This window comes from Marmota flaviventris, chromosome 1, assembly GCF_047511675.1.
Source record: "Marmota flaviventris isolate mMarFla1 chromosome 1, mMarFla1.hap1, whole genome shotgun sequence".
In the NCBI taxonomy this organism is placed as follows: domain Eukaryota; kingdom Metazoa; phylum Chordata; class Mammalia; order Rodentia; family Sciuridae; genus Marmota; species Marmota flaviventris.
Window position 1 is genome coordinate 117,145,810 of NC_092498.1, and position 144,179 is coordinate 117,289,988.

A 144,179-nucleotide genomic window follows, 5' to 3' on the forward strand; every position below is an offset into this window, starting at 1 on the left:
AGTAACTATGAGTCGTAAGTAATTATTGTTCTAAAGTTTTTATTATTGCAAATTTGATTTGTAACTTCACTTTCTTTGAAGATAAGACATAATTTAAAGGCAATGCATTTTAAAAATATTAGTTTGTGTTTTTGGAAACACAATGAATGAAGATGTAATTTTATGATATCAACATGAAAAGAGTTGCAACAGAGAAGTACAGGAGCAGTGTTTTTCGTATGTTATTGAAGTTGTTATAAATCCAAATTAGAGTGTATGACTTTAGGAAGTTTAAATGTAATCCCCATGGTAACTGAAAAGAAAATACAGAATATACATAAAAGAAAATGATACAAGAATTTAAATACTTCACTAAGGAAGAAAAAAGTCAACTAAATATAAAAGACTATAATGCAGGTAATTAGGGACAACAGTGCTGCAAGATATTCAGAAAAACCACAACAAATAGTATAGAATTAAATTCCTCCTTGTGAAATGTGATACCTCTCAGTTTTTGAGAGCTGATCCATTCCCTTAATGACTGGTTGCTTAAGTTGTTGGGGTTAGTATCAAGATTTCCTAGAAATCTTTATCATTTTCCCCATATTTTTACTGATGCAATATGGCTCAGATACGCTACCCCTACCGCTTGTTCCCTTTTCTCTACTCATCTTTCCCACATTTCTTTTCCTTTTTGTTCTTTATTTTTTGCATATCAGAGAAAACGTACATCCAATATTTGTGCATCTAAGTTCTTTGGGGATGTTGATGTGTAGGTTTGTTTTCCTTGATGTGTCCTTATCTGGTTTGGGTATGTGTGCGATGCTGGCTTTATAAATTTGGAATGTGTTCCATCCCTTTGTATTTCATGGGGTAATCTGAGGAGTTTTGGCATCACTTCTTCTTCAAAGATTTTTAGTAGACCTCAGCTGGGAGTCCATCCAGCCCTGAGCTTTTCTTTGTTAGAGACAGTAATGAAAAGCCTTCTATCTCATTAGAAGTCATTGGTATGTTTGGGTTTTCTTTTGCTCTGGATTCAGTTTTGGTAGATCCTATTTATCTAGAAATGTATTCATTTCTTCTAGGTTTTCCAATGTATTGGAGTACAAGTTTTCAAAATAGTCTCTAATGATCCACTGGATTTCTGTGATATCTATGGTGATTTCACCTTTTTGATCTCTAATTTTATAAACTTGGCTTTTCTCTTGGTTATTTTAGCATGGGGGCTTATCAATCTTGTTTACCTTTTTAAAGAAACCACTGTTTCATTGGTTCTTAGTGTTGTTATGTTTGTTGTCAAGTTCATTGATATTGGCTCCGATTTTATTTCCTTCCTTCCTTCAGTGTTTGCTCCTCCACCATAGCCTGGCTTTTACACCATTTCCCATTTACACAGTGCATGATGTCGGCTTCCTCAGTAGAGGGCGCTGAAGTGACACTGCAGGAAGCAGAGGCCTCTTGTGGTTAAGCTACTGCACCATTGCTCTGTGATGCTGGTATGAGTCCATGTGAGGGCAGCGTGGATCAGGTGAGGAGATCCTCAGATCCTGAGGAAGGCTTTTGTCTCCAGGAAAATTTTCCAACACTTTCCAAGCTGATCTTAGGTGATGGTGCCCTCCTAGTGAATGGTCCAACTGTAGTGGGAGGCACCTGGCTCTGAGTTCAGAACTTGGCAGTCCCTGGCTCTACCCATGCCCACCTGAGTTGTAGCACACCAAACACACTGCCCTTACCAGGCACATATTCCCAAGGGTCCCCCATCCCTTTCTGTTCAGAGGACGCTGTGAGAGCCATGGCTGCTGCTCCCTCAGGTAAGGAAGGTCCAGGTGGGCTGGGGAGTGGACAGCCCTGGATGCTCCTACCATGTGGTCACCCATGCCCACCGGCTTGTCCCCTAGAGATGAAGACCTGGCATAAGGCAGAAGCTGCTGCAGAGTATTGAAGCTGCTGCTGACCTTGAGGAAGAACGTAGGTGCAGGATGCACATCTGGGAAGGCACAGCCAACTTGGGTGGGGGGCAATGGTTCTTGGAGGGGTGCTCCCTGGTGACAGGAGCTGCCACATTGTAGGCAGGCTCGCCCAGGATGAGCATCTACCTCTGGAGGGCTGGAGGGGTGACCCATGAGTTTAGGGTTCTGGGGCTGGAGGTATGGGGTACCTGTGGTGTCTTTAAGCTGTGTGCAGGGGTGGATGCAGTGTGAAGATCCTCCAGGTTGGGGGCATACCTTGAGGTGTCTGGTTGGGACCCCCTGTTGTGCAGGAACAGTTGTGTGGGTCTCAGTGAGGGTGTCTTAAAGGAGAGACAATCTCCTGGGGACAGGTAGGCCTGTTTGGGGAGGTCCATGTTGAGTGGGCCTGCCAAAGAGGGCCTAGTGTTCAGCAAAGGAGAGGTTCAGTTTGGGGACAAAAAGACTCCCTCCTGCACTCACACATTCGCAGTACCCAGAGCCACCACCACCAGGAGACAGAGGCCACTTCTTGGGGGGTCTCAGGTATGTGGACTGCTCCTTTGGCAGGCAGGGTCCCATCATCTTAACCACCTTAAACAGGAGAATGACAAACAGACTTCTGCTGCCCTGCTGCCCATTTACTGTCCCTTGGGCCATGGTGGAGATTAGTCCAGCCTCTGGATTTATAGCTAGTCACCTCTGAGGTCCCTGTAGAGGTGCGGAACATTTATAGTGTCGGGGCTAAGGATGGCATCTGCAGGTCTGGACTGAGTGTGCATGGGTGCACACATGGCTGTGTGTGTGTGTGTGGTGTGCATATGTGTGGAGTTTGGGCTGCAGTGAGTATGAGAATGTATGTGCATCTGTCTGCAGACGTCCAAGTGCATTTCCAGACATTGCATGTGAATCGGTGTGAACTGTTTTTGTGAGTCTGTTTTGTGTAATGCATGAGTATATATGAATAAATAAGGCTATGATTTGTGTGTGTGTGTGTGTATGTGTGTGTGAGATTTGCCCTTGTCTTGTCACCCCCCACCATTGCTCAGCCTGGCACCCCTTTGCAGCCATGTTTGCATCTTGTGAGCTGTCAGCTAGAGATCTTGCATGGTGTAGACATTTTGGGTCAGCCTGGTCTGTGTGTGTGTGTGTTAGGGGTGGCATCATGTGGTGGATGAACTGAGCACCACTGAGGCTCCCCTCCCTTTGCAGATGCAAATTGAGCACTTACTCACATGGTTTCATTGAGAGTACAATCCAGTCTGAGGACAGGTAGATAAATAATAAGTTTAGAAATGTTTAGAAAACTGAGTAGGATGAGCCCAAAGAGTGTCTGCCTCAGGCCTGGTTCTGTGTAAGTATAGGCAGCCTATAGCTCTGGCCTTACCCTGTGGGCATGTCCCCTCCCTGTGAGAAAGTTCTCTGCCTCAGGCCTCACTACTCTGAGGCTTCAGGAAAAACAATTTCCACATTTAGGAAGGAGTCTGTGGATTGCATCTGGGAGCATTCCAACATGCATGTAGCCAGAATAGGGACACTTGGGGAGAAACGAATAGGGTCCTGGCCCTGAATAGCTAGGCAGTAGGTGGTTTGGCTCAGTCATCACTCAAATGTATGTGTAGCACCACCATGGGCCATCATTTGGCCTATTATTTAGGAATCAATGCAAACAAAACTTCTAGTCCTCCTGGAGTTCCAATATTGTCAAGCCCACCAGCCATCTTGGCAGATGAGGGGCACAGGATGTTAGAGGTGTCAGCCTCCTCACCATCTCTAGGTATAGATACCTGCAGCCAGATGTTTGTGAGGAGTAGCTTCAAGGAAAAAAGGGAGTGGTCTTTGGGCCAGTCAGGAGGGCTCCTGTTTTATGGAGAGCTGTTATAAATGATGGCTGGGAAAACCCCAATTTCTACCCTGTGTGATTTCCAGCAGAGGACTCAACTCTGGGGTTTACCCTGTAGAAAGAACATATTGTGGTGCATTTGATTCTGGGCACCAAAGGAACAGAGTAGTGGTTGGGGCCTCAGAGCCAAGCCCTGTGTGGATCCCTTTCCAACACAGCCAATGCAAACCCAGGTTGCCCATACTTTTCTGTACAGAGACCGGAGAGCAAGTGTGGGGAGCCCCTTACCCACACATGTACCTCAAAGGTTGCCCTTTTGATCTGGTGCATGGACTTGCCTGGCTACTCTTTGGGAACCCATGATGCAGGGACATTCATGTTATATAAATATGAAATTTAAAAATATGGAGTCACTATTTACTTATTTACCTTTTCAGATGCTTTTTGTTCCTTTGTGTAGATTCCAGTTTACATATAGTGTCCTTTTCTTCTGGCCAGAGGAATGAGCTTCTTATTATGCAAGTCTGCTGTTTTGTATGTCTGAAAGTATGTATGTATTTTGAAAGATGCTTTTGCTGGAAATGGAAACCTGAATCAACATTTTTTCCTTTCGCTACTTCAACTTGTTCAGTGTCTGGCTTTGCATAGTTTGATGAGAATTTCTAGTCTCGTTTTTGCTTCAGCAACTTGATTGTAAATACTATGAGCTTCTTTTGTAATCTTAATATCTCTTAAACACCTAGTATTGTAGGTTTCAGTAGGTACTCAGCAAGTGATGTTAACTTTATTAGGATAAGAAAATATCCAGTGCCAAAGGTTTTTTTAAGCCTGTTAATATTAAGGTTTAGTGCTAGACCATGAAAAAACTCTCAGTGACTAGAGAGGGACCAAGTATGTGACTTTGTACAAATCAAGTGTGGAATGTGGAGTCCTCCAAGTAGAGTCCCCTGCTACTACTACTATTTTTTTGGGGGGTACTGGGGATTGATTTCAGGGGTACTTAATCACTGAGCCACATACCCAGACCTTTTTTGTATTTTCATTAGAGATAGGTTCTCACTGAATCGCTTTGGCCCTCACTAAGTTGCTGGATTGGCTTTGAACTTGAGATCCTCCTGCCTCAGCCTGTGGAGCCACTGGGATTATAGGGTGTGCACCACTGTGCCCATCCCCTGTTATTCTTCTTACCAACTTTCCTTTTTCTCACTTTCAGAAATATATCTCAAGGCATGGTTCATTTAAACATGAAACAGTTTATGCTCAGTTGACCAGAACTTGTTTGTTTGAGCTAATCTGCAGAAAGTCAGCCAGTTGCTTTTAATGTGGCAGAAGGAAGTAAACTTTTAGAATCAACATGAAATATTTCTTTTTAAATTTTTTTTCTAGTTTTAAAAATAACATAGTATATGTGATTCATATACTATACAGTTTATTCTTATTAATTTAATTTTTATTATTATTAGTTTTGAGACTATTAATCTCTTACTGTCTTGCCTTGGCTAGTCATGAACTTCTAGTGAATCTCCCGTCAACCTCTCAAGTTCTTGGGACCATAGCTGTGCATCACTTACTTAGTTGCCAGTTGCTCTTATAAATTGTACAGTTCATTGGTTTTTAGTATATTCACAGTTTTGCATCCATCACCATTAATATTAGAGCATTTTAATTACCCCAAAAAGAAACTCCAGTTATAAACTCCCTATTCCCACCTCTTCTAACACCTGGCCACCGTCAATCTATTTTATGTCTTTATGGATTTTGGACATATCATTTAAATAGAATCATTCATTTCTTGGAAAGCTGGGAATGGAGCCACCATTTGACCCAGCTATTCCCCTTCTCGGTCTATTCCCTAAAGACCTAAAAAGAGCATGCTACAGGGACACTGCTACATCGATGTTCATAGCAGCACAATTCACAATAGCTAGACTGTGGAACCAACCTAGATGCCCTTCAATGGATGAATGGATAAAAAAAATGTGGCATTTATACACAATGGAGTATTACTCTGCATTAAAAAATGACAAAATCATAGAATTTACAGGGAAATGGATGGCATTAGAGCAGATTATGCTAAGTGAAGCTAGCCAATCCCTAAAAAACAAATGCCAAATGTCTTCTTTGATATAAGGAGAGTAACTAAGAACAGAGTAGGGTCGAAGAGCATGAGAAGAAGATTAACATTAAACAGGGATGAGAGGTGGGAGGGAAAGGGAGAGAGAAGGGAAAATGCATGGAAACGGAAGGAGACCCTCAGAGTTATACAAAAGTTCATACAAGAGGAAGTGAGGGGAAGGGGAAAAATAATACAAGGGGGACAAACGAATGTCAGTAGAGGGGGCAGAGAGAGAAGAGGGGAGGGGAGGGGAGGGGAGGGGTGATAGTAGAGGATAGGAAAGGCAGCAGAATACAACAGACACTAGTATGGCAATATGTAAATCAATGGATGTGTAACTGATGTGGTTCTGCAATCTGTATATGGGGTAAAAATGGGAGCTCATAACCCACTTGAATCAAATTGTGAAATATGATATATCAAGAACTATGTAATGTTTTGAACAGCCAACAATAAAAAATTAAAAAAAAAATAAATAAATAGAATCATTCAGTGCATGGTCTTCTGTGACTGGCTTCTTTAACTTAAACATGTTTTCAAGGCTCATCTGTGTTGAGCATGTATCAGTAAGCTATACCTTTTTATGGCTTAATAAGATTTTTCTGTATGGATAATAGCACATTTTTTTGTCAGTTGATAGACATTTGGGTTGTTAGCTTTTTGGATATAATGATTTATGCTCCTGTGAGTATTTGTGTATAATCTTCACATGAGTGTGTGCATGTTTTTATTTCTCTGAGAGATTTTCATAGGGTTGTTCTGTCATATGGTAATTTAACATTTTGAAGAACTGCCACACTGTTTTCCAAAGTGGCTGCATCATTTTTATATTCACATCAGCAATAAATAAGTATTCCCCTTTCTCTACATCTACCACAAAAGTGGTGTTGGAAATAGTATCTCATTTTGCAAAGCCCTGGGGTTCAACCCCCAGTTCAAAAAAAAAAAAGAACCCCATAAATAAATAAGATAAAAAAAAACCCTTTTCGAAATGGTATCTCATTATTATTATTTGATTTGCATTTGTTTAATGACTAGTGAAGTTGAGCATCCTCTCATGTGTTTTGGCCACTTGTTTTATCTTTTTTTTGAGAAATGTCTATTCAAATCCTTTTCCCATTTAAAAATTTGATTGTGTTCTTATTGCTGAGTCTTGGAGGTCTTTTTTTTTTTTTTTTTACATGTATTAGATATAAGTCCCTTACCAAATATATAGTTTGCCAATATTTTTTCATTCTATCACTGTTGATGTGTCCATTAAAGTTTTTTAACCTGATGAAGCCTAGTTTATTATTTCTTTTATTATTTTTTTGGTGTCATATCTAAGAAAGTTTTGTTGAATCCATGGTTACAAAGATTTATTTCTATATTTTTTTCTAAAAGTTTTAGCCCTTTAATTCATTTTGAGTTTTTAAAAAAATTTTTAATACTTTTTTTTTAGTTGTAGATAAATGCAATACCTTTATTTATTTTATGTGGTGCTGAGGATCGAACCCACCATTGAGCCGCAACCCTTACCACCCATTTTGAGTTTTTGTAGGAGAAAGAAATCTACTTTCATTCCTTTGCATGTGGACATTTAATTGTACCATTACCACTTGTTGAAAAGATTTTTTTCCCATTCAGCTGTTTTGGCATTCTTGTCAAAAATCAACTGACCAGGCTGGGGCTATAGCTTAGTGGTAGAGCGCTTGCCTAGCGTGTGTGAGGCACTGGGTTTGATCCTCAGCATCACATAAAAATAAATAAATGAAATAAAGGTATTGTGTCCATCTGCAACTAAAAAATAAATAAAGGAATATTGACACATTAAAAAAAATCGCCTGACCATAAACTGAGGGTTTATTTCTGGATTCTAAGTTCTAATCCATTGATTTATTATTTTAATCATTCTCATGCTAGTACCTCATAGTCTTATTTAACTTTGCATTAAGTTTTGAAATTAGGAAGTGAGTTTTCCGAAAAGATTATTTTGACTATTTGGGTTTTTTGGATTTCCACAGTTTTAGTATCAACTTGACAGTTGGTGCTAAAAAATTTTAAAAAAGCAGTTGGTTTATAGATACAAGAGTACTTTGAACGGGGAACAGTGTCACACGCCTGTAATCCCAATGGCTCAAGAGAGTGAGGCAGGAGGATCTCAAGTTCAAAGCCAACCTCAGCAAAGGCGAAACACTAAGCAACTCAGTGAGACCCTGTCTACAAAGAAAATACAGAATAGGACTGTGGATGTGACTCAGTGGTTGAGTGCCCCTGAGTTCAATCCCTGGTACCAAAAAAAAAAAAAAAAAAGAGAGAGAGTACATTGAATTTAAATCAATTTGAGGAGTATTGTCATTTTAACATTGTTATTTATTAACATCTAATATGTGAACATGGAATGTCTTTCCCTTAGACTTTTTTTTTTAATATTTTATTTACATTTTAGTTTTCGGCAGACACAACATCCTTGCTTGTATGTGGTGCTGAGGATCGAACCCGGGCCGCACCCATGCCAGGGGAGCGCACTGCCACTTGAGCCACATCCCCAGCCCCTCCCTTAGACTTTTTGTAATGTCTTTCAGTGTGTTTGTGGTTTTCAGGGTATAAGTTTTGCACTTCTTTTATTAAATCCTTAGGTATTTTTTTCTTTTTAAGGCTATTGTCTGTCAACCCCTACCCCATATTGGGGATTGAGCCTAGTGGCCCTTTACCACTGATTTATACCTCTAGTCCTTGTTTTTTTTTTTTTGAGAAAGGGTCTCACTAAGTTTCTGAGACTGGCCTCACACATGAAATCCTCTGCCTCAGCCTCCCTAGTAGTTAAGAGTACAGGCATTCACCACCACACTACTACTACTACTACTACTACTTCTTCTCCTTCTCCTTCTTATTCTTCTTCTTGTTGTTATTATTATTATTATTATTACCATTAGGTACCACAGATTGAACCCAGGGGAGCTTAATCACTGACACATCTCCAACCCCCCCCCCTTTTTTTTAATTTTGAGACAGGGTATTGCTAAATTGTTTAGGGCATTACTAAGTTGATGAGGCTGGTTTTGAACTTGTGATCTGATCTAGCCTCAGCCTCCTGAGCTGAAGGTATTATAGCAGTGAGTCACTATGCCTGACCATACCCAACTTTTTTTTTTTTTTGTAAATAAGGCTATGGTAATGGGGATTGTTTCATTTTGGTTGTCATTGTCAGCATGTAGACTTAAAATTGTGTACCCTCCTATATTGACTGTGTATTCTGATACTTTGCTGACTCATTTATTACTTCTTCTTCTTCTTCTTTTTTTAGTGGATTCCTTAGGATTTTTCTACATACAAAATTTATCATGTGAAAATACTTCTATTTTTCCCCCCCAATCTGGATTCCATTTATTTATTTTTCTTGCCTGTTGCAATGGTTAGAACCTCAAGTATGATGTAGAAGTGGCAGGAATGGACTTTGTTTTATTCCTGATTGTGGAGGGAAATTTAGACTTTCTACACAAAATACTTATCATTGGGTTTAAATTTTTTTTTTTTTTTTAATGAAGAATAATGGCCACGAGCCTGGTGCAACAGCATATGTTTATAATCCCAACTATTCAGGAGGCTGAGGCAGGAGGTTTGCCAGTTTGAAGCCAGCCTTAATAACTTAGTGAGACACTGTCTCAAAATAAAAAAATAAAAGGAGCTGAGTAAAACACTCCTAGGTTCAATCTCCAATGCTGGGGGTGCAGGGGGGGGGGGAATCTAGGTTTTTATGTCAGGAAAGATTTTTTTTTTTAAGTGCCTTTGTTGACCTCGTATTTAAGCATATAACTATCCACTATTATCCTAGGGGCTTGGAATAGAAGAAAGCTCCTATTTTCTAGTCAGTGTGTAATGATTTGCCATATTGGTGTCCTTATATTCTGTGCCCTGAAGAAACCTATGGACAATGTTTAGTAATGAATAATGTATGCATTAATGTTGGAATGATTAAAAAAGAGCCTGTCATGTGATGATTTAAACATTCCAATAGCCAGGAGTAGCAGCCCCTGCCTGTAATCCCAGTGATTTAGAAGGCTGATGCAGGAGGATCCAGTCTCAGCGACTTAGAGAGGCCCTAAGCAACTTAGTGCCTCAAAAAATAAAAAGGGCTGGAAATGTGGCTCAGTGGCTAAGTGTCCTTGGGTTCAATCTCTGGCACAAGGGGAAAAAAAATTCCAGGGAAAAAAAACAATTTGTTCTAAGGCACCAACTCAGAAAGAAGCTTGTTTTTTCAAAGAATCAAAAAGAGGGTCAGGGTGCCTGGAGACTAGTGAGTGAAAGAGGGTGTAATAAAGATGAGAGGCAATTTAAGTCTTGTGAGTCATAGTATACAGTTTGGTTTTTATTCTAGTTGCAGTAATAATGATTGGAGAATTTTTGGCAAAGGTGTGGCATAATCTAGTTTATGTTAAAAGATAAAGAGATGAAATAGAAGACAATCTGTGATAAATGCTAATATAATTTTAACAAATGTGGAGGTTATGGAGGAGGTCAGAATTTAACTTGAGCTGTAAAAGATATGTAAGAAATAAATGGAGGAGAAATAGGATGGTGTGATGGCAATAAATAGTTGCATCCTTTGAATTGGAAGACTTAGGCTCTTTCTGTTCATGGTTTGTAACCTCTAAAGAAATTTCTTAATCTCTTTATTTTAGTTCTGCCATCATCTTTCTCTGAAGTTTGGCTGCTGTGAAGAGTAAGGCAAATTAAATATTCTCATAAATGTGTTTCATAGACTGTCAGGTTCAGTGTGTATATTTGTTTATTAAAAAAAAAAAAAAAGCCGTCCGTTTGGCATTAAGCTATTGGCTGGTGGAGTGATATAAAAGTAAATGAGACAGATTCTGTTCCTCTAAGAATGTGAAAAATATCTAAAATACAAAGTTAGGAGTATACCTGGCCATAACAAAGAGTGCAGAAAAAGCCAGGTGCAGGGGTACATGCCTATAATCCCAGTTCCTCAGGGAGCTCAGAGTGCCGAACAGCAGGTTCAAGACCAGCCTGGGCAATTTAATGAGATCCTGTCTCAGAACAAAAAATAGAAAGTGCTGGGTATGTAGCTCAGAGTGCGCTTGGGTTCGATCTTCAGTACCACCTCCCATCCCCTCAAAAAAAAAGGTAAAGTGCTATGAGATTCAAAGAAAAGAGCGTGTGCTTCTTGCTTGGAGCTAGTGGTAAGGCTTTTTTTTGTTTGTTTTATATATATACATGTTTTTTTAGTTATTAATAGACCTTCATTTATATGTGGTCCTGAGAATCAAATGCGGTGTCTCACACTGCTTGGTAAGGCTTTTTGAAGAAGGAAGGACTGTTGCTCTAGTCATTAAAAGATGGGTAAGATTTCAGTAGAAGATAGAGGAAAAATGGTACAGTTGGGCAAATCTATGGAAGTAAAGACATGGAACTGTTGGGCAAATCTAGTACTTGATAGAGAAAGTGAGATTAGGACTAGATAGACCATGCAACACCTTGTTGGTAGGCTAAGGAGGTGAATTCCATTCAATAGGAATACCATTAACAGTGTATTTACTGGTGCAAATATTGAGCACCTGCAATTATGAAGTTTGTGCTAGGCCAAGTCTAGGAACATTAAAATTAATCTCGGTTATATTGGGGAAGATAGTTTATTTAATTATGTTTTTTCCAATGAGATTTGAGCCAAGTGTCATAGGTTCATGGAACAAGGAACATTTCTAGCTGCCTTACATTAAGGGAAGACTCATAGAGATGGTAGACACTATGTCAAGATTAAAAAAATTCCTTTATTTAGCAGATAAATGAGGTGGAGAGAGAAGTGTGAGATGTTATAAGCCTGGCATTTTATATGTTTTAGCTTGACTGGACAAGGACTTTTATGTGTATGCCTTGGCTAGAAAGAGATTTTGTAGGAAAAAAAATTTAAAGTTTTATTAGAGTGGTAATTAAAAGATTATTTAGGTGGCAGGATGGAGTCAATTAGAAAGGGTGTAGATTTGAGAAGGAAGATGGTAAAGAAACTATTGCACTGGACCAAGTGAATGTTGATGTAGAGCAGATGTGGAATAGTAGTTTTAGAATAAACTGTCTTGAAAATTGGAGAGATGTTTAAAATGTAGAGTTGGTAGGACTTGGAGACCAATTGGGTGTGGAAGAAGGGAAGAAAGGGGACCATGTGGAATATAGAATAACTTCCATGTTTCTGCTCCTTTGTTGTGTGCCATTGCGAAGAATAGAATATATTTAAGGAGAAAGAAGGTGGATTTGAAGAGGATATCTAATAGTTTTAGCTATATTATGCTGAAGGTACATGTGTGACAGTTGGGAGTGAGGAGGATGATAGGTTATTCAGCAATATTAAGGTGATCATTTAAGTTATAATATATAATTATAAAATAAATTGTTGTGAGAGAAAGAATATAGTAAGTAAGATTTCAGTGAGGATATAACCCAGATTGTATTTTTTTGAGAAGTTTATAGGAAATGAGAATTTTTCTGTAACTGGAAGGATTGAGAAAAATACAACAGCAAGTATCATCACTTACTCCCCCATCCCATGTCTGTTTTTAAAGATCTTAAAGACTTGGATTATTTATTTCTTGAGGGGAAAATAGAATTGAACGGCAAAGATTTAGAAGTGATCAAGTAAGTAAGCTAGTTACAGCCATAGTGGAGTCTAGCATACTGTCTTTCAAACTTTAATGGGGATATTGTTAAAATGATGGTTGTGATTTTAGTAGGTCTGAGCTGGGGTCTGAGGTACAGGATTTCTGGCAAGCTCTGCTACTGGTCTTTGGACAATACTATTCTACAGAATATGGGATCCATAGCAATACAGAGGAGTTAGTTTTAGGAGGTAGAGGAACACTTCTCTGAAATGAGGTGGATGGAAATATAAAATTTGCATGCAGGAGGTCATGCCTGATAGTTTTGGAAAGAGGTTGTGAGTTAGAAGAAAATTGTGAAAGTTTGGAATAGCTAGCGAGAGGAGGAAAGTGAGTGAATGTGGGACATGTAATAATCAATGAACAGTATGGATTAGTTTGGTTATGGTGTCTGTAAAAATACATGGAGCAGAGATATAATATGTAAAGAGTTTTGACTAAGAAGGTAGTGAAAGGGATGCTTGAAGGAGATGAATTTTTGAAAAAGTAATACCACTTTATATTTAGTGCAACAGTGCTTTTCAGTTCAGTAAGCATTTGCATCCCTATTTAGGAAGTTAACAGGGTTTTAAAATTTTAATTAATATTAATTTACTTTGGTACTGGGGATTGAACACAGGGGCTTTCTATCCCTGAACTACTTCCCCAGCCCTTGTTATTTTATTTTTTTGAGACAGGGTCTTGCTAAGTTGCTGAGGATCTTGCTAAGGCAATCTTTCTAATTTCCAATCCTCCTGCCTCAGCCTTCTGAGATGCTGGGATTATAGGCCTGTACCATCGTGTCTTGCCAATAACAGAATTTTTAGAATGTGAAAAAAGCAGATAGAAACGTTAGGTTCAAAAATAATATAGATACTGGCTACTGTATTGAACATCACACGTGTAGAACATGTCTATTATCCCATAAAGGTCTATTGGATGACTCTGTTCTCAAATATTTTAGATAATAAAGATTTGGACATTACTATAGTAAAACTCTTAGGAAGCTCAAAATTTGGATGTAGGCACTTAAAAATCTGGGTTTAAGTCCTGGTGTACAGCTAGATGAGTCAAGTTTGTAGAAAGAAATGAATCCAATTTACATTTCAAGAGACTTAATGAAGGAACCACAGAAGGGGGTAGATCAAAGGAACTCACTGGGGATTTTTTTTTTTTTTAAACTAGTAACAAGGAACTCCAAAGGGGTAAGAAAAATATAGTCCTTTTGGAGTCTGGTCATAGCTGTGGAGAAAAGTTTGCATGACAGGAGCTGTGATAGTGGTGGTGGTAGTGGTGGTGTGGGGGATAAAGCTGCCAGAATTTGTGTTTGCTAATTAGGCACAATTTTCAGAAGACCTGGATTTTTGGAGAGCCTAATATAATTGAGTGAGCAGTATACAATGTTCTCTTTCTAAGGAAGACTAATTAGCTTAATCCTGGTTCTATTTGAGTTGTGTGAATTTAGGAAAAACTCTTATAAAAATAGTGAAGTTTCTTAACTCTGTGTGTGTGTGTGTGTGTGTGTGTGTGTGTGTGTTACTGGAGATTGAGTCTCTGGCACTTTTATCACTGAACTACTTATTTTTTACTTTGAAACAGTCTCATTAAAGTGCTGAGGCTGGCCTTGAACTTGGAATCCTCTTGCTTGAGCCTTCAGAGTAGCTGAGGTGACAGGTGTATGCTGCCACACCTGACTAACTTTTTTAAAGAGGTCCTTTTAAAATCATTGAAAACAATCAAGAAACAACTAATGTGTTCATTGTGGATTCAAGAAAATAGAAATATTAGAATCACTTTTTAAAAATAATCTCTTATTTATAAAAGGTTAGACTTGATGTGTACTACTACCCTGTTCCAAGTCTTTTAGTAAGACATTATAATGGTATAATTTGTTAATAAAGTTTTAAAGAACACTTCTCTCTCACCTTCATAACTTTGTATGGCTTAAGTATTACATTAGATAATGACCTAAACTTGAGTTTTGTGTTTATACTTAATTTAATGTTCCCAGACCATGTTTGTTTTAAGCAGTAAATATATTATTAGAATTTATTAGCAAGTTTGCAATGTCTGAGAGAATGAAAGTTTTTAGGATATAAGATAAGGAAATTTTGTAAAGAAATAGAGGAGTTTGGGAGGAATGGAGGGTGAATCTAAAATCATTTGGTATAGCATTCAAGTACCATTAAAGATGTCATATTCAGAATACCCTTTTTTACAGAATAGAAAATTTCTAAGTTAACTGAGTTCTTTTATTCAGATCTTGTTTGTAAGAGAATACTTCAATAAACCAGAAGAATTAATTTGTTGGGATTTGACCTATTTTTGTATGTCTTTTCTTAGACAGGATTCATCCATAAATATCTCCATTAAATATAATTTGTTGTGTTTGTACGAAACTGATAGTTTTGCTAGTGTTGGAAAGTTCATTTTAGAAAAGTTGCTTTCTAAGCCTTTTGTTCTGTTACCTTTGATGAGATAGTGGTCTCTTTGCTTTCTCCTACTGCTCTCCAATATCTAATCAGGGGATAGAAATGTGACATACACCAGACTTGTTTTAAGATCAACAGAGTTTGAAGGGAGAGGAAATTAAAAATATGGCCAGATGTTTTATAACATTTGTTTCCATATAAAGATACCCAAGTTATTTTGCAACCAACTTAATGACTCCACATTTAACCAAGCATTTCTGCTCATTTGCATGAATAATTGTAAGTTTATTGGTAATTTTAAATTGGTGCTATAAGAATACTTAATAATAAGCAAGTGTTGGATTATTTTCTAAGATAGTGTTCCCATTAATCTGAAACAGTCTTAACATGAAGTTTTATGTAAAGTACCCGGTTTGTTTGAAGTGCTGTCTCAATGCTGAACACTAGTTGGCCCTTCACACATACTTATTTTTGAAAGGATGAGAGAGAAATTGAATTGCATTTGAGTTTATCCTAACCTTAATCATCATTTTGTTTTCATATTATAATGCAGAATGTTTTTTAACACCTCCTTCCACAATATTATTAGTGTCAGCTATACACAGAAATTTCCAATTACTTTGTCTGATTTTAATTATGGAGTCCTATAGTTTCTTTTTTTTAATATTTATTTTTTAGTTATAGTTGGACACAATACCTTTATTTTATTTATTTATTTTTATGTGGTGCTGAGGATCGAAGCCAGCACCTCGTACGTGCTAGGCAAGAGCTGTACTGCTGAGCCACAACCCCAGCCCCTATAGTTTCTTTTCTTCATTTACTTACCCTCTCCCCATAATTTCTACAAAATTTCAATTACCTTATTCCTATAATTTTTACAGAATTTCAGTAAGAGCTGTATTCATGGCAATATGTTCATTGGGTTGGCCTACCTAATTTTGTTTAAAAATCTGATTTTAAGACCTGATGTACAACAAGGTCAGTCAAGGTTCTAGAAGTAAATGGGATCCAATTTAGATGGTTCAAGAGGTTTTAATGAAGAAACTGCAGAGGTGGTGTGGATTAAGGGAATTTATAAGGTATGTTTTTGCTAGTAACAAGGAACCTTGAAGTGGCAAGAAAAATACTGTGCTGTTGGAGTCTGGTGAGGACTGTGGAGAAAAGAGAGGGAGCTGGGAAGAAATAATCTAGCCTTTCTTTGCCTTCTGGTCTTCTGCCAGTGTCAGACAGCCCTGGAACCCAAATGAATCTGTTGGAGTTAGTGTACTTGGGTACAGAATAAGGAAGAAGAGTATTTGCTAGATAAGATAGTAATAAAATAATAACCAACACAACTACTAAGGAATGTGACTCTGATTTCAGATAACAATATTACACTTAAGTTTCTCCTCTGTTAAATGTATGTACTTTATTAGGCTAATGTGGCCATTAACTAACATGCAGAAATAGTATCAAGAGTTTTTGTCTTGTGAGTATATTAAATTGTTTTATTTTCATAACGTGTGGCTTTGAAAAGCTTTGAAAACTCAGCTTCATTTCACTTGATGCTGTGCTAATTTGTTTTGGAATTGTGGTTTCCATCATATATATACATATAGGTATATTTTTTATGGTGCTGGAGATTGAACTCAGGGCCTTGCAGATGCTAAGACAAGTGGTCTCTTAGCTACATTTCCAGCCCTCATATTTTAAAATCTGTAGTAATTTTTGGATTTTCCAGTAATTTTTGATAGTGAATTATACCATTATTATTAAGTAGTTTCCAGAATTTAGTTTTTTATAATTTTATAGTCTGGAGCCTGATACCTAAATTTCTAGTTGAGACTATATTTTTATTTGTGGTATTGCTTTTTGTGAGAGTTATGCTTACTTTACCTGTCTGGGCTTTTCTCTTCTGAGAAATTGGAGTATAACACTTACCTAGTTCGTTTTTTTTTTTTTAATAATTTTATTTGTTTATTCTTTTTTTTTTAATGTGGTGCTGAGGATCAAACCCAGAGCCTCACATGTACTAGGCAAGTACTCTACCCCTGAGCCACAATCTCAGCCCCTGTTTTTTATTGTATTATGGTAAAATAAAGTAATAATTGTCAAACACTTTGAAGACTCCGTTTTATACATACATATAAGTTTTTTGCCATTTATTTATGAAAAGGTTATCAATAGCACTTCAGATTGAGAATGGTTGTACGGTTTTTTGTCATTGTATTTCCTGTATGAAGTCATGCATATAAGCCATTTTGTATAATTTTTGAATGTATACATTTTGTGCCATTTTGTGTTTATGTGGTTGAAGTGATAATGCATATGCGTATTTTAGTCAGTGTGTAACTATCTTTCTGAAATTAATCTTCAGAAACTATTTTATTTATTTATTTATTCCCTGATGGTTGCTTTTGTCTTTTTCGTTTTTGACATAGGCAGAATACTACTTACTTCTGAACTTAATGGGTATTTGGAAATGTAGAAACTGTTTTCCTGGTAAATTGATATATCCTCATTGCTTACTTCTGTTTTCTGAGATAACAGTGATGCTTTGTCATTTTTTTCCTCCTGATTTTTACAGTCTTTTCTTTTTCTTACTAAGGTATACTTTAATCCAGTTTTACCTTTGAGCATTTATAGGCCAGAGAAGGAACAATCTATTTTCAAGAAAATTATAGTTACTGGATCATTCATACATATGTATATATATATATATATATATATATATATACACACACACACACACACACACTCTTATTTATTTATTTTGGTGGTGCTGGAGATTGAACCTGGAACCTTGTACATGCTAGGCAAGTGCTCTACCGCTGAGCCACATCCCCAATGTCACTGGATCATATTTTAACTATAAACCACTTTTTGACTTTTAAAAGGTCTTCCAGGAAAGCTATATTATAATTTTGAAATTAAATAAGCTTCATTTCATTTCACAAACTTAAGTTAGCACTCTTTGTAAATTTTAGACTAACTTTTTCAGTTACTAACTAAATCTTCATTATTTTCCAAAAGACGATCTGCTAAATCCCGAAGCAGAAGTCCATATTCATCTAGGCATTCAAGATCTCGTAGCAGGCACAGATTGTCTAGATCCAGAAGTCGTCATTCTAGCATTTCTCCCAGCACACTAACTCTGAAGAGTAGCCTGGCAGCTGAATTGAACAAGAATAAAAAAGCACGAGCTGCAGAGGCAGCAAGAGCTGCAGAGGCAGCTAAGGCTGCTGAAGCAGCTGCCAAAGCTGCAAAAGCCTCAAACACTTCTACACCTACCAAGGGGAACACAGAAACTGGTGCCAGTGTATCACAGACAAACCATGTGAAGGATGTGAAGAAACTTAAAACTGAGCATGCACCTTCTCCCTTCAAGTGGTGGAACCTTAAAAAATGATAAGGCAAAAACAAAGCCACCTCTTCAGGTAACAAAGGTAGACAATAACTTGATTGTAGATAAAGCCACCAAGAAAACAGTTGTAGTTGGGAAGGAGAGTAAATCTGCTGCTACAAAGGAGGAACCAGTATCTCTTAAAGAGAAAACCAAACCACTTACGCCAAGCATAGGAGCTAAAGAGAAGGAGCAACATGTGTCTTTAGTGACTTCTACATTACCACCATTACCTTTGCCTCCTATGCTGCCTGAAGATAAAGATGCTGATAGGTAAGTGCAAACAAACTGACAGTAACTGTTAAAAGGAAAAATATCACTTTGGTAAGAAATGATTTAACTTCCCTTAATCCCTACCTCCAAAGTTAGTTTAAAAAGCCTTAAGTGAATGAATTTTCTTTATTATGTACATCTTTGCTTATAACATATCAGAATTATCGTTTATGCTGAGAAGTTTGGAAAAAATTGCCACTGTCTTGGGATATAATACAATATCTTAAGATGAGTATTAGAAATGCCAATATTCTCTTTGACTTAGTTATTCATTATGATAACTATCATAACTGGGTCATTTTGTGAGACACTTCCCTGTATGATATGAATCTCATAATTGTATTTTCATTTATTTGTTTCTGTTTTTTGTTGTTTGTTTTGTGGTGCTGGGAAATTGAACCCAGGGTCTGGTACATGTGAGGCAAGAACTCTCCCACAGAGCTTTACACCCTCAGCCTTATCTCAGTTATTTCTAATTTTCTTTGGTGGCCTTATTAATTTATCACATTCTTTATGGATTTATTACTTTTTAGTTTCGTCTTTTCCTAACTCAGATTATGTTAGATTATTTTACAACTAGGAAAGTGAAAATGAGCATATTGTCTAATACTGTAACAATGTTGTATTACAGACCTAGAGCTCTGTTTGTAAGAGAGAAACTATTGTTGGCTCCTGCCTGCTCTTCCTTCATCCTTTTATAATGCAGGAACCACTCACAGCCAGCCTCCCCATTTCTTCTCCCCCATGTACCTTAAAGTAACGGTCATTTCGTGTTTAAAAATTTTGTTTTAAAAATCTTTAAAGAAACCATCTTTTCTGTTAAAATGTGCTTTAGGAAACCTGAAGATAGAAGAAATCTTTATTTACTTACTCCATGTAAATTTTAAAAGAGAATGGTTTGTATAATCTTGTTAGGCATATCTTAGGGAAAGTATCTTATTTTTGCTTTCTTTAAATATGCCTCTCCTATTCCTGGTGAACCTGTTTTTGTTTATGTCTCACAAAAATTAGCAAAAGACTATGTGTTTTGTGTGACCTTTCGATTTTGCAAATCTGTACTCCTTTAGTACATTGTTACATTTCACTTTATTGGATGACCAAGTAAATTATCTCCTCCTCTCTTACATCTTTTTTTTTTATAAATATTCAGAAATTTTAAAAAGTTGAAATAATAATAAAACTAACATCTGTATAACCTCTAACTATAATCAGCAAGTGTTAGCATTTTCCTTTATATGCTCATGTTCTATCTCTAGTTAATTAAGAGAACTAATATAGGAGATGTATGTGTGTGTAGTACTTTTTGCTGTACCGTAGGAAGGTAAGTGGTAGCTGTCATGATACTTTACTCTTAAATACTTCATTTGTCTCTCAAGAATGATTCCAGTCTCCTTTTCAATCATATTACCATCAATTACTTAAGAAAATTAAGAGTGGCATAACAGCATTTACTACCTATTCATATGTAAATTTGTCTGGAACCCCCCCACCCAACCCCTCCACTTTTCAAAGAATCTTCTGGATTTGTCTTACTGTCTTTTAATTTGTTCCTCTGGAGCCCTTCTATTTCTTATAAATTGGAGATTAGGTAGGCCTTGATTGGATTAAGAATAAACGTTTTGTTATTGTTTTTGCCAGAATATTTAGGTGATTTTATGTACATAAAACTGTTACTACAGGAGGAACAAAATGTTGTATGTGAGGCTAGGTATATAGTTCAGTGGTAGAGTCCTTGCCTGACACTGACCAAGTCCTGGGTTCAATCCCCCCAGAATTTTGCCCCCATCCTCCCAAAAAAAGAAGAAAAAGAAAAAAATCATGTCTATTTTAGTAATAGTGATGCAGTCACTTGGTTAAGGTGATAACCAAACTTAAGATCTCCCCATATATAAGGTACATTTTCCCCTTTGCAAGTAGAGGTAAGCTGTAGGATAATACCTTTGTAGTGTTTTGAGTATTTTTTTTCTCTAACAACCTGTCATCTAACAATTTCACACCCATTATTGATATTTGTCTTAAATCAGTTAACTATAGTAGGGGCTCCATACAGATAGTGATTTTCTAACTCTATCATTCCTCTTCATACCAGCTGTTAATAAAGCTAATATAAATGCCTCTCCACCTGATTTAATCGTTCTAGTCTTGTGGAATTTTATTCTCTGTTACTGTAAGTCACTATTTTTATTTTTGGTACTGGGGATTGAACCCAGTGACCCTTTACCACTGAAATACATCCCCAGGCATTTTTCTTTTTTCTTTTGAGACAGGGTCACACTAAGTTGTGTAGGGCCTTTCTGATTTGTTGAGACTGGCCTTGAACTTGTGATCCTTCTACTTCAGCCTCCTGAGTTACTGGGATTACAGACATGTCCCACCATGCCCATCATCACTGTTAATTTCTGATGCTTGAATTATCTGAAATTTGGCCAGTGGGAGCTCCTTTAAGCTGATTCTTTTATACTTTATATATGACCTCATTTTTTATTTTTTGGGATACCGGGGATTGAATTTAGGGGCACTTGACCACTGAGCCACATCCCCAGCCCTATTTTTTATTTTATTTAGAGAGAAGGTCTCACTGAGTTGCTTAGCATTTTATTTAGAGGGAAGGTTTCACTGAGTTGCTTAGTACCTCACCATTGCTGAGGCTGGCTTTGAACTTAGGATCCTCCTGTCTCAGCCTCCCAAGCTGCTGAGATTACAGGAGTGTGCCACCATGTCCATCTGACCTCATTATTTTTTAGTGCTTTCTTGCTGCTTAGCCAGATAACTTTGAATTCTACTTCTCTTCCAAAACAGTAGACTATTTGTCCAATATAAGATAGACTGTTATCAGTGTGTTTTCATGTAATATCATTTTCTTTTCTTTTTGCATTTAGGGTGTTAGATCTTTCCATGTTGGTTTTGATAGGTCCAGGTCCAGTATTCTTATCTATAGAAATGGATGCATAAGTCAGGTGTGGCACATACACATCTATAGTCCCAGCTACTAGGGAGGCAGAGAAGGAAGATGCCAAGTTCTAGGCCAGTGTAGGTAACTTAGTGAAACCCTGTCTGAATAATAAAATAAAAAGGGCTGGGGATGTACTTAAGTGGTATAGCACTTGTTTATTAACACCTGCTAGGGCCTGTGTTCATTTCCCTAGTACCAATAAGAGAAAAGGGAGAAAAAAGAAAGAAATGGCTGCATTATGCTTTTCACTGTTTATTTTTTCTATAATCATTATAAACTATCTTTATATGTTAACAGTTATGTGATAGTAATTTTATAGAATAGGTGCATGTTAAAGTATATGCATTTAAAAATTGGTAGGCACTGCTAAGTTGTATCTTCGTTCTTTGTTTTTTGTTTTCTACCAGGGATTGAACCCACAGATACTTAACTAGGAGCCACATCCCCAGCCCATTTTTATTTTATATTTTGAGACAGGGTTTCTTTAAGTTGTTGAGTCTGGCTTTGAACTTTGGATTGTGCTGCTTCAGCCTCCAAGCTGGTATTACAGGCATGTGCCACTGCACCTGGCCCACATTGTATCTTAATAATGCTGTATACCAATTTATATAATCAGATGTGTGGGATTATTTTAACAACATGGATAGTGAATTTTGCATTTTCCTGATTGATAATGGGGTATATTTATTTATTGGTTATTATTTCCAGTGAATTGTTTGTTACTGTCCTCTGCTGAATTTTTCTTAAAGTTGTGTCCCTTTTAATAATTGGATTTTGTTTTATTATATTTTGATATCAGGCATTGAACGCAGGGTGCTTAAAGGCTGAGCTGTGACTCCATCCTTTATTATTTTTTTGTTTTGAGACAGTCTCCTTAAGTTGCTTAGAGCCTTGCTAATTTGCAAGGCTGGCTTTAAACTTGTGATCCTCCTGCCTCAGCCTCCTGAGTCACTGAAGAGTCATGAACCACCACATTTAGCTTAATAATTTATCTTTTTAGGTGTTCTTACGTTAGGAATTTTGACCTTTGCTTCTTAGAGTGTATTGCTTTTTGACATTTTGTTGTTGTTATATTGATATTTTCCACTTCCTTTTATACATGAAAGGGAAACCTATCTCTTACCAAGTAGTAAATATTGAGTTAAGACCTTCAACAAGAAGGTGATTTAGAAATGTTATTTGCATTAATCTCATCCTATAGCCAAATAATATATTTGCTTTTATTCCAATATATCCTGAATCTGCCACTTCTTCGATCTGTGGAATCACCTTCAATCACTTTCATCTGTGGAATTGAATTACTACTTTTCTCATTCCGTCTTTATCATTTTTGATTGCTCAACAACCTTCAATCACGTGGACAGTGAACTTTTTATACCTTCAAGTCATTATGTTTAATTCATTACGTGTGCTGCTTCCTGGGATTAGACCTCTTTAAGACACACACATGCTCACACACATAGTTTGAAAAGCTGACTTCTTACCTGGAGATCAAGGTCAGGTCTTATCCTGAATGATGCTTCATTCATTAGGCCTTACCTGACCAGTCTTCCCACTTTCTATGGCTTGTAGATACACAGTTTAAAATATCTTTTTCCCACTGAGATTAATTACATTAGTTTATTACTTGTTTCTCCTTATGAAGATGGGAACCATATTTGTTTTATTATTGTTATGCCCCCTACCTAGCTCAATGATTTGACCATAGAAGGTATTAAATGACTAGTTGCAGAATGAATAAGCTACTTATTATAATCCCATCTATGCTTTATTATTTTTAAAAGACTGCTACAACCTCTGAACATATAAAATGTTTATGTACCTTCAAGTATATTATATTTGTGATCATAATTATTTTTTCTTACCAGATTAGAAATTCTTTAAAGCCTTTGTTTTGTTTTGATTTGATTTGATTTCTGGATATATATAGCTCTGTAGTTACAGATTTTCATGTATTTGTACCTTTCCCAGTTTCTCTACTGTAATCCTATTTGTAATTGTATAAATCAGGATAAATTAGAGTGAGAAAGTTACATTTAGGTACCAGGTATTAGTTAAGGATATTATTAATAGAATATGAAGAAGTGTAAAGTTTGAAACATAATCCTTTTTTTTAATCTAATAAATTTGATGGGAACTGTTATGGGGCAGCATGATTTGGTGCAAAAGGAAGTAGGTTTGCGTTTCTTGGATTCTAATCCTGATCATGCCAGCTCTGTGACATTATACTAATTGTGATTGCCATACAGGAGCAGGAAAACAGTTTGGGTATGTTTCTGACTCTGAGGGCTAGTCTAATATAAGTTTGATAGGATTAATAACATGTGAAAGAGTAAGACTATATATTTAAATATGGAAATTATAAACAATACAAAAATTAAGTAAAAATATATTAACTTACAGAAAATAAACATTTGCAGCATTATAGCACAGGCCATTAACTAATGTGTGTGTGTGTGTGTGTGTGTGTGTGTGTGTATATATATATATATATATATATATATATATATATATATATAAAAATTAAGGTACTTTTTAAAAACTTGCTTTGGGACTATAGCTCGGTTCAGACCACTTACATGTGAGGCCATGGGGTAAATATCTGGCACTGCAAAAGGGGGAAAAACAATGATAAAAACTAGGCTATACTTAAAAATGAGGAAAAATTAATCATGGAAAGTTAAAAGAAATATGTTCTTAAAAACAGATATCATTGTCACGAACACAAAGGGTTTAAAAGAAGACGTACAAATGAACAACAGTTATATGAAAAAAATGCTCCACACCAGTGAGTATCAGGGAAGTGCAAATCAAAACTAGAATGAGATGGGGCTGGGGTTGTGGCTCAGCAGTAGAGTGCTCGCCTAGCAAGTGCAAGGCCCTGGGTTTGATCCTCAGCACCACATAAAAATAAATAAAATAAAGGCACTGTGTTCAACTACAAGTTAAAAAAATATATATTAAAAAAACAGAATGAGATATCACCTCACTTCAGTAAGAATGGTTATTAACCAAAAAGACAAAACATAATAAGTGCTAGTGAGGATGTAGAGAAAGGGCAACCTTTACACATTATTGGTGGAATTGTAAATCACTGTAGTCATTACAGGAGGGAGATTCCTCAAAAAATTAAAAATAAAACTATGGTCCCACATCCCACTGCTGGGTACATAAACGACAGAAATGAAGGCAGTACGTTCAAGAAACATTTGCATTCTGCGTTTATTGTAGCACTATTTACAATAGTCAAGAAATGAAAGAAATTAATAGTCTATCAACTGGTGAGTAGATAAAATTAGATATGGTATTCTCATTCAACCGTAGAAAAGAATGGAATCCTATCATTTGTGGCAACATGGATGTTGTGTTATGTGAAATAAGCCAGACACAAGGACAACTCTCCATGTTTTCACTCGTGGAATTTTAAAAAGTTGATTTCCTGGAAGTTGACAGTAGAATAGAGGCTGGTGAGAGTAGAGAGGAGGGAAGAATGGGAAAAGTTGGTTAAGGAGTCCTAAGTCACAATTAATAGGAGCAATAAGTTCTGATGTGTGTTGCACAGGTGACTGACTATAGATTATGTATTGTAGTTTTCAAAAAAGCCAGAGGAAAGGATTTTGAAAGTTTCACCACAAAGAAATGATAAATGTTTGAGGGTATAGGTATACTTACCCTGATTTGAACATTATATAGTACACATTGAAGTATCACATACTCCTCCATAAATATGTGCTATTTTTATGTCAATTAAAAACATTTTTAAAAACTGGATCAATTATTATACCAAGTCATGAATATAACACTTTACAAATGGTAACGAAGTTTTTTTGAAATTAATCTTAAATTTTTTCCAAGTACTTCCGTTCATCTTTGGGCAGTCCAGTCCTACTTTTTGTCTGTTTTTAAATCTTTTTATTGTTAGCATGGTGTGGGGATTTTGTTTCAAAGAAAACATTTCCTATTCCTTATAATGCTCAGTTTCTTCATGTATGGAAAGAGAGTGAGATGGCAGTTATTTGTAATGATTTCAATATTTGTGTTCATGTTTCACTGTTAAAGAAGTCTGTGAACTTGATTGTGAGTTATTTTGCAAAAGCTTTGTTACTTTCTTCCTTCCAATGAGAATTATAAAGCTAAAAAAATACTTCTGAAAACAATAATATTCAATTAATATTAGAAGTTTTAACTCAGTTTACAATTCTCTAGGTATAGAGTGCCGCAGTCTGGCTGGGCACAAATGCCGCAGTCTGGCTGGGCACACAATCACGAGCCACCACACAGCTTGTAGATTCAAACAGCAACCCTTTATTCCCGAACTCACACCAGCCGTCTACAATCACGTTCTGGGGAAATCCACGTTCTCTGCCCAACTCCACGTTCTCTGCCCAAATCCACCTCCACTGGGCTTCTATCTCCAAAATATACTGGGCTTCTATCTCCAAAATATAGTGTCTGAATCCCGTGAGAACTCAAGGGGAACTCAGGCAGCAGGATACGCCCTATTCCCAGGAGGAATAATCTTAAACCTTAAACCTGGAACCTAAACTGGGAACGCCCTAAACACGATTATCTTAAAACCGGGAACACCCTAATCTGCCTTGGTCCTTGAGCAAGGTCACCTACATTCAATGTCGCTGCAACATATCAGCAACATGGGGTACGCTGGCAAGGAAATTGTCATACCTACTTGGCTAATGGCTCCCAGCAATAGAGATTTTGTGTTTTATAGTTGTGTGCAGTATAAAATTAAAAAGTGAGTCATTGATTGCCACCTCAAGATGTAAATATGTTAGTAATCAGATTTAAAAACACAAAAATCACTTCAACGAAACAGTGTTTTGATACTTAAAAACATTGTTAACATGTATCCTGGATAACTACAATCCATTATACTTATTATGTTCTCATTCATTTAGCTATGATACTTTGAAGATTAGTGTTTGTATGATGAGGAAATTTGAATACTCTTTTAATTTAGAATTTTCCTAAAAATAAAGAAAATAATATTCAAAAGTAAATAATTGTGGCATCATGTCACTGCCACTCAGGGAAGTATTCTTGTTAACAGTTGTCACTTCTGTAGTTTGTGATCCCTACTGGAGTATTAGGTGCTCCTTTGCACTTGTATTGCATATTGTACATAGTTCGATATTAGTAATTTCTACTTGAACATGTTGTATGTATTTGTATCTTATTCATGTTGAATTTCTGAGGCCAGGGACTGAATTTTATTTTATTTTTGTGTTCATAGTGTGCAGCACACAATTGATAATTTAATAATGTAGAGATGGAAAAATTATGTGGAATGATATGTTAAAAGTGGGTACAATTTGGATAGCAAGAGAAGAAAGCATTCTGAGGCAGTGAAAGGTTGGCACATATTCTTTAAAGAATACCTTGCTTCAAAGTTACCTGTTCATTTTCTTGAAAACCTGAACTCTTTAAGATTGATTGGTTTCTTTTTTTTTTTTTTAATTTTTTATTGTTGGTTGTTCAAAACATTACATAGTTCTTGATATATCATATTTCACACTTTGATTCAAGTGGGTTATGAGCTCCCATTTTTACCCCATATACAGATTGCAGAATCACATCAGTTACACATCCATTGATTTACATATTGCCATACTAGTGTCTGTTGTGTTCTGCTGCCTTTCCTATCCTCTACTATCCCCCCTCCCCTCCCCTCCCCTCCCCTCTTCTCTCTCTGCCCCCTCTACTGACATTCATTTGTCCCCCTTGTATTATTTTTCCCTTTCCCCTCACTTCCTCTTGTATGTACTTTTGTATAACTCTGAGGGTCTCCTTCCATTTCCATGCAATTTCCCTTCTCTCTCCCTTTCCCTCCCACCTCTCATCCCTGTTTAATGTTAATCTTCTTCTCATGCTCTTCGACCCTACTCTGTTCTTAGTTACTCTCCTTATATCAAAGAAGACATTTGGCATTTGTTTTTTAGGGATTGGCTAGCTTCACTTAGCATAATCTGCTCTAATGCCATCCATTTCCCTGTAAATTCTATGATTTTGTCATTTTTTAATGCAGAGTAATACTCCATTGTGTATAAATGCCACATTTTTTTTATCCATTCATCTATTGAAGGGCATCTAGGTTGGTTCCACAGTCTTGCTATTGTGAATTGTGCTGCTACGAACATCGATGTAGCAGTGTCCCTGTAGCATGCTCTTTTTAGGTCTTTAGGGAATAGACGGAGAAGGGGAATAGCTGGGTCAAATGGTGGCTCCATTCCCAGCTTTCCAAGAAATCTCCATACTGCTTTCCAAATTGGCTGCACCAATTTGCAGTCCCACCAGCAATGTACAAGTGTACCCTTTTCCCCACATCCTCGCCAGCACTTGTTGTTGTTTGACTTCATAATGGCTGCCATTGATTGGTTTCTTTATTCTTTCATTCCGTAAATGCATACTGTGCCAGGTCCTAGACTTGGGCTGTCCAGTAAAGTAACTACCAGCCACATTTGGCTATTTAAATTTAAATTAAATTAAAATTAGATACAATTAAAAGTACAGTTTCTTCACTTACTGGCTCAATTTCCATTAGTTGTGTTTCAAATGCTTTGTAACTACAAATGTCCACTGGCTTCATTTTGGATAGTGTAGTTATGGAATGTTTCCATCATCCCAGCATTGAATCTAAAGCTTCTCTGGTCCATGACTCAAACTAGTTTCTGGAAACCAGAAGGATCAGCACTGCTAGGATACAAATCACACTAATATAGGAATAACAAACCTGTTTCTGTCTAGGCTCTTTCCCAAAAAGTTAACATACTTTTATTATAAACTTTTTATTATAATCATTTTCCAAGTTGATAAAATTAATTTAGTTAATCTATAATTGTTAAAGTTTTAGTTATTGGTATTCAGTTTCAAATGAAGTGGAAAAAAATAAGCAATATAGGCTCGTTGGACTTACCAGTAAGATAGGTTTACTATGGAATTTGTCCTTAGCCAATGTAAATTGGCCTACTCTCTTTCTCTCGCCTAAATAAAAAAAAAAAACAAGATGAACTTCAGGTTATTGTTATTAAAAATAAAATACTCCGGTAGCAGAAGATCCTCCACCTAGGGTGAAAGTCACACGTAAATTTATTCATGATATCATATAAAAGATAAAATTTATAAAATTGTCTCATCTAGACATTCTTTTTTAATCTGGGATTATATGTGAAATTTCCAGTGACGGTCTCTGCTCAGGGCTTCATGGTTTGACGCTCCTGTACTCTCTTTTTGTGTATCACTATGACTAGAATTTAGTGCCTTTTTTTGGACAGACAGAAGAGGAGAAAGAAGAATGCTTAAGTTTTCTTTTCTTGACTACAAAAGTAATGTTTATTTTTGTAAACTTGGAAAATAAAGTATAAGGAAGAAAAATGACCCAGATAGTATTATTTTTCCCAGTGTCTTTTTTCTCACATACATATGATTATTTATTACTGAATAGAGGTTCTGCTTCTTTCATTGCCTTATTTAGTAACATGCTTATTGAAATGACAAATGTCATCTGGAGGAATCATATTTCACTCTGAAATTTCTTGTCATATTTTACCAACTCCAGAGAAAAAGTGCCAATTTACAGTAATCCCCTATTATTTGTGGAGGATATGTTCAAAGCTCCCCAGTAGACACCTAAAATCATGGATAGTTTTGAACCCTGTATTAGCTATGCTTTTTTCTGTGCACAAATACTAATGGACAAGTACCTATACACGCCAGAGACAAAGGATCAGTCATGTCTTGAAGAATTAACAGTACAAGATTTCATTATACTACTCAGAGTGATGTGCAGTTTAAAAACTTAACAATTGTTTATTTCTGAAATTTCCCATTTATTATTTTTGGACATGATTGACTGAGGGTTAACTGAAACAGCAGAAAAGGGAACTGGATAAAAAGCAGGGCTGCAGTACATTCCCAATTATAGGGCTGTACCTTAGCAGCTTAAGAAGAAAAGGGAAATGAATGCCTCAGTGATAAAAGGCATGTATGAAAAACAAGATGTCTGCTCCTGTCACTTCTATTTAACATTGTGCTTTAGGTACTAGCCAGGGTAATTAGGCCAGAAAATGAAATAAAAGGTATCTTAAGTTAGAAAGGAAGAAGTAAAAAAAAATTTTTTTCTGTGTGTCTGTGTATGTATCTTTACATGTGCACATGGTATAGAAAACAGAAATATTCTGTGGATTCCATAAAACATTAGAACTAATAAATGAGTTCAGCATTATTGCACAGGATACAAGATCAGCATACAAAAATCAGTTTTTCTATATAAAAGTAATTAACAAACCAATCTGAAATTAAGAAAAGTTTAATTTAGGGGATCATAAAGAATAATAAAATATCTGGGATTAGATTGGCAAAAGAAATGTAAGGCTTATATATCTTGAAAACTAGAAAACAACATTGAAAGAAATTAGACTAAATAAATGGAAAGACATTCCATCTTCATGGCTTAAAAGACTTAATATGATATTATCAAGATGGCACCTGCTACCCAAATATCTACATATTCAACACAGTTCATCTCAGAATTACAGCTGGCTTCTTTTCAAAACTGACAAACTGATTGTGAACTTTCGTTTTTCAGTTCTTACTGTAGAGCTAGAGTAATTAGGACTGTGGTGCTGACATTAGGTTAAACTTTTCATGATTGTGTCTTTTGTAAAGCCAGATGATATAAGATGTTTTAGTTATATTTAATAAGATATGCCAAATAATTGTATTAGAGGAAAAAAAAACCACATTAGTTTGGAATGGCTTCCTTTTCTGGATTACAAGGAAATGTAGAGTGAACACTGTCTTGAAAGATCATAAAAAGAGGAGTTTTGGTTGTGGTTCAGTGGTAGAGCGCTTGCTGACCATGTGTGAATCACTGGGTTCAATGCTCAGCACCACATATAAACAAATAAAATAAAGGTCCAAAATCAGAAACTAAGCACCAACATGGTACCAGAGATGGCAAACTCCAAACCATAAAACTTTGTTTAATTATTTATTAAAATATGTTATAAAATTACCTTCAAGTGACGCATACAAGGCATATATGAAACATAAATGAATTTCACATTTTGGGTTCCATCCCCAATATACCTTATTCAATTCATATAAATATTTCAAATTTTGAAATCCACATATTTTTTGTCCCTAGTATTTCAAGTAAGAGTTACTTAAAAACCTGTATGTGATTTTGGTACAGGTGTTAAAAGATAATAGTAATATGTATAATATGAGCATGAATTTGAATCCTTGTTTCTTTTTGTACTTTGTGTTTTCCTTATCTGGAAAAGTAGAGCAATAATACTGACCCAATAGGTTTGTTGTGGTTTTTCAGTTTAATAATACATGTGAAGCACTTCACCCTGAATGTGACATTTAGCATAAATAAGCTATTATTATAGTTTGGTGCTAGGTTGATGATGACAGGACAGGACTAGATAACTAAGTAGGTTTTTGGGGGGGGGGGAAGAAAGGATGGAGGTTTGAAAAAAATGAATATTTTAGTTCACTAGTATAATTTATTTCTTCTCCTCCTCCTCCTCTTCTCCCTCCCCCCTCTTTTTTTTTTTTCCTGGTACCAGGGATTCAGCCCAGGGGCACTTAACTACTGAGCCACATCCCCAGACCCTGTGCCTTCCCCCTTTAATTTTTTTTTATTTTGAAATGGATCTCATTAAGTTGCTTAGAGCCTTGCTAAGTTGCTGTAGTATAATTTCATTATGTGGAGATCACACATCTGCGATGGTATTTATCCAGAAATCATCAAAAATAAATTTAAAAATTTTGAGAGTTTGGGAACATCTCCATTTTCTTCAGTGGTTCTGGGAATTGAACCCAGGGATGCTCTACAATAGAGCTGTCTCCAGTCTTTTTTCTTTTTCTTTTGAAATAGGGTCTTCTAAGTGCTCAGGCTAGCCTTGAACTTGTGACCCTCTTGTTTCTACTTCCCAAGTTGCTGGGATAACAGTCATGACACTGCACTGGACTCAGTCTGTATTAGAAGTAAAAGTTTTCAAGAAACATGAAAAACTTCAGTCGCATCTGATTAGCTGTGAGTGATTGATTAACCTGTTAAAAGGAGAAAAGTGAGTCACAGATTGTGATCACAGGAGTGGAAAGGAAGTCAGATGAGTAAAAGTCTGAATCAGGCAATAAGAGAAACATAAATAACAAGCAGTTATGTGGGTTAGAAATGGAGAATACAAGAGAAAGCTAAGGAGCAGATGCTCTAGTAAGACAGAATTCTGCAGGTAAACTGTACATTGGGAGAAATGCAGGTGGTGAGTGATAGAAGTGGCAGAGTACCATTTAGGGAATGTAATTTTTTAAAAAAATATTTTTTTGGTTGTTGATGGACCTTTATTTTATTTATTTATTTATATGTGGTACTGAGAATCGAACCCAGTGCCTCATACATGCTAGGCAAGTGCTTTACCACTGAGCTACAACCCCAGCGGGGCATGTAATTTAAAAAGAGCTACTGGGCTGGGGTTGTGACTCAGTGGTAAAGCACTCACCTAGTGTGGGTAAGGCACTGGTTTTGGTCCTCAGCACCACATAAAAATAAATATAGTAAAGGCATTGGGTCCACTTACAACTAAAAAATAAATAAATAAATAAAAAATAAAGAGCTACCACCTTGCTGTACAGTTTTTGAACCTTCTTAAGAGGAAGCAAATAATTAGCCACTGTTTATGGTGAAAAGAGGGATAGGACAGTCAGGCTTAGGCAATTGTTTTACTTTTGCCTCTTAGCAGTAGTGTGATGAGTAAGTTCTTCACTTTCTTTGAGCCTTGTGTGTTACAAGGAGATAATTACGTGTTTCAGCTTTTTCTAAGTATTAAAGTATTGAAAGTATATATGTGACAACATATGAAACTTCTTAAATAGTTTACCATTTTTATTTATGCTTAACATTAGAGTCAGCCCATATTTTGGAATATTTCTCTTAGAATATAACATGTCATAGGAGAGACTTTATATAATAGTTGAGCCATTATGCAGTCCACATAAGACAGCAACCCCCTTCCTTTCTTGTCACATGTTATAGGTTGAGAGGTTTCGTGCCAGGTGTCATATCTTTTTTTTTTTTTTTTTAAGTATTTTTTATACCTTTATTTTGTTTTACTTTTTTTTTTTAATGTGGTACTGGGAATTGAACCCAGTGCCTCACGTGTGCTAGGCAAGTTCTCTGTCACTAAGCCACAACCCCAGACCCCAGGTGTCATTCTTGAGGAGTTGAAGAGAAATATAAACTGTGACATAACTGTTCTTTTAAACAGGCATAGTTCGTATTAGGTTTACCATAAGAGGATATAAACAAGCAATAAGGAAAAAATAAATGAAAGAAAAAAAGCCTCACTGTAAAAAATGTAACTTAAATGGGATTTTTTTTTACCTTTCAAAAAGGTAAAAAACCTTTTTTAAATGTAGTGATTTAACATTTGGTTTAGTAAACACTGGAAATATAGAAATAAAAATCATAAGTAAGTAGAAGGGGAACATATGCATATGTAGAATGTAGGAGATACAAATACTGTAGTGTGCCTGAAGAGTCATGGGTCTTTCCATCTTTCAGTCACTTTCCAATTTTTTTTTTTTTTGGTGCATAACAAGCATACACATTATTTATACTTTAATGTTTACGAAATTGAGGGCCACTTTGACATTGTGCTAAATAGACACCTTTTTATACCATTATATAGCAATTTAGAAAGAGAGCTGGGGATGTAGCTCATTGATAAACAGTGCTTGTTTTGAGTGCAAGGCTGTGGGTTCATTCCTTTCTACTACCAAAAAAAAAAAAAAAAAAAGAATATTGTAGTTCTGTAACTTGGATGTATTTTATTAACTTTTCCCTTGTAAATGTATTCAGGTTATTGATTTTTAAATTTTTTTTTAATTTTTATTTTTTAAATTTTAAAAAATTTGTTCTTTTTAGTTATACATGACAGTAGAATGTATTTTGACAAATTATACATTCATGGAGTATAACTTTCCATTCTCTCTTGTTGTATATGATGTGGAGTTACACTGGTTGTGTACTTATACATGACCATAGGAAAGATTATGTCAGATTCATCCTATTGTCTTTCCTATTCCCTTTTTCCCTATTCCCCCCCGTCCAGTGTGGTGAACCTGTACTCCCCTCACCCCACCCCCTGTTGTGGTCAGCATCTGCGTATCAGAGAACATTAGGCCTTTGGTTTTTTGGGATTGGCTTATTGCATTTAGCATGATAGCCTGCAGTTCCATCCATTTACTAACAGATGCCATAATTTAACTGTTCTTTATGTCTGGGTAATATTCCATTATATGTATGTACCACATTTTCTTTATCCATTCATCTATTGAAGGGTCCCTGGTTGATTCCATAGCTTAGCTATTGTGAATTGAGCTGCTATGAACAATAATGTGACTGTGTCACTATATTATGCTGATTTTAAGTCCTTTGGATATATGGGAGGAGTGGCATAGCTATGTCAAATGGTGGTTTTTGTATCTATGTTCATCAGGGATATTGGTCTGAAATTTTCTTTCCTTGATGTGTCTTTATCTGGTTTTGCTATCAGTGTGATACTAACTTCATAGAATGAGTTTGGAAGGGTTCCCTGCTTTTCTATTTTGAGAATAATTTGAGGAGAATTGGTGTTGGTTTTTCTTTGAAGGTCTGGTAGAACTCAGATGAGAACCCGTCTGGTCCTGGGCTTTTCTTTCTTGGTAGGCTTTTCATGGCATCTTCAATTTCATTGCTTGAAATTGATCTGTTTTAAATTTTCTATGTTCTTCCAGTTCAATTTGGGTTGGTCATATGTCTCTACCAATTCGTTAGGTTATTGATTTTTAGCTTCCACTAACAGTTTTTTACCAAACATCATTCACTGTAAATCTATGTGCGTTTGTTTAGACTTGTATTGCATATATTCCTAAAAGGGAATTGCTAGATTAAATGATAAAGCTTTTTTATGTTACTAGTTATAGCCAAAAATTAACATAGAAAAACTTATTCCAGTTGGCATTCTAATAAAAATTTTGTGAGTAACTTGTTTACTGAAGGTCTTATTATTTTTCCATTTTGCCCAACTAGTAAGAGAATTAATACTTTTTTCCATATGTTGAGGTTTCATGTTTTATTATATTTTTGTCATTTCTTTTGTAATTGCCTGTTCCTCTGACATTTTCTGATTTGAGAACTTATAGATCTTAATGTTTCATGTGTCATAGATAACTTTTTCCCTCCCTCCCTCCCTCTCCTTCCTTCCTTCCTTCCTTCTCCCCCCCCGCCCCCCGTCTCTCTCTCCCCCTCTCCCCCTCTTTCCCTCTCCAGGGATTGAACTCAGGGGCACTTAACCACTGAACCAAATTTCCAGCCCTTTTTGTATTTTATTTTAGAGACAGCGTCTCACTGAATTGCTCAGGGCCTCCCTAAATTGCTGAGTCTGGCTTTGAGCTTGAGATCCTCCTGTCTCAGCCTCCTAAGCTGAGGGAATGGCAGACATGCACCACTGCACCCAGTTAGTTTTTTCCATTTATTTTGCCTGTTCTTCAATTTGGTTTTCTGTGTTCTTTTTATTTTAAGTGTGTCTGTTTGGTGGCTTTTTTTTTTTTTTTTTGAAGGAAAGTAGTTTGTCTTAAGTTTAGGAAGTCCAGTACACTGGAAATTTACAAGAATGTTTTCCTCAAGAGTTTTTTTTTTTTTTAAATGGCATATTTACATTTTTTAAAATATTACAGTGTTGTGCCATCTTTATCCTATATAAAGTTCCCACATCTTCTGAGCTCTCTGTTTCATTGATATTTTTGTATATCTTGGTGCTGTTACTTCAAGAAATAGAACCAATAAGATATACATTAATATATGAAGAGATTTATTTTAAGGAATTGGGTCCCTTGATTATGGGGGCTGGCAAGTATGAAATTTTTAGGACTGGCCAGCAGGCTATAAATTCTGGCAGGAGTTGATGTTGGAGTCTTGAATCTAAAGGCAGTGTTTTTTCCTCTTTGGTATACCTCAGTCTTTTTTCTTTTTATCAGTTGATTGGATGAACCCCACCCACATGAAGGAGGGCAATCTTTTGACTTCAAAGTCTACTGATTAAAATAATAATCATACAGGTTGAGCATCTCTTGTCTGAAATGCTTGGAATCAGAATATCCTGGATTTCAGATTATTTTGGAATATTTGCATATATGTAATTATATCTTGGGAATGGAACCCAGGTCTAAACAAAAAAAAAAACCACAAAAACTTATTTTGTCATGTATACCTGTATGTATAGCCTGAAAGTAATTTTATAGTCTATTTTTAGTACACCCATGTTTTGACTGTAACATGTCATGAGATGGCAGATGTGGAATTTTCTACTTGTGTTATGTTGGTGTTCAGAAAGCTTCATATTTTTAAGCCTTTTGGATTTTGGATTTTTGGATTAGAAATGCTCAGTCTTCATTAAATGACAAATGACGGCCTTTCACAACATCTGGACTAGTTTTACCCAACCAGCTGGGTATTATCGCCTAGCCAAGTTGGCCTTTTAAAATTAACCATCATACTAAAATAGGATGCTTTTAATCAAAGTAACAGAAGATCCAACTGAAACTATATAGAAATCTATTAACTTACTAGAGAAGCAGTCCAAAGATAGGGCAGCTTTAGAGCTGATTTATGTAGTAACATAAGGATCTATTAAAGATCCAGGTTCTGCCAGTGTCTGCCTCATTCTCTCTTTTTGAAAGGGCATGTGTTCTAATCTGGTGACAGAGCCTGGTTTCTCATGGTTCTTTGAAATATGAGAAGGCTTTTCTCCCAGGTGCCTTCCTTATTGCCTTATAGACCAAAATGTACTTATGCCTAACATTTTTCTATTTAGAGGTAGTCTTATGTCTCTACGACAGGTGGAAATTGGAAGCCAAATGTGCTGCATCATAAAGTTAATGGTTTAATGGCCATTTTTAATTTAGGATGCAGCAGGTTGTTAATATTCTCTTTTTCAGCATTCTAACTTTTATTTCAGTGTATGCAGTTATTACTCGTGTGCTGCTCTTCCGTTGCTGGGCTTATGAAGAGTTTAAATTCATTTTACCTGTAGATTTTCAGATGCCAAACTTCAACTTGTGGATTCTGTGATCATTTTAGTGTATAATGGGATTGTCGAACAAATGTTATGCATTTATTAGATTTGTTCATTTTTCATATATTTGGATAATAGAAATTGAATGATTTTTGCACTTTTATGAAGCTTTTTTGTTATTTGTCTCTGGCTTTAAGTGAGTTTTTATAAAGTGATTTGGAATTTTATATTATGTTCAATCAAATTGAATATAACCAATAAATTTGAACTTGCATGAATTCAGATTCTTTTTATCACTTTGTTATTTCTGCAGTAGTCACTTTACCAAAATTCCCTTTATTGACATTTCCAGGCACCTTTATTGTTATATTTTTAATACCTCATAATGTTCATCCTATATATTTTATTGTGTAAGAAAGGCTTGCTACTTCTAAAATGTGGACACTGGTTGCATTTGTCCCAGAATATAACTGAGGTTGCTCATGCTTCTCGCAATACCTCCTATTCTTAGACCAGACCCTGTAATAAGTGCTAGCAATTTAATGAACCTTTCTTAATTAAGCTAAAGAAAAATTGCTCAAACAATAACAGATGTGCTTTTAAGATGACGGCAGTATGACTGTAGATGAAATAAGTTTTAGGTAAAGTTCTAAAAAGCAACATAACTGGGTTGGGGCTGTAACTCAGTGGTAGAGTGCTCACCTTGCATGTAAAGGCACTGAATTTGATCCTCAGCACCACATAAAAATAAATAAATAAAGATATTGTGTCCATCTACAACTAAAAAAATTTTTTTAATAAAAGCAACATACTGCTATCATGTATAACTAATTAGAACAAAAGAAAAAAAGCAACATAACTGAAAGAAAGATTAGTTCCAAAAATTAAAATATTATAAATAAATAACTAGAGATCACTTCACAGGATACGTTTTAGAAATAATAATTTTGACTATTTAATCCTTTCAAGATATTTCTCTTAGCCATAGGTAGCTCAAAGAAAATAATGAGAACATTACTAAAGCAGTGTACTATGGAAATCAGTATGGAGGTTCCTCAAAAGACTAAGCATAGAACCACCACACGACCCAGTTACACGACTCTTTGGTATTTATTCGAAAGAATTAAATCAGGGATACATGCATACCCATTTTTATAGCAGACACAGTTCACAACAGCCAAGTCATGGAACCAGCTTAAGTGTCAGCATATGAATGGATGAAGAAAATATGGTATAAATACATCATGGAGTTTTATTCAGCCATAAAGAAGAAGGAAGTTAAGTTATTTGTAGGAATATGGATGGAACGTGAGAGCATTGTATTAAGGAAAATAAGCCAAACTCAGAAATTCAGGGGACTTATGTTTTCTCTTATATGTGGAAACTAGAAAGAAAGAAAGGGAAAAAAAATGGGAGTGAACATTGTGGGAAACAGAACAGAGACCAAGGGGAGGGAGGAAGAGACGGAACAGAGAAGTTCTGGGGAATGGAGTTCACAAAATTATGCTGTGTGCATATACAGATATGTCATAATAAATTCCACTGTTAGGCACCAATAAAAATTAATTTAAAAATCAGGGTCAACATTGTTCAGAAAAGGAATTAGAAACTTTTAATAAATTGATAATATAGTGTTTTATTTGATTTACAGAAACATATAATGCTTACTGTGGGCCAAGCACTATTTTAAATTTTTTTACAAATTTAACTCTCATAATCCTCTTAGCCATAGAATAGGGAAGGAAATGAAGTACAGGGTAAGTGCAAAATAGTGACTAGAAAGTGGATTGTCATTTCACTTTGTTTGATTTTAATAGGATGTGAAAAATCTAATTATGTATCCTGGTATACTTACAGGAAAGTATATTTGAAACTGAAATTTTGAGGCCACATACATACCTATGTTCTCACTCCCAGTTGTGGTGCCATTAAATAGATTTCTTGTCTTTAAATTCCTGTTCCAATTTTATTAGTGGGGGTGTTTCCTTATCCGGCTCACTATCTTTGGTGGTCTTGCAGGCCTGAGAGTAGGAATGAAGATTGCGACATGAAGAGCCAAGTGCTTATTAAGTTTTCAAAGTTTGAAGCTTGAGGGCCAGAGATTTCTTTGGGCCTCTTTTCAGTATAAACATTTCTTGTTTTGAGATAATTAGTTTTAGGTTGTCAAGATGATCAGACCTTTCTCTTTTGCCATTTTAGGAGTTGATTTATTTATTTATTTTTATTACTACTACCACACTTAGCCACAATTTCTTGTAAAATGCAGTTTACATGTATCTTTTTTATTTGTTTACGACCTCTGATACAAGTGAGAAAGGGAAGAGTGTAGGTTCCTGAGAGGTAGGGTTAAGAGAATAGAGGAAATATCTTCTTTCTTTCTTTGTCTCAATTTGAACAAAACCAGGGTTAAAGGAGAGTGGAGGGATATCCCAGTTCCCCCTTCCATGATATGTATATCTTGGGACTCTTTAAATTGTCTTCCTTAAGTTATTTCTAATGCTGAATCTGAGAAAGAAGAGTTCTAATATAACTTACACTTTATTTTTTGATTACACATTTTTTTATAAAGTAATGGTATTTGGTTGTAAGGAATGATTTTCTATTTTCCTTGTAGCAAGGAAACTCATACCTCTTGATATTTTGTTCCTCTGTCAAACCTGCCCTAACCTTTGACTTTGGATTGATTACTTTTAAAAATACTAAACTTGCTGGAGGAAAATTATACAATCATGTAGGTTATTTTCTCCTCAGATTTATGGTCTACAAAGCATGGACTTAGGGCTACTAGATCGTCCTTTTCTTTTGGCAACTCCTCCTCTAGTCTACAAAGCAAAGGTTCCTGTTCAGCTTCTTTTCTCTTTCTCTTAAATAGAAGACATTGCTTCATTTTCTGCAGAGAAAGTCACACTTACCAGGTGAGAACTCACTTTCTCAACTTCTAACTTTACATGCACTTAACTTACTCTGTACCCATTTCACTCTTCTGTCTGAGAGAAAGTAATATTTTTCCTTCCTATTTGAAGATGATTCCTTTTAATGCTGAGGAACTTTGTTCTGGGTAATCTCTTCTGTATTTTTACCTGTTGTCCTCTCCTGGTGCTTCTTACTTTCAGCACTAAACCTACTCACATCTCTCCCATCTTAAAACAAGAAAAACTTTTTGTAATTTGAATCTGCTTGTGAATTGTTACTATCATTTTCCTTTCCCTTTGTGTCAGGCTTCATGAAAAGAGCAGTTGGGACTTACTGTTTGTACTTTTTCACTTTGTCATTTATTCACTAATTGTTCTGAATTTTCTAACAACTTTATAAAGATAAAAATACTAATAATCTCCTGTCAAACCCAATAATAATTTCTTAGGTTTTTGTTTTTTTATTTGATGTGAGCAGCATATATTATGTTGACTTGCTTCTTGAATCTTCTGGCTTTTCTGAAAGAACTCTTACTCAGATTTGCTTTCTTACTCTTTGGCTATTGCATCTTAGTCGTCTTCTCTGTCTCTCTTTCTCTCTCTCCTTTACCGTATCTTTCATTGTTGGTGTTCCTGAAGGTATGTCCTTGGGGGTCTTTTACCTTCTTCCTAGATACTGTCTTTGCGGTGTAGTTTTTATAATAATGTCTCCATGCCATTACAAGTGCATAGAAATATTTCCAGATCTGAGCTCAGGTTATTGACTAGATACCTCCATGTTCACATTTCAAAAAGGTATCTCAAACTCAGCATGCCTTTCACTTCCATCAAGTCTGCTTGATCTTAGTCCTGCTTTAAATCTCATCCTAAATACCTCTTCCTGATACCCCAGTCAGATTTTATCTTTTGGAATATCACTGTGTTTTTAAATGTATCCAGTTAAACCATTCTAATATTGTAGTTTTTTATTGACGTACGTTTGCAGTGCTACATTAATGAGGCTCTTGAATTAGTGGCTCTTACTTTATCTTTGCACTTATAAACAATAAATTTGTTGACTGCTTTATTGAAGAAAATAAAATTCCAAAATAATAAGAGTTTATATGATTCGTAATTTTTTAAATACTTCAGCCTAGAATTTGAAAATATAAATATAGAGCCTTTGGCCCACGTTGACTGTTTCTATTCTTATGTCTACTTCCAGCTTTTACCAACATATTAGTCTTGAATTAAAGTAGTTAAGTTAATATACATGTTACTAGAGTGGATAATTGAAAGTTGGTCCTTCACATCTTTTTCTTGAAAATGGGGTTCTCCATCATTAGGAATGATGTTGCTGAAGAATTTTAAAATGCATTTTTGTAAGATGTGCAAGTTTTGATTTCCAGATGTTTTGGTCATGTGTCAAATACTATTTTGGAATCAGTAATCTGTACGAATTTATTGTTGCTGCTGCTGCTGATGATGATGATTCATGTAGTTTCTCCCTCTTTCCAATACTTGGAGAAGCAAATCAATAAAAACTTTTTTTCTCTTGATTTTAAAATCAGTTCTGCTAACGGGTTGTATTAATCAGCTTTTTGCCTCTGTGACCAAAATATTTGATGAGAACAACTTAGAAGAGGAAAGTTTATTTTGGACTTAGGGCTTCAGATGTTCAGTCAGTGGTTGGCTGACTCCATTGCTTTGGGCCTGAGGTGAGGCAGAACATCATGGCTGAAGGGCATGGCATAGAAGAGCAGATCAGCTTGTGGAAGCCACTAAGCAGAGAAAGAGTGGGGCCAGAGACAAGATATAGTCTAAGGGCATGTCCAGAGTGGCCAGCTCTTCCAGCCAAATCCCACCTGCCTACAGTAACCACCCAGTAGTCCATTTAAATTATTATTGACATTGATTAATCTACTGGTTACAGCTCCCATGATCTAGTCATTGACTAAAAGCCCTATCTCTAAACCTTGCTGTATTGGGAATCATGCTTTCCAAATAAACTTTTTGGAGGACATTTGTAGAGCCAAGTCCTAGCAGGTATATTTCTATATGAATAAATTTTTTTGTTGTTAATGTATCTCAAAGTTTATATTCTTAATATCTGTATTAATGGAGAAGACTAGTGGGGATTCATTTGGTTCTATCTGTCCTTTTTGCTCTGATTCTTCTTTACTTGTAGTTATCAGTCACAAAGGTGTCTTCCTTAAGTGCTAAACAGGTGGGGACAGTATTTGGTAGCAGAAGTGGTAATAGCTACCATGTGTTTTCTAGGTAACCTCATCTGCGTCACTATTAAAACTGAAAGTGAAAGGGTTTTCTTTTGTGGGGAGGCTGTGCTGGGAATCAAAACCAGGGCCTGGAGCATGCTAGGCTAGTAGTGATTTACCACTGAGCTGTATATCCCCAGAATCTCAAGAGAAAGAAATTCTGTATAAAAATACCATTTTAAAATAATTCTATTTTTTTAACTCTTTCCCCTAAACTATTATCTTATAAATAGCCATGATTTTTTTTTCACTTCATCTAGAAGGATTCCTTTACTTTTTTTTTTTTTAGCTTAAAACTGCTGAAACATGCTATTAATAGGGTAAAGGGTAATTAACTAGATTTAATAGACTTTTACCGTGATTGTCTTACAGTTCAGAGTTTATCATATTACTTTCTCGGTCTTAACTTTAAAATGAAAATACTGAAAGAAAATTGGGAAATAATCTGAGTGAGTTGTATCTAAAGTGGTAGTTGATATATTTTCTTCAAGATATTTTATTAACTTTGAAAAACAGGCTTTTTCAAATTATTTCTGAATTAATCTGGTTTCTCCTAGGGTTGTTAGTTTATGAGGCAGATGATTCCATATTTTTGGAACTTTTACAGTGCTTTTGAGAACTTTTGAGCACTTTTAAGAACACTGCTAGCTGGGCATGGTGGCAGTTCTAATCTCAGCTGCTTGGGAGGCTGAAACAAGAGGATCTCAAGTTCAAAGCCAGCCTCAGCAATTTAGTGATACCATAAGCAACTCAGTGAGATCCTGTCTCTAAATACAATACAAAAAAGGGCTGGGATATGGTTCAGTGATTAAGTGCTCCTGAGTTCAATCCCTGGTTACAAAAACAACAAAAACCACTGCTGTTCAGTAAGTATATGATGCTGGTCATGTATGTGTTTATTACATTCTCTAGAAATACCATTAAAATAAATAAAATGACAAATGAATTTATTTTAACCCCAAATATAAAAAAATTGAAATTCCTTTTTTTGTATTAAATCTTCAAAATCCACTATGTATTATATACTTAAAACACCTCTCACCTTGCTGTAGCCTTAGTTCAAACCGTAGTTTTAAAAATGTAGCTTGATATTGGCCCTACTTTGGGGCAGATATTATTCTGCATGTTTGGGAGCACCCACTACCAATTTATCCTACTTCATATAACAGCTTTGGGCCTTTTGTTTTTGAATATTTACCTTTCAAAGATTGATGTTAATACCTTTGTTTCTGATTAATAACAGTCTGTTGTGTGGATGAACTGAACATTGTTTATCCATTTACCTATTGAAGAATATTTTGGTTGCTTCCAAATTTTGACACTTATGAACAAAAGCTGCTATAATTCATGTACAGGTTTTTGTGGGGGTGTAAATTTTAAATTTCTTTGGGTAAATACCAAGGAGCACAGTTGTTGGTTCCTTTGGTAAGAGTATGTTTAGTTTTGTAAGAAACTGCAAACTGTCTTCCAAATGTGACTGTTACCATTTGGTATCTCATAAGCAACATATCAGAGTTTCTGTTGCTTCATATCTTCATCAGCATTTGATGTTACTGTTTGGGATATTTGCAATTCTAAGACATGCAATACCTTTTAATATGCAATTCTCTGATGAAGTAATGTGGAGAGTCTTTTAATATGTTTATTTGCCATTTGTATATCTTTGGTGAGGTATCTGTTCAGATCTTTTGCCCATTTTTTATTTGAGCTGTTTTCTTATTGTAAGAGTTTAAGAATTCTTCAGGTGTATTGCATACCAATCTTTATCAGATGTGCATTTTGTGAAGATTTCCTTCTAGTTTCTGACTTGTCTTTCCATTCTCCTAATGGGGCCTTTCAAAGAGAGAAGTTTTAAATTTTAACAATGTATAAACTTAATTTTCTCTTTCACATATTTTGATTTTGGTGTTATATCTAAAATCACCATGAAACCTAAAATCCATAAATTTAAAATTCATTTTAAAATTTTTGTGAAAGGTATAAAATCTATGTAAAATCATTTTTGTTTGAATACTTATGTCCTCTTGTTTCAGCATCTTTTGCAGAGAAACTATCCTTTCTCCATTGAAATGCCTTTGCTGCTTTGTCGAAGATAAGTTTGACTATTTTTTTTTAGGGTCTATTTTCATGTTTTCGACTTATCTGTTTTTTACTGCTATTACATTATGTAGATTATGGTAGCTTTATACTATATCTTAAAGTTGGATAGAGTCAGTTCTCTAAGTTTATTCTCCATCTTTTCTCCAGTATTGTGGTGGTGTTCTCAGTTTTTTTGTTTTGTTTCTTTGCTACCCATATAAGCTTATCTGCAAAATAACTTGCTGGAATTTTAATTTGGAAGAACTGACACTTTGACAAATTGAGTATTCCTCTCATATACCTGAAATATTTTTCCATTTGTTTATATTTTTTATTTTTTTCCATTAGAATTTTGTAATATTTCCTTATAGATGTTATACATATATGGTTTTAATTTCAAATTCCATTTGTTCATCGTTGGTGTTTTAGGAAGCATCTGTGATTTGGTATCTGCCATTAATTTAGGGACATTTTCTGTCATTGCTTCAGATATTTCTGATGTTTCCTTCTCTCTTCTCCTCTGGTATAACACCTCTTGTAATTATTCATTGTATGCTTTGTTCTTTTTTTTTTCTTTGAATGTCATTTTGGAAGTTTCTATTGACATATCTTCAAGCTCATTGACTTTTTAAAAAAATATGTTTTTAGTTGTAGATGGACAAAATACTGTATTCTATTTATTTATATTTATGTGGTGCTGAGGATCAAATCCATTGCCTCACACATACTAGGCAAGTGCTCTACCACTGAGCTACAACCCCAGCCCCAACCTCATTTATTCGTTGGCTAAATGTGGTATAGTTATGAGTCCTCATTTATTCGTTGGCTAAATGTGGCATAGTTATGAGTCTATCAGTGGCATTCTTTATTTCTGTTACAGTGTTTTTGATTTTGAACATTTCCTTTTGAATTTTTAGAGTTTCTGGTTCTCTATTTATGGTAGCCATCTGCACTGACCTGTTGTTCACTTTTTTTTTCCACTAGAACTTTTAGTATAGCTATCGTAGTTTAAAAACATTCTTGTATGTCTGCTATTTTGACCCTTTGCTTACTTTGTTTTTTAAGACTGTTTTAACCTATCTTATAAGTTTTGATTGAAAGCTCTAAATAATATATGAGATTTGAAGGATCCCAGGTAATAGGCCTGTTGTGTGAGGTTTCTTCTGTACAGAGTTAGTAATAATGAAGGTTTTGTCTTGTGTACAATACCTGATATTTTCTTATTCAATGTGATATTGGTTTTAGGTTTCATTCATTACCATAATGAACTTTGAAGAAAGAATCCTCTTGTTCCATGTTTACTGGGAATTATTTTGCTGTTTTTAATTAGGAACCGATTATGAACTATGGTTAGTTACTTACCATGATGTTAAGAATTTTTCTCTTTTCTCAGATAGTTGTAATGCATTTTGTTAGATTTTCTATTCTTGAATTGATAAATGAAACTTTAACTTGATTATGATATTCTAATATATAGCTTTAAATTCAATTTGTACAAGTTTTAAGGTTTAATCAGTACAGTACAGTTGTATGGCTTATGTGTTTATACTAAGTGCTATTTTATGTTTTGGTTGCACAACCACATTAGTTTTAGAAAATAAAGTTGTGACTTCTATGTTTTCAAGAACTCTGGAGCTGTATTAACAATTACATTGTATGTTTATTGAAAGCTTGACTGTCTAAAGTTCAGCTGGGACCACTCCCCTTTTTATTAAAAGCAGTTCTTTTAACAACTTTTCAGTTTCTTTTAATGAACTCTACTTTGGGGGGAGGGTTCTGCTGAGACAATTTGTCTAAAACATTTAACAATTTATTTTACATTAATCATACTCCTCAGTTAATTTTTATCACAAACTTTCTTTAGGAAAAGGAAACTAGTTTGTGTATTTCCTTTTTATTACAGTCTTGGGAAAATTTGAATGTGATTAAAGTGATAAAGTAGCACTTTCAAAAATTATTTCCCACCCATCAGCAGTATTTTATTGTTATACATTGTACCTATACAAGAGTTATTGTAAAATTAAAAGTCTTTAATGTAGTAATTATTCTCATTCTTAGGTGCATTTTATCTGGTCTTTGAATATATGGACCATGATCTAATGGGACTGCTGGAATCAGGCTTGGTTCATTTTAATGAAAATCACATAAAGTCATTTATGAGACAGCTCATGGAAGATCTGGATTATTGTCATAAGAAGAACTTTTTGCATAGAGACATTAAATGTTCAAATATCCTTCTAAAGAATAGGTATGGATATGAGTTTGATATATATGTTTAAAGTGTTATATACTATATACCTTGATTCTGTGAAAAGAGTTTCAGATTAGTTTATTGCTTTAAACTATTTTAATGTAACCAACATTACAGCTTTGGGCTACCTCTAAAGTTGTGTTAGATATATTTAATTAAATTCACTTCCAGTATAGTTTGTAATGTACATATAATAATACTTAGTTGCCTTTCTTAAAATATCATGAGTATTCTAATAATTGCTGATAGGCTTTCAGCTTTACATTACAAGTATATTTTTAGAATTTTTTTAAACATTTGTCACAATTAGAAAGTGGAACTTTTTTGAAGTTGTGTATGAAGCTTATGTTAACTATTTCAGTAACTGCATAACCTCAGCTCTGGTAGTTCTCTTGTAATTGCTACTCTTATAATTGTTGCTGTTTGTTAGTTTAAATGAGGCATGCCTGGTCATGATTTTAATTAATAGAAAATGTTCTGTGTGCTCAACCCCACTAAGAGCTGGAAAATTAAACAAATTTTAAATGATTTGACATTTCTTGAGTATTATCGACTTGAAAAAGTTTTCAAGTCTTATTCCTAAGTAATGAAAATTCTCATTTATTTTCATTGAAGTATACTTTTCTAAATACAAACTGAAAATTAGCAAAATTACTATTATACTAATACTATATTATAATAATGATAGTAATAATAGTAACAGAGTAATTCTTTGGTACCCATGGGAGATTGGTTTCAGGAACCTCCTCCCCTCTTGACCTAAATCTGTGAATGTTCATGTTCCTTATATAAAATGGCATAGTGTTTGCATATAACTAGCACATTTTCCCATATACTTTAAATCATCTCCAGATTATTTATAATACCTAATGCACAGTAAAAGGCTATGCAAATAGTTGATAATTCTGTATTGTTTAGGGAATAATAACAAGAAAAATAGGTCTGTATAAGTTTAGTACAGATGCATTTTCCCCAAATATTTTTAATCTGCATTGGTTGAATCTGCAGATTGAGAACCCATAGCTATGGATGGACGCCTCAACTACTATAATAGTAATAGCAGCTGAAACTGTTTAAAGAAAAGTACTGTTTGTCATTGGTTAATTTTTCTACTGCTTGACTTTGTAAGACATTGGCAGTATTGCAGTGTAATCAAAGTTAATGTGTCTTTTTGATTAGTTCAAGGAAAAGAGTATGAATCTACATTATCAATTCAGAGTAGAATAACAGCTGTTGTCCATTTTTTATTTCCACCAGAGGGCAGATAAAGCTTGCTGATTTTGGACTTGCTCGTTTGTATAGCTCAGAAGAAAGGTAAGAATACTCTTTAATGAACATTGTAGACAATGAAGTCTATTTTTAGAATCTGTACTTAAAACACCTTATTTTTTAATTGTTATATTTTTTTAAAATGACATTAACTTTTCATGTTTAAATACACAAAATAATGACACTTTATACTATATTGGATTGCCTAGTTTAGTTATAAAATTTTATGTAGTCAATTTAAAAATAATTGATTTTTGGCACAGGTAAATATAGTTTTGTTAAAATATGCAATTTTAAATATGACTGAATTTCAAATAATTTTAAAAATTAATGCTAATTTCTGATGCAGATCCAGACATTAAGATATTCTTAATTTTTGTATTTTGTAAGAAACCTTAATGTATGTTTTTAAAATTATACATTTAAAAAACTTTTTTCTTTTTTGGCGGGGGGTGAGGGGTGGTGGTGCTGGGGATCAAACCCAGGCATGTGCTCTACCACTGAGCTTACACTCCAGCTGACAAACACCATTTTAATTATTGTTTTAGACTTCACCTTGTGTGTGTTATGTCTATAGTTGTGTTTGTTTTTCTTTGTTTTGATAACTACTTGGAACTCTTTAAGCAAAATATTATGAGGAAGTTATATATGTAAAACATAAAAATGGTAGAGCTTCTGTGGCTAAAGTTAGGTGTGTATCTGATTTGATTTCCTTTGAGTCTGGTGATGAGAAATATGACTTGCTTGTTAGTATATAGCAGCTAAAACTGTTTAAAGAAAAGTACTTTTTGTCATCTGGTGAATTTTTCTACTGCTTGACTTTTTAACGTGGAATTTCAAAAATAAAATATTATGTGAAATAGCAGCTTTTACACAAATAAACTCTGAAATTAACAGATTCATGAATATTTGGTCAGTTTAGCTCAATCTTATTTACTTTTGGATTTATTGATATATAAATATATCTTTATATATTAAAATTTTATGGCAATTGTGTCATTTCTTTAGTGTCACCTTTTAATAGTAATGAAACATAAGTTGATTGAATTTCTTAGAAATAGGTGTTTGCTTTCAGTGAATCTTTGCTAATTTTTGGTTAGTTGAGGAAATAAATAAAAATTCTTTTGTTTGAATTTTTCAGAGTGAAAAATCTGTTTAATTTTGCGGTACCTGTGACATCATTGTGAAAAATCTTTGCATTGTTTGTTGTTCTAGTGTAAAGGTTTTCAAATAATGATCTGAGGGTTTGGAGAAACTCCCCAGAGAGTATTTTATGAACAGAGTTGTGATTGGACAGGGGTCTTAGTTCTCTGTATCTACTTTTATGAGAGTCATTTTCTTTTTATTTTACCCACTGTACTCAGAGTTAATATTTGAAGAAAGGGTTGTATGGATTTTTGGTGTGTTTGTGTGTGTGTCTGTTTTATAAAACTGTTCTAGAGCCTAAAAAGGTAATGCTCCTCATTTTGCATTTGTGAAAATTGATACCCAGACAGGATTGAATGACTTTCTTTTTAAAAACTTGTTTTTAATTGGAATATAAAAGTTGTATATATTTGTTGTGTACAGTGTGTCATTTTGCAATATACATATATCGTGGAATGCCTAAATGATCCAAGTAACATGCCTTACCTCAGGGTTTTTGGTTTGTTTTTAGTTTTGGTAAGAATACTTAAAGTCTACTCTCAGCAGTTGTCAAGAATATAATATATTGCTGTTAAGAACCACCATGTTGTCCAAAGGATCTCTTGCACTTACTCTTCCTGTCTCACTGACATTTTATGTTCTTTGACCAACCCTTAATCCCAATCACAGCCTCTGGTAACCACCACTGTATTTTATACTTACATGAGTTCAACTCTTTTATATTCTGCATATAAGTGATATCATGCATTCTTTGTTTTTTGTTGCTGGCTTATTTCACTTAACAATAATGCCTTTCACTTTTATCTCTGTTGTCATAAATGATGGAATTGCCTTCTATTAAGAAGAAGTGTATTCCATTGTGGGCGCGCGCACACCCCCCCCCCCATATTTTCTTTTAACAATTCATTTGTTAATGAACACTTACATTATTTCCATATCTTTGCTATTATTAAGGATTGAATGACTAAAAGTCAGAAGATATTGGCAATGTATAGTTCAAGGTTTTCTGTTCTCAGTTTTTTTCTTATTCCATCATGTGTAATAGTGCCCTTTTGTAGAAGATGAAAAGAAAAGCTGATCTTAATGTGTACTTAATATAAAACTTAATTGGTATGACATTTTTGAATGACTAAATTTCTGTGCATTTTTTTAGGGGAACACTTTAGTTAATTAAGGATTTCGTTTGCTTAACTGGTTGAGATTTCACTGTAATTAAATTATCCTTAATACAAGTGTATGTTTGTTGTACTTGAGTATAAATCTCATTGTTTTTATTTTCTTATTACGTTTCAATGAAGATGGGCAACACCTCATTACCATTTGAATCCATCCAATCACTTCTTTTCATGCAGATGTCTGTGTACACCATTTGGAATAGAGTTGTTCCAAAAAATTTACTATTAAGCCATATTTTATAAATCAAAACTCTATTTTCCCATTGATTTCTATTTAAATGTAGTGTTGGTTTCCAGTGAAGTGTCAGAAATATGACAGTTTACTGGGCCATGTTCTTTATTACCCTGTTGGATTCATGGAGGAATTTTGAGTTTAGAAAAGCAGGAAATTTAAATCTTTTAATTTTGCATTTTTCAGGTAATATTAATTGAATTTTTCTGGTCAGTGAAATTTATAAGAGAAATAATTGGTGTCGTTTTATAAGCAAATGTCTTATTCTGATTAAGAGATTTATATACTCCTTTAAATTGCCCCCTCTCTCTCTCTTTTTTTAATAGTAAGCTTTCTTTTTTAAAAAATTTTTTTAGTTGTCAATGAACCTTTATTTTATTTATTGATACATGGTGCTGAGGATCGAACCCGGTGCCTCACACATGATAGGCAAGCGCTCTGCCACTGAGCCACCACCCCAGCCCACCTCCTCTTTTTAAAGGTAACAGTTATTCTCTTTAAAATCCATTGGAGAAGTAGGCTTTATTTTTGTAGAATGCCTTCAAAATATATATTTTCTTCCAGTGAATCTTAATAACACTCTTATTTTAAAAGAAATTTTACTGTAATGTACCCATGTACATTTTAAGTTACTTTGAAATAGTTTCTAGTTAGCTACTATAGATAGATAGAATAATTGAAGTGTTTAAAAATTTAGTGTAAGGTTTTTCATTTTAAAATAGAGCAGATTTCAGCCTGTTACTGTAATAGCATCAACCACAACTCTCATTTAATTTTTGATACGCCTTTTTTTTTTAATTGTGAGAAAAACTGGTTAGAATTATAGCTAGTACTTTAGGTCTGTAATCAGTATGGACCTCCCTGTTACATGTGCTATAATAGAAGAAAGAAAGAGAGTCACTAATTTAAAGTTAGGAAGGTGGATGGTGAGAAGTAATATTTTTAAACCTGAATTATTTCCTCATTTTGAATATCAATATTCACACTTTATTCTGTTCAACATTGGAAACTATAGAACTATATAACCTATGTTTCAGTACTATTTAGTTGTCAATGAACCTTTATTTTATTTATTTATACGTGGTTCTGAGGATTGAACCCGGTGCCTCACACATGCTAGGCAAGCGCTCTGCCACTGAGCCACCACCCCAGCCCACCCCCTCTTTTTTAAGTAACAGTTATTCTCTTTAAAATCCATTGGCGAAATAGGCTTGGTTAGTTGAGGAAATAAATAAAAATTCTAGAGCCTAAAAAGCTAATGCTCTTCTTTTCAAAGATTCTGTGCAACTTTCCCAGAATCTTTGAGTCATAGTATTTCCCCTTTTCTGAGTCTTTATTAGCAAGCTATAGATACAGTGTTTTACTAAAAGATGGAGTTCCTCTGTGTGTGTCGTGTGTCTCCCATATGACATATAAATTAAAATTAACTTCATTTCCTGAGAGGAAAATATGAAGTTTACTTTTTTGATATACAAGGAACATAAAATCCACATCCTAAATTAGGGAATTTTTGGTTCTAGTCCTGGCATTGTTGTTTAATCTGTTGTGGAATCTTAGTTAAATTACTTAACCTCTCTGAGCCTCGTTATTCTCGATATAAAATCTCCCAAGTCCTGGCGTGGAGGGGAGCTAAGTGGTAGAGCACTTATCTAGAATACATGAGACCTTAGGTTCCACTTACTAGTACTGCAAAAAATAAAATCTCCAAATCCATTACTTACATAGTATTGAAAAGCATCTTTTATGGTTCTAAAAATTGCAGTCAAAATAAAATAGATTCTTTGAACAATAATCAGTTTACTGCATTTTTGTGTGAGGGAGAAAAGAGAGGTAAGTAAAAGAGTTTTGAGTTATAAAACACTAGTTTATCAATACCACCCTCCCACACACCTTTTTGAAGGCAATATCACCATCTAGTGGCCCTCTAAAAAGTTGCAATTAAAAGCAAAACTGTTTTCTCAAAGCTGGTACCAGGAAAAACAGTAGGACCTTATTATACTCATGTAAGGACTAGATGAAAATACTCAGCATTAAAAATCGCTTCCTAAACTCAAGTCATTATTGCTTGTGTACTTACTTTGTCACTCAGTCTATAATTATGTCATTTTTAAGGCAGACCATATGCATACTTCTGGAGGTCTTTTGATTTCTTGCTTGTTATGTGGTGCTGGAAATTGGACCCAGGACCTCATGTATGCTAGGCAATTGCACTACTGGTAAGTATACATCTCTATCCTATTTTTAAATTTTATGTGCCCTAGAACATCAGATGTATTTACAGTAAATCCCTCGTTCTGATCCAGGAGAAAACTATCCCAATCTGGTATAAATTAGTGCAGGGAATTGTTGGGGATCCAGGTAATAAAGAAGCATTGGACAAAAACCATGTTGTCATAAAAGATTACTATGTAATAACATAGGACTAACAATAATACAATTAAACAAGCTTCAGGAATGGATATGTTCATTTAGATCACTGATTTAATATTTAATTAGATAATCAAAATTAAATTGTAGTTCCTCTGGTGTAGATATGGTAGTCTACATTTTAAATCATGTAAAACGGGAAAGGCAATTTAGTTCTTTTGGAGCACAATGTTGCCCTTTCCTCATGTTGAGGAAGTCTCACCCATGTTCTTAATGTTGAACACTTATTAATATAAATTTCAGGCTTTGGTCTTTTTTCTGATCTCAAATCCTTTGTGTTTGCTAAACATCTTCACCTGTATGATCTGGGGTATTTTAAATTAAACCTTGGTCTCAAAACCACTCTGATCTCTTCCCATAAAAAAAATGTTTGCTCCTTTCCTTTATCCTGTTTTAGTTATCCAGTCACTCTCACAGGTATGTCTCATATGATCCTTGTAAATAGAATTCTATTGGCTTTCCAACCTCTTTGTCCCTAATTTTTTTCTCTCCTGCCATTTTTACCTGATGGCATTCCCAGCACTCCAGATAGTAATTATGTTAAACTATTTGCAGTTCCCTAAGCATGCTGTGCTCTGAAATACCTTGTCACTGTCTAAGACTTTTTTATTGTGTTATACCTCTTATTGCCTCAGCCTGCAAATTTTTTTCCTTTAGTGTGCAGTTCAGGTGTTACCTCCTTGGAAATCTGCTGTGAATCACACAGGCATCATTGGATGCATCTTCCTTCATTTGTTCCGATTATATTATTAATTGTACTATGTAATACTTACAATACATTTTGGAAAGCAATATAGATATATATACGTTATATCTATATTGCTTTCCAGATTTTAGCACTACAACCATGTTTTTTGTTTGTTTGTTTGTTTTATTAGACTAACCATGCTTAAGCAGTACACTGTCCAGCTCAGAGTTTCAATAAATATTTGTTATGTATAAATATTTAAATATCTTAACAAATATTTTAAAAAGCAAAGGAAAGAACAAACTTGAATAGCATTTGTGTATGGTGCCTTATTATGTATAGTCCTCCTTTCCCAAGAATTAAGAGAAAGTCCTCTGAGATGGGTGATGTAGGTTCATTATTCTTAGGCACATGTTAGGGGAAACTGAAGTTTAGAAAATTTAAGTGGATTTGCATCGTCACACAACCAACACAGTGATAGAATGAGGAATGAACTCTGAGGTCTTTTGAAAGAAAGATAGTTAATTTTCTTTCTTTCTTTTTCTTTAGTTTTTTCTTTTTTGTAGTTGTAGATGGACAGAATGCTTTTATTTTATTTGTTTATTTTTATGTGGTGCTGAGGATCAAACCCAGGACCTCCTGTTTGCTGAGCAAGTGCTCTACCACTGAGCTACCTCCCTAGCCTAAGATAGTTTATTTTCATTATAGTGTAGTGCTTCTCTGATAAGATTCTGGATCCAGCCTTTCATTATCTAAAAGTATCTTCTAGGAAGTGTTCCTGAGGGGCTTATTAGATGAACTTTATAAGGTACCATTAGGCTAATGACCATTTTTGGAGTTCTTTGGTACCAGAAGGTCTACTGAATTTTACTTTCTCTACTTACTTACTCTCCAAATGTAATATTTTATTTTTGTTAAGTGACATATGTTTTAGTTCTAGCCTTCCTAGCAGGTTAGCAAGTTGTATGGTATTTCCATTTCTGAGTCTTATTGGATTCCATTGTTTTTTTAAGCAGCTTTAAAGTTTCTTAAACATCTAATGAGAAATCTATAAATAAGATATATTTTGATAGCATTATTTAAAATTACCTGACATTTCCCATGAAGGTGGTGTTGTCAAAGATTTTTTAAAAAAATATTAGTTTACCTCATTGATAAAGTGATAGTATGCACGTTCTTTAAAAAAAAATGGTAATTAATTAGATTTGCAGAGGAAGAAGCTTTTTTGAGGAGGTACTGGGAATTGAACCTAGGAATTTTTTACCACTGAGCCATATTCCCAGTCCTTTTTTACATTTTATTTAGAGACAGGGTCTCTCTGAGTTGCTTAGAGCCTGGCTAAGTTGCTGAGGCCAGCTTTGAAGTTGCAATCCTCCTGCCTCAGCCTCCTGAACCACTAGATTACAGTCATGCACCATCACGTTCCAGCTTAATTTTTGCCACCTAAGAATTATAGCTTACTGGAGTTACTAATTAGTTTTTCTAATTTAGGTAGATGATGTGGGGGTGTGTTCTGCCATGTAATATAATTTATTGCTTGCAATTTATCTTTAATTATGGAAATAAATTAGAATGGTTCTTTCATAGGCTCTTTTTTTAAGTGTACAACACCTAAAAACCTGATTTTTTTTTAGTTCTGTTTCTTCAGTAGGTACTTATTTGTTGTGAAAAGAATAGGAAAAGAATGTAAATATTTTCAATTCACAAAAATAAAAGGAATCCTGTATGTGTTATCACATCAGTTTGCTTATCATTTTTTTTTTTATGATCTTTAGGATGTTGACATTGGGTGGCTAAACCTAGAAGACCCAAGTTTGGAATGTTCATTTTTGAGGATTCTTGAGTTTTCATTTACTTACTTTTGGATGATCTGTTCTCATATTATAACAGTGCATTAATTTTCCTGGGATTTAGACTTTAGCCAGAAGGCTTCAAAAGATAATTTCAATCTCTCAATTTTTGTCTTTACATTTATAAATACAATATCTTAGTGATAACATGAATATTTTCTCAATAGTACTATAAACTGTTGAATGGGATGATGCACAAAATTGTCCTGTTCTCTACTAATTCTACCTACCTGTCTGCATACTTTCTCAGTGTTTGCTTCTTTCTCATCAAATAATAAGGTAGAAAGTGAGGTATAGTACCTATTTTGCATAGATTTTGAGTAAATATTCATGAATTTTTTTTTGAAACCAGTTTAATGAAAATATTTGAAGCATAATTAAAAGTCCACTCACTTCTTGAACAATGTACCTTGGCTTTATCTCCTTGCTTTAGAAATTGTTCATTTGCTTAGCTATTTCAGGGAACCAAAAGTTCAATGTGATTGGGTCATGAACCAAATAAATTATTTTATATATCTTCTGTGGATATTCACCAGAAGGAAGTAATACTAAAATTGTAACACATTAACATTATATCTTACACTATCAGTTTGACTGTGCTTTGGAAAGAGAATTGGTCTTTTAAATCTGGAAACAGGGACAACCAGTTAGAAAACCATTACATTAAATTTAGATAGGATGATTCTTGCTGAAACTAGGGAATGGGCATAGGTATCAGAGATAAATTATGTCATAAGTATATATTGGAGAATTATTAAAACTTGGTGATTGAATATGTGTTGTGAGCTACAACCCAGTCTCTTCTCTTACTGTAAGGTTTCTGTCATAGCATCTGGATAAATGGTTTATTAGTTAGGATAGGCTAAGCCTATTTTAACAAAAAGAACCTCAAAATTAGCCATATAAAGAATGAGAATTTATATTTCTCACTTAATGATATCAAATAATTGTTGCTTACCTAATTTACCATTAATATTTAACCATATCATCAGGTCAAATGATGATTGTTTCATATAGTGATCCAGGAAACCAGGTTGGATGATCTGCCATCTTCTACAAATGCCTTCCAAGGCTGTTGCCAGAAGTAAGAAAATAGGGAGAAACGTTATGATGAGCCAGGCCTAGAAATGGCACGTGTATCACATGTATTCCCATTCCATTGGAGAGCATTTGTCATATGGCCACATGTCACTACAATGAGCCTGGGAAATGTACCATAGCTGGGCGGCTGCCATAGAAAAAAGGAATAACAAATTTTAGAGGACAACTATCGTTCTCTGCCACAAATGGTGATGCTGTTTGCTGAGACAGGAAGCAGGAAGAGAGAAGCAATTTGCAGCAAAAGGTAATAAATTTACTTTTGGATGTGTTTTGATGTAGGTACTTATAGGACTTATAAATCTGCATGCATAATAATAGAAAAGTGATCTTAATAAGCATCAATTGGAAAAAATTAGTCTCATTTTTCTATAACAATATGATAATCCAGGGATTTAAAAGTTATTTTTCTTTGGGAAACAATTGAAAATAGAAAAGGAGAACTGCAAAAAATGGTTATTTTAGTTGTTATGTGGTTATGGCATAAGTCAGTCAATTAAAGATGTTTACTCTATGCCAGACATGGATCTGATAATACTATTGGCTATATATTAGAGATGAACTCATTTATATGGTGATGAGAGAAGTTTTGAAAGGGTGGGACAAAGGAAAAAAATTTAAAATATAAAATAATAAGCGTACTACAAAGCAAATAAAATAGTGACTGTATAACCCATATGGGAAAATGATGGTGGTAGCTAGGATGATTTTCTCTAGGGCAATTTAGGATGGACCTCTTTAAGGAAGTAAATTGCGGGTAAGACCTGAGTGATGAGAATGAAAAAACCTGAAGAAGGCCTGGGCAAAGAACATAGGAATTAAAAAGTAGAAGTATTGAATTAGTGGATAGCCTGGGAACAGACTTGGAAAGTTTAAAGGTCATAAAGATGCCCAGCCTGATAGTAGTTGGTGTACATTGATATCAGTTGATATCAAATGAGGTCAATTTTATTTTGTTGCAGTGGGAAATCTTGTTAAAATACTTTTAAACAAGTAGGTGATAAGATCTGGTTTTATGCTTTAAAGACAGCAATAACAAAAAGTTTTTAAAAGAATTGAGGGAAGGTTAGGGTTGGAGGGAAGAAGCCAGTGAAGGTATTGATACATTAGTACCAATGAAATGATATTAATGACTGATTCAGATTATAGCTGTTGAGTTAGATTTAGGATTTGAGGGAAAGAGGGATCAAGAATGACTCCTGGATTTTTGATCACAGAAGCTAGATAGGATAATAGAGATCCCAGATTTGCTTTCCAGTTAACTGTGGCTCTCCTTATTCGATTCAAAATCACTATAAATTACAATATAAAAGAACCAGTACAGATTTTATTATATGTGTTGTGGGAAAAATTAAGCATTTTATAGCTAGCTTAGTATATTCTTTTATATGATTCTTTTTTCCCCCTTTCTTATAATCTTGAAAGCCCTAAGGTAGGGAAGACCATAACCATATTTCATCTTCCCTTTCCTTCTTCTCCAATCTCTAGAATTCCTAGGACTGTAGAGGCAAAACATTGGAATCTATCATTAAACTGATAGAAAATGTGTAACAGAAACTAATTTTTAGAAATATTCAGAAAAGCCAGTAATATATATACATTAAATATATTTGCTCTATGCTTAGAAGTATATTTCATCTCATTTTGCATTTAATCATTTTTTGAAAATGAACTGTTCTGAATTTGATGAGGTCATTAAAAATTAAACTAGTTTTAATTGTTAAAGATGACTATGTAGTATTTCCTGGAGTTTGGTATATAGTGTATAGAATGATCTTTTATTTAAATACTCCTTTTCAATAAACTTCTACCTGAATTTGTACAGTTTCTCAAATTCAGTATACTTTTTATGTAAAAATAAAATTAACTATTTACAGATAGATTTATATTAATTTAAACATTTTAGACTTAGCTATTCAGTTGCACTTTCATAACATGACTATAACTTTCAAATGCTTATAGACCCTTGAAATATCTTAGAAACTACTCATCATGATATTCACAAGTCTTGTTCTCCCATCCAGCTAATTTTATCTATGTCACCTAAAGTTACAGGGCCACATACATTAAGGTGCCTGCCCTGTGTCTGGCCTTGTTCTGGGCTTTGTATGAGGGTTCATATTAAAGAATGGTATGGGTTCTTTTGACTTCCTGGGAAGATAGAAAATATAAGAGAGTTGAAGACAGTGGTAAGTATATGAAGATCAATTATTATGAATAGAAATTAGAATTTATGGAGATGGATTTTTGACTATGTTGTGAAGGAAGTACAGGATTTCAATGAGAAAAACTGGGAAGGGTTTTAAAATTTCAAAGGAGCAAAGGCATAAAAAGGTAAACATTTTTACAGAATGATTTAGAGTAGCTAAAGATTAAGGTGCTTCCTTATTATTCCAGTAAATAAACAAAAATGACTAAGAAAAATACATTAATATTAGAAAAGTGTAATCCTAATTTGCCATTACAGATTTACATCTAGACTTTTAAATTTTTACCAAAGCTATCTAAATTTTCTTTTGTCTTTGAAACATTGTTAATGCATTCCTATCTATGATAATGCTGTGATGCCCAGATTGATGGCTTTACTATTAGTGTTTAAAAGTATTTGGAGAAATGTGGCTGTGTGGGTGCTGAGCAAGTCAGACAGATCTTTCAATGTCTGGGACTTCAGGTCTATATTTGGCAAGAGGGAATTGCTTTATAAGTTGTATGTTTCTTTTCCCCAAACTGGTCCAAATCCAAGCCAATCCCTGGTACATGGGCATGGGATATAGTGTTTCTGGGGAATTTGCTATGATATAATATAAGAAATATTTAGAATTGATCTAGAGATGTATGTATTCACCCAGAAGTGTATATTTTAACCATGGATTAGTTAAAAGCGTCTGACTTTTTAGGGCCCTCTTTTTTCATGTGTATCAGGTAGACTTTGACTTTGCCAGACAATTTCTACTATGATGGTCCAACTTAACTCTAATATATCTTCGCTAGATAATCTCTTCTATGGCAAAGAAAGAGCTTACCGTATGTATGTCTTCTTTTTAGTTGGTCACACACACAAAAAATATCTGATTAAAGTGCCATATCTGTTTTTAGTGGTTCTTTGCAGGATAGACCCCAGTTTCTGTAGACTACATTTTTGTACTCTCTGTTCACAACCTAGAGTGGGTCAAAATTAATGCAGTTTTGTTGAAGACTTGGACATTTAAAAACTTTTGTTAGGGGCTAGGGTATACTTCAGTGGTAGAACACTTGCCTAGCCTCCATGAGGCCCTGCATTCAATCCCCAGTACCACCACCACAACAACAAACTACAAAGAAAAAAAATCCACTCCACCACTTTTGTTCGGAAATCCCAATTTGAGTCTTGTCATCTATTAGTAATTTGCCAGATATGGCCAAAATCAATGAACTCCCTTTTAAATAAGTTAATTTTTAAAATATTTTATGAAAAGGAAAACATTTTTTAACAGTTGAATTGATACAATGGCTTCCTTTTAACCAAATTACACTTAACAACAGCCAACTACTTCTTATTAATTTCCATATATAAAGGAAGTTTTTAGTTAATCAGGTTTCTCTCAGATGCATTTTATAATCCTCTGTTAGATGCCTTAATATATCTGCATTTGGTGGGCAGATGAAAGTGATTTTAGTTAGGATTGTAGAACTGCTTTGGTAATTCAAAGTGATATTTTTCTAAGACAATCTCTTTTACTTCTACAAATACTAATTCTAAAGAGTGCTTTCTGTGTTTTTTAGTCGGCCATATACCAACAAAGTTATCACCTTATGGTACTGTCCACCTGAACTGCTGTTGGGAGAGGAACAATACACACCAGCTATTGATGTATGGAGCTGCGGGTAAGATAGACTCATTAATTGGTTTATTCTACTTAAAACTTTTGGTAGTGGATTAAATCAGAACATTTGGTTATTGGTGGGTGTTTTTTCCATTAGATGTATCCTTGGTGAACTCTTCACTAAAAAACCTATATTTAAAGCAAATCAGGAACTTGCGCAGCTAGAATTAATAAGGTAAGCTGCTGATTATAATATTTGTGGGGTTGGGGTATGTCATACTCCATAGGAATTTTAAAAATTTTTCTAGCTTGTCTTTGCAGGAGGAGGACAGCATGGTTCTCTTGAAGGCTAATGGCTGCTAAATGGAGGAGAAATCAGAATGTAGGCCCTCTGATAGCTTTAAGGATCTTAAAGTCTCTAGTTCTTTTTTCTTGGGGGAAGGGGATGTTAAATTACAGGACTTGAGGCCCTAAAGATAAGATTAGGAGGTAAAAGTAAATACAAAATAGGAGAGAAAAAATAGTAGGCACATTAAACAAAAAGTATTGCATAAAGGAAAAATAAGTGTTTTAGAATATTGTAAAGAAATACTCTATTTTCTATGCACCATGGTATATTTATGTGTATATTATATATGTATACCCATCAAAATATGTATATATCCACTAGCATAGGTCTTTACCATTTGGAGCCTATCATGGAATCCAGCTCATAATCGGTTATTCATACATGTTAAGTCAACTTTTTCTTCATCTTAGTTTTAAAAATAATATTTAAAGGGGCTTTGCTTTTATATATATAAGAATATAAACTTGCAACTTATAAGACTTTCATGAGTTTCAGAGTAAGGATGAAGTCTTAGGAAAAATGTTAATAGGCACAGATTTATAGAATTTTACTTTGCCAATTGAACAAAACGAACATAAAAGTAACAAATAGTCATCAGAAGGATCACAACTTCATCTGATAAATTTTAAAGGTATTATTCAGAAACAGAAAACTTAAAAAGAAGATCTTTGGAATTGAAAAATAGACCTTCTTTGGGGGTTTGCCCTCCCCTGCAAAACAACAACAACAACAAAAATAAATAAATAAATAAAAACCACCAGAATTCCAAAACCTTAGTATTAACCTTTTTGGTGAGTTTTTTTTTTTTTAACTGTAGGGCTCTTTAGCGAAAGATGAGTTTCCAGTTAGAACCTGCTCTTGCTCTGGACATAATTTGGCTATAATCAGAAATACCTAAGCCAAAAACTAATACTGCTTCAATTCAGCCAGTTGCCTCATTTGAAAATGGAAGTATATGTCCCAGACTTGGCCAAGGAGCTTTCCAAGCTCAGAATTTTAATGAAATTACAAAGAGAAGGGAGTATCTTGTCCATTTTCTTTTGTTGTATCTGAATACTTCAGACTAGGTAATTTATGAAAAATACAAGTTTATTTAGGTCATGGTTCTGAAGGCTAGGAAGTTCAAGATTGGGTAGCTGCATCTGGTAAGGTCCTTCATGCTTGTTTGGAACCTGCAAAGTTCCAAGGTGGCACAGGAAGGCAGACTAAGCTAGTAGAGAGCACTTGCTTTTATAAAAAACTATTCTTTGAATAAACCAATTATAAGTGGAGCCCTCATGATCCATTCACCTTCCAAAGTTCCCTTCTCTTGATTACCATCAACATAGGATTTTGAGGACTAAGTTTCCAACATATGAAATTTGTGGGACCCATCCAAACTATATAGCAGGGAGAGAGGGATTTCACCTGATGCACAGGAAAACTTTTATCTTTCATTGTGTGACCAACAAATAAACAATGATCAGGAGGAACTAATACTCACCAAACTAAGAAATATATTTTTATGCTAATCGAACATTGAAAAAAGTTAGTTATATATTAGTAGAAAAATAAAACGAGAGTAAACTTCAAAATAGTACTGACTATATTCTCTAAATAAAAATAGAATAAAAATAGAAATTAATGTAAAAAATGGAAACAGTCTCTCAAGTATCTAAAAATGGGCTCAGATGGTTTAAACCTGTGCTTTTAGAAAAAATCACAGCCTTAGATATAGTCATGTGCTATATAGGGATGTATATAGCAGGGTCTGTTTTGTATACAGGATCTGTTTTGGTCAGCAACAGACCTGTATACAATAGTGACCCCCATTATAATGAAGCTGAGTTGGATTTGGTGGTGCACACCTGTAATCCCAGCAACTCAGGAGACCGAGGCAGGAGGATCACAAGTTTGAGGCCAGCCTCAGCAACTTAGTGAGGCCCTAAGCAACTTAAGGCAGTGTCTCAAAAAATTATAAAAGGACTGGGGATGTATCTCGGTGGTGAAACACCCCTGGGTTCAATCTCCAGTACAAAACAAAACGAAACAAAACAAAAACCTGAAAAATTACAGTCTTCTGGTGATGTCATAACTGTCGAGGCATCATAGTGCAAAGATAACTCACTTATGTAGTGATGCCGAACAAACCTACTGTGCTGCTAGTCATGTAAAATTATAGCACATACAATTATGTAAGTACATAATACTTGATAAAAATAAGCAACTGTTACTGGTTTATGTATTTACTATACTATATTTTTTATTGTTATTTTAGCTTGTACTTCTTCTACTTATATATAAAAAAGTTTGCTGTAAAACAGTATGCCGTGTTACGCTGGCAGCAGCCTCTTACAACTCGTGTTTACTGCCTCTCTTGATTGCATCAAGAGGCCGCGTCAAGTGATTGACCTATTCCATCTAGGTTTGTGTAAGTACATTCTATGATGTTCATACAACGACAGAATCACCTAAACACACAGTTTTCAGAACACATCCTGTCGTTAAATGACACAACTGCATAGTACTAAGAAAATTGAAATTAAATGAATCAAACATTCACCTGACAAGCTAGGGAAAAGAACCAGCAAAATAAATCCAGGGAATAAGAAAGGCACTTAGTGAGTTCAATAAGAAAAATGTAGAAAAATACATTTAAGATATAGTCTTCGGTTATTCATATACACGTGCAATATAAATTAACCTAGTAACTTAACTTATTATGAAAAAAGAGTATAAAGAAATACAGTGAGGGGCTGGGATGTAGCTCAGTTGGTAGAGTGCTTGCCCTGCATGCGCAAAGCCCTGGGTTCAATCCCCAGCACCCCCCCCCCCAAAAAAAAAGAAATACAATGACAATAGAATAACTCCAATGCCATTTGATTCACCCAACTTGAACCTAGAACATAATACAAAACTCAAATATGTGAAATAGTGCTGACAAATCATTAATCAGAGAACAAGGCTCCAACATTTTCATAGGTGAAATCTTGCAGGTCTTTCAGAAACCAAAACTTGTAATATTCTTTTAATTACTCCATAATGAAATAATGTAGTAGAAACTTTCTTATCCAGCCTTTTGTTGAACAACATTATTAGGTTATTGATATTCTCCATTCCTTCTATAAATAAATGTTAGCTTGATAATTTGGCATGCTAAATGCATATTAGCTAGTAGGCTGTCACTTGTTAGTAAGACTATGTGTTTATCCTGTCAAAGAATGTTTATCTTGTCAACCAGGGAGGTGGGTGATTGTTTCCATTTTTTATGCAGATATATATGGTTTAATTAAATATAGACAAATGTAGTACTTTGCAAAAACTTTATATTACTATTTAATTAGAGATGGACAAGTAACTACATAATGAGAAAGAAAAATTAAAAATTTGGAAGGGATTAGCATGCCGATTGTGTTGAAAGTGTTTTTAATTTCTAGCTTTATTTCAAGAAACCCAAACTAAAAATTGTTGATATGTGTTATGGTTGTGGTTTGTGCAAAAAGATTAACGCAGAATTCCATTCAATAAATACTGTGTTAAAAAAGAAAACCTTGGGCTTTTGTCAGAATATTGGAGAATAAATGTATATTTAAAAATTTTCAATGAAAATAAAATGCTTAAATCGTGTTTCTTTGAATCCTCTTTTATATAATTCCCTCTAATTCATTTTATTCCATTTAACCAACTGTTGGTCCTAATTTTATTAGGCATTAGGGCTTTTATCCATGATAGTTAAGAGGTTTATACACAATGGAAACTTTCTTCTAAGAATATCATCTGAATTATTTCAGTTAAACTTCATAAAAACCCTAGTATTTTCCTTCTGTAGTTAAGAAAACTGAACCTCATTGAAGAATTTATCCAGGGTTAGCAAGTGACCAAATCAAAATTTAAATCCAAATATTGTATCTTATATTAGAGTCTAAACTTTTTAATCATTACTGTGTTAAATAAAAGGTCTAGAACTTTTTTATATAGTCTGACACAAATATCAATCTTTGGCAGAGGCATTGTGAGAAATTTCTGTTAAGATATTAATACAAGGTTTCTAAGGGAAATATTAACAATTAACTTATAGGTTCATCTCAAGAATTCAAGGAAGTTTAAGAAATCTGTTAGTATAATTCAATTCAGCATTTTAATAGAAGTAAAATAGTGTGCCTAAATGCATAAGCTTTTATAAAGGGGTATTTCTTTTGACATGATAAAAATATGTATCACAAACTAATAGCCAGAATAATATTTGGTGGCAAAATGCTAGAAATTGTAAAGACAAAAATGAGGAAAAGTTGTCTTTCAGTGTTGTTACGTGTTCATGTATTAGAAGTACTAACCAATTAGCTAATATTATTAGGAAAGTGAACCTGTAAGAGGTACATAAAGTGAAAGCAGGATTGTTGTTAATTTGTGTAGGATAACATTGTATATAGATTTATACACAGAAAATGCAAATCACCTGAAACACTTCAAAATAAAGTGTTCGGTAAGCTAGGTACAGTGGTGGTGCATGCCTGTAATGTCAGTGAATCAGGAGGCAGGAGGATATTAAATTCAAAGCCAACCTCAGCAATTTAGAAATGCACTAAGCAACTTAGTGAGTCTGTGTCTCAAAGTAAAGAAATAAATAAAATAATTTAAAAAGTGTTTGTTAAAATAGCAGAGAAATTATATTAGTATACACTGTGGAAACACAGTGGGGGAAAAGATACCTTTAATAAAACACCTCAACCATATGTAACTCAGGAATTTTAAAACTATAATGTCCTACTTAGTAAGATTCTTTGAAAAACTATTGTAGAGGCATACATTGTTTTGGTTAAGAAGCCTTAATTTTTTTTAAAGATGGCAGTTCATTCTGTATTTAGTCAGTACATTCCTAATGAGGATTTCAAAAGACTGTTTTTGAAACTTAATAATTGATATTGTAGGAAAGATAAACGTGGAAATAAGTAGGAAAGTTCTTAAAAAGGAGGAAAATTGTGCTGGGCATGGTAGCACATGTCTGTTATCCCCGGTACTCTGGAGGCAAAGGCAGCAGGGGCAGCAGGATCATAAGTTTGAGGCCAGTCCAGGCAACTTCGACCCTCTATCAGAGTAGGGGCTGGATATGCAGCCCAGTGGTGGAGCACTTGCCTAACATGCACAAAACCTTAGGTTCCATTCCGAGTACTGAAAAACAACAACAAAAAACTTGGGAAAATTAGGGATATCATGTTAAGCAAATAATAGTAGTTACTAATATTATAATGGCTTTAGATAAAGCCATCTAGGCATAGATATTTCAAATAAGATGAATAATTGAACAATATATATATATATTGGTTGTGTGGTAGTTACTAGGCGCTCAGGATACAATGGGAGCCTAGGGGAGGAGGGCAGAAAGCTTGTTTCCTACTTGCTTGTGGACTAGTTTCCTTCTTGCTAGGGGCAGACAAAGCAAATAAGCAAAATATATTAGGTGGTAGTTAAGTGTAGGGAATGATGTACCACAAGGTAACAATAGAGCAAACATCTAAATACAATGAAGGAACAGCAAATAAAGACTTTATGACATGGGTGTGCTTTTTTTTATGGTTAAGTCAGTTTATGACCTATATAGGTTAAAAAAGCTCAGCTCATTAGCTTAGTAGCATTCTATACAGTTAATAAAAAGGAGATGTTAAATCTGGAAATACTGACAAAAAAAGCAATATAAAAGGAGCCATTGTACAGAAGGATGTGTTTAGCTTAAATACACCGAAAGAGTCTGGAATTGTTAATCTGAACATGGACTTATGAGAAAGATAGGGAAGGAAATTTGTATTTTCTGCTTTATACATTTCAGAATTCTTTTATTAAGGTACCAAATATTTATAATATGAGAGAGGCTTCAGTTTTGATTTTGTAGCTTGACTTAAAAAAATGAAAATGAAGTTTCTGATAAATGTCTCAGTGTAGTGAGGCAGCAGATTATATTGAAAGGGGTGTGAGCTTTAGAATTTGTCAGACATGAGTTCTATGCTAATTCAGTTACATCTGGCTCTTGTTACTTAGGGTAAATTTTGTAATGTTCTAAATTTGTTTCTTCATTAATAAAACAGGACTAATAACATGTTTAGGGTTGTAAGAATTAAAATATGTATTCTATGTACATATTTCCCCCCTCACTTTATTTGCAATAATGCTAGATTTGTTTTCCCTGTTCTAAAGGCTCAGACACAATGAGAGCTATGATAAGTATTAAAGGCATGTAAAACTGGTCAGTAGTGGAAATACTGATCAATCTGTTTTAAAGAGCTTTTCACTACAATGATTTGAATTATTTATAATTGGATTTATTCCAGGGAGCATTCTAGGAAGATTAGTAAAGTTTTGTAATAGAAGTATGATGGTTCAAAAAATGATAGAAAAAGAACAGAAAACCTAAATGGGATGAATTGGATGAATGAATGAGAGCAAAAATGTTCTTTGTGGTCATAGATGATAGGCTCACACTTTAAACTCCAGGCTTTCTAGAATAGCTAGCTAAACAAAGAGTTGGCTTGCAATGTGCATGCAGTGTGTATTTCTTATGGAGAAAAGAAGACTTAATCACTGAATAAATTATAAGTAGATTAGAATTAAAACAATCTTGCTTCTGGCTTCTGACATACCATATCCAAATACATACAAAACTTTAGGCCTAGATGATCACTCAGGTAAGATTGTTAAGATTTAACAGGAATGGATTTGGTTTTATTTTTTCCAAAATATAGGAAAAGAAGGAAACTTATTGTAAAAGATGAATCATATACCTTCATATACCAATAGCATAAAATATTCTGTACACTTACGCTTCTTAATCTTTTTGGTCTCAGAACTTTTTTACACTCAAAAATTATCGAGGATCTAGGGCTGGGGATGTGGCTCTAACGGTAGCGCGCTCGCCTGGCATGCTTGCGGCCCGGGTTCGATCCTCAGCACCACATACAAACAAAGATGTTGTGTCCGCAGAAAACTAAAAATAATAATAAATATTTAAAAAAAAAAAGAAAAAAAAATTATCGAGGATCTCAAAAGCTATTGTTTTATATTGATTGTATTAATAATTATCATTTTAATGCAATTTAACAGCATTTTAATTTTAAAAAGTCTTCCAAACTAAGATAAAAGTTGCTGGTATAAGTGACATTGTTAGACATTTTTACAAATCTTTAAATGTCTGGCTTAATAGAAATCATACTTGGAAATCATCTGTAATATGCTGTTTTCAATAAACTTTTTCAGATAATTTGCATATTCTTTTTGAAATGACAAAAATTATGTAAGTGGAAGTCTTTTACAGGTTAGTTGTAATGCGCAATCAATTCATTTGAAGGAATATTTTGTACTATATAATGAAAACTGATTGGTCTTATACTTTGAGTAGGTCTTTTATCTGATGATTTTATGATGTTATTCATTGATCATTTGGAAAATGTTGGCTCACTGAATAGAGCAGAACTTCCAAATGTAACATGTCATTTTATATTTGTCTTCACTAATCTCATCAGAAAATCCTTGTATTTGTAATACTTGTAAAAATCTTGTAAAAAGTTGTCAAGCTAGTAGTACTGGGTACAGGTTTTCCAATATTCTAATTTCCCTTGAAAATTAAAATTTTACAATTGACAATAAATACTATTTGTTTTCCTTGAAGTGTAAAGCACTTTGCACATATTTGAGAAAATATCTGGTAGATACCCAAATCTGAATGGCCAACCATTTGGTAACTTCTTGCGGGTAAAATGGAAGTCCATTTAAAAAGCAGTAACTTCACTTTGCAGCTCAAATAATTGCACAAATATCTCTCCTCATATTGTACATGTGCAGTAGTGCTGTATGAGTTTATCCCATTTCATCACAGAATAGTACAAAGATATATATTCAAATAATATTATTTATTGCTTTAACAGGAACTGACTCCACTTAGTCCCCCAAATTTCATGGTAGTAAAGAGTACTTACCACTAATATAATAAGTTACCAGTAGTTTATCCACCATAGTTTTTGTACTATTCATGCCAGTTAACATACTTGAAACAGACAAATAAGTCTTGGTGTAATAATTTTGACTGCTGTAGGGAAACTCTCTAGACCCCACTTTTGAGAACTTTTGCTATTCTCAAATCTTATGTATGAATACTGAAACAAAACATTTAACAAGTAGAAAATGTAGCATTAAACTGAAATACTGGTTTTATTAGGCTCAAGTGGTATTTCCTCCTTTGAAAGTAAGGATGAATACACATTAGGAAATCTCTTAACAGAATTTATGACATTAGTAGCCCCGGGTAGAAAATGCCCATGATAAAAATGATGAGTTTCTTAGAAAACTAGTTAATCTGAAGCACATTTTTAAAATATAAAAGCCACAAAAGTAAAAATTCATAGTAAAGAGTAAATAATGCTTTCTTAACAGGAATAAGTGTCAGTTTGTGTATATATCTGTCAATATCTTTATTATGTGTGATACTTACAGAGTTAACTAATATTGTGCACTACCATCATCATTTTATCATATTTGAGAATTGCCACATAATACAACAAATCATAATGATAAAGACAAAATCATTTTGAAAAAAATATAGACAGATTCTAATTATAAGTGAAATGATTGTAAATCTGGATAGCTTCAAAGAAACAATGGTTAGTACTTGGGAACTCAAAAATCTCAGATGGCTATCTAAAAATTTTATATATCAAAATTTGAACTTTTCCTATATGAAGTTTTTGTAATTAATTGCTTAGAAAATATGATAGGCTAAAAGCATATTAAAAGCAGAAAATAAAACCTATGAAAGGAAGTACAAATCTCATTGGAGAAATATGTAAAACTGAGGGAATGAAAGAATATTACTGGGATAGAAATATTAAGCATTATAAAGATAGGAGCCATTTCTAAATTATAATTTCAGAGCAGAAGTTGAATCCCATATAAGGCACCATGTAGTATTGACACCAGACTGGATCTTCGGATCACAATAAATTCCCTTGGGCATTTGGGAATTTAGTATATGCTTTACCATGTGATGCATTACAAGACGTCTTTAGTAGATGATACTGGGATAGCTGACTGACCACAAAAGCACATATTTTGTTAAAATGCAGCTATCAATTGCTGTTGTGACTGCTAGTTTCTAGAAAGTTCCCATCTTATCATGTCTGTTCCATTGTGTATGTCACTACTAGTTAGAGATCTTCAGTACTCAGTTATCTTCCACAGCACATATAATAAAACAATTTAAACTTTTTAGCTAAGGTTAATAATTTTATTATAGGGCTTAATAGGCAGGTGTAATTTTATAGCTCTGAAATAAAATTAATCTCCATTTTACAAGAGTAGGTTCCTAAGCAGTGCAATTTGACCAATATCACACAGACAGGATTCAATTTTGAAGTTTGTTTTCAGAGTTTGACTTCATTATAGGTAGGCTAAGTGCCTCAAAATTTTGTGTTACCCCAACTCTCTGCTTCCAGCTGACCTTGAGCCTGAAATTCCACCTACATTGTTTTACTTCGTCTTTTCCCCAAATGTTTATTCTTCGATACTTCCATGACTTTGCATGTATTATTCTCTCGGTCAGTGATAATTTCTTTTATTCTCTTTCCCACCTATTTATGGTCTACTAAACTCTAGAATTATAACCAATATTCTTTGCTTCTTCCCTTAGTTAAGTTTTCAGGTTTGTTTGTGATCAAAAGTATCGTTAATTATCTCTCTTCTAGTATACATTATGCTTCTACTAATAATGTACATTATTTTGTGTGGTATTAATTTATGTAATTACTTGGAGAAGTGTACAAAAACAAGAGACATAGTTTCTGAAATTATAGTAGGAGAAACATGTAAACAGTTAAAATACCAAAGCAGATGAAACTAATGTCAGTGAAACAAGTAGTATGTCAAGAATGGCTATTCTAATCAGCATTTGAAGGTAGAGAAGAATTTGTTGAATAAATTGCATTTGATCTGAACCTTGAGAAGTTAAGTGAAAAGGATTCAGCTGCTTAGAATCTAGGGAGAAGAGACGTAAGCATAGACACAAAGGAGTGGGTCTGTGGAGAGAGATGCATTAGGAGATGAAATAAAGCAGACAATTCAGTACCACATCATGGAGAGCCCATGCCCTGGGATTGTGACCTTCCCTAAGGGAGGAAGTTTGAGAAATTTGTGAAAATTGGGTTTAAGGCAGAAGAGAATGGGAATGTATAAAAAATAAGATCTTGGACTGGGGATGTAGCTCAGTTGGTATCGTGCTGGCCTTGAATGCACAAGGCCCAGGGTTCAATCCCCAGCACCAAAAAACATAAGATCTTAATATTTTAAAAACTTAAAGAAATACTAAACTAAAAACCAAAAAGTACGTTTCAGTGACAAATTTTAAATAACACAAAAAGTTTTCTCATATATATATGTGTGTATCTGAGGTAGCATTTTAAAACTCATCTAAAGAAAGTTTGGCAACTTAGGCCATCTCTTTTGTATGCATTTTTACCTGTGTTTATGTTATGCGTAGAATATTTTTTTTTATTTTGGACTCAGATGGGTAGACATTTTTCTTCATATGTGGTAATTAGCTGACAGTGATATACACAACATATCTGATATATTTAAGTTAAGCATATTTAACCGATATTTCATTTACATATTATTAAATCAGTTTTTTAATGTTCACCAGCTAGAGTTACTCACGTATTTGTAGGATATCTTCTGAAAATTATAATATGAATTTACTAATTGTTATCAAATTAATGAGTAGTTTCAAGATATAGATAGCAGAGAATAAAGGAGCTAAAATTTTTAAATATCTTTGTGATCAGTGAGTGGCACTACTTTAAACTGATCTTTAATATTTTAAGATTGTTATAAGTCGCAGTCTTTACTACAGTTAGCTTCCTGAGGTGGTATACCACGTCAGAAATCTGTTTATGCTATTATTGTAAACAGTTTTAATTCATTTGAAGAGGAAGTGCCAGGTACCCAGAAAACAGTGAGATATATGCTTAAATTATAGTCATAACATTTTTTAAGTTGGTTTTAAGAATAGGCCATGTATTTTGAAATACGAAGGTTCTCTAATTACTGGAATGCTTGAGTTGCTAGAGGCATATACTGAAAACAATTTGATTTCTTTAATTGTCCTGTGATTACTAAAATATTTAATCAGACTTTTATACATTGTATAAAAGCTTCGACTTTTGTGTACTTGAAAATCAGTTAATGTTTTGTAGAATAATTGTGGGTATAATTTTTTTCTATGTAGTTCATAGTGATGTACTTCTTTTTGTGTATTGTTTAGCCGTGTATGTGGGAGCCCATGTCCTGCAGTGTGGCCTGATGTAATTAAACTACCATATTTCAACACCATGAAACCAAAGAAGCAGTATCGTCGAAAGTTAAGAGAAGCTAGCCAATCCCTAAAAAACAAATGCCAAATGTCTTCTTTGATATAAGGAGAGTAACTAAGAACAGAGTAGGGTTGAAGAGCATGAGAAGAAGATTAACATTAAACAGGGATGAGAGGTGGGAGGGAAAGGGAGAGAGAAGGGAAATTGCATGGAAATGGAAGGAGACCCTCAGAGTTATACAAAAGTACATACAAGAGGAAGTGAGGGGAAAGGGAAAAATAATACAAGGGGGACAAATGAATGTCAGTAGAGGGGGCAGAGAGAGAAGAGGGGAGGGGAGGGGAGGGGAGGGGGGATAGTAGAGGATAGGAAAGGCAGCAGAACACAACAGACACTAGTATGGCAATATGTAAATCAATGGATGTGTAACTGATGTGATTCTGCAATCTGTATATGGGGTAAAAAATGGGAGCTCATAACCCACTTGAATCAAAGTGTGAAATATGATATATCAAGAATTATGTAATGTTTTGAACAGCCAACAATAAAAAATTTAAAAAAAAAAAAGAATTCAAGTAAGAACTAAGGTGAACAAAAAAAAAAAAAAGAAAGTTAGAGAAGAATTTGTTTTGTAAGAAGTGAATGCTTAAGCATCCATATTGCATTGAATTTGTTATTTTTTTGTGAATTCTGAATGTTACTTGATCCTCTTGATTTGTAGTAGATCTAATCAGTTCTGCTAGGCCATTTAATTTTGAAGTTTGCCTTTGGTATATGCAAATTTCCTTTTCACCACCACTGTAGAATCAGTGATTTGGATAGTATGGTTGGTGCTTATACCAAAGAATTTCATTGATATTGTTTTAAATTTTATTGATACAACTTTAAGTTACTTAAGTTTAGGTTTTCACTTTGGTTTAGAAAACTATTCTGCTTGGTTTTTACTTTGATATAATAAAATTGCCCATAGAATAATAAAATACCTTGTTTTTCCCAATTAGTTATAAAAATTGTGTAATTAAATATTTCTTCAAAGGAAAATTTGAGATTTATTGGAATAAAGTATTATAAACATAAAATGCTAGCATTTAAAATAATTTGATTTTTAATTTAAAAAATTAACTAAAAATATTTTATGTTAAGCTTCTAAAGAAATACTATACTTGTGTCTACAAAACATATATGAATTTGTAATCCTCTCATATAGTATTCCTGCAGCTGCTTTAGACTTATTTGATTACATGCTCGCCTTGGATCCTAGTAAACGGTGCACAGCTGAGCAGGCTCTTCAGTGTGAGTTCCTACGAGATGTTGAACCCTCAAAAATGCCTCAACCAGAGTAAGTAGCTTTTTATTATATTAGATTTCACATATGTAGAATCTGGACAGTTTTAATAACATCTGTATATAATGATCAAAAAAGATTTTCCATGCCTAATTAAATTGAAAGAGACCAAAATAAGTAAATAAAATAAAACTGCAGTACTATGTGTAATTTGCACATCTAGAATGCAGTTAGATGCTTGCTTAATGTTGAGCTAATCATGGGATGCGGCCTTTCTCTAGCTAATGTTGGGTTAGTTCAGCAAGATATTGTAATGTATTTCAGCTTTAAGAAAATATTGCTGCTGCTAATTCTGTCAATACTTACACTGCTAGTAATATTTATAGATAAAATTTTGAGTATTGTGCTATTTTTCATGTATTATATTAATCTTTATAATCCTCTAAGATAGGTATTATTATCCTTCTCGCCATTTTACAGAGGAGGAAGCAGGCTCAAAGAGGTTAAGAAACTTGCCCAAGAATACAAATCTAGTAAAGGGTGGAGCCAGCTCTCAAAATTAAGAAAGAGAAATTCTGAAAATATTCTGTAGCATCCTCCTGCACAACAGAAAATCCTTATCACTGACTAAAACAGTATTAGTATCAGAAGCATATATAGAATGAGTTATTATCTGATGGAGGGAAACTGCATTGTTTCAGAATCAGAGTAGCTGTGCTTTTGACCTTCACATTCTCATGGCTCTTATAATATCTCTAGGATTGAATCTGAGAGAGAGAAGAGGAGAAAATGGTTCACTTACTTCTTTCTTGATAGGGTCTAGAAACTTTGTATTTTTTTAAGTAATTTTTAACATGATGGGTTATATCATTAAAAATAAGACTAATCTTATGTGTCTTTAAATAAAATTAACATATTTTGTATGAACAAACATGGGCTTTGGAATTCAAATCATAGTTCTTCCACTTATCAGGTTGGGCTTACTGTATTTCTGTGAAGCTGTTATATTTAGCATCATTAGATTTTATTGAGGGTTGGGGTGGAGCACTTGCCTCGCATGTGTGAGGCACTGGGTTTGATTCTCAGCACCATATAAAAAAATAAATAAATACAACAAATTTTAAAAAGATTTTATTGAACTATGTTTGGATAGGCTTTAGGATGATTAAAAATAAAAAAGGTGAAAAGAGCCTGTCATCTGACATGGTGAGGAACTGAATCATTCACTATTACATTCACTATTAAATTGAGTTTTTCATATTTTTTTTGCTTATCAGAATGTGTTAGTAGTCTCAAAACTTTGACTCTCCTCCCTGTCAAAGAATTTTTTTATAAGTTTTAATTTGGAAACTTTTCAACTCTACCAAAAAAACAAAAACAAAACAAAAAACAAGAACAGTACAATGAGCATTCATATCCTTTACCTAGATTCACCAGTTGTTATTATTTGGATACATTTGCATTATCACTCTATATAAATTTTTCCCTGAACTAGTTGAATATTGTTTTGTGGAGGTGACACTTCATTTGTAAATATTATATCTGTAAGAACTAAGACTTTTACATACTTAAAATACTATTATAAAACATAAGAAATTTCACATTATAATAGCTAATAGTCCATATTTAGATTTTCCTAGTGGCCCAATAATTTTTATTGACTTTTAAAAAACAATTAAAAATTAAACTGATTCAGACTTCACACATTGTATTTAGTTGGTGTGTCCTTAGGACTTTTATTATGTCATTCTTTGAAAAGCCCAAGCTAGCTGTTTCATAAAACATTCCACAATCTGGATTTGATTGCTTTCCCATGATCAGAATTAGTTTAATGGTTTTTCAGGGGGAGAATTCTGTCTAGCCAGCCTTGGTAATACACACCTGTAATCTCAGCATTTTGGGAAGCTGAGGCAGGAAGATCTCAAGTTTGAGGTTAGCCTCAGAAACTTAGAAAGACCATGTCTCAAAAAATAAAAAGGACTGGACATGTGGCTCAATTGTTAAGCACCCCTGGATTCAATCCCCCACTACCCTCCAAACAATAAAGAATGTTATCTGCATGGTGATGTGTGCTTTCTCTTGTATCACATTAAGAGGAATATATTATTTTATCCCATTATTAGTTAATTCTAATTTTAATCACTTTAGTTTGTGATCATGAGAGAATTCTGCTAAAACTGTATTGAGGATATTTTCTGTTGATATCTAAACTTTTAAAATTAAGGGTTTAAATAGTTATGAAGGATATAATTTTTGATATACTTTAAATGTTGAGATTTTAAAGTAGAGCAGTTATATTAGTCTTTCCCTGAACTAGCAAATGTGTCTAGTAGGATCTAAATATGGTAACATTCAGTGATCACTTAGAAAATGTTCCACAGTTAGACATTGTTCCTTTTTCGTCTTGAAATTCCTTTACTTCTGTAGGTTTTTATTATAATGTAACATGCATTATATTAATTATCCTATATATATACATCCCATACGTAAGTTAAAAAAAAAAGGAAAAAAATCAGTGAAATTTAATGAAGGTGTACCTGTTGATTACTATTATTCTACAGTGAGATACAGTTCCACATTCATTCTTATTTTATTTTATTATTTATTTATTTATTTTTTGTTGTTGCTTGGGATCAATCCCAGGGCTTCATGGACGTGCTCTACCACTGAGCTATAGCCCCAGCCTTATTTTTTATTCTTATGAATACTCTTAATAAGTATTTGAGAGTAGAAGGAGCTGTTCATAATTATATTACTGTCTTTGAATTTCTTCCATGTTATGTATCCAAAATTTTTAATCAAGTGATTTTCAATAACTTTAAGACATCAATTTAAAGTTTTTTTCCTTCAATTTTCTTGATAGTAAAGAATTGGAAACCATGTTAACTATGAAAGGATTTCTTATCCAGTCATTTAAGTATTCAGTTTTCATTGGCTTTGTCTTTTTTTTTTTTTTTTTTGATACCTGGGATTGAACCCAGGGCATATAACCGCTAAGCCACATCCCCAGACCCCTCTTTTTCAAAAAATTTTGAAACAGTGTCTCACTAATTGTGCCTACTGTGTCAGGGGCATATTCAAGTGCTTACCTATAGCTTTGAACTTGGAATCCTCCTGCCTCAGCTTCCCCAGCTTCTGGGGTTACAGGCATGGAACCTGGCTATCCATATTTATTAAATGACTTTTTGTAATACTTGTAACTTTTTCTTATAAATTGTAATTAATGTTAAATCACCTAAATCACTTAAATTTTATCACAGCATACCTGACTGCATTTTTTCAAATTAAAAATAGGTATGTTAGTACATATTTGAGGGACATTCTGTAAACCAGTAATATGGAGTGTATTTTATTAGATAAATTAGTAAAGCAGTCAGGTTGAAATTATAATGGCATTGATTTAATATTTGAATAACAAAGTTATGCAAGCATAGAGCATTTTATTTTGTAATACGATGCAAGAGTAGCAAAAAATATAAATTATGAGTTAAGGACTATGAAGAAAAGCATGGGTATTCCTTTGATAAATATTTTTTTTTCAGAATAATCAAATGAGAGTGGAGTATTAAATAAATCAGAAAAAACTCCATTAGTTGTTTTATAAGGTGAAATATGATTATCATTAGAATAAATATTTCATGATATGATCTGAAGAAAATAAAATAGTTTTAACCTCCCTTGTTGAATGATGGTCAGTTGATATCAAACATGAATATTGTGCCTACTGTGTGAGGGGCATATTCAAGTGTTTACCTATATTAACATATACTGCCTCTACCCCCAAAGAGTGGGTAGTGTTGCTAATACTGTTTTTAAAGGTAAGGAAGCTGAGGCACAAAGGCCAAGTTACTTGCAAGCCTGAATTTCAACCAAACTTCCTCCATTTATTATTTGGAAAATATTTCTGGTCTATCTAAAAGAATCAGCATTGCTAACCTTATTATTTTAGCTGTTTGTAGGGTAATGTTTATCTGATCCAGAGTCAAGTGTTGAGATAACCCTTAAAGAAACTCTGAAGTTTAAATTGTGGGAGGAAACACCCTTTTTATGGATTACTTTGCTCTGCTCTTACGAGGCTCTCCTGTAAGAGCACTGCATTTCTTGACCATCACAATGTAAGAGGGGATATCACTTCATTTACCCACTCTGTAGAACTGTAATATATCTGAATTCAGAGTATCCCAGTAGAGGCTAAGGCTTACATTCCACACACACAGAGAGGGGGGGGGGGGCAGAAAGGAAAGTCTTTGGAGGATTTGTGATACCTTAAAGCTTCATACCAAAATTTCAAATTGTACTTTTGTTTGTTACTCCAGGAGGTTTTTACACGCTGAGGCAATGCACCATAGTAAGATGGCTGAGAGGTATGCCTTTGTTTTGTTCTCAGACCTCAGGTGCATAGACTTGGTTTAATCATAATCCTTGTGTCACTCATCATTGGTCCATGCATGGCTCTCTTTTATTTTTTAATTAGTTATTTTAAATAATGTTAATAAGCAGCCATGAACCTACCAAACAAAAGCTAGAACTTTGAAAATAACCTTATTTTAATCATATCATAACCCTTCTTCCCACTTATCCCCTTGCCTTCCTCCACCTGAGGTAACCATCATCCCTGGGTTTTTTTTTGTTGTTGTTGTTTTTTCGGTATATACTTTTTGTTGCCATCTGTATGTACTCATAAATTATATTTTAAAATTTTAGTTTTTTTAATTTTATGAAAGGTGTCATGCTATCTGTAATCTTTTGGAAATGACCTTTTTTACTAATATTTTATTATATTGCTAAGATTCAACCACAGTGTTGCATATGCCTTTATTTTATAACACAAGTAATTGCAAAAAAGGGAGGTGTGAAAGAATTTGCTTGAACATGCAGGCAATTTTCAAAGTTCAGTCTTAGGAAAAAAGACATGTGGATATGGAAATTCCCTTAAAACAATTTCAGGTGTAGCCCTTTGGAAAGGCTTCATGTGCTCCTCGAGGTAAAACATCCAGGTTGAGGACTTGCAGGTATATATCACCACGTAGGGTTGCTTAAAGAAATTTATAGATATTCTGGGCAAGTTTACTAACCTTTCCAAGCCTCAATTTTCTTATCTTTAAAATAAATAAAATAGTAATGTTTGCACAGGAATTTTTGTTAGGGTAATAAGAAACATTTATAAATCACATATTTATGTCTCTCTTTAAGCAAAATTATTCTGTAGTGATAATACTTTTTATGAAATTACATTCAGGTCATCATTTCAGAAATGTGGGTGATTTTGATAGTTAACTAGTTATTCAGAACTCTGTTGATGAGTGATGACCTTCTCAGTGCCTGAAGTACCTATTTTAAAAATTCATCTGTAGCATCAGGATAATTTCAGAGCATTTTATTATCAAGAAATAAAAGCTTTTCCTAGGGAGTTTTCCCACAAATGTCATATTCTAGCCTGTATTTTTTTTATCTTGTATCTAGTTTCTGCAAATCGCATGTTTCTGCCTCCTTCATGTCCTATTCAGTGTAAGATGTATATGATGAGAATTGCCTATAAAAATGTTGCACCAAGGATAATGTTAGCCTACTTTTATGAATATATATTCTTCATTCAAAATTTTTATAAGTGATTATTTATTGATTATTTAGAAGACAAAGAAAAATTGTTCATCTATAAAGGTAAAGCCCTGAAGGACATGGGGCAAAGATGATTTTTATTGGAGGAGTTTTACAAAGTCTACATATGAAGTCTTCAAGAATGATTTGGGGGCTTGGGATATAGCTTTGGTGCTACACAGTAATGTTAGCATATTTTTTTATTAAGAAATACCATTCATGGGCTGGGGTTGTGGCTAGGTGATAGAGTTGCTTGCCTGGCATGTGTGAGGCACTGGGTTTGATTCTCAGCACCACATATAAATAAATAAAAGATCCATTGACAACTTAAAAAAAAAGAAATACTATTCACAATTTAATACTCATATATATTTTCAGCCTTCCTTTATGGCAAGATTGTCATGAGTTATGGAGTAAAAAGCGAAGAAGACAGAAGCAGATGGGCATGACTGATGATGTTTCCACAATTAAAGCCCCCAGAAAGGACTTGTCTTTGGGCTCAGATGACAGCAGAACCAACACACCCCAGCGTGTGTTGCCATCTACACAACTGAAATCTCAGGGCAACTCAAATGAAGCACCTAGTCAGTAATATTGTACATGGGTTGATTTTCTTCACATTGTTTTATGGCTAATGTTGATTATATTACTCTGCTGTCAAAGCATCTGGCTAAAAAGATGAAAATTAAGGTTTATTCATGGAACTTGATGTTTCCTTATTGTTTGTGCCAGTATAGAAGTTTCATTGCTTCTTGGCAACCACAATTTTTAGCAATCTCAAGGTAAGATAATTTCTAAAGAAATATCAACTTACTTATGATTGGTGGTTGGTCAGATTTCTCTTTTTCCCTTTTTCCCTAGTGCAGGACTCAGTACATCTTTCACTAACACTCTTCTCCCGGAAGCTCAGCGCTCAATGTCTGTGGATACTTACGGAATAGGAAGAAGAAGATAGGAAAGACAGCCAAAAATCATAATGGGAACTCTTTCATGCCATTTATAATGTCCTCAGGTCACTCAATGATATGTATTTGTTACATCATAGAATTTCAGATATTTGTGCCAGAAATAAAATGATAAAGGAGGATATTTTATATCCACTTATTTTGGTAAAAATTTAGATTTCTTCCTCTGACTCAGTCTGTCATAGAAGTAACCTTCTTCATGGAAAGTTAGCTATTTCAGTGTTCTCAGAAGTGGTGTTAAAATCACCTAATTTAGGGAATAACCTGTAAAAATGAAACATACTTTCTCATTTGTTTCAAGAATCCAGAAACATTCAGCTTCAGTTTAATTGTAAGACAAAGTTGATATAAAGTAAGTGTGTGCGTGCGTGTGTGTGTGTGTAAGTAGTGATTTGTTAAACCTGAAAAAAATAGACCAGCACTTATTGAGATGAGTAATTAGTTAATTAAAAGAGATCTATGGATCATATTGAACTTTTGAACTTTTGGTGGTTGAGTATAAATATAGAGTAGAGTAGTTGAGAAAGCTTGAGAAAGATTACCATTAATGCTTGCCCATATAATCTACAAGCTTAACCTTGTCCTTGGTTAAACCACACATATAAAGTACCTGAGACTTTAAAAACCAAAGCAATGGTTATTTGTTGTTCAGACATATTCCTTCTTGAAATAGTGAAGTTTCCTTACACATGAGAATATTTGATACATATATAACTTTAGGAGACACATCTGTTTTATACAGTGAGGGTTAATCCATATCAAGTTCAGTATTATTTTGCTTTTTTTAAAAATATGTAAAATATGAAGAAAGGCAAAAGAGAACAGTAATTGTTCATATTAATATATGTTATATGTTTTATATACTGTATTACTCTAAGAGGATTTGAAAATGGAAATAAAGAAGTTTAAAGGGTGTAGTCTATTATCTCAGGTAATAGTTGTCTTATTTTCATGACTGTCAGGAGGAGAGTAGGAGCACACCTAGAAGAACAGAGGGTAGTTTACTTTAGCTGGTAAAAAATGAACTGCCTTCTGAGCTTATTTTATACTTTACTTATCTCTGAATTATTTTACAACTCTACTTATGGTGGAGAGTTTTAATATTTTTCTTTTACTTTTTTGATAGTTTTAAAAACACATTTATATTAAAAAGTGAGAATTTGGGGCTGGGGTATTTCAGTGGTTGAGCGCTTGCCTCGCATACATGAGGCACTGGGTTTGATCCTCAACCCCACATAACTAACTAAATAAATAAAACAAAGATAAAAATATTAAAAAAGCAAGAATTTTCTTTCTGCTTCATTTCCTTTATCATCAGTGAATTGGAATAAGAAAACGCTTCTATTCCAAAAGAGACACTTCTGTGAGAGAGTGTTTCCCTGAGTTCACATGGAGATTATTTATGCTAATAAGAAAAATAAAAAGGTGTCTGGGGCTGTGGCTCAGTGGTAGCTCACTTGCCTGGCATGTGTGAGGCACTGGGTTCAATTATCAGTGCCACATGTAAATAAATAAAATAAAGATCGATCAACAACTAAAAAAAAAAGAAAAGGAGGAAAACTGGCCCTTGGGGTATAGCAAATTAACATGGTTCTTTATGAATGCTCGTGGATCATAAGAAGAATTTGCTCAAGTTTGTTTTGAATTAACCTAAATATAATACTAAGAAGTAATAAAAAGTATCTCAAAATATGTAAGTGATATAAAAAGAGTAATATGAATGGCATTAATCATCAGCCTTTCATCTTCTTAGAGTCTCTTGTCTATGAGTCTGACATCTGTGGTAATGGAAATTGCTTATCAGTATCATCTGACCACCATGTATAGTATAATATGCATTGGAGCCTTGTCGTTAAATGTGATTCACATAAGCTTGCACAAGAACCTATGTCAACCATCCCAAATCTAAACTGAAAATTGGAAAGAACAATTGAATCTGTTATACTGGTGATGAGTTAATGCTGTCATACATGCATATAATAAGCATGTTTCTGAAAACATTCCTAACTTATTGAAAGTAAAAACAGATTTTTTTCCAGAGTTGGTAATACATCCTAATTTGAATTTACCTCAAAGATAAGGTTAGATTCTTGAGTAATAAACTTTATTTTAGAGAAGAGATAGGTGTATTAGTTTAGGAGCTCAGATTCTGGAATCAGAGAGAGTTGAGATATAATTTCTGCAGCTTATAAATTCTATGACCTTAGGCACTAAGTTACATAGTCTGTTTAGGTCAGTTTCTTTTTCAGTAAAATGAGGCTAATATGAGAGCCTGCCTTGTAAGGTGGTTGTGAAGAATAAAGGATATAAAATGCTAAGAAAGTACCTGACACTCTGTTAGCTATCATCATTATTCATTTTCCATTCACAAAGTGATATTTCCTGGTTAAATCTTTAGAGTGGGATTCTATTGATAGTTTTGATTTTTCTTTTGAAGTATTTACTCTTAAAGATTACTTATTGAAAATTGACTGCAGTTCTCTTTTGTTCTAATTTATGTTCCAGTTACATGTCATGATAGGGAACTAGATTGAGGTGCCCTTTTCACAGTGTTTCTGAAGTACTCTCCCTTAAATGTATATTTTAATATGGTAACATGGAACCATTTGGAGGGTGGGAGGAGCTGTGGATTATGGCAGTTCTAATTAATACAAATTTTGTCTTTAGTAATAACAGGCCCTGGACAGCAGTTAAACCACAGTGAATTGGCAATTCTACTAAACCTACTACAGTCTAAAACAAGTGTTAATATGGCTGATTTTGTCCAAGTGTTGAACATTAAGGTAAACTCTGAGACTCAACAGCAGCTAAATAAAATAAACCTTCCTGCTGGAATTTTGGCAACAGGTGAAAAGATCCATCAACACCACAGCAGGAGCCTTCGAAACCATTGGGAGGAATTCAGCCTTCTCAGACCGTCCAGCCTAAAGTGGAGACTGATGCTGCCCAGGCGGCTGTGCAGAGTGCATTTGCAGTTCTGTTGACTCAGTTAATAAAGGCTCAACAGTCAAAACAGAAAGATGTGCTACTAGAAGATTGGGAAAATGGATCAGGACATGAAGCATCATTACAACTCAGGCCACCTCCAGAACCTAGCACACCGGTATCGGGTGAGTGTATAGATACCTGACTATTTACTAACACAGCTGTATTCATATTGTTTTCTCGATGTTGCTGGTTTGCTATAATGCAGATTGTTAAGTGACATTGCTAAGAGATGGTCTGAAAATTCTGGGTCACTGGTGATAGGTTGGTTTCCTAGTTTGTTTATTCCCAAGAAGAGATTCTTAACAAATTATCCAGGTGTGACATAATTCATTATGAATGTTATAGACTTTTGTAAGGTCAGCCTAAGGTTAAAAGATAATCTCTTGTTCCAAATACAAAAGAATGTTTGATCAAGGCATAAACTTTATTCATACTATTATCCTGTACTTAAATGATAATAGGCAACATTACTTGTAAACTTTTCTCCTTTTCATTCAGTGTTTTTCCAGAGACAGAACATCTAATCATCTTTAGGACCACCCATAGGAGACATCATCTATTTTGAATATTCAGTTGTCTAGCTTTTGACTCTCTTTTTGTTTTGTTTCACTTAGGGCAAGATGACCTCATTCAGCACCAAGATAGGAGGATTTTGGAGTTAACACCAGAACCAGACCGGCCTCGGATTCTGCCTCCTGATCAACGTCCTCCTGAGCCTCCTGAACCACCACCAGTCACTGAGGAAGATCTGGATTATCGGACAGAAAACCAGCATGTACCTACCACTAGTTCCTCATTAACTGACCCTCATGCTGGAGTGAAAGCAGCCCTGTTACAGCTGCTTGCTCAGCACCAGCCCCAGGATGATCCCAAAAGAGAAGGTGGTATTGATTATCCAGCAGCAGACACTTAGGTGCCCACTTCAGACTACAAGGACAGCTTTGGATCCTCTTCTTTCTCTTCTGCTCCTTATGTTAGCAACGATGGTCTAGGAAGTAGTTCTGCTCCACCATTGGAACGACATAGCTTCACTGGAAACTCAGATATTCAGTCTTTGGATAACTACAGTACTGCTTCATCTCATTCTGGTGGTCCACCTCAGCCTTCTGCCTTTTCTGAGTCATTTCCCAGTTCAGTAGCTGGATATGGAGACATTTACCTCAATGCTGGTCCCATGTTATTTAGTGGAGGGAGACAAGGACCATAGATTCGAATATAGCCATGGTCCTATTGCAGTCCTGGCAAATAGCAGTGACCCTTCCACAGGGTCAGAGAGTACTCATCCTTTGCCAGCAAAGATGCACAACTATAACTATGGTGGTAATTTACAGGAAAATCCAGGAGGCCCCAGCCTCATGCATGGACAGACCTGGACCTCTCCTGCCCAAGGGCCTGGATATTCACAAGGATACAGAGGACACATTAGCACATCAGCTGGCAGAGGTCGAGGGAGAGGGTTACCATTTTGAGTATCTGTTTTTCCTCAGGGACATCATTTTTATCTGGAAAGACTTTTCTAGCTGCAGCTTAAGGCAGCAATCCAAGAGACTTGAATAATATTAATTCAACAACAGCTTTATTTTTATGTAGAAAAGGATCTTGCATACAATAGTTTAAAAAAAAGAAAAAAAAATTTGCTTAAATTCATGCTGTTCTTAAAACTAGATCTATTGATTGTACATCTTCACAATTCTAGTTAACAATTTTATTTTGTATTCTTGCAGTTTTAAGTGGATGCTAATCTTAGGGACATAAGCCTTTTATGACCCTCTTGCAGATCTTCTGAACTATGCACATTTGTGCTTTTTTTGTAAGTTTGGACCAACTTTTATGTAACAAACAACCCCTTCCTGCCCCCCTCCAGTTTTACAACAATCAGAAAGGGCACTGATTTATTTGGTATTTTTCTTTTTACAAAGCTACCTTTAGTCAAAGGTCACTGTCAGTCTTTGCACCTGCTTTCAGTGTTATTGTGAAAGGTGTACTTTGTGCTCATTTCAGAAAATAAAACACAACCTTTCTCTTGATGTAACAGTTTTATAAAAGAAAATGGTCAACGTTATTTTTGTTTGTTTTGCAGATTATCATAGCCTAGCATAATGCATTCAAATGAAATAGTGGGTTTTATATGAAAAATATGGGGTGGGGAGGGTTAAGTAAGTGCCTTAACTGGTGAGCTTAAGGTCTGAAAAGGTAGTTAACCTTTACACCCATTTGTCTTTTAAAAGGAATCAATGCATTGTACTGAACAGGCAGCAAGCTCTCAAGTTTTGGGTGGCTGCCTATTCAGTCCCTGTGAGGTCCATTCCCTCTGCCTGTCACACTTCATTTTCTGCCTATCTTTGGGCCATGTTATCTTTCACTACCACCTTCTCTTGGTAGGGGAGTGAGAGCAAAGAAAGGGAGTAGACCTGCTGTCAGTACCTTTTGTTACTTCTGAGAAGTTCTAAAAAGTTTTGTTATTTAAATGGTTGAAGGTAACAGCTAAATGAGAATTTTAAGATACCGTTTTCTTTCAGGCTGCCATATTGTCCCTATTTTCATTTGGAGTTTAGAAGCAAGAATTAATAACATAATTTGCTTAAATGTGTTAAAATGTTCATGGGAGGAGGGGTGGCAAACACCATATTTTTTAAGTTATGCAGTTGCCATTTTAAGAAAAAGTCAACTCGTTAACTAGAAATATTGCCTAGATTGAATTTATTGAAGCAAAAAGAAATAGAGAAGACCTCTTATCTTCCTTCCTCTCACCTTCTATAAAGTTTATTATGACCTCTGCCAGACATACAGAATCTTAGTTCATTTTAACATTTTTTTTCTTTTATTGAAAGTAACAAAGAAAGATGGAATAATTGTTATTTAAACCGTAATGTTTTGGGGTCTCTAGTTTTGTGCGTGTGTGTGCACATGCACGTGTGCAAGCACACGCTTATAATAATTTTGGAAAGGAACCAAAGGTAACTAACAAGTGTTTCCATCATCATTAAATGGAAAAACAGACTCTGGAAATCAAAAGTTGTGCCAATTAACCATTTTGTTTTAATTGTTTAATCTTTTGATTGGAGTCTTAAATTGGAACAACTGTTACAGAATGAAAAATGCTCCAGTTCTAAAGCCAGTTAACCCTGTGCTCTCTGACTTGTGAACCTGCATTTCAAAACAGGATGTGGGAAACAGTTTGGTAACAGTAAGCATATTTTAAAGAAGCTAATTTACATTTTACTATTATAAAATGAATTGATGTCAGTTGACCATTTTATTTTTTGGTGGAATTTTTGTTGTTTGGGAGAAAAAAAATGAATGAAAGAAAAATTATTTTGCTTTTATTTGAATATTGGAGTACTAACAACTTATAATTAAACTACATTACAGGAAGTGAAGAAATATTTTGAAATTTAGCAAAATAGCTACAGTATTCAAGTCTCTGAAATTTTAATATGGTGAGTCTTAGAGCTTTAGACATAAGTGACAGTATCTAAGTTATTCTTAATAGTCACACTTAATAATTCTGCTGGCCATAAGCAGCTAACCTAAAATTGAAGATATTTATGTGACATGAATAGCCTGTGTTTTAAAAATTAAATATTTTATATAAAAGTGAACTGTGTTTGGATAGTTTTTCATAGTTTTTCTAATTACTTACTTATCCTGGGAGAGTGGCTGGGAGGACAGAGATATTGTTGGCTTTGAAATGGAAATTTTGAACTACGCTTTCTAACATTATTCTAAGACAGCATTGCTTATGAGACACACCAATATCTTATGTACCACTTAGAAGAAAAAATGTTGCCATTTACAAACACAACACTGAGATGCCATGAAGTGTAAGATAATCAATCCCAGATGTAAGATTGTTATTATATGAAACAATGTGTCATGTAATTGATGAAATATGATAGTAAAAAACCCTAATGCCAGCCCTTCATAACATTTATACCTCAATTCAGTGAATTTGGATTAATAAATAGATCATGGTTGGGAATTTACCGATTCTTTAGGTTATTTCTCCCACAGTAATCAATGAGCATTGCATAAAATCTAAGGAATTTAAAATATTGCTTAAGTGTTTTGAGAAGAAGCAGGTAAGTGAGATTGTAAGTAATTTAAAAATAGGATGTGACCTAGGAAAAGAAGAAAATATCTTTTTTCATACAAAATTCCCTAGGTATTTCTTGGCATGGCAGATTTTTTTCTGCAGGCAACTCAGTGTGTAGTCCAAGTCTTCGATTCATCTGTTGGAGATTTGAAATTTTAAGTTACTTTATGTAAGGCTAAGTTTATTGATTAGAATAAATTGTGGAATGTGATTTACGATAACACATTAGCTATGTCAGTGTTTTATTCTGTCAACAAATATATACTTGGTTCCTGTCATGCGCTACCAAGTTAAATCACATTTCTAGTAGGCTGCCAGTACCATTTAAAAAAATGTCTGGAGAAGCTAGTGGTATTTGTTACTCCCAGTTACATCTAAATTGTACCTAAGTGAGTACAAGAAATGGAATTTTGAGTTGTCTTTGTAAAATTTCAACTCGAAATTTGAATAGAGAAAGTCTGGTATGGAAAAGTCTCTGAACAGATTTTAAGTTGAGTCTGGCCAATTCATGATGGCCCAATTTGTAGGAAATATCAAGATTTCTTGAGAAAAATTAAAAGGGAATAGGTTAAATATTTCCAAACCAAAATGCTTAGTACTTCTAAGTTAAGGTTTTGATTTATTTGCTATGAGTGTAATCTAATACTGATTGGTTACTTACCCCCTAGGTTTGTTGTTTTAAATAAAGCTGAAATATAAGTTTTGATTATATATCTACTAATTTTCAAGGCTAGTGTTTTTGATACTTTAAAAATATGAACAGCTTTTACCAGTAACCAAAAATTATATGGTAATTCTCCAGCTAAGCAAAATGAGGCTGAGAGAGTTTTCCAGGACCTTTTTCTGACAACTGGGGTGACAGAGCTTGTTCCTCTAAGCCACATCTACATTATTTCTTTTAATTCAGAAAAAAATAGGAAAATATCAATTTTGGAAAACTTAATTAGAAACCTGTATACGTGGACTATATATATATATATATATATATATATATATATATATATATATGGAGAGAGAGAGAGAGAGACAGTCTTCAAAAGAAGAGGTTCTGTGCTTCTATTTATATATTTAAAAAAGACTATACTTGTGTACCTAATTAGGTACATAATTACCTAATACTTATGTACTAAGGATGTTTTGTATTTATAGATGGAAGATTGTTGTCAGCAAGCTTGCAAACATATCTTTTTAAATCCTTTGATGGTTTTATAATTTCAAGTGACTTTATAAGGGCTTGTCATTTACCAAAGACATTTTTCATATTCCTGATATGACGGGGTTTGGCAGGTGGGGTGTGGTCTTTGTTTTGGGGGTACTGGGGATTGAACCTAGAAGGCACTCTACCACGAGCCCTTTTTATTTTTATTTTGAGACAAGAGACTTGTTAAGTTTCTGAGGCTGGCCTCAAACTTGTAGTCCTTCTGTCTCAGTCTCCTGAGTTGCTGGGATTACAGGCCTCCACCACCACACCTGGATTCCACTTAACTATCTTAAATTGTTTCTAGTTTTTACTACTAATAAAAGCTGTTTATAGGCTGGGGACATAACTAAGTGGTGGAGTGCTTGCCTGGCATTCTTGTGGCCCTGGGTTTGAACTCCAGAACCACCAAAAAAAAAAAAAAAAAGATATAATTAATAAGCTATCAGTCATGAAATCTAATTGAAAATGTGGAAACCAAAACTTTGATCATAATGGAAAGAACTTCTTTAAATTGTAGAGACTAACAAATTTAGTGGGTTTTAACTTCTTTCACCATAGAACAAGAATTTTCTAACTGTATTCAAATGAGACTGTAGTGATTATAGAGTATTACCCTTTAAAATTTTCCCCAATTTTAAGTTAATTGTTATAAAGGTATTGTATTCTTTTACAAGAACTTTTAGTAAAGTCTTGTAACTTAAATCTACTGTATTAATATAAGCCATTTGTTATTTTTTGGAAAAAAAACTATTTGGTAGTCTATAAATTGTTTAAGAATTTCATCTACCCCTCTCCCACCTTTTTAGTCTTATTCTCTCTTTACTTATATCCAGAACATAATCTTAAAATAATCTTTTATGGTAATGGTGATCAATAATCTTTTATGGTAATGATGATCACTTGTAATCCACTGAGCCATGTTTTGTTTGTTTGGGGCTTTTTGACAAAGCTAAAAGCCTGAAACAATTCTCTCTCATCTTATCCCTGTGTATATATGTATTAAAACATAGGAACAAAACGCAGAGATAACCGTTAATATTTTCCCTTTGATGGATGTACATAAATACATGTTTATTCCCCCCCTAAGAATAATGGGACTATACTGCTCATAACTTTGTAATTTGATTTTTTTCAATTTATAATATATTGTGGACATCTTTCTATGTCAGCCAATTAAACTACCTATCTTCTTTTTAATGGTTATAAGTTATTCCTTTATAGAACCATAACTTAGCAATTACTTATTCCCATACAAAACTTTTATGTTACAAATAATGTGAAAGTACACATATTCAAGCATTCATAATTTCCTCAAAGTAGCTATGTTATAGCACTTAAAAAATGTTTGCTTAAGTTTAATCTGATCTCAGGAAAAGCTTAACAGCTTTATATTCTTATTCCTTCTCATTCAGTAATGGTTACCTACATTGGGTATTCAAAATTTAGATCTTTTTTAGTTTGATGATGAATCATCTTGTTAAATCTGTATTTCTTTGAATATTAGTGAGATTCGCTATTTCACTTGATATCTGGGTCTTTGTTATTAACCATTCATATGTTTAATTATTAGCTTTTCTCTCTATTGTTCTGAAGATCTCTTTCTATAAGAGCCCTTATGAATTATATACCTAAAAGCCTGGTTGTTATTGGAAAATATTTTTTTATATTTAATGTAGTGAGGTCCATTAATCTTATGGTTGGTCTTTGAAAAAAGCTTTCCTAAGATTAGTTAAATATTTTTTAAAATATTATTTTTTAGTTGTAGTTTGACACGATACCTTTATTTTATTTATTTATTTTTATGTGGTGATGAGGATGGAACCCAGCCTTGCAGGTGCTAGGCCAGTGCTCTACAGCTGAGCCACAATCCCAGACCGAGATTATTTAAATATTCACAGAAGTTTTATTTTAGTTCTTCTCTGGCTTTCTACTTCTACTTTAAAAAAATTTTTTTTTGGTTCTTTTTAGTTGGACACAGTACTTTTATTTTGTTTATTTTTATGTGGTGCTAAGGATCAAACCCAGGGTCTCGAATGTACTAGGCAATCGCTTTACTGCTTAGCCGCAACCCCAGTCCCTCTAATTCTACTTTTAATTCTCAACCATTTAGAATTAGTTAGATGTTGCAAGGTAAGGATTCAGTTCTATACCTTTTTTTTTTTTTGAGTTGTTGTGCTAATCATGCTAATAACATTTTATTTATTTACTATTTTTATTTTTTGAACTGGGGATTGAATCCAGGGATGCTTTACCAGTGAGTCACATTCCCAGACTTTCTTACATTTTATTTTGAGACAGGGTCTCGCTTGCTGAGACTGGCTTTGAACTTGGAAGTCAAGAATCTTATACAAAAGGCACTCAGTGAATGATAGCTAGGACAGCAGCTATACACAGTATATAAGAAAGTGTAAAGCATATTATACTTTCCCTACTTTGAAAATATCATCAAGGTATCATTTGATTGTATTCCTTGGCTTTCTGTTGTATACCACCCTGATCTTTCTCTTCTTTTTACAAGTACTACACTTGTATACTTTTGTGGGGCAGAGAGGAGGCACCAGGGATAGAACCCAGGGGAGCCATATCACCAGCCCTTTTAAGATATTTTATTTAGAGATAGAGTCTCCCTAAATTGCTTAGGCCCTTGCTAAATTGCTGAGGCTGGCTTTGAACTTGCAATCTTCCTATCTCAGCCTCCAGAGCCTCTGGGATTACAGGCATGCACTACCACATGCACTATGCATCTGACGTGTCTGTCTGTGTGTGTGTGTGTGTGTGTGTGATGTGTATGTGTGTTTTTAATTAGTATTCTAATTCCCGGGACAATCAGTAGCATATGCAGATAATTTGTTGTAGGACAGAAATATTTAAAAAGTAGTTTTGTTTCCTTTTTATTTTACTATACTGCCTATTTATTTTTCCATGTGAATTTCAAAATAATTTACATCACTTTACCTGGGTTTTAATTGAAAGCACATTAGATATTTAAGTTTATGGGGGATTATTTCATTGAGAGCATATAATAATTTTATGCCCCTCATTATAAGTTGCAAAATTTATTATAGTTCTGGTGTCTTCAAAAATATTTTTCTTGTTCCTAGATATGGACTCTGCATGAGTACTGCAGTATTTTAAGCTAGTCATTGCTTATATAGGAAAGCTATCCTGTTTTTGCTTTTGAAATTGGCCACATTCCTCACTCATTTTTTCTAACATTTTTTAGTTGATTAGAGTATAATGAGCATTCTAATTATTTTCTGAATGTCTAATTTTTCATGTTTGACCCTTATGTATAATAAAGTATATATCAGAAATAAAAGTTTAGATTTTTTTCCTGAAACCTATTTGATAGGATTAGATGTTATTTTTTTAAAATACTGGCAGGTTTATGTGGATTTTTCCTTTGATCTATTGATGATACCAATTATATTGATAGAATTAAATTTGTTCATTTAAAATGTTCCTGTATTGATTAAGCATGAATTTAGGATTTTGTATCTAAGTTTATTCATATGAGATTAGTCTGGTTTTGATTAACAGGTTATGACAGATTGGCAGAATACATTGGAAAATTTTATTTTGAATATGTCTTGAGGGCTGGGGCTGTGGTTCAGTGGTAGTGCACTTGTTTGGCATGTGTGAGGCACTGAGTTTGATCCTCAGCACCACATTAAAAAATAAATAAATAAGGTATTGTGTCCCTTCTACAACTAAAAAAATAAAATAAGAATGTCCTGAGAAAGTGTTAATTGAAGTGAAGCAGTTTTACTTTTTTTTTTTTTTTTTTTTTTAGTTGTAGGTGGATACAATATCTTTTAATTTTATATGGTGCTGAGGATGGAACCCAGTGCCTCACATGTGTGAGGCAAGTGTTGTACCACTGAGCTACAGCCCTGATGTCTTAAAATGTTTTTTAAAAATATTTTAGTTGTCAGTGGACCTTTATTTAATTTATTTATATGTGGTGCTAAGAATCAAACTCAGTTCCTGACACATGCTAGGCAAGCACTCCACCACTGAGTCATCACCCCAGCCCCTAAAATGTTTTTATTGGAACATTATAGTTACACAAAAAGTGTGTCCATTTTGACATAATAATACACACATGGAATATAATTTACTCCACTTTAGGCCCCAATACTTTCTCTTCTTCAGGCCCCATTCACCTTCCTACACTGTACTTCCTTTCATGTATTAATTTATAGATATACATAAAGGTGGAACACACTGTGGTATGTTCATATATGCATAATTTTGTCACTTTCATTCCTCCGTTCCTTTCTTTTCTCATCCCTCCTTTCAGCTCCCTTCCTCTACCTCAGTGATGGCCGCTTTGTTTTCTTGAGATCTGTGCCCACCTCCCCATTCCCTTTTGTTCCCCCTTACTTCAGTTTGAGCTCTTTTACTTATAACCAGATACTTCTGGCTCTTTTCTAGAAGGTAAATCTTTCACACCTTTTCTGTTTTCTTAGGTGTTCTTGTTCTGTTCAGGGTTGTGGTTTTAGTAAATAATGGTAACTCCTTTTTCTGGAAATTCATATATTCTGCCTTATATTTAAAATGTAGCATGCAGCTGCACATAATAAGCTCAATGTTTTAAATACATAAATCATCTATTATGTATCCTTTTTGTGTCTTTATTTCTCTCCCCCACCCCCAGTCCCAGCTGTGTTCCTCAGGCTGGCCTTGTGTTCCTCTTGGACTTAAGTGATCCTCAGGCTTTAGCTTCCCTAAGTAGCTGGACTACAGGTAGGCATGACTGCACGCCCGTTTTTTTTTGTTTGTTTGTTTGTTTTTCCTGATTACCCTAGCTAGGGTTTGTCCCAGTCTACCTCCATTCTTTCTCTCATTACCAGGGACTAATTTACAGTTTATTTATGTATTTATTTCGCCATTTTGATTTTGATTCTTTCCTTCTTCCTTTATTGATTCCTAATTTTAAGTTGAATGATTGGCCTATTTATTTCTCTTTTGATTCAGGAAAAAAAGTACTTTTTTATTTTTAAGAATTTTTTTTTAGTTGTAGATGGACACAATATCTTTATTTTTTTTATTTATTTTTTTATGTGGTGCTGAGGATGGAACCCAGTGCTTCACATATACTAGGCTAGCGTTCTACCACTGAGCCACAACTCCAGTCCCAGAAGAGAAGTACTTTTAATGTTAAGAATCTCCTTATTGAATTTCTGTGGCTTTATCCTATAGATTAAGAATACTGTATGTTTTGTGTTTGTTGTTTTCTAAGTTGGCGCTGCTCATATGATCCAAGGTTATTTAGGATAGCGTTTCCATTTCGAGGTGGTTGGATATATTTGTTCTTTAGTTTTTTGTTAATAATTTGTAGTTCTAATACATACAATTAATTTTTGTAGCCTGCTTTGGAAATTTTATTTTAAAGGGATAAATTTTAGCCTACTAAGACAAACATTTTATAAATATTTTCTGGGTGCTAGGAAGAGTATGTTCTTCACTACAATTTATCATATACTTTTAAAGCAGTATTTATTATTAACTGAACACTGGTGAGATTCCCTATATCCTTATTTATCTCTCAAGGAGAATTGTAAAATAAAATATGCTGCTATCATACTTTTTGCCTTATACATTCAGAGCTGTATTATTCAGTATATAAAGGTTCATACCTACTTAATCTTTGTTCCATTTCTTTAAGTTTTTAACATTTTCTAGATCCAACTTTAGCATACAATTACTTGTTCTATTTATTTTGTGTTCTCTGCTTGCTTACCCCTGCCCCCCAAATACCTTGCTAGGTTTGTTTTTAATCTTTTCTGAAGAGATTTTTTAAAAAATTATATTTTGGGACCTTTGTTGATTTGTATTGTATTCATACTGTTTTCTAATCACCTTTAAGTATTTAAAAGACAAACTCCTTTTTTTTTCTTGTGATGGTGGGAATCAAATGCATGCTAGGCAAATGTTTTACCCCTGAGCTACACCTCCTAGCCTAAACATTTGTTGAGTAAATAACTTAAGGAATAAGAGAGTGGCTGTAAATGATCTCTCTTTCTGTTTCTCTTTGGGGGAAGGAGATACTAAGGATTGAACCAAAGGGTACTTAACCACTGAGCCACACCTCCAGCCCTTTTATTTATTTTTTAAAATTTTGATATTGGGTCTTGCTAAGTTGGGTCTTGCTAAGTTGCTGAGGCTGGCTTTGAACTTGTGATCTTCTGGCCTCAGCATCCTGAGTTTCCGGGATTACAGGTGTGGGTCACTGTGCCTAGTTATATGATCTCTTATATAAAATGAAATTTGCACACTTTTGTTTTATTCTAACCCTCTATTTCCAACCCCTTTATTTGGCAAAAATTAATGATTTTAGAACTATTTTTAAAAATATAATCCTAAAGAACAAGTATTTGGATTTGCTATACCAGATATAAAGATTCCTATGGCAATATGTTATCTACAAATATAAACGTGGGGAGTGGGGTAGACAGATGTTTAAATACATACATACTTCCTAGGTCTAAATGGCAAAAGTTTAAAATATTGAAGAAGAAAAATTGCACTTTGACCTAGCACTTCTATTTCTGGAAATCTATTATTCAGAAATACCTGTATGGATGGAAAATATATGAAATTATTTATAGAGAATTACAAATATTCATCTATAGAATAAACATTAAATATTATGGAAACAATAAAAATGACTACTTAATTAAAGATGTCCATAATACAGTGCATAGAAAAGAGGTAATCTGTATGACTTTAGATAAGTTATTGAAACTGTATCTCAGATTTTTATTAGTGAAATGGATACAGTACCTAAAGTTTTGCTTTGGGGATTAAATAAGCTTGGAGTCAAACTACGTTTGTTGTTTTTTTGATGATGTTGTTTTGTTGTTTCGTTTTATGGTGTTGGGGATTGAGCCAGGGCCCTGTGCATGCAAGGCAAGCACTCTACTAACTGAGCTTCATCACCAGCTCTCAAGCTAGGTGTTCTTAATCCTCATTTTCACTTTCAGATCATTTTTATTTCCTCAAAAGTACATGCCTTTGACTCTCTTGTCATCTAGCTATATTACCTACTTCTTGATACATTCATCTCCTGAACTCTTGACTCACTCTTCACTTTCCCCACCCATTTTTTCAAAATTGTAAATCCTGGCTCACCATCACTTTTTCCTATTTCTATTTCACATTCAACATTCATATAGATGTTCTTTCAAATTTTAGCTTCTTTGTTTCTTCACCAGTTCTCCAGTGATCCTATCCTAGTTACCATGCCCTCGTCATACCATGGACTTTATCAACACCAACAATATTAATCTCAACTTGAGGTGTGTTACTCATTCTGGAACAACTCTTCTAGCTTGCAGCACATTCTCTCTAGTCCTCTAGCTACCCTTTTTATTACAAATGCTTTCTTGCCCCACATGCATCTTCAACTACTCTGTCACCTTCTTTCTTCCCTGTACTTCCTTGGGAAAACTAAAATTATATTTATATTCAAACTCTCAAAATTCTGCTTTTTGTTTGCATCCATGCAGTTGAACATTGCTGGAAACAATCAAGGATGCTGACTGGTTTCATTTTATCTCATAATTACTAGCCTTATGTAGGCCCTTAAAGTCCTTAACTGCTCTATTTCGTTAATTCTAAAACATAACACATTCTCATACTTATCTCTGAAATGAGGATATATCTTACATGTGGCACTGTGGAATGTCATAATTTAATGTTTTTTTTTTTCCTTTCTGTACCTAATATAATGGTGTCTTATAATCAGTGCCAACTTAGATTTGATTTTAAAATAGCATTATTCCCTAGTCATTTTCATTCCCTAGTCATTTTTCATTCTTTGATTCTTCCAATAATTTGATTCATTAATCCTCTGTATTGAAACCTCCAGAACTTACTCTCTGTGTATATATCCTACCACAGACTAGGTGGCATTATCAACAGATATTTATCTTCACATAGTTCTGGAGGCTAGTAGCTTAAGATCAGTGTCAGCAGCTCTGATTTCTTCTGAGGCCTGTCTCCTTGGCTTGCTGATGGCTGCATTCTCACAGGGTCTTTCCCCTGTGCTTGCCTCTGTCCAAATTACCACTTCTTATAAGGGTACCAGTCTGCCAGGTGCAATGGCACACACCTGTAATCCCAGCAATTTTGAAGCCTGAGGCAGGAGGATTGCACATTCAAAGCCAGCCTCAGCAACTTAGTGAGTCCCTAAACAACTTGGTGAGAACTGTGTCAAAATAAAAAGGGCTGGGGATGTGGCTCAGTGGTTAAGCACCTCTGTATTCAATCCCTGTTACCAAAAACAAGGGGGGCGGGTACCAGTGAGATAGGATTAGGGTCTATTTTAATAATCCCATTAATCATTGCTTTAAAGACTGTCTCTGAGTATAGTTACCTTTTGAAGTAGGTAAAAAACATGAATTTTGTGGGGTACAATTCTGCACAACACTCCCCTGTCCTTGTTTTCAGTTGATCACTTTTTTTTTGTATAAAACTCAGATGAATAAAAAAATACCATAGTTCCATCTTTCGTAATTGTCCTTACTTCACTAACTTCTTTCTTGTTACTGTGGATAAACTAACTGTTCCTGGAAAAGCCCTGCTTGTCAGAGAACTTCCCTACAGCTCACCTTTCTCTCTTGCATATTTTTTCCCATATAAGTTTCATAAGGGTCAGAGGTGTTTTATTTTTTCTTGTTTTCTTAGTTTTTATACTGCTGCAGTTCTATATTCAGTGACTAAGAATAAAATGGAACAAAGTTCAATCAGTCCAAGAAATTCATAGAACATACAAGAACAAGATGTTACTTGCTAAAGTAAGTTATCATTTGGAGGAAAAAAAGAAAAAGAAAGAAACTTAGATCTGGTACACAGCAAAGACAAAGAAGGTTATCTTCCAATAGAGATCTGGAGTAGAACAATTGGCAGATCAAAAAATGCACTTTACCAATAGGATCATTTTCAATTAGGGTATGTTACGTGCATATGGTTTCAACCTGTGACTATTTTGTTTTCAGTTCTCCTAATGGAAATTTCTTTTTCTTCTCTTTATTGTTTTTCCCAATGTTGTTACACATTTTTTGCTACCACTGCATGTTGAGTTTGGTGGAATCAATAATTTAATAATAGTTTACCATGGGGAGTTGTATTATATTTAGACCTGAAAAGAGAAGCTGAAGTCAGAGTACTAGTGGGAATATGCTGCAAACCTAGAAGAGTTATTTCAGAATATGATAGTATGCTTGAAATTGATATTAATGTTGTTGGTGTTGAAATTATCCAGAGGTTTTCAAACTTTAATCTGAATAAATACTGAGACTTTGAGTTGTCTAACGAGGTGTGTTTTGTTGTATGTTAGGTAGACTTGGTTGTGATTACTTTTAAAAGCATAAGGAGAGGATGGGGTTGTGGCTCAGTGGTAGAGCACTTGCCTTGAATGTGTGAGGCACTGTGTTCGATTCTCAGTACCACATATAAATACAAAATAAAGATCCATCAGCAATTAAAATGAATAAATAATTTTTTTAAAAAAAGCATATGGATGCTAAATACATGGAATGCTAGATTGAATCCTGGAACAGAAAAGGATCATTATTGGAAAAATTGATAAAATCTGAATAAAGTTTGTAGTTTGTTTGACATTTTTAGTTTTAGCAAATGCACTATGGTTATGTAAGATGTTGACACCAGGGAAAATTGTGTAATGGTGACATAGTAATTCTGTACTACTTGTGCAGCTTTTCTAAGAGTCAAAATATAAAATCTAACAGTTAAAATATCAAGTAAACATTTAAAAAAAAGTACAAAATAGGCCAGGCCTGGTGGTGCACTCCTGTAATCCCAGTGGCTCAGGAGGCTGAGGCAGGAGAATCCAGAGTTCAAAGCCAGCCTCAGCAAAAACGAGGTGCTAAGCAACTCAGTGAGACCCTGTCTCTAAATAATTTAACCTTCAAAATAGGGCTGGGGATGTGGCTCAGTGGTCAAGTGCCCCTGAGTTCAATCCTGGTACCAAAAAAAAAATAGGGTGTATGAATATATATAAATAAGCCAATGTATAGAAACTGGGCTACCATATAAAATGTCTTTTCATGCTGACATTCATTTCCCGTTTTGTCAACAACGTTCTGCTTTCTATGGGGAAAGTATTTCATCCTCCTCGGTCTGTGGTTCACATTGGCACTAATTCCAAAGTTGGTCCTAACATGTACAATGTTAATCAACAATTAGATTTTTTTCATCTACAAATAAGAATTTTTTAATTTACATTTTATGAGAACATTTAGGAAAGTTGCTCAATATGTCCTGGTACCAACTTAAAAGCAATGTTTTCCCAAAGAAATTACTAGTCCAAGTTTTTTTTTTTTTTTTTAATCTACTAATGTAAGCATGATTCTGCTAAACACTCAGAACAAAGGTCAGCAACTGGTGACCTGGGGTTGGGATTCAGTAGTTTTATTTGACTCAAAGTGTCCAAACACTTAAAAAATTTGTTGGGCTTTTTACAATCTTGGTGGGACTGTAATTAGTAGAACCACTACGGAAAGCATTATGGTGGCTCCTCAAAGGACTAGGCAGGGAACCACTGTAGGACCTAGCTATGCCACTTCTCAGTATCTATCCTGAAGAATTAAAGATATCCTTAAAAAAATTATATATATATATATATATATATACACACACACATATATATATATGTATATATATATATATACACACACTATATAAATATAGTTATATATATACAGTGATATATGTATTTATAGATAGACACAATATCTTTATTTTATTTTTATGTGGTGCTGGGGAACGCACCCAATGCCTCACATGCCAGGCGAGCACGCTACCTCTGAGCCACAACCCCAACCCCAAGAATTACAGTTATCTTTCTACAATGATACATTCATACCCGTGTTTATAGCAGCACAATTCACAATAGCCATTATGGAACTCTGGAACTAGCTTAGGTGTGTATCAATAGGTGAATGGATGAAGAAAATGTAGTATGTATGTGTGTGTATACATATACACATACACACACAATGGAGTTTTGTTCAGCCATAAAGAAAAACGAAATTATGGCATTTGGAGGAAAATATAGATCATCATGTTAAGTGAATAAGTCAAAGTTGGAAGGTTGAGGGCCCTGTTTTCTCTCATTTGCAGGAGCTGGAGAGGAAACAGGAAAACAGGGGTAGATATACAAATCAAAGGGAGATCAGTAGAGGAAAGGGAACAAGGGGGAGGACACATGGAGGGAAATCCTTGGGCATGATATTGGCCAAATTAAATTGTGTACTGTACAAATATGTAACAATAAATCCCATCAACACATACAACTATAATGTACCAATAGGAAACGTAAAAATTTTTTTTCAAAGCTGGGTGTGGTTGCATGCCTGCAACCCCAGTTTTTGGGAGCCTGAAGCAAGAGGGTTGCAAGTTGGAGACCAGCCTGAGGGACTTATGGAGACCTGTCTCAAAACAAAAGGGATGGAGATGCAACTCAGAGGAAGAGTGCTCCTGTGTTCAAGCTTCAGTACCACACACACACACACACACACACACACCGAAAAAAAGAAAAGAAGCTGGAATCACAGGTGCACCTGGCTCTTTCAAGAAAAAAAAAAAAAAAAAAAAAAAATATATATATATATATATATATATATATATATATATATTTTTTTTTTTTTTCTTTCTTCTCCCTCTCCCTGAATACCAGTGATGAGATGCTTTACTTCTGAGTCACATCCCAGCCCCCTACCCCTTTTTTTAGTTTTAAATTTTGAGACAGGGTCTCACTAGGTTGCTTAGGGCCTTGCTAGATGACTGAGACTGGCTTTAAACTTGCAGTCCTCCTACTCTGCCTTCAGAGCTGAGATTACAGGCATGTGCCACCATGTCTGGCTGTGGGAGTCTGTTGAAAAATGAGAACACCCTGCAAAGATATATTTTCACATTGGGGTTACAAAGTGATTAGTTTCTCACCTTCTTTCACATGTTAAAATAGCTAGGAAAAAGATCCCAAGAGACATGCTCCTTCTTTTGCCTTAGCAGTCCTCTCTGGTAACTAAATAATACAGTTGCTTCAGTAACATACGTAGACTACCAGGTTAAAAGATCGAAGGAAGAGGTAATATGGACCTATTTACTTAGATGTTTTAGAATCATCAAATTAGAAATCTTTTAATTTTTTTAAACATTTATTTTTTTTAGTTGTAGGTGGACACAATACCTTTATTTTATGATTATTTTTTAATGTGCTGAGGATCGAACCCAGTGCCTCACTCATGCTAGGCAAGCTCTATATCTCTGAGCCTCAACCCCAGCCCAAATTATAAATCCTAACATGTTTAAGGGTCATTTGGTAACAAAAACAAAAGGAAAAGCGTGCTGATACTTCTGAATGATGAAGCTTTCCTAAAATACAAAGTAAACAAGAGGAAATGAAATTTGAGTGCTGGACTCATAAAACACAAATTTATCATGAATAATGTGCTCACCTAAAGAGAAATGAAACAGTTTCCTTTGGCTGCCATTATCCTAGCTTCATATTTCATTGGATTTTGGTGGTATTTCTTTACCAAATCTAAAGTATTAGAAATCAAGTCCTATTGGGACCTGGAAATATTTGCAGCATTCATTGATATTGTATATTGATGTAATGAAAGTCAGCCTGTAATTAACAATTCCAGCTTCACAGAACATGCCAGTTTTGCTTTCCCACTAGTCATTCCCCTTATAAAAACAAATTAATAAGAGTAAAACTTTTACTTTTTACAACTCTATGAATGGTGTGATGCTTTTAACTAAATAGGGTTCAAAGGCATGAAACAAAATTTACTCTTAAGTATTAATGTGAAGGGATTTAATACAGATATTTGGTGTCTTAAAAAAATCACTGAATTGACCCCGGGACTGCCAAAAAGAAAAAAAAAATTACTGGAAACTGGAAAGTCAGAGGAGGAGCTAGGCTAGAACTCTTTGGAATGCTTCCTGAACAATATAGAAGAATCCACTAGGGAAGTTACTGGCTCTGAGTTCAGGCTAGATTTGGAGATATCACTAGCAGTAGCAACATCTCTACAACTAAAGATGCCAAGACATACATACATTATATTTAAAATTAATACACTTTTCTGACCAGTTTAGGTTTACAGAAAAGAGCAAAATGTAAAATTAATTCCCTTATATCCTTTCAACTTCTCAATTTCCCTTATTGTTAACATCTTAAAATGGGTGCTGGGGTGAATGCCTATAATCCTAGGTTCTTGGGAGGCTGAGGCAGGAAGATCCTGTATTCGAGCCCAGCCTGGGCAACACAGCAAGCAAGACCCTATCTCAAAACAAAAGGAAACAAAATGAAAATCTTGCATTAATGTTATGATTGAGGAGCCAATATCCATCTATTAACTAAAGTCATAGATTACATTAGGTCATTAGGGTTCACTCTTTGTGTTGTATATTCTATGGGTTTGTGAAATAGGGTTACAGTTATATGTATCCACAATTACAGTATCATACAGAATAATTTCACTTCCCTAAAATAGTGCTTCACCTATTTTTTTTTATTTTTAATTTTTTTATTGTGGGTTGTTCAAAACATTACAAATTTCTTGACATATCATATTCCACACTTTGATTCAAGTGGGTTATGAACTCCCACCTTCACCCCATACACAGATTGCAGAATCACATCAGTTACACATCCATTGATTTACAAATTGCCATACTAGTGTCTGTTGTGCTCCGCTGCCTTTCCCATCCTCCACCCTCCCCCCTCCCCACCTCTCCCCTCCCCTCCCCTCCTCTCTCTCTACCTCCTCCACTGTATAACCCTGAGGGTCTCCTTCCATTACCATGCAATTTCCCTTCTCTCTCCCTTTCCCTCCCACCTCTCATCCCTGTTAAATGTTAATCTTCTTCTCCTGCTCTTCGTCCCTACACTGTTCTTAGTTACTCTCCTTATATCAAAGAAGACATTTGGCATTTGTTTTTTAGGGATTGGCTAGCTTCACTTAGCATAATCTGCTCTAATGCCATCCATTTCCCTGTAAATTCTATGATTTTGTCATTTTTTAATGCAGAGTAATACTCCATTGTGTATAAATGCCACATTTTTTTTATCCATTCGTCTATTGAAGGGCATCTAGGTTGGTTCCACAGTCTTGCTATTGTGAACTGTGCTGCTATGAACATCGATGTAGCAGTGTCCCTGTAGCATGCTCTTTTTAGGTCTTTAGGGAATAGACGGAGAAGGGGAATAGCTGGGTCAAATGGTGGCTCCATTCCCAGCTTTCCAAGAAATCTCCATACTGCTTTCCAAATTGGCTGCACCAATCTGCAGTCCCACCAGCAATGTACAAGTGTACCCTTTTCCCCACATCCTCGCCAGCACTTGTTGTTGTTTGACTTCCTAATGGCTGCCAATCTTACTGGAGTGAGATGGTATCTTAGGGTGGTTTTGATTTGCATTTCTCTGACAGCTAGAGATGTTGAGCATTTTTTCATGTACTTGTTGATTGACTGTATGTCCTCCTCTGAGAAGTGTCTGTTCAGGTCCTTGGCCCATTTGTTGAGTGCTTCACCTATTCATCCCTCTGTCCACATACCCTTTCTTCTTCCTTCCTTCCTCCCTTCCTCCCTCCCTCCCTCCCTCCCTCTCTCTCTCTTTCCTAGAGGTGCTTTACCACTAAGCCACATTTCCAGCCCATTTTATAAATTAATTGATTTTTAAAAATATATTTTTAGCTGTAGTTGGACACAATACATTTTATTTATTTATTTTTATGTGGTTCTGAGGATCAAACCCAGCACCTCGCATGTGCTAGGCAAGAGCTCTACCGCTGAGCCACAATCCCAGCCCCCCATTTTATTTTTTATTTTGAGACAGGGTCTCACTAAGTTGGTGAGGACCTTGCTAAATTGATGAGGCCAGCCTCCAGCTCACCATTGATCTTCACCACTGTGCAGGGCTTCCCAGCCCTTTCAATTCCTGGCAACTAATAATCTTTTTACTGTCCCCATAGTTTTCCCTTTCCAGAATGTCATGTAGTTGGAATTGTCTGGTATGTAGGTTTCTCTGTGTTTTCATGGCTTGATGCTCATTTCTTTTTTATTGCTGAGTCACATCTCATTGTACAAGCTTTTTAACCCATTCACCTACTGAATGATGTTTGTTGCTAACAAGTTTTGAAAAAAATGAACAAAGCTATTATAAATACTTGTGTGCAGATCTTTTTCCACTCATTTCAAAAAATATCAACAAGTGTGATTGCTGGATCATATTAAAACAGTATGTTTAGTTTTGTAAGACTACCAAATATCTTTCAAATTGGCTGTACCATTTTGCACTCACACCAGCAATGAGAGTTCCTGTAGCTCCACATCCTCACCAGCATTTGCTGTCAGTGTTTTGATATTTTGATATCATAATATGTGTATAGTGGTAATTTCTGCTGTGTTGCAAATATTTCCTCCCAGTATATGGCTTTTCTCTTCGTTAAGTGGTTTTTTTTGGATGTGGTAGAAGGGCCAGCAAGCCAGGCAAGGCCAGCTGGCACTCAGGGGCCACCTGGCTGAGCCACACAGGACTGTGTTCTGCTTTGTTGTACTGAGTGCATTTTCTGCTGGTTGAGCTGGGAGTCTTGGCACAGGGAGCACCTTGGACCAAGGTCTCTCTGACCACAGGGTCCTTGGTTTCAAGTGTCAACAATGGCCCTGAAATCAGCCTGGACAGAGAATGTAAGACAGAATGTTCAGACTCTGCCCCACCCCTCAGGGTGGGAACAAGAGCCAGAGCCTGCAGGTAGCAGAAGCTGGAAGAAGGAGGGTGCTTGTCACTGATACGGACCTGGCCTCTCTGTGTGTGCTTGAGTCTGGCTTTTTCTGAGCCCCTCCCTCTTCTTCTCCACATTCACACAGTCCACACATGGGAAAGTAGGAAGTAGACTCGGAGGGCCAACACCCACCATCTCCACCAAACGCCTTTGTTTTTGTTTCATTTTGGTCATGGATGAGGAAACAGGAAGTCCAAAATGCCTCCCTGTGAAGGAGCTGCGTCTCTAATACCAAGCCCAGGGTCACGCTTCCCTGCAAGCCCCAGAGAGGCAGCACTGAAGCACAGTGTTTTAGTTGGCTTTTTGTCACTGTGACCAAAAGACCTGAACAACTCAGAATAAGAAGAGTTTATGCTGACTCATGACTTCAGAGATTCCATCTATGGTCACCTGACTCTAGAGCTCTGGGCCCCAGGTGGTGCAGGACATGTAGCAGAAGGGCATGGTTGAAGAGGAAAGCAGCTCAGATGGTGGCCACCAGGAAGCAGAGAGAGGGCTCCACTCATCAGGAACAAAATAAACCCAAGGGCACATCCCCAGGGACCTGCTTCCTCCAGCCACAACCTACCTGCCTACAGTTATTGCTCAGTCAATCCATCCATGTAGATTTAACTGCTGATCGGGTTAAAGCTCATGATCCACTCATTTCACCTCTGCCTGTTCTTACATTGTCTCACACATGAGCTTCTGGGGGACACCTCATGTCTAAATCATGATGCACCATATGAAGGCCATCTTTCACCCTTGTCAATGCTACCACAAGGACATGAGTGCAAATGCCAGCCTCACTACCAGATGCCCAGGCCTATCATTCAACTCATGAGTACGGATGGACTCACACCCTTATAGAACCTTAGAGTAGACATAGGTTTTCTACAATGTAATGAGGAGCAGAAGATGCACCCAGACCAAAGGAAGTCCTTTCCAATGCTGCCCATACCACCTCCAGAGCCCTTTTCAAAATGGTATGGAATTCTGAAAAAGTACTGCCTCATGCTGGCCAGAGCAGTGACTTCATCTTTCTAAGACCCCCAGGAGTTGCAAATATCTCATGCTACACCCTAAAATCCCACAGCTGAGTTCAATTCTGCATGTGACTAATGCAGCTGTTTATTACATTAAAGATAAATTCAAAGAGATTCAGTCCTACATAAAACATATCTATTTTATTGTATTTTTTCCAGCCTGTTCATTAAAATAATTTCTATTGAAAACTTATGTGTTTCTAATTTCTTCTAAAAGTAAGCCTACTTTCCTCTATGAGCCAACTCAAATTAAAGCAATACATATATTTATATAGCCTAATTTATAAAGGCACCATTACATCTAAGCCATTTTGGGCTTAGAAATAAATCACACTATCCTATGACATACTATACCCAAAATGTTTTTGCAGTCCCCCTCATCTTTTTAATAAATTACTAAATACTTTCATATGGTCAATTTACTTGAATGTCACTAAATCTTAAAAGATAACAGAAGTTGACCATTTCACACATGAGAATGCTAAAAACAATAAAGAGACTCAAGAGATATTAAATGCCTTGATAAAATTCCTCCTGTAAGAAGTCTGTTGCAATTTTCATCATGGCAAAAACATCATTGATTGGCAGGTTCCAGGATAAGCATCCAAATACCTGATCACAAAGCTGAACACAAGCAACAAATATTCATGGGGACTTCCCAGCTGCCACTGTAGTACAGACTGAGGTCACACCCTACTGCTCCTCAGCTCCACAGAATAATCCCAGCCTGTCTGAAGATGTTAGGAGTTGCACATTCCCAGATCATGTCGCCTGCGTCACTGTAGTTTGTGTATCCTTTAGTCCTGGTAGTTGTCACAGAATTACCTCATGTAAGAGGCCATAGTCACCTTCCGGAGCTCACAGTGACTCAGGTGCACGTTAGGCTCAGCAGGACAGTGTGTACAGAATGCTGATGTGCAGATTCCAATCTAGTTTGTCTGAGGTGGACGGAACATCAGCACTTTCCTGGATCTTTCCTTGGTCAAGCTAATGAATGATGAAAAGCCATAAACACCAAAGTGGTTGTCCCAGGCCTCCTGTCCCACCATGGTTTGACATTTCTTACCTTTCCTCTTTTAGAGGAGGTCAGCTTCTGAAAGTCTACGTCTCATTGTGCTTCCTTCTTAAGTCATAGCCATAGACCAAGTTCAGGTTTCACGGGTGTTCAAAGTGGACTTCTGCTCCTGGCCGTAAAGGAGTAACAGGGACTGGACTTACTTTCTGTCCACAATATGTACATTGAATACCACACAAAGTGATGGTCTTCAGGTTTGGGAAAGTAGACAGCACAAGAGAGTGACCCCTGAGAAATGGGAACAAACAGCTCGACCTTCCTGGGCCCCAGGCCACTGCCTGCAGAAAGCTGCCTTGGTGTAAGACAAGATGTGACATACAACCTGGCTGCCTCATGGGTGAAGAACAGGGTCTAGAGGTCAAGGAGGTCAATGATGCCAGCAAATATGTAGAGAAGAATGCTGGAGAGGAGCCCTAGAGATCTACAGCATGACTACAGAGTCTCCAGCTGAGGACATATCTGTGCATAAGCGTGTTTATGAGCAGAATAAAAATGAAATCATTACATATCAAAACTTGTGGGCTGCTAAGAAGAAATGTAAGGCCATCTCCGTTACTCCAGGTTCTTCCATAATGCACAAACAGGTATCCATGAAAAGCTCACGAGTCACATTACACCGAGTGGTTTAAGACTGAACATTTTCCAAATGGGTTCAAGAGACAGGTAGGATTCCCCCTGTCTGTTCACTGGTCTTGTGGCAGTGTAGACAGTGCAATAAGACAGGAAAAAGAAATGAAATGAAAAGAGCAAAGCCGAGCTGGCTTTATCTGGTAAAATGGTAAAATGATCATCTCTGTAGAAAATCCTAACCATCTATGAAAACTATGAAAATTAACAAACCAGGTGAGCAAAGTCATAGGATACAAAGGTCAATTTGCAAACAAATTATATGTGTGTATACAGAGAGTGAACAATTAGAAATAGAGAGTTTAAAAGTTTCTTAACAAAACTATTAAAAATATTAAATAAGGGTAGCTTTTTGAAATGTGTACTATTGGTACAGCAAAAGCTATAAAACGCTGTAGAAACTAATTTTAAAAGGACCAAAGAGAGATATGTAAAAATACATTCAACACTACTAATATGTAAATTCCCCCAAACTTCATCTACAGAATTAGTGCAACCCTAATTAATACCCCAGGTAGATTTTCTAGAATTTGGCAAACTTATTATAAATTTTTTTGGTAAAATGTGTAAACTTAGAGTGACCAAAAAATTTTAAACAGAAAGAAAATCTACCAAAAATACATAATTTAAAAACTTTTATAAAGTGACAATAATCAAGAAAGTATAATAATGTAAAGGTGGTCAAATTGGTAGATGGAACAGAGTGGAATCCAGAATAAAGCCACATGTTAGTAGCAAATTCACTGGACAGAGATGTGACAAGGCAGCTCAGTGGAAATGGCCACTTTTCCACATCTCCCACTGAGACAGCTGGGTCTCCACAAAGCAAGAGAGAAACCTGAACTTCAATTTTTGCTCTTTACAAAATCTAAGTGAAGTACATTACAGAACTAAATACACAAACTAAAACTATACAATTTCTAGAAACAAAGAAGAAAACATTATGATTTTGGGTGAGACGAATTTTCTTAAATAGGGCATAAAAAGAAAATTATCTAAGGAAAAAAATTGATAATTAGACTTCATCAAGATTAAAAGATTGTTCCTCAAAGGACATGATTAAGGATGTTAAAAAGATAATGCTAAGTCCTATGTTGGAATCAACTATGTATAAAATTTTTATTGAACTTTATTTTTTTAGAAATTTGAAATTTGGTAACAGCCTAATAATAAATTTGCAAAGGATTTGCACAGTCTTTTTTGCAGAAGAAGTTACAAACAGCAAATAAGCACACAAAAACATGCTCAACACCATTAGTTACAACTTACCAAAGTTAAAATAGATCACAGTGCCGCAGTGTGGCTGGGCACGAATAACCGAGCCGCCGCAAAGCCTTGTAGGTTCAAACAGCAACTACTTTATTTCAACTCTCACTGGCACTGCACATGTGCTTTTCAGCCAATGCCACCCACGGGGCCCTTCCAGAAACCCCCCACACCGGAAATCCCTCCTCCAGAAATCCCTCCTCTGGCACTTCCCAAACCAATGTGAACTCTCCGGGAATCCCTTCAAGAACTCCAAAGTTGCGGGTGCCAGAGGCAGCAAGAGCCGCCCCATTGCCCGACAGTAAAGGTCAAATATACAATACAATCAATCCAGCATCACAGCAATTATATATAGCTTAACTCAAATCATCATCTCAATGGTTCACTGGTGTCACCTTTCAAACATTCCCTCAGGCAAATGCCAGGCATCATTCTGACCAGCCTTGGCTCTCAACATCATAGGAGCAATAATTCTTCTCCTGGGCATTTTCATAAAAAAAAAAAAAATGAAAACCTGGATCACTGCATTACCTGTAAATGAATACTCATAGCTTTATACAAAAATGGCCCAAAAGGAAAGAGCACAAATGCCCATGGACTGCCAAATGGGAGAACACATTATATCATGTCCACACACAGGATCCTGCTGATGGACGCAGGGTACAAACCCTGACATGTATTACTGAGAGAAGAAAGAAGCCAGACAGACGCAGAGGGCACAAGCAGCACAGCCACCTCCACACACTGCAGATACAAGAAATGACTTAACTGTAGCAACGGAAAGCAGACCTGTGATTTCCAAGGGCCAGAATGTCAAGAAGAGACTGGCTGTGCAGGGGGAAGGGACTGCTCTCAGGGACGGAAACGTTTCACCTTGTATCTATGATGGAGCTTGCATGACTGCACATTCTTCAAAGCTCATCAAACTGCAGTCTTCATTTGGAGAACTTGATGAATGCAAATTACAGCTCAATAAAGAATCAAAATAGTGGATGAAGAAAAATGAAAGAGAAGTAGAGTAGCAGCCTATGTACTGTGCAGTGAAAGAAACTATCGCAGGGGACCTTAGACACCAACGTGCCCTTCTTAGAGTGTCTTTCTGTCAAGGTGTGGGGAGAAGAGTGTTTTCTAATGGGCTGGTTGACCACCATGATGCATCTGTTGGAAGCAAAGTTCAAGCACATTAGCAGAACTTCAGAAGAAAATAACAACAACCAAATCAGTTCCTTCAGAACCCTGGAAGTGAACCAAAACTACTTGAGGACAGACAGTTCCATCAAGAGAAACAGGAGGACACTGCCTAGGACAGGTTTCATGCCATAACTTGCCCCTATTACCAAACCTCTCCTGCAGCTGGGTAGGGAAAAGAGTTACCCTCTGACCCAGCAATGGCACTCCTGGGTGTCCACCCAAGGGAAATGAAAGCAATCCATGCAAACACCTGGACACGAGCACTCATCACAGAACTGCACACGACAGCAGACCCTGGGGGGACTGATGCCAGGTGTGCACCACTGACACGTGGACAGACAAGACGTGATATTGCCACTCGCTGGAACGACTGGGTCACACAAGGCAGGGAAATACTGACCCGAGCTACGGCATTGATGAACCCTGAGACCACCACACCACGTGGAAGGAGCCTCCATGAAGCCCACTTACAGAAATGTAGAGCACAGCCGCAGAAACAGGCAGTCACGACTTCCAGGGTGCAGGAGGGAATGGTGGATGAAGGCTAGCAAACCTGGGCTTCCTATAAGAAGTGATGAAACTGTTCTAAGCTCAGATGAAGACGTAGGTTGCATGACCCTGTGCGTACATGACAGGCCAAGGAACTGAAGACTTTAAAAATATCAATGTTACAGTTTGTGAATTACGTTCCAAGAAAACATCTGTCATAACATAATTTAATACCCATGAGAACAGTAATGTGGCATCTACAGTAAACTATTTAAATAAAAGAACACACATGGGAAAGGTTAGATGGACTGCTCTGGGGAAGGAGGAGGACAGAGGGAGACTGTGCTGTACCATAGGCACCTCTGAGTCAGAACTCTGCACGCGTGTTTAGGAAATGTGAAGCAAGAAGCCCTGACTCAGGTGCCTCCCTGAAGCCCACTACCCTCTCTCTACTCTGCCTCAGGGGCATGCTGAGGATGGGTGCCCTGCTCTGTAGCATGTCCCAGGCCCCAAATAACACAGCACTGGGCACTGAGCCACCGTGCAGGTTAATGGGGCTCTGAGAAAAAGGGGCACAGTCAGGCAAGTTCCAGCTGCAGGTGTCTATTAAGAACCTGGGGACTGTCTGTAAGCCCAGACACACAGACAGACACCCCTCTTCACAGACCTGGAGAAAACCAGAAGTTAACTCAATCCCCTGGGCCACCAACCACGGGCTCATCTGGACTCCTGTTCCCAAGCTCTGACCCCTGGACTTGTGTTGTGGTTTGTTAATGGGGAAAGTTAAAACCCTCTCACACTCCACACTCCGTAAATCACATCACAGCCCCCACAGTTCACAGAAGGAAGCCAAGAGACACTGAGCACTAAGCTGCACGTGCCTGGCCAGATGGCTGGAGGACAGCCCTGCATCCCACCCACCAAGGAAACAGTCCCCAGGGTCAGCAGGGGAACTCGTCACAGGAAAAAGGTGACAATGAAGACTACTGTCCCCACTCACCACCAGTCACTGCAAGACATGCTGGAAAGTCTCAAGTGGTTGAAACCACCATGCTGGGCCACTGGCCCACCTCCCCGGGGTCAGATGCCTGGGCCTCATCCCAATATGTCTCCCAGGAACATCTGGCATCCAAAACGTGGGGACATCTCCATAGGAGAGCTAAGAGCTGAATAACCTAACAGGCTGAGTTTATCGGGTGATGGGAACCATCACACCTGCAGCACAAGCCCAGAGACAGTGTGAAGCCCCCAGTGCACACACAGCCTCAGAGGGGCAGCACCAGGCAGGTGGCATGACCCTGACTATCTGCCATCTGCTGCCTCCCTTTGGAGGCTGGATCTCCTCAGAGTCCACTTCTGGCCCAGAGGTTTCTTATGTGATAAACAACACTCTGTTCATGTCCTCTGGTTCTTCTGCTAAGGGTAGCTATAATATTACAAGGTGCACATGCCTACAAAGCCAGCTCAACAGCGTGTCCTTCTGTTCCTTCTCTGGGCAGGAGGTCAGGAAGACCACGGTGGACATGGGTGTGGGTGGAAGCTGAGCGCTGAGGGCTGAGGGCAGGGAGAGGACAGCAGTCTCCCCTCCAGGAGGGCCCTGGGCAGGCAGAAGCATTTCCTCTCAGAAGCCTCGTGGCAAATGTACATCCCCAACACCAGGCCAGTCACGACACACCTGGCCACACCCTGCCCATGTGTGATGCCATTCTCTAACATAGTCGGCCGTCCGTCAGAATCCCATGTGTGTTCTCTCCAATCTGACCACCTCACAACACAATAATTCCCCACAACGGAGAAGCCTCACTGCCCGAGTGCACACTGTCAGATTCGGCTTTGACTCTGTTCCTTCACCCTCTGAATCCAATCTGTCGTGAAGTCAGGGGTTCCCTTTGAAAGATACTCCCTGTCTACCTCTTCTTTAAAGCTCTCCCCACCCCACGGGTCCAAACACTTGACACTCGGCTGTGAGTTTCTTCATGGGGAATTTAACCAGCAACGAGTTTGTACGATCAGAAAAATTAAAACACCAGCAGTTCAATCTGGAAGTGGGGATGCTGCAGCAAGAGGTACACAGTCCCCAACAGACCCCAGGCTTGTGTGGCAGCACAATTCTCCCACCACTTATGGCACAGGGATGTTGCAGAATCGGTGCCTGTAGGTCCAATACACGGATGAAAACAAGTGGTCATGTTCTGTCTACGTAGGAGCTACTGCAGGGGACTCGACCTCATTCCTAGTGGCCAGGTAGATGGGCCCCAAAGAGGGACTGTAAGGGCCAATGAAGGAAAACTAGAGAAATTACCAAATATTAAAATAGTGAATGTATCTGAGATGCAGATGCTGAGACACGACGATGTTATCAAGTCCGCAAACTGGCAACTGCCCCAAAATGTGAGCCCGGGGAAATCACTGCATGCCATCCCAGACTGCTGTAGAAAATAAATGTGATAAGATAAGGGGGACAGGAGGAATTCTAGCTGTTAAAACATTATATTACATGAGAAAATTAATAGAGCAGGAATTATTAATAGCTTGTCATGATTAACCAAAACCCTAACTGTCTGCATTAAAACACAGAAAAGCAATAGTAACCTGCAGCACGAGAGCAGAGCTGCTCTCACGGCCTGCTGCAGGCCCCTGCCAGCTGTGAGTCCCTCTGATGAGGAAGAAATCACAATTGGGGACTCACAACCTAGTCAGCCACTGGCCCCAAACCTCTGGAAAGCTGGTGCACTCAAGAGGCAGCCAGTTCTCCTAGATGAAACCCTGGCACCTGATGGAAGGCCACCATCATGGAGCCCGGTGTGCCCAGGAGGGTGGGTGCTGCTAGGGGACAGAGGCAGTACCAGAGACACCACAGGAGATGGCCTAATTCTTTTCCAGAAGAATTCGTTGCATTCCCACAACCCTGGGGCAGACAATCGTCTGTGGACAGTGGAGGCTGGACAAGCCCAACGTACAGCAGCAGCAGCATAACAGGTGCTCACCTGGGCCTCAGCCCCCAACCCAGCAAGGTCCTGCCACACGTGCCGTAAGTGAGGGAGCACTCAGCTGTCTCTCCACAGGTAGCCCTGACATGGGAGCCTTCTCCAGCTGGCCCGGGGAAGGGTGTCGGCCCCTCCTCCAGGTGTTCTGCAGGCTGCGGCTTGCTCCTGCTAGAGCACATCTACAGGGCTCTACACCAAGGCCCCACAGGACCTGCAGCTGAAGGTGCTCCAGGGCCAGCTCCTCCATGGTTTGCTCATGACCCCTCCAACCGTCTGCTCTTGACCTTCACCTTCTCTCCCTCTCTTATGGTCATTCTCCCTTCTCCCACCCTTGAAAATGGTGTATTCCTAAACATCACATCACCACTTGCAAAATTACTTTCCTAGCTCATGGGCCTTTGATGAGCATGATTAAAAAAACAGTGCCAACCCTTTAGAGGACACAAATGAAGGGGCAGTTAGTGCGGTCTGTGTAGAAAGTCCAAACAGTGCCCCAGATAGAAGTCCATCTGAGATGGGCCTTGAAGGGTGTGCGGGAGGGTGTGGAGTAGAGAAAAGAGGGAAGGGCACCCACGAGGAGCAACATGAAGAACAGTGTGGGACGAGAAGGTCGTGTTGCCTTCTAGGAGCTGCAGGTAGTCCTGCATTCCTACAGCAGGGGATGCCGTGTTTGAAGGTTATTCTAGATCGTTCCATCTGGGCATGAGAGAGCACCATTAACCAAGACAGCAAATAGGGAAGCAGAGAAGGTTTGGAGGGGAAAATGATGTGTTTACTCCCTGGGGTTGGGCTTGTGGTCTCTGTGGGGCTTCCATTTAGAAACACTTGCTAGCAAGTTCCAAAATAAAAATCAAACTCACAGAAGGGATTGGCTGAACACATGGCATGAGGTGGTGCTGATGAGATCAAAGGAGTTGGCAATATCCCATGGTGACCATGTGACCTTAGGTAATTTACATGTCCAGGATGGAAGGGCAGACACAGCAATATTCAATGTCTAGGCAGAGGTAGAGAAGTACAAAAAAGAGAATCCTAAAAACCTGCAGAAAAAGAGACAAGAGTCTAATCTGGGAACAACCGGCAAGCCACATTCAAAGCCTTTTGTGATGGTCACACCTGGGCACAAACACCAGTGGGGTGACTCCTGGAAGGGGGCATTCTCCATGAACCTTGAATCCCATGTCTCAGCCTGCCATGCCTCAGCCCTTTGACCACCATGAGGCAGGCCTGACCCAGCAAATGGAGAGGAAGCAGGAGTCGGCCATCTCCAACTCCTCCCTGGAGGATGGGCAGCTGCAGTGTGGCCTGAGCTTTCTGCTGTCCGACTCGACCTGGCCTGGGAGCTGAGGCCCTGTCCAGCCCTGAGGACAGAGAGACCTAGATAAACACCACACAGCATTGTTCTCCACAGCGCAAGGCATCTGCTTCTCTCACCTTCCCCGATAATCTCTTTTTATTCCAAGACTCCTTAAAAATAGCTCAAAGCAATTTTCAAAGACTAATAGTCATAAAAGGAGGTGTTACAAATAATCACATCCACGAAACTCAAAGCACAGCACGATTTCCAGCTCTCATTATCGTGCTAGCCATGCCCAGGGAGGAGTCCAGAGAGCAGATCCTTTGGACATGGGCCCTCTGTGACACCAGCCCTCCTTGACACTGAAGGAGCCTGTGCCTGGGCAGGGGAGCTGTCTTAGACACCCCAGGGGGGTCTGCTGGCACCTAGCCTCCGGGTTTCCCCTGTGGCACCTGAAGAGTAAACACACCTGTCCCTAGGGAGGAATGCTCAGCTGGGCTGTGGTCCCACAAGTGCTGGAGCACTGTTAAGAACACCCTGCATGTATTTCCTGGAGGAGGTCAAGGCCAGGGCTGCTCACCCCTTCGGCCTTCACTGCCCACCCTTACCCAGCACCACTGATCCGCATGAGGATGGAAAGGGCGAATTCCTACAGCTTTCCCCTAGGAGAATTTTTCCTAGCTCAAGTGGAGTGTGATTATAAAGCACGTGACTAATTTTGTTTTTGACAAGTGAAAACCATGTCTTTGGCACAGTGATGTCTGCATATGGCAGGCAACCCTGCCTTCCCATGACACCAGAAAGCTAAGCAATGAGGGTCCCTCACAAGCCCCATTTGCTAAATTTGGCTCCAAATGGCTTTGGCTCTTCAAAATCCAAAAACCTATCTTTAAGGGATCAACCTCTGCCCTCAATTTCTGATGAGATCCGACAGAGACTGTCACAGAATTTCAAAGGAGATCACCCCCAGAGGAGCTGCACGACCGGTGTCTGCTAAGGGACAGTACTCATGTGGGTGCTCTGTATTCACTGTGGGAGGGGCCATCGGTTGTGTTACTATATATTCCCACTTTCTTGTGTTAGGAAGGATGACATAGGTTGAGCACTACGACTCCAGAGCTCTGAAATGCTGCAGAATCTGAAGGCTCCCAGTGCAGATCTGACCCCACAAGTGGAAACTGCACCCTGAGGCCCTGCTTCATGCACAGAGTCCCTGAAGACAGCATGTGAATCCCCTCAGGCTGTTTATTTAATGAGTCTGTGATGCACAAATGAATTTCGTGTTTAGACTTGAGCCTTCACCAGGACATCTTGCTGTATATGTCCAAATATTCCAAAATCCAAAAAACAAAAATCTGAAACACTTCCAGTCCCAAGCATTTTGCATAAGGGGAGTTGGTTGATCTCTGTAGGAAGTCCTAAGGAACACTAGAGGGAGCGTGCCCAGAGCTGCCATGCGCTCTGGACTCCACCTCCACAAGTGGGTGCTTGAGAAGTCACATAGGACAGGTGAGGGGGGTGTGGCTCTGCACACACTTCAAGGGGCTACAAATAGGGCCACCACTTGGGCATATGACTTGTCACTTTCAATTTCAACTAAATGTGTGTCACTTGCCAGGACTGTAGTGCAGGCCTGTGATTCCAGTGATGAGGGAGACTGAAGCAGGATTCCGAGTTCGAGGCCAGCCTGGGCAACTCAGACCCTTAGCAACTTAGGGAGCCCTGTCTCCAAATAAGAAAACAAAAAGCTAGGGTGTGCTCCAGTGGCAGAGACCCTGGGTTTAATTCCCACACCCCAAAAAAGAAAGAAGAGAAAAAATACGTAGCTTACATCACAGCCACTCCACCTGTCTGAGTCTCTGCTAGAGGAATACCAGCACTCTAGCACGAGGAGAAGCACTTTAGGAAAGTTGCCAAGGCGCTTTAGCCAAAGCAGAGCTCAGAAGTCACAGGCGCACATGCACAGAACAGAGGTGTGGCTTTACCCTGTGTACACCCCACCACAGAATCCCGGCAGTGGTTTGAACAGATGAGAGGTGAGTGGGTACGTTTAAGTCTAGGTTGATGAGTGGGCATTGCCAAATCCCATTGTTGAGCCGTACTCACAGGTAAACACCACTTCAGCATGTCATTTGTAGAAAAGAGCATAATGCACACATATATAAAATATATCTGCCTCTACGTATCTTCCCAGGTATACGAATGTGTATATCTGTGTGCACAAACACAGACACATGTGTGTATCTGTGTACACACATGAACACACACACAGCAACTAACACACCAGAGCAATGACCGCAGTGCTCTTCAGCAGCTATGGGCTCAAGTCTACAGGATGCTGAGACTGAACATGGGTTTCACTGAAATTCATTAACAAGTTGTTAGGATGCACAGTAGTGTCTTTCTAATCTGTACCATCTGAATCCAGAGAGAGCTCTGAGGAGTTTCAATACCATCATAAAATAGAACTCGGTCTCACAAGCTTATTAGAGCTCACTCCTAGGAAAAGTTCCTCAGAGGAAAAAAAAAAGAGGGACTAAAAATAAATGAATCATATTTTAAAAGTTCAGTGGCCACATGCAACACAGACAGACACATAGGCACACACTTGTAAGCACACAGAGCTTTGGCAACCCTCAGGGGGATCCAGCTATTCTGTGCAGCCTGGGGGTCCCTGGCAACCTTCAAGCAGGCCCCTGTGTAGCTCAGCCAATATGGACAGTGCCAGCTTTCTGAGCAAACAGCAGCTTAGGCCTTAAACATGTTTATGGGGAAGAGTGATGGGGAAGTGGAACAGGGACTGGTAAAGAAAAAAACAGTAAAGGAATAAACACTGCATCGCATTGCAATTACACCCAGAAGTGTGATTTGTGGTTGGTGGAAGTGGGCATAATTCTCATTGTAATTAGGTCTCTTGACACCAAAACTGAGTCGAAAATGAACTCTGTATTCTTTCATAGCAGGAATTAATTAGTAGAAAACATAACAGTTTGGCCTCCACGTGGGGTGCGTGCAGGTAACCCGCTCACTCCATCAATCTCTTCTTCTCCTCAGGGTGCTCTTGTGAAATATGGAAACAACTGGAGTCCCCCCATAATGTAGTGTCACTAAGGGGGTCACACTCCCCGGGCATCTGCCATTCAACCCACCAATGAACATCAGGACACTCTAGGTTCATTCTGGACCTATTAATAACAAGCATGGTCTGTTGCTCCAAGGGTCACAAGTATCAGGACAAAAGGCTGTGGAGCTGAAGTCGGGAGCCCAGGCCAACCCTGCTAATTCTACAGCAGAAAAACATTAAAAGACATGAATTTCTGTTATTGCCATCCCCTTAGTGACCATCAGCATGGGAGCAGCCCATGAACAGAACAGAGAGGGGGCCAAGTTCCTGGCCACCTTTGAAATATGCCGTAATTGCTTTCTGCCTACAAATGCCTCTAGTTAGAGAAGCTATCAGCTCCTCGCAGCTGGTCAACCCATGCTCCCCATGATGGCCCTCTCTGCCAAGCAGGTAAATGTTATTACCACAGGCAGGGGGTGCACAGCCTGCAAGCCCAGCAGATTGCTCCAAGTCACTGGCCAGCAGGTGTCAAAATAAAAGCTGAAACCAAGTTTAAGAAAAAAATTCAGTGTGGGAATAAAAAATATTTCCCAGCAAGAGGATAGAAATGGAGTTTTTTTCCTGATGATATCAACTTTTTAGGATATCTAATATATATTTATGACATTTAACATGATAATTTAGAAACAATGATGTATGTTTATATTATACATGTATTACTTTATTCTGATTCCACATTTAGAAATCAATTTTTAACTAAAACTCATCATAGTCCTCTCCAACATTGTTTTTTTTTTACCCTCTCCAAAAAAAATTTGGAGTCTTAAAGGCAGTTTCCAGGACTTGGGTTCTGTTCCCTCTAAGGAGAGGGAAAGACAGGTCCTTGTGAATCAGGATGATCTTGACAAACCACAGTGAGGCCTTCATGTGGCTTAGTATATTTGCAAGTTCATCCTACAGGAATATGTTTGCGACCACCACAATGTGTATTCCTTTTAAATGACTGAACAACACTTGTACACAACACTATCTATAACTCAAACCCAAGGCCACATTCCAAGGAATCCTAGCAATCTATACTTTCTATCTGATCTATCCCAAGCATGAATTGCTGACTTAATAAGAAATAAAACAAGCAATAAAGACTGTGTGCACCTTTGTTAGTAGAAAATAAAGAGCTCGGCCAAACTCAGACTCCAGGACCACTCAGGTGTGGCCCACATTTGGACACCCCGTCCATCAATGCAGTCAGTACCCTGACTCCAGAGGCAGGCATGATCTAGGAGAGTGTCCATTTTTCCTCCCTATGCAGCAGGAAATGGTGACAGAAAGAGGAAACTGAGAATTTCACAGCCTGTAAGCCTGTGGGGAGGCCTTTGGTGGGGGACATAAACCCATCTTCCAGCCATTTTCTCAAAAGCACTATGATTTCATGACACTCGGGAAGTGGAGGAGCTTCTGATTCTGGCCACTCCAGAGGAAAGTTCAAGACAAGTGCAAATTCAGCTGTGTGGCATGAGGACGGACCTAGATACTGAGCCCCAGGACCATGTTCTTGGCAACCCAACTCCAATTTTGTCACCCACTGCAAGTCTCTGCTGCACTGGCCCATCTGGTGATTCCATTGCTTCCAGGACCCTGATTCCCAATGCAGGCTACTGGGCAGCACCTCAAACTGGGTTCGGAAGGATGCAATGCCAGGAATTATCCCACCAGGAGAGATGAGCACTGCCACAACCTCACCCAGCGGCCTTCACTGATTACTGCAGGTCCAGTGGACCCAGAAAAGGCCATGGGCAATGGAAGGGGCCCAAGGAGCACCCACTTGGGACAACAGTCCCAGGTGAGGCTCCCTCCAACCTCACTCCTCCAGGTCCCCACTCACTGATATTTTGCCCAGTTCAGAAGCAAGCCCAGAACTCCACCAGTGAGGAGGAGGGACAGTTCTTAATAGCTGAGCATGGAGGAGCATGCAGGGCTGCTTAGTGGGTTATGGGAAGCTTGAGCTTGAAACCTCACAGCTAACTCTGGCAGGGTGCCCATCCATCCAGGAAAAGCCAAGACCCATGACAACTGGAACCTCCCAAGAGTGAATGCTGAGGGGATCTCTGGGTCTGTAGGTGTCTGTGTTGGATTGGACTGGTGAAAGGTAACATATCTTACACTGTAGGAACAGTAGGAGGCCTAGTATTGTCCCCAGAACAGCTAAGCAATGAAGACAAACAATTGGAGAGCTGGGGTTGTGGCTCAGTTGCAGAGTGCTTGCCTAGCACGTGGGAGGCACTGGGTTCAATTCTCAGCACTGCACAGAAATGAATCAAGTCCTGTTGACAACTAAAAAAATAAATTTAAAAACTGGAGAATCTTGATAACCAAAATTCAAAGAAAGCAACCCAAATATGAATAAAACTCGATTTTGTGAGCACACGGCTGGGTTTTTCTGGTTTCCACACAAAGAGAAAGGACTGTGCACAGAGGGTAGCATTCCCTCCCAGCCTGCCCTGCTGAACCCCTCAGCCAGACTCTGGGGGATGCCTTAAATGCATTCTCAGCAGCTGTTCCCTCCACTGTTCCCAGAGGAAGTGCAGGAAGACACAGGCCATGATCCCAAAGCTGCCACCACCTGAAAATGCTGCTCAGCCAAGAAACTTGCCCCCCAGCAATTCCCCTTCTGACTGGCCAGGCCCAGGCAGGACAGCAGACAGAACTCTGACAGCTCAGGGGCGGGGCATGAGCTGAGAGATTCTTGCCATTGCAAGAGCTCCTGGCTGTCAAACTCAGCCCCGCCCACCCTCACCAGAGCAAGGCTAGATACAAACACTAGCTCACACCTTCGAGGGAGGACAAGGTGTCCTTGCCCAGCCCCAGCAAGCGAGATCCTGGAGTTGCCAGCACCACTTGCTCACCTGCTGGTGCACCGCCTATCTAATGACATTGCTTTCCCCTTCAGAGGCCCAGGGAGGCTACCCTCTGCTCCAAGCTTGGAGGTATGGGGGGGCGCTTATATCGGGGCCATGCCACTTCCCGCCTTTTCAGAGAAGAGCACTCCTGAAGAGGCACCGACCTGTCCCTGTACCGGAGGTGCAGGTACCGCCAGCCAAACACCCGCTCATCACCCTAGTCCGCACGTGCTCCACGCCCCAAGAGCTACCCTCAACCCGCAGCAAGAGCCATCTCAGCCCTCTGACTGCCCCCACGTCCCTTGGAGTTCAGCCCATCTGTGCTGCCATCCTGGCTGCCTCTGGGGAGGCGCAGGGTCGTTGCACGAGTCTGAGGGGAGAGATCCCTGGCCTTGCCATAGCTGCCACCCCTCAAACCCAGCATCTACAACCCTTCCGAGATGATCCGGAAACCTCACTGGGTCAGAAGGTGGACCAGCGGGATCTGCATCACATCCCAGTGTCAGCACTCAACAGTCCCCCCAAGACCCACGCACCCACCAGGCACGCAGTTCCCTTGCCTATTTCTTCCGCATCTGGTGCAAGCACCTGGACTTTGCACGTGCATGCAGACTTTGCACACGCACGCGGAATTTGCACGCGCGCGTCCGTTCCTGGCGCAAGCCTGCCTCTTGCCCAGTATTGACGGTTTTCCTCACGTGCTCGCCTGTTCTCCACTCATTCCTTCCTCAGCTGCGCCCTGGCAACAGGTCTGACAGCCGTTTCGCCTGAAGCTGCCTGAGCAGCCGAAGAAGGCCTTCTGCGATGGACGCTGGAATTCCCCACTAGCGCCTTTGCGAAGACTGCCATGGAGACTTCGCACAGCAAGTGTTGTCCCTCACCCCTGCCCCCGGCGCTGAGGGTCAGAGACCTGCCAGAAGGGTCCCACAAGAAGCCCGGTCATGGGCCGCGCCGACTTCCCTATCCTGGTTGGCCACTAAGGGCTTCCTGGGCTGGTGGCACCACTCGCAGGTCATCTTGCCTCCATCCTGCAACTGCTCCTCAGCGGTTGCGAAAAGTGCCTGCTCGGTGCTTTTCCAGGGTCCTGTGGACCCTTCGATCTTTTCTCGGAGACTTGGTTATTGCCTCCTCCCTCCGCGTGCCAGGTCTCCTGAAGAGGACGCTGCTGTCAACTGCAGCTTTCATGAATTCCTGCATCCCAGGCCGCAGACTCAGACAGCCGCCTTGTAGGGTGCAGGGGCAGGAAGTGGCTCCTTGCCAGCTTCCAGCACCCCAAGAACCCTGCCCAGGGAGGACTGTGATCACAGCCCCTGGAGACAGTGGCCAAGTGGTGGCTGAGCAAGCAGAGCACCCTGTAGATAGAGAACATCAGAGGGGGCGCCCTCAGATCACTGGAAGAGCATCTGCTTTTAGGCCCCCGGGGGCCCATAGCTGTGTGCCTGCCTTTGTGCCCAGGCCTGGGCCTCTGTGGAGAAACCTCTGCACCCAGAGCTCCCAAGACAGAGCTGAGAGCTCCCAGGCCATCTGCATGAGCTCCTGCCGCAAAAGAAACCCCATCAGCAGCTCCTACAGCTCCACGCGAGGTCTCCGAGCCCTGAAGAGGAGGGCTCCAGACCCATCCAACGGGGAGCCGCCCCTGGGATGTTCTTCATCCCCAGGGATTCCCCCAAAGAAGGCCCAGGGTGAGAAGGTGGCAGAAGGCAGGGTGGGACACCCATTGCCCAAGAAGAAGTCTTCACCCACGGGAGACCCCAAGAGGCCACGGAAACGCAAGTTTCCTCTCCTGCAATGCCGCCGAGGGGAACCTCTGAAGCTGCCACCACCTCTGTTACTGGCCTGTGCAGTGACTGCTGAGGACCTAGACAGGGAGAAGAAGAAAGCTCTGCAGCGCATCAACGGTCTTCTGATGGGTGAGACCCAGGCCATTGGGAACAGCTGTGCCATGGCCCCACAAGCCCATGGGGGGGTCCCCTCTCCACTGGGAGGGGCCAGGCCTCTGGCATCAGTGGGCCTCAGCCAGACCTTTCCCCATCCCCCCAGCAGCACAACCATGGTGGCCCACACCCCAGTGTGGGTCAGCTGTGCTGTCTCTTCCCAGAGCCATCCACCCATCACCAATCTTACAGGACCGCTCTCCCCCAGCCTGCCAATTGCTGCTTTGGCCCTTCCTCCCAGGCCCTCTCTCAGCACATTGGCAGGCTTGGCTGCACAGCCAGTGGCCCCCTTTGGGGCCACACCCTTGAACACCACTATGCCTTCACAGCCCCCACATCTGGGGCCTCCCTCCACCTTGGGTAGGAGCTTCCGGCGCTCTCACCAGGGCCCAAAGCCCTACTGTCCTCACAGGCCCTCACCTGTAGCAAGCTCCAGCTCTCCAGCTCGAAGGGTGCGAGGACACATTCTGCAGGGTAAGCAGCCTCTCACCCCTGGAGCCACCGTCCCACCAAGTTCTGGGGTTCCTGGTGGGATGAAGCCTGGAGCCCCTAGCTTTGTCAGCTGTCATCAGCTTGGACACGTGGGAGCTCCAGGTCCAGGGGCAGCTCCGATGCCACCCTTGACTGTGGGCCCAACAACCTTGGGCAGCCTAAACTACTCAGCCCTTGGGTCTGACCAACATAGAAACTCCACCGTGGGTCCTCGTGGCAGCACCCAGACACATTCAGTGACCTCAAAGGCAGCTGGGAGGAGAGACTTGTCCTTGGGTCAGACATCACGCAAGGAAACATCAAGCTCAGAAAGTAGAGAAACCCCCAAACCTAGAGAGCACCGTGGGGCAAGTTTGGGAAATGACACCTACACTGCCCCTAGCCAGAGCACCACCATGGCACCCAACAAACACACCAAAAAGGGTCAAAAAGGGCAAGGAAAGAGTGGAGTTCCTACCCCGAGTGCCATTCCTCAAAGCCTGCCCACCCAGAAACATCAAAGCTTACCTCAGGGGACAAACACTCCCACTGAAAAGGGTATCTCTAGTTTGCCTTCAGTCCCTGGGACATCAAGGAGATCAGAGAGCCCAGACTTGCTTCCTGAACTCATGTCAGCCTTTGGGGCCTGGTGTAGCTCCTCCCAAAGAGGAGAAACCCCAAGCACCAGGCAGCAACATGGGGCAAGTTTGCAACAGAACCTCTCCAGTGACCCTAGCCAGAGCACCACCATGGCACCCAGAAAGCACACAGAAGAGGGTAAAAAAGAGCAAGGAAAGAGTGGAGTTCCTACCCCGAGTGCCATCCCTCAAAGCCTGCCAACCCAGAAACACCTAAGCTCACCTCAGGGGACAAGTACTACCACTGAAAAGGGTATCTCTAGTCTCCCTATGGCCCCTGTGACATCAAGGAGATCAGAGAGCCCAGACTTGCTCCCTGAAATGATGTCAGCCTTTGGGGCCTGGTGTAGCTCCTCTCGAAGAGAAGAAACCCCAAGCAACAGGCAACAACATGGGGCAAGTTTGGAACGGAAAATCTCTAGTGCCCCTAGCCAGAGTACCACCATGGCACCCAGGAAAAACACAAAAGAGGGTAAAAAGGGGCAAGAAAACAGTAGAATTTCTACCCTGAGTGCCATCCCTCAAAGCCTGCTCACCCAGAAACACCAAAACTCACCTCAGGAGACAAGCACTGCAAAGGGTATCTCGAGTTTCTCTTTGGTCCCAATGACATCAAGAGGATCAGGGAGCCATGACATGTTCCCTGAACTCATTATATCTTTTGAGGCCTTGTGTATCTCCTCCAAAAAAGGAGGTACCCCAAGCAACAGGCAGCAATATGGGGCACAGTTAGAACAGAACACCTCCAGTGCTCCTAGCCAGAGCACCACCATGGGGACCAAGGGACAGAAAGCAAGGCACACCCCAGGGAAAGCAACCTCTGGTGTGGCCACAGTTACTGCCATCCCCCAAAGCCTGCCCACACAGAAAGGCTTAAGCTCTCCTGGGGGAACCAGCACCACATCCACAAAATCAACCTCTACTTTGACGTCCACCCATAATCCATCTATGAGCCCTGGGAGCCCAGACTGGCTCCCAGATCTGATCTCTGCTTTTGGAGCCATGGTCATCAGCCCACGTGGAGAAACAAGAAGCGTGAGAAAGCGCTAAGAACACACTTGGGCTTTAACACCTTCAGCCCCCCTACCCAGATAGGATGATGCTAACTTCTTTAAGGACTGACACTGCCTAGATCCCAACAGTCCTCCACTGCCCTCAGCTGGGCCTCAGCTGGCCCTGCCTCCACTCCATGGGGCCACTGGGGATCCTATCACCTCCACCATAGGACGGTGAGTCTGGCATGCTGTAGCCCTTGAAGACTTGTGAGGGCACTCAATTTGGCCAGGGCATCCACCCCAGTGAAGCAGGGCCATACCCCCAAAGACAACAGCCCATGGGAGCAATCCCAATGTCAGCTACTTGCTCTGTCTCAACCTATACTTCCTCTCCTCTTCTGGTCTGCTAAACACAAAGAATCTTAACTTTCTAACCATGATGACCCTGAAAATGATGGAACCCTTTTGGAGCATCTTTGTCTTATGCTGTCATAATTTTAGCTCACAAACTGCAGACAAGAGTAATCTCGTCAGTAAACCAGTGGAGTTTCTCATCCTTCACCAGGATGACACCCCAATACTCCCCAGTCCACAGTAATCTAATATAAGACTGTGCCTGTTACAGGAGCAGCAGAAAAGCCCCAGGAGCAGGCTCTCCTGTGGTCCCAGAAAGCCACTTAGGAGACCTGCACTGAACTCACCACTGTCTCCATCCCCCACAATACCTGGTTCCATTCCTGGGCAGGGATGTCCCCCTCACATTCTTCTGCTCATAGTTGTTGTGGTTCTGGCCTGGTCTGGTTTTAAATCAGGAACACAGTGAACTTGGAGGCTGAGTTTACACAAGTTCCTTCCTTGTCTAGGCTATGGAATACTGTGGGTAACATGATCCTGGTGTTATTGCATCTTCTGAAATCTGGCCAAATTCAGCATTGACTCCATTGGGACCTGAGCTTATCTCTGTCATAAGACCCTACTGCAGTCTCCTTACTTGTCCCTCCTATTATCTGAATGTTTATATTTTCTTAGTTTATTTTGGGTCCCTAATTTTATCTGTTTCTCTTAGATTTTTCAACATATTTGCATGTAGTTGTTCAAAATCCTCCCTAATGATCCTTTGAATTTCCTTTGTAATCTGCTGCAAGACCTCTCTTTTCAAGTTTCATTGTATGGGTTTAGGTCTAATCTCTTTTTCTTTTGTTAATTTAGCTAAAGATTTGCCAACTTTGTTTTACGTTTTCAAAGAACTACTCTTTGTTCCCTTGAACTTTGGTAGTGATCCTCTACTTGCTATTGCAATTTTTCTGCCCTAATCTTGATTATTTCTTTCCTTCTCCTTATTTTAGACTTGGTTTTTGTTTTCCTGAGCCATCACCAGGCAATTTACTTGAGGTCTCTCTCTTTTGTCTTTTAGGTACAGGTTTCTGTAGTCTTTCCTTTTCATAGTGCTGTTTTTGGATCCCACAAGTTCTGATATGTTGTCTTTCCATATTCTTCTGACTCTAGGGATTTTTCACTTGTTTTGTGGTGTGAGGCATAATCTTCAAGTGTTTGTGAGGTTTCTGTAGGTTCTTCTGCTCTTGATGTTTGCTTTCATTTTATGGTGATTAAAAAGAATAAGATTTTTAAAAATATTTTAAAACTTGCTTTATGGCCTAATACATTCCTTGAGGAATGCTCCTTGTGCTGGTGAGTGGAATGTGTACCTCACAGCTGTTGTATTCCCCATTCTGTTGATGTCTATTAAGTCCACTTGTCCCATAGTGCCATTTAACTCTAACATTCCTTTGTTGATTGTTCATCTGTAAGATCTACCTCGCTGAGAGATGGGCTCTGAAGTCCCCCAATTTTGTTTTGCTGGAGCCTATGGCTTCTTCTTTGTCTAGTAGTGTTTGATAAAATTGGGTGCTCCAACATTGGTGCATTGATATGTATTGGTGACATGAGGATATCGTCTTGCTGTTTCCCTTGATAAACTTCTGCCTGGCTTTGGCTTCAGTGTGTTTGTCATATATAAGCATAGTGACTTCTCCCTGCCTCCAGACTCCACTTGCTTGGAAAATTATTTTCCATCTTTCCATTTTCAGTCTTGCTCACCTTTGCAGGGGAGGGGAGTTTCTTGTGGGAAGTAGATTTTTAAAAAATCCAATCTACCCTTCTATCTTTAAATTGAAGACTAAAGACCATGTGTACTCAAGATTATTCTGAAAAATATGGTATGTTTCTTATCTTTTCTTTGGCTTTCTTTGTTTCTTTAATTCTTTTTTTTATGCTTGTCTTTTTGGTGAAGAAGGAAACATGGAATGCTCAGATGTTTCAGGGTTTTCTAAATCAATAACATATGACCCTCTCACTTCTCAATTGTGTATCTATTCTCCTAGAGACACTCCTGAACACTCTCAGTGGTGTTCATCTTTCTTCCTCTTCTGTGTGTAGGATTCCTTTAAGTATCTGTCCAGTTTGTTCAATGGCCATGAATTCTGTTAGGTTCTTCTCATCTTGGAAGGTCTTTAATTCTCTTCCACTTCTGAAGGCACTACGTTCCTGGTTGCAGTAATCTAGGTTGGCACCTCTGTTCTTTCAGTGCTTGAAATACACCAATCCTGCTAGTCACCTGCATGGGGAGGGAGGAGGTAACCATTGAAGTGTGGGCTGGCTGAAAATAAAGGCCATGATAGTAATATTAAGAACTAAACACAAAAGATGCAGGACAATATTGGAAGCAGGGGCTTGACAAGTGGAAGAGAACTGATGGGTCTGATGCTAACAAAGAGAAAAGCCTAGAAATGTTTCATTGATAATGAAACACACCAAAGGGATTCCGTGCAGACCAGAAAAACAGGATAAGAGTGGGGAAAACAAATTGTTTGAGACTTGGCATGTTATTCTCATCTCTGGGTGGTTGCGTTTGACCCTAGGGCTGTGAGCCAAGGCTCATAAGGCCCAACTATTATTATTGCTATCCCAAACCCCATTAGATAATTTTTGACGTTTTCCCTACCATGTTGGGAAGCCTAATATTTGTCTGCAGTAATGACAGATATGCTTATAGCCAGCATGGCATCTAAGCCTTTCTTCAAATTTAAGTGTGGAAAGTTTATCTCCTATATGAATTTTCAAACCATTAATTTAGTCTCAATCTTTTCTTCAATATTCTCCCAATTGTAACAGCTTTGGAAGTGTTTTGAGCCAAATTATTGAGGCAATGAGCTTCATTAGATTACATTTCTTAAAAAGTTCCATGATATTTATCACCTTTTCTCCTCACTCTTACATTTCCAGTAATTAAAACCTAAGGAGATTGAACACAGGCTTCTAGGCCATAACAGGAGTCCTCTTTGTAATTCTTGTGTATAAAGTCAGTCATGGAGCCATGGGTATAATTGAGAAAATCTGAGGCAGCAACTAAATGCCAGAGATCTTGTGGAATACCAATCTTGCTGAAGTTAGAATAGGGACCTCCTGGGGTCATAGCATCCTAATGTGGCTTTTATCAATTCTTGGAGATCCATCCAAATATATCCACATTTCTAGAGGCATTATGTTGCACTGGCAAGACATTAACACACTCTGTTGATTTAGGACAGGTGCCAAATTCTATTGCAGAATAATTAGGGCAGTAAGTTATTGGTGGATTTTCCATAGAAATGGCTGGCTTCTTATGGGCAACTCCCATTTTAATAACTGTCCAGCCATTTGACCTTAAGTCCCAGAGGCCAGTATGCTGTCTTTACCTTAAAAGTTACTTTTAACACAGCCATCATGTTTATCATAGGACTAAAATATAGGTGGATTCCCACTGTAGCCAATGTAATTAAATCCAGGCACATGCATTCATCTTTAAAACCTCCCATTATATGAATATCATTAGTAGATAGTGGGATGGATTCTTCATCCACATAGCTGGATGTACTAAAGGTAGATTGGGGAAATAGGTTCAATAAGTTTTTCCATAGACTCCACTCACCTGGCAACTCAACAGAACCAGCATAGCCATTGTGGTTGAGACTTATTACCTCCTTGTTGTTGAACTATCTGCTCAGCCTGAAAGGCCAGGTCCTTCAGTTGTCTCCTCAATGACAGGTTGGGTTTTCTGGAAATATAGAGTCATAGCCTTTACCCTATGTTATTACTAAATCTGGTTTATTCTAGTGCTCCATGTGTCACTCAGCAGGATTGAGACTTTTAATATCACAATTTTGAAACTTTTCAAAATAATTGTGAGATTTAGTGGGGATATATGGGATTTTGTTTCCCCCCTTTTATTTTTAAAATTGTAGAAAAAAGTTGATATAAGCTGGAGCACCATTAGCTTTAGAGAATGGCCCAGCACTGTACAAGTATTTAAAGAGCAAAAAGTGACAATACATATTTTTATTTGGCCAGGAAAATTAGCAAGAGTGACCTGTGATGCAAGGGAGGATTGTTAAAGTTCATGCTGTCGAGCTAAAGAGGGCACCACAGCAAAAGGAGGCCTGGAGTTTTGTCGTTTTGTTTGTTTTCATGAGTCTTATGATTTTCCTTTGGCTCTACTAATGGGCTAAGCAATAAAAGTATAAACTGGGGCCAGTATAGATACTAAAATACAGTATTACAACTTGTTTGTCTTATAAGTAATCACCTTATTATTATAAATTAACTTCAGTTCTTACATTAAAATTTGTACTTGCATAAGGCTTTACGAGATACTAGTTTTAAAACTTGTAAGGATAATACAATATAAAACTAATAAGAGTAAAAGATTTAATTTTATAATAGTTATAAATTAAGGAATATAATTTTTATAATTTGAAACATTTACTTATTTACATATAGTGTTTTTGTTTACTTTAGGAATATAGTAATCTTTATAACAAAAGCCTATCTTCTGAATTTAATTTTAAATAAACTTGAATAATTGTCTTAACTTGGAATGAGATGAAAGAATTTTAACTTAGGTATGGTGGCCACTTGTTCAATCTTAGGCAAGATGTTTTGATTTTGAAACTAATCTTAATTTTTACTTGAATATTATTTTATAAAAAATTATGCATAATTTTTAAATTAATATTAATTAGTGAACATAATTTATCATTATATATGAAACATGAAACAGACAAGGTAAGAGAGCTTTTAATTCCCTCTTAAGGGAAAGAGGCAAAACATTTTTAAACTTTAAATAAGTTAGGCTCTCTTTGTTGTCTTTTAGAAATATATTGAAGTTGACTTCTCAGGAGAACATAAAATTTTATAACATTTCTCGGTAGTCATCATGAACCATAGAGTGAAGCTGCTTGAAGAGGTATCCCATCGGCTTATAGGAGGGTGCAGTTGGCTGAGCGAGGAGGCCAGTGGTGATACCCTGTCTTTCATCCATAACGAGTGGAAAGGGTGTTTAGGGTTAGGAAGAGAGAGTGCAAGAATATGTAAGAGCATTCCTGAGCTTTTAAAAGGAATTGGCTACTAGCTGAGGTGAGGTGAGGGTCCAATGAGGGGTCTCCTTAGTGGCCTTGTATAAGGGGTTGGTAAGAAGTGCAAAGTGGGGAACTCAATGCCTGAAAAAGTCTTCCAGACCCAGGAAGGAGAGGATGTAGTCCACTGTTTTGGGTGGTTGTAGGTCATGGAGAGCTTGAATTCTGTCTGATGTCAGGCTTTTAGAGGTTGAAGTGAGGAGTGTACCTAAATAGTTAACTGAAGAGGTAGTAAGCTGGGCTTTGGCTGGAGAGGCCCAATAGTCCAGGGACCCCAGGAAAATGAGGAGTTGAGCAGTGTGAGTTCACAAGCCTTGAATGATGAACTGCATAGAAGGTCATTCACATATTGTAAGAGTGTGCTGCCCCCTAAGTCACAAGCAGTTAGATCCCATGCCAAGCCTTGCCCAAAGAGATAGGGACTGTCCCTGAAGCATTGGGGTAGGACTGTCCATGTCAGCTGATGAGACCTAAAGGATGTAGGGTCTTCCCATGTGAAGGCAAAGAGCTAATAAGAGTCAGAATGGAGGGACACTATAAAGAAGGCATCTTTAAGATCTAGGACAATAAAGTGAGTGCTCAAAGGGGGGGCATGAGAAAGAAGAGTGTCAGGGTTGGGAACCAACAGGTGGATGGGTATAACTGTCTCATTCGTTAGGCGGAGATTCTGGACTAAGTGATAGGCTCCTGAGGGTTTGCATCCTGGCAATATGGGAGTGTTGCAGGGGGAGTCAGTAGGAAAGAGGGGTCCCTGGGCAAGTAAGCAGTCTATAATGGGTTTAAATTGCTCCCTATAGGTTTTGTAGATGGGAAAATGGGGACATAAATGAAGTTTAGTTTGCAGTTTCAGCTAAATATGTACTGGCTTGTGGTGGGAGGCTATGACCGGCTTGAAGATGTCCCAGTTCTGGAGATTGACTAGATCAGGGGACGATGGCACAGTAGATACTGTCTGGTTATTCGAGAGGGTAAAGATTAGAGGCAGAAGGACATGGGTGGTAGTATTCTTTGGATGTATTTTGGACCGTGGCTCCTAGTAATTGGAGAACATCTCTGCCTAGGAGAGGAATCGGACAGGATGGAATGACTAGAAAAGAGTTTGTGAACGGGTGTCCCTTCAGGGCACAGGTCAGCTGAGCAGTTCAGTTTGGGGAGGAGGGTTTGCCTTCAATCTCCATAACTGAGACCTTGGAAGAAAACAGCGGCCCAGAGTGGGCAGTGAAGACCGAATAGGTCAGATTCCTTTCCACCTGGTTACAGATTGGGCTCTCAGTTTCTGATCTCCATCATCAGGTAGATGGCTGGGACTTCAGAGAGCTCCCTCTGCTGGACACTGACTAACTTGGAAAATTCAGGCAGCCATTCAAAGTACCTGGCAGCAGTTTCCTAGCTGGCTCAGATCAGGGGGGAATGCTGCCATGCTCAACCGAAAATGCCTCCTTCCCCCTTCTAACCAGTAGAATCCTGAGATGTTAAAAATCAAGGCTGAGAAGAGAAAATATGTCTCTTCTAGAAAGAGAAGGATTTGACACCACTCCAGACAAAGGCAATGGAGTAGGTAATGGAGCCAGATGGCTACTGGCAGGAGAAGCTGAATGGGTGAGAGATCCACCTCATGTATTAGTACACTACATGACTTTTGTGGGACTCTCCACTGAGTAGATTGGGCTCCCCAAAGATGTGGAATGCAACCATCACTCCAAAGGAGACCATGTGCCTTGGCCTATAGATGCATTCTTGCAAAATAAAGCATCCCCTTTTCTGGCCTATTCAAAATATTTCTTGAATTGAAGGGATGCTGGCCCCTGATCTAGTGCCCCAACTACAAGTGTAAAGGGAAGACTCACACTTGCTGTACCAGCTGCCACCTGTCACCCACTTCCTTGATCTTGAAGGATCTGCATCATCTGTCACATCCACTAGGGGTCCCACTGCCCACACTTTGCCCTTTCTGAGGTGGCCTCTTCTTTTTGATCCTTTGTGCAGTTTGTGAGTCTTGGGCCAATCACCATCGCGAACAAGTTAAAAGAGAGTGCAGGCCTGGCATCAGAACACCTGGGCCAGGAAGAACAAGAAAAGAAAACTCACTTTTTTTTGAACCTAGGGAAAAATTAATTCAAGGGTGTAATATATTCTTGAGGCATTGGTGTCATTCTGCTTTGACAGTGGAAGAGTGCCCCCTGAGTACATCTTCCCACTTTCTGGAATTGAGATGGTAGTAGAGTGTTTTCTGTGTGAACAAAAAACTTAATCACAGTAGAATACACTAAGATGGTTATTCTGCACCTATTTTATAAATTTCATGAGGGAAAATTAAACGGTCATAACTACTACCAAAAGTGGGGGTGGGGGAATGTAGTATCCAGGAGCAGCTCTTGGTTGGGTCATCACCTCTAGGATTCCAGCTCTCATTTAGCTTGATTTGGATCACTTCACATTTCTACCAGGACACTTAATTTACTGAGAGCCATGTTGCCTGCCTCAGAAGGCTGACACCTGTGAAGACTTGTGTTGGTGTTCCTTTTAGGGCTTCCTCCGATGTCATCAAACAAATATCTTGTGGCATTTTTTCCTATATTAAAGGGTAGGCTAATTGACAAGTCCCCTCTCTCCCCACCCCCCAAAACAAGCAAAGAGTGGTTTTATGTGAAATGTGATACCTCTCAGTTTTTGAGAGCTGTTCCATTCCCTTAATGACTGGTTGTCTCAGTTGTTGGGGTTAGTATCAAGATTTCTTAGTAATCTTTATCATTTTCCCCATATTTTTACTGATGCAGTATGGCTCAGCTACCCTACCCCTACCGCTTGTTCCCTTTTCTCTACTCATCTTTCCCACATTTCTTTTCCTTTTTGTTCTTTATTTTTTGCATATCAGAGAAAACGTACATCCAATATTTGTGCATCTAAGTTCTTTGGGGATGTTGATGTATAGGTTTTTTTCCTTGATGTGTCCTTATCTGGTTTGGGTATGTGTGCGATGCTGGCTTTATAAATTTGGAATGTGTTCCATCCCTTTGTATTTCATGGGGTAATCTGAGGAGTTTTGGCATCACTTCTTCTTCAAAGATTTTTGGTAGACCTCAGCTGGGAGTCCATCCAGCCCTGAGTTTTTCTTTGTTAGAGACAGTAGTGAAAAGCCTTCTATCTCATTAGAAGTCATTGGTATGTTTGGGTTTTCTTTTGCTCTGGATTCAGTTTTGGTAGATCCTATTTATCTAGAAATGTATTCATTTCTTCTAGGTTTTCCAATGTATTGGAGTACAAGTTTTCAAAATAGTCTCTAATGATCCACTGGATTTCTGTGATATCTATGGTGATTTCACCTTTTTAATCTCTAATTTTATAAACTTGGCTTTTCTCTTGGTTATTTTAGCATGGGGGCTTATCAATCTTGTTTACCTTTTAAAAGAAACCACTGTTTCATTGGTTCTTAGTGTTGTTATGTTTGTTGTCAAGTTCATTGATATTGGCTCCGATTTTATTTCCTTCCTTCCTTCAGTGTTTGCTCCTCCACCATAGCCTGGCTTTTACACCATTTCCCATTTACACAGTGCATGATGTCGGCTTCCTCAGTAGAGGGCGCTGAAGTGACACTGCAGGAAGCAGAGGCCTCTTGTGGTTAAGCTACTGCACCATTGCTCTGTGATGCTGGTATGAGTCCATGTGAGGGCAGCGTGGATCAGGTGAGGAGATCCTCAGATCCTGAGGAAGGCTTTTGTCTCCAGGAAAATTTTCCAACACTTTCCAAGCTGATCTTAGGTGATGGTGCCCTCCTAGTGAATGGTCCAACTGTAGTGGGAGGCACCTGGCTCTGAGTTCAGAACTTGGCAGTCCCTGGCTCTACCCATGCCCACCTGAGTTGTAGCACACCAAACACACTGCCCTTACCAGGCACATATTCCCAAGGGTCCCCCATCCCTTTCTGTTCAGAGGACGCTGTGAGAGCCATGGCTGCTGCTCCCTCAGGTAAGGAAGGTCCAGGTGGGCTGGGGAGTGGACAGCCCTGGATGCTCCTACCATGTGGTCACCCATGCCCACCGGCTTGTCCCCTAGAGATGAAGACCTGGCATAAGGCAGAAGCTGCTGCAGAGTATTGAAGCTGCTGCTGACCTTGAGGAAGAACGTAGGTGCAGGATGCACATCTGGGAAGGCACAGCCAACTTGGGTGGGGGGCAATGGTTCTTGGAGGGGTGCTCCCTGGTGACAGGAGCTGCCACATTGTAGGCAGGCTCGCCCAGGATGAGCATCTACCTCTGGAGGGCTGGAGGGGTGACCCATGAGTTTAGGGTTCTGGGGCTGGAGGTATGGGGTACCTGTGGTGTCTTTAAGCTGTGGGCAGGGGTGGATGCAGTGTGAAGATCCTCCAGGTTGGGGGCATACCTTGAGGTGTCTGGTTGGGACCCCCTGTTGTGCAGGAACAGTTGTGTGGGTCTCAGTGAGGGTGTCTTAAAGGAGAGACAATCTCCTGGGGACAGGTAGGCCTGTTTGGGGAGGTCCATGTTGAGTGGGCCTGCCAAAGAGGGCCTAGTGTTCAGCAAAGGAGAGGTTCAGTTTGGGGACAAAAAGACTCCCTCCTGCACCCACACATTCGCAATACCCAGAGCCACCACCACCAGGAGACAGAGGCCACTTCTTGGGGGGTCTCAGGTATGTGGACTGCTCCTTTGGCAGGCAGGGTCCCATCATCTTAACCACCTTAAACAGGAGAATGACAAACAGACTTCTACTGCCCTGCTGCCCATTTACTGTCCCTTGGGCCATGGTGGAGATTAGTCCAGCCTCTGGATTTATAGCTAGTCACCTCTGAGGTGCCTGTAGAGGTGCGGAACATTTATAGTGTCGGGGTTAAGGATGGCATCTGCAGGTCTGGACTGAGTGTGCATGGGTGCACACATGGCTGTGTGTGTGTGTGTGTGTGTGTGTGGTGTGCATATGTGTGGAGTTTGGGCTGCAGTGTGTGAGTATGAGAATGTATGTGCATCTGTCGGCAGACGTCCAAGTGCATTTCCAGACATTGCATGTGAATCGGTGTGAACTGTTTTTGTGAGTCTGTTTTCTGTAATGCATGAGTATATATGAATAAATAAGGCTATGATTTGTGTGTATGTGTGTGTGTGTGAGATTTGCCCTTGTCTTGTCACCCCCCACCATTGCTTAGACTGGCACCACTTTGCAGCCATGTTTGCATCTTGTGAGCTAACAGCTCGAGATCTTGCATGGTGTATCATTTTGGGCCAGCCTGGTCTGTGTGTGTGTGTGTGTGTGTGTGTGTCTGTGTGTGTTAGGGGTGGCATCATGTGGTGGACAAACTGAGCACCACTGAAGCTCCCCTCCCCGTGCAGATGCAAACTGAGCACTTACTCACATGGTTTCATTGAGAGTACAATCCAGTCTGAGGACAGGTAGATAAATAATAAGTTCCATGGCAGAAATCAAGGTCAGAAAGACAGGGAAAGGGCTCACCAGAGGTGGTGGTCCGCTTGGCCTTCCTGAGGGGATAATGTTTGAGCAGAGCATTGAAGGAAGGGAGGACATACACTTCTTCAGGAAAGGTGTTCCTGGCAGAATTATCAACACCTGCGAGATCTTGAACTGGGAAGACAGAGTAGCAAGGTGGCCAATGAAACCAGAGCAGAGTGAAGGAGAGTGATGATGAGGTCAGAGAAAGAACAGGGTCCACCTTGCAGAGACTTGTGGCTGCTGAGGTCTTTGGCCCTTACTCTGGGAAAGATGGGAGCCCTGGGGGAGTTTGGACCAGAGGAGGAACATGGAAGTATCAGGGACCAGTAGGAAGGAAGCACAGTCACTAGGGTGTCAGGCCAAAGAGGAAACTTCAGCCTATTCTTTGCAGAATTTTGCCTCTGGGCTGGGAACCCCAGACTCAGACTCCACATTTCAGCATTCAGAGTAGGGGTGGCAGAATCCTTGCTCATTGAATGGGCACAGAACTTCCAAGAAGGACATTTCTGGGTCCCTTGAGTCCTGTAGGATTGACTCAGTTGAGCCTGTGTGTAGGCTCATGGGGGCAGAACTTCTCATGAATAATGCAGTCCCACCCACATGATGTGTTTTGAGGCTGTTTCAGGACTCTGGAAGCACAGCTTCTGGGAGCTCTGGATAGTGTTGGGTGTCTGGTAGCCTTGATCTCCCTGGTTATCAGTAGTGAGAGTGGCAAGAGGGGCCTGGCTTTCTTGTGTGCTTGTGTCTCCTGTGCCATGCTGTTGGGTCTCCCTGCAGAAGCTTCATGAGGTGCTGTATAGCTTGGGGGAGCATTTTGTCATGGGTTAACAAGTAGAAAAGGGCACTTTTGTCACCCCCATGGGCCTGCAATTGCTAAGGCTTCAGGCACCTGATGCAACAGGACATGGCCAGAGTCCTTGTTCCCAGGCCTCTGTCCCTAACAACCATGTGATTCCTAAAAAGTCCCTGCTCACATCCCCCTGTTCCTGCTTTCTAAGCACAGGAGGTTCTAGAGCTGACAATCACCTCTGATGAGCCCTAGGTTCTAGCCACCAGCTGGCACCACGTTCTGTGACCGGGCCCTCCCTGGAATTTGCCAAGGCTGTACTTAAGATATAATAAAACAGCAGCTGATAAGGCTTGCTCCCCTCCAGGAAGCCCAGGATTCAGTTAAAGATATCCTGAGTAAATAAAGGCATAAAAACAAACAAACAAAACAAAACATTACCATATGATACCTAGCTGTTCAATAGACAATCTCATTTAACCACCCCGATGCTCTGTGGAGTGAACAACACACCTTCACTGGTGCATTAGAAAACTGGGACAAGGACATGGCAGGTATCTTGCCTAAGGTCACAGAGATAGTGAGTGGTTCACCCAGGGAACTGGCTGCAAACTGTGCTTTACATTGCTCTGCAGCTGCAACCAACAGCCCATAGGTGTTTATGACCTATGCTGGGAGTGTGAGTTGGAGTTGGCAAAGGGCCAGACTTTGGAATCAGATAGTCCTGGGTTCAAATTGTGGTCCTGCCCATTTAGTAGCACCTGAACCTCTGGAATGACAGTCTCTTTTACTTGTGCAGCAGTGTTGCTGACCTGTTCTAGTGGTGCCATCTGTATGCAGGAAGGACTGCTTCGCTCACTCCAGTGGGAGCAAGATGGTCTCAGCTGCAGGGGGTCAGTTTCTGCCCTGTTCTCACAGATGACTTTGCAGATGCTCTCAGAGCATGAACTTGATCACCTTGATAAGTCCTTGGTTGGGGTGCTGCAGGCCCCAGAGCTGTGCTCTATGTTGAATGCAAGGGGTATTTCTTGCTGTCCAAAGGGACAAGCTCTTTGGGGGAGCCTCCTGATCCTGCCATGGAGTTGTCCTGAGCCCTTGGGTGAGGGGTTTCAGAGTTCTAAATTCAGATGGGTCACTGTGTTTTTCTTTTAGTGATATGAGAAGATGGAAGATCCATATTTTTATGCTTTTTCTGTGCCTGATGTTTTAGGAGCTCAGATTGTGGGTGTTCTTAGGAATGCAACAGTTGATGCCCTACTGAGGCCACATTGAAAAATCAGATAGCTGAGGCCCTAGGAGTCAGACACTCAGGGATACTTGGGTCTTTGAAAGCATTCCCTGTAGTTATTCTTCAGTCAGTTATGCTTAATTAGTAGACTAGAATTATAGAATCTTCAGTTCATCAAACATCAATCCTAAGTGCTTTGCCTTGTCTCATATAATCTACAAGGCTGACTTCCTCTTGTGTAGGCGAAAGTAGCAACTCCTCTTTATTAGCAAGGAAGTTGAAGCTCTGAGGGTTTAAGGACTTGAGCCAAGTCCACACAGCTACGAAGCAGCAAAGTGGTCCAACTTTCAAATTGGATAAACCCTAACAATGTTAGCTAGAACAATAAGTAAACAAGCATAACTTTACAGGAGAAAGAAAGGCTGAAAACTGGATTGCTTTGGTTCACATGTTTGGGAATTGTGGGCTGAACACAACAGATTCAGGCACAGCTTTATCCAGATGTTGCAGTGACATCATCAGGACACTGTTTCTCTCCATCTCCCTGCACTGCCTTCTTTGCCCACCCTGCCCCTTGGGGTGGTGGCATGTTGCCAAGCAGCTTTAGAGACACAATCTTCTAGTTTGGCATTGGAGGAAAAGACAGTGTCCTAATGATGATAGTGAAGGTCATGGGCCAGCCTGGGTCACTGCTTCTTTCTGCCCATCATGGTGGGATGGATTGATCTCAGTGGTCAAGCCTGGAGGGGCTAAATCATTGTGTGAGAGAAAGAAAGGGTCACCAAAAATATTCAAGGGTAAATGACGAGACAGGGAGATGAAAGCCAAGCAGGCAAGCCACAGATGTCCCCACTGAAGGGGTGAGAGCAGCTGCATTTAGAACACAGCCCCTTGCAGTAGAGGTGGCTGATTTTGTCTCTGTGCCTGTCTTTGGTCCTAAGTGCTGCCTGCAGGCTTACTATTTGTCTGGTGTCCACTGGATCAGGTGAGCAGACCCTGATATTGTACAAACAGACACCCACTTGCTGCATGGAGAGAGCATCCTCAACTTTCCTGGGTACCTCCAAGGGTCCAGAGTGCAGTAGCCAAGCCTGGCTCACATTGCCCAGGTCTTAATCAGTGGAGGCAGTTGTAACTACGACCATCAATTGTGTGGCTTTGAAACATCAGAAACTGATTTCTCACAGATCTGAAGGCTGGCAGGCCAAGATCAGGGGGCCAGGATGGCAGGGTATGGTGAGGGCTCTCCCTCAGGTTGCAGATGACCCACTTCTCATTATATCCTCACCCTATGACTTTTCCACAGATTCCAAGCCCTCCGTTCCAATCCTGGGAGAGCTGCAGAGACAACAGTGAGCACAAGGAAGGCCCCCTACCCTCTTGGAGCCCACGGTCTAGAAGGAGGGACCAAGCGAGGACAAGTAAACTGATGAATAAATAGGATGAATTCAGAAATGGTTGAGGAAACAGAGGAGAGAGAGGGTCAGGGTGTTCCTAGATGGCAGACATAATGGGCTTCTTAGAGGAAGTGTCATGAGTGCTGAGAGCTTATTGATAGACAGGAGCTGCTGGGCCAAGAAGTGGGAAGGGCAGCTTAAATGTGATCAGGCAGCAAGCAACTGGCAGCCTCTGAGGGAGCAGGGGTGGAATGGAGATAAGTAGGGACAGCCCAGGGACAGAGAGGGAGAGGTGGGCCACCCTAAATCTGAGTCTCCCCTCAAGGCCTTCTGAGGAGGTGTCAGGCAGGGCTTCTGAGCTGTCACCATCAGACAGCTTCTCTCTAAAGACCCAAAAGCCCCTTGAAGACCATGCTGTGCTGAGCTTGGAGAGAGGCAGGTTTGGAAGCAGGTGCTGGGTCTGTTTGCCCCAAGCTCTGGTTGCCTGCCCTCAGCCTCTCCCAGTGCAGAGTGACAAAGCACACTTCTTCCTCCTCTTGTTTTTTTACTTGATAACTTTTTAGAACATTTTTAAGCTCAAAATTGAGGGGAAGAAGAGAGATTTCCCAAATGTTCCAATCCCTGCACAATCTGTGCCCCTGTCACCATCACTACCCACCAGAGAGGCACATTTGTTCCAGTTCAGAAACCCACATCATTGTCACCTAGAGTCTGGAGCTTACCTTAATCTTTACTCTTGCTGATGCACATTCTGTGGGAATGGACAGTTGTAAAATGACATGAACCCAACTTTGGCCATGACCATGATGTTTACTGGCTGTGATTAAGGAAGCAGGTGCATTGGCCATCAGGACAGAGCAACCTGAATCCATGTGGAGCTTCACTGATGCAAAGTGCAGTCTCCTCACAGGCCTGATGGGCCTTGCCTTCCTAGGTCAGCAGCCTCATTGGAAACTTGGGAATGGTAAAAGTGACACCTACATTGCATGGGTGCTATGAATCTTTGGGCTTACACAGGAAGCTCTCACTTCCAGGAGGCACCCATAGGGGTTTGTTGAATGAGTGAATAACGGTACTCTCTTCCAGACTTGGTGTGGGACAGCCTGGATTTGAATTCCCACCCTGGCACTTATAGCTGAGTATTCTGTGTCAAGTCATTTCATCTGACCATGACTCAGTTTCCTCATCTATAGAGGGGGATATACCCATCACATTGAGTTACCATGAAGAGTTGAAGAAACCATATCCATGAGCATGGGCCAGAAACACAGTGGTAGGTGGTGCTACTAAAACAAATGTATGCACACTTACTATGCAGCAGCTAATGTCTTCAATTCTTAAAAGGTACTGTATTCCTCCCAAAATTTGGACATTCCTCAGAAAGTGCTGGAGCTGCTGTGTAAAAGATGTGTATTGCTTCCAAGCTCTGGCACATGGCCATCTCCTTCTTGGTGCTGGGAATTCTGGGAACTCAGTCAGCTCTGGGGAAAGTAGTGTTTTCAGAGAAGCAGCCTGCCTGGATGTTTAGAAAACCGAGTAGGATGAGCCCAAAAAGTGTCTGCCTCAGGCCTGGTTCTGTGTAACTATAGGCAGCCTATAGCTCTGGCCTTACCCTGTGGGCATATCCCCTCCCTGTGAGAAAGTTCTCTGCCTCAGGCCTCACTACTCTGATGCCTCAGGAAAAACAATTTCCACATTTAGGAAGGAGTCTGTGGATTGCATCTGGGAGCATTCCAACATGCATGTAGCCAGAATAGGGACACTTGGGGAGAAACGAATAGGGTCCTGGCCCTGAATAGCTAGGCAGTAGGTGGTTTGGCTCAGTCATCACTCAAATGTATGTGTAGCACCACCATGGGCCATCATTTGGCCTATTATTTAGGAATCAATGCAAACAAAACTTCTAGTCCTCCTGGAGTTCCAATATTGTCAGGAAGTTAGTCAAGCCCACCAGCCATCTTGACAGATGAGGGGCACAGGATGTTAGAGGTGTCAGCCTCCTCACCATCTCTAGGTATAGATACCTGCAGCCAGATGTTTGTGAGGAGTAGCTTCAAGGAAAGAAGGGAGTGGTTTTTGGGCCAGTCAGGAGGGCTCCTGTTTTATGAAGAGCTGTTATAAATGATGGCTGGGCAAACCCCAATTTCCACCCTGTGTGATTTCCAGCAGAGGACTCAACTCTGGGGTTTACCCTGTAGAAAGAACATATTGTGGTGCATTTGATTCTGGACACCAAAGGAACAGAGTAGTGGTTGGGGCCTCAGAGCCAAGCCCTGTGTGGATCCCTTTCCAACACAGCCAATGCAAACCCAGGTTGCCCATACTTTTCTGTATAGAGACCGGAGAGCAAGTGTGGGGAGCCCCTTACCCACACATATACCTCAAAGGTTGCCCTTTTGATCTGGTGCATGGACTTGCCTGGCTACTCTTTGGGAACCCATGATGCAGGGACCTTGGGAGGTTCCAGTTAAAAGAGAGGCCCTGTCCATCATGACTCCCTGTTTCACTCCACATTCTACAGCATGCTCTCCTCTATCATCTAAATGCAGCTGTACCTCTATTCAGAATATTTTTGAGGTCCCAAGACTTGGACAACCTGAAGCTTCTCATGACCTCTCTGTTGATCATTATGCCTGAATCATGGGGAACTTCCATGTCCTTCCCCAGCTGAACAACACAGATCCTGTAAGTCTGAGCTCTCTGATGATGGGGTCTGGGGCAGATGACTGAAGGTGTATGCAGAGGAATCTCAGCTGGTGCCCCTGGGATCTGCCATATGTTCCCAAGACACACAATACTAACATCCTTCAGCTGGTGGAACCTAGTCTGGGAAGATGGCCAATTGTGGAGGAGGGCCAGGACTATTCTCAGAGGCAGGGTTCTAGTGAGAATTGGGAAAGGCCCAAGGAAAGTCAGTCATGTTGGGTGTTTTCTCCTGCAGCTCTAGCATCATATCAAGTGATATAATTGCCTCCAGCATCTGTGGCCCAATTTACTTGCTTACATTTGGGGGAGCATATTATCACATTCCCTGTGAAGGAGGAGAAATAGCCCTCAAAATCAGAGGTTGGTCCTACACCAGCATTGACCACACAGGAAGATATGGAGCCACCAGTGGCCACTGAACCTTCAAGAAGAGGAGGAAGCTTAGCTGCCAATAAGCAAGTCAGTGGATATTGAACATTATCTTCCACTTGGTATATGTATATAGGGTACATATGGTGCTCCAAGCTGCCATCCAATCCTTTGAAAGAGAGCCACCTTTCCTGGCAGCAATATAAATTCAGGGTCCAAAACAATAGAGGCAGGAGGTCAAGAAACGATTAGGCAACAGCCCTCCACATCTCCTAGAATGTATTCTCACTTCCCTACTTCTAAACTGTTCAATGGCATCTCCCACATGTGAGCTCCTGAGCATTACCCAGTACCAGAACCCCCAGCACAGCTATCCTTCCCCACCCCTCTGAGATCATCTATTTTATTTTTTGTGATGCTAATTCTTGTGGCATTATAAGTATTTTTAGTGACATTCTTTTATGTTGACCTAAAAGTGCTTAATCCATTCACCAGGCTGTGCCACTACCAGTACTGCATAGCTGCTGATGGAGCCCATGTAGAACTCATAGGTGCTGTGAGAGAGGATACAAACAGACCATCCAGGAGGAGGTGAGATAGATGCCCCTGTTATGGAGCAGAAGGGACTGCCTAATGAGTGTTGAAGATTTTAGGCCATTATAACTCATACTATGATCTATTTTAACTGTCATGTGGCACTACAAATCCCACTCATATAAGATAAAAACCTTAATATGTACATTCTTATTACTCCACAGATCACCGCTCACCATCCTCTTATTCTTCAAGACACAATATTGAAGTTAGAACCATTAATGACTCAGTAATGGTCTGTACTGTTTAAATAAAAAGAAGAGTCTCATGTTTTTGCCTTTCAAATAAAAAGCTGTGCATCTTACACTACTTTGTCACACTGAGAATGCAAAGGAAATGTTCAAGAAGGAAATTAAAGTGCTTCTCCAGGGCATATGTAAATGACTAGAAAGCAAAAACAGCCTTATTGCTGATCTGGAAAAACTTTTTATATTCTGAAGAAAAGAAGAAACAACCCACGTTCTATGAAGATGAAGCCAAATCCAGATAAGGCCATCATTTTAGATAGTTATACTGACAAGAGAAGTGAGAAAGCTGCAGAAGAAGTTTGAAGGTGCCAGAGTTTGGTCCATTATGTTTTTGGCAAGAGGCCCCGCTCCATAAAATAAAAGTGCAAGGCAAAGAAACAAGTGCTGATGTAGAAGCTCTTGAAAGTCATCTAGAAGGTCTTGCTAAGCTATTCGATGAAGATGTGTTGTGCTTTAGGTAGTAGGTGTCCCCAGAAGCTCATGGGTGAGCCAATACAAGGATTATCAGTGAAATGATTCAGTTCTGAGAGCTTTAACCCAATCAATGGTTTATTCCCCCAACAGATATGAACAGGCAGCAGGCATGGAAGGGCATGTGCTGGACCCTTCCCAAGCCTGGAGGTATAGGTGGCACCTGCAAAGGCATCTAGTGGCTGTGAAAGAAGTCTGGTTTCTAGGACTGAAGCATATAGAAGCCAACCTCAGCGTTCCACAGTAGGGTTTCACATTGGAGGTTCCCAGTGACCAGGAGCAGTGTCAGAATCCTGTAGCAGGGGCATCCATCTGTGGGGAGAATGTCAAACAGCGAGCCTAGGTGTCTTAAGGCAGTTTGAGGAGCCCAGATGTATCAGTGGCAGGATGGAGAATTGGCCTCAGGCTTGGAGGACAGCCATGGGCAGGAGCCTGGGCAGTGAAGCCTTGGCGTTTGGAATCTGTGGAGGTATTGGTGTCTGAAGTTCAGTTATGGCAGCGGTGGCAAAGGCAACCGAGGAGTCTATAGGTGGCAACGTCAAGCCAGGCATCCAGAGAGTTGCATTCTCATCCTCTGGCAGTGGCAGGAGTCTAGTCCCAGTGCAGTGATGGTGGCTTCGGCATCACTGGTGGCCCTGTGGGGACTCCAGTGGCTGCAGTGTGGAGTTCTGTTAGCGGTGATGGTGAAAGCTTGGGACAGCAGGCCTCAGAGTCAGAGGGCGACTGGAGGCTGTGATGGCCTCTGCAGTGGCTCCTCCAGGCAACTGGTATTGCTCCTGGTAGGGCCTGCCTGCTCACGAAGCAGGGCGCAGGAGCTGGTGGTACCCAGACACCTGCTGAGGACCTTATGCTGCCCATTCCAGCAATGCCTGGCATTGGCCTTGAGTCCACCAGGTGGCTGCTCACCTAATCCTTGAGTTCACCCTGCCCCTCCCTGAGTTGCAGCCTCTGAGGGATGAGTAGGCCTGCTGCCAGCTGGGGCAGCCTTGGGAGAAGACACCCACCCTCCCCAGCTACCTCTCCCCTGGGCTGTGGTAGCAGAGTGCAGAGGTGGGAGGTGGGAGGGCCTAAAAAATCCTCACCCTCCAAGTGCATCCCTGGGGCGGGACAAGGGTGGAGGGCACAGGAGGCAGTGGGAGTCTAAGGGCAACGAGTTCTCTGTCTTGGTCTTCTGCCTCCCCCAGCCACAGAAATGCACTTTGGGGGTGAGGATGTCCTAGGACCTCTGCTTTCTGCAGCCACTGTCCATGCAGGATGTGGCTGGGGATGGTGAGGTTCTCTCCCAAGACTGCCCCAACCTAGCAGACAGCCTAGTTCCTCAGTAGAGAGGCTATATCAGGTGATGGGCTGAGCAGACACACAGTGGGCTCATGGCCAGAGCAAGACATGGCAGCTGTGGGCAGCATAAGGTCCTGGGCAGCTGCCTGGGTACCACCGCCTCCCACGTGCTTCTTCCTGAGCAGGCCAGTTGACCAGGAGCAAAACCGAGGCCTGGAGCCTCCACCACAGAGGACATCCCAGCTACTGGTTACCTTCTCACTCTGACACCCACTATCCCATGCCCTTGCTGCCATGCCAGCCTGGAGCTCTTCGCTGCAGCCAACCAGACTCCCCACATGGCCACTGGATGCCACCTTCACTGCCCTGCAGCTGGACCCCAGTTACTTCTGCAGGATGAAGGTGCTCACTGCTGGACACTGCCTGTTGTTGCTGCCCCTGCTTCTGAACTCTTGTGGTGCCACCACCATTGTGCAGCACTCAAACTTCCAAACTCCAGATGGACTCCAACACTGCCCACCAAGGCCCGAATGTCATTGCACTTTATCCCACACCTGGTGCCCGACCCCTATACTGAGGCTAGACCCCTGATGCAGCTGCATGTTGCTCCCACTCCTGCCAGAATCTGGAGCTCCACCCAGCTGCCACCAGACTTTAACATGGATACTAGACAGTGACACTCAGTACTGGGGCCAACTTCATTGCAACTGCAGCCAGACCCTTGTCACTATGGCAGATGAAAACACTCATGGCTGGATGCATCTGTTGTTACAACCACTGT

At 38.2% G+C, this 144,179-nt stretch overlaps 2 protein-coding genes across 2 annotated transcripts; both read left to right on the forward strand.

The window, feature by feature from the left end:
- The first annotated feature begins 2,779 nt into the window (after window positions 1-2,779).
- On the forward strand, window positions 2,780-83,812 carry LOC114078773 (cyclin-dependent kinase 13-like). Its single transcript, XM_071609753.1, is given in 17 exon segments — window positions 2,780-2,853; window positions 17,955-18,300; window positions 18,302-18,597; window positions 19,915-19,918; window positions 39,506-39,548; window positions 45,938-46,127; window positions 47,388-47,444; window positions 59,778-59,879; window positions 59,976-60,053; window positions 71,446-71,555; window positions 72,113-72,125; window positions 72,702-72,833; window positions 78,756-78,961; window positions 82,010-82,192; window positions 82,195-82,452; window positions 82,945-83,516; window positions 83,518-83,812. Coding segments are annotated over 17 exon segments (2,946 nt in total). The 3' UTR covers window positions 83,800-83,812.
- A 36,407-nt stretch (window positions 83,813-120,219) lies between these two features.
- Window positions 120,220-123,465, forward strand: LOC139705193 (putative POM121-like protein 1-like). The gene has a single exon (XM_071609795.1). It carries the CDS (start codon window positions 120,220-120,222, stop codon window positions 123,463-123,465), a length of 3,246 nt encoding a protein of 1,081 aa, XP_071465896.1.
- The last annotated feature ends 20,714 nt before the right edge of the window (window positions 123,466-144,179 follow it).

What these genes read in the sequence shown, in the direction of transcription:
- LOC139705193 (XM_071609795.1), top strand. Translation starts at nt 120,220, where the DNA reads ATGGAGACTTCGCACAGCAAGTGTTGTCCCTCACCCCTGCCCCCGGCG.